At 49.9% G+C, this 140,740-nt stretch overlaps 3 protein-coding genes, 2 long non-coding RNA genes and 1 other non-coding gene across 10 annotated transcripts in view; 4 read left to right on the plus strand and 2 right to left on the minus strand.

Moving 5' to 3' along the window:
* Positions 1-1,289: 1,289 nt before the first annotated feature.
* Positions 1,290-3,566, plus strand: LOC146890254 (uncharacterized). The gene is made up of 3 exons (XR_014998963.2): positions 1,290-1,450; positions 2,205-2,401; positions 3,319-3,566. It is a non-coding gene; the product is annotated as an uncharacterized LOC146890254 (long non-coding RNA).
* A 4,226-nt stretch (positions 3,567-7,792) lies between these two features.
* Cetp (cholesteryl ester transfer protein) lies at positions 7,793-29,381 on the plus strand. 3 transcript variants are annotated; one of them, XM_048432442.3, is made up of 16 exons: positions 7,793-7,927; positions 8,690-8,804; positions 12,519-12,641; positions 12,745-12,815; positions 13,023-13,110; positions 13,693-13,762; positions 13,932-13,992; positions 15,575-15,666; positions 16,725-16,904; positions 17,600-17,650; positions 21,241-21,408; positions 25,997-26,064; positions 26,647-26,680; positions 27,068-27,137; positions 28,596-28,681; positions 29,148-29,381. In XM_048432442.3, exons 1-16 carry the CDS (start codon positions 7,810-7,812, stop codon positions 29,220-29,222), a joined length of 1,470 nt encoding a protein of 489 aa, XP_048288399.3. In that variant the 5' UTR covers positions 7,793-7,809; the 3' UTR covers positions 29,223-29,381. The 3 variants fall into 3 exon arrangements, with proteins under 3 accessions (XP_048288399.3, XP_048288404.3, XP_048288411.3); XM_048432454.3 differs by having other exon boundaries at positions 7,794-7,923; XM_048432447.3 differs by lacking the exon at positions 12,519-12,641.
* On the minus strand, positions 9,438-9,563 carry LOC125399372 (U6atac minor spliceosomal RNA). The gene has a single exon (XR_007231671.2). It is a non-coding gene; the product is annotated as a U6atac minor spliceosomal RNA (small nuclear RNA).
* Positions 29,382-32,431: 3,050 nt separating the features above from the next.
* On the minus strand, positions 32,432-34,470 carry LOC125399152 (uncharacterized). Its single transcript, XR_007231632.3, has 3 exons — positions 34,347-34,470; positions 33,779-34,262; positions 32,432-33,145 (listed from the first exon to the last, which is right to left on the minus strand). It is a non-coding gene; the product is annotated as an uncharacterized LOC125399152 (long non-coding RNA).
* Nlrc5 (NLR family CARD domain containing 5) lies at positions 34,438-117,587 on the plus strand. Its single transcript, XM_087900390.1, has 48 exons — positions 34,438-34,561; positions 55,618-55,730; positions 59,626-59,926; positions 60,548-60,607; positions 61,202-61,270; positions 62,689-64,360; positions 66,152-66,235; positions 66,373-66,456; positions 68,077-68,160; positions 68,270-68,359; positions 69,040-69,099; positions 70,271-70,336; positions 70,746-70,829; positions 73,284-73,367; positions 74,248-74,337; positions 75,250-75,318; positions 76,174-76,242; positions 77,156-77,248; positions 77,652-77,735; positions 79,686-79,775; positions 80,421-80,465; positions 81,130-81,219; positions 82,397-82,480; positions 86,752-86,835; positions 89,698-89,787; positions 89,935-89,997; positions 91,877-91,960; positions 94,618-94,701; positions 95,425-95,514; positions 95,766-95,831; positions 96,872-96,955; positions 97,044-97,127; positions 102,391-102,477; positions 102,998-103,078; positions 103,820-103,903; positions 104,123-104,215; positions 105,944-106,027; positions 106,602-106,685; positions 110,205-110,288; positions 112,156-112,239; positions 112,498-112,581; positions 112,706-112,783; positions 113,457-113,540; positions 113,623-113,694; positions 113,899-113,982; positions 115,245-115,328; positions 115,660-115,743; positions 116,178-117,587. The coding sequence occupies exons 3-48, from the start codon at positions 59,638-59,640 to the stop codon at positions 116,278-116,280; spliced, it is 5,523 nt and encodes a 1,840-aa protein (XP_087756516.1). The 5' UTR covers positions 34,438-34,561; positions 55,618-55,730; positions 59,626-59,637; the 3' UTR covers positions 116,281-117,587.
* A 5,081-nt stretch (positions 117,588-122,668) lies between these two features.
* The window catches only part of Cpne2 (copine 2), a 37,660-nt gene continuing 19,588 nt past the window's right edge, over positions 122,669-140,740 (plus strand). Inside the window, exons 1-3 of one of the 3 annotated variants that reach the window (XM_085681975.2) lie at positions 122,669-122,808; positions 137,999-138,216; positions 140,392-140,571. In XM_085681975.2, the coding sequence (XP_085538101.1) occupies positions 138,037-138,216; positions 140,392-140,571 (360 nt within the window). In that variant the 5' untranslated portion in view covers positions 122,669-122,808; positions 137,999-138,036. Of the gene's footprint in view, positions 122,809-125,420; positions 125,502-137,998; positions 138,217-140,391; positions 140,572-140,740 lie in introns of those variants that run through there. The other 2 variants (XM_048432314.3, XM_048432306.3) reach the window with 2 other exon arrangements.

Raw genomic sequence — 140,740 nt, forward strand, 5'->3', positions numbered from 1 at the left:
GAGTTGCCATTAGTTGTAAGACCCCCGTGTGGGTGCTGGGAATTGAACACCTGTCCTAAGGAAGAGAGACTATCCACCGAGGCATCGCTCCAGCACCAGTAGCTGTTACACCTGAATTCTGACTTAGCGACCTCCCCAGGCTCCTCTCTTTCTTCTTCTAAACCACCAGGGTTCCGCCACATGGATTCTACACTGATGAGTAGATTCTGCAGAAGCCCCACCTTGCTGTCTTAACAGTCCATGCTGGGGGTTAGACCCTAGCATGGTTTCAGAGGGAACAGACTTTATTCAAACCTCCACGGCTATCCCTGTAAGATATTCATGACTCCCAGCAGAGCTCATTAAGACAGTCTCCTAGAATGCGACTTTAAACATCACCCACTTCAGGACACTACTACTTTTAATCCAAGCTCCTTCCAGTCATGGGGCACAGGCCTGGCATCCCAGAGCACTGGACACAAAGCTCCATCCTCAGTAAACAATGATATCATTTTCTTCCCTAGTGTCCTGGTTTATTTCCTCCTAATACCTGTTCTTCCTCCTCCTGATGCCCACTCTTCTTCCTCCCTGTTGCCCAATCTCCCTCCTCCCTAATGGTTGCTCTTTGTCCTCCCTGACACCCGCTTTCCCTCCTCCCTGATGCCCACTCTTGCTCTCCCCTGACGTCCACGTTCTTCCCCACAGCTAACATTTATTTCAGGAAGGAATTTCATTACTAGTTCTTTTTTTAAAATCAAATTTATTTTTATTTCTTTGTGTAGTTGTATGGCAGCATTTGGAGGCCAGAGGAAAATGGATAACAGAGGCTGTTATCTTAAGGAAAGCCAACCTCCTTTGATATGTGTATAATTTCGAGACAAATCTCTTTATGCGGTTCTGACAGGCCTAGAACTCACTGTGTGGACTAGGCTGGTCTTGAGCTTACAGAGATCTGCCTGCTTTTACCTTTCAAGTGCTAGGATTAAAGACATGTACCATCATGCCTGGTTCTACCTCTTTTGCAACACAGTCTTTCATTGGCCTGAAGCATGCCAGCTAGGCTAGATTGGCTGGCTAGCAAGCCCCATGGGTTCTCCTCTCTCCACCTTCTCGGCACTGGGATCGCAAGTGCACACCACACCATGCCCAGCATTTTCACATGGGTTCTGGGGATCAAATCAGGTCGTCTTGTTTGTAAGGTAATGCGTTTTAGCAGCTGAGGCATTTCCCTTCAGGACTAGTTCTCGCTCCTATGTCCTTGGCTAATATCAACCAAGTAAGATTACTGGAAATAGGAATTAATCGGATGAGAATTTTCCTCCCGGATTCTGGGTCTAGATGGGCTACAGAGTCTTCTGTCTGGGTTTATGCTTTAGGTCTGTGATTTGTGTATCACTGAATAGATGGAGGAGGAGCTTGGACTCCATAAGCCCAACAGGGATACACTTCCCTTCCAGTCATCCATGACTCTGTAAGTAACCCTAATAAACTCAATGATCCTCAAAGCTAGGCTTGGGGGGATTGTTTGCTTTGGTCTACTGTTGGTATTTCTCTGGGATGCTTGTTAAATTGCCTTCCAGATATTTGTGTTTACGCCCATGGAATACTGCTTTCAGCCTTTATCACAGGGAGAAGCTTCTTTTTTATGGAGGACAATGGGTATTGTGGGGACTTAAAACTGGTCAGGTTGCTGAGAATTAATGACTGTTGTTGTGGCAGAGTGGCCCAATGCTCTGCTACAAATGTAAGAAAATAATCAAACACCTACTTTAGACTCTTCCCTCCATGGCCCAGGGAGCATTGCTGAAGAAAGAGAGAAAAGGATGTAAGGGCAGGAGGAAGGGGTGGAGTGTAATGTAGCTATTTCCTCCTAATTGAAACATTTTTTTCCACAGTGAGGAGGAAGGTTTATAAGACCAAACCAAAGTTTTATAAGAAAGAAAGTTTTATAAGAAAACCAAAGTTCACGAAACTTACAAGATCCAGAAGGATCAAAACCTTAGGAAATTCACAAAACCTCTCCTCAATGTTATACTAAGGGTCGGAGGCCTGGGCGCTGACCAGGGAGCTCCAGGGATACAGTCTTTTAAAGTCAACACCCATGCTGGGATAGGCCGCCCATACCCTCACCTTCACCTCCACCCCCACCCCTGCCCTTGCCCCCCTTGCTTTTACAGCGCTAGTAAAGTTTAATGGATTATCCAGAATTTTTCATTTTTTTCCAGGTAAGATGAGTAAAGTTTCACAGCGGGTGTGGCGGCTTCAAGGATTCCTCACAGTTTCATACATCAGAGTTCTTGTAACTAAATGTGATGTATACACTGCCTCTCCCTACAGCCAGCCAAGTTCTTCTTGCAAAGAAGGAGGCAATATTGCTGACATGATTTAGGGCACAGAGCAAGTTGCTCTACTCTCAACCCAGGTATCTTTTTAACTCTAAAAAAATGTTTATTTATTTATCATGATTATTTCTAATGTCTTAAGTTTACTTTATGACCGCTTTGTATATGTACTAAGGCATTCTGATTACTTTGCCCACACACTGTCTCTTATCCCTCTACGAGCCCTACCAACCCCCTGCCTCCTTCCTAAGTCCCTTCCTAGGACGAAAGTTTTCTTTATCTGTGAGATATGCTTTAACCAAGGCCATCTGTTGAGTATTGATTTGAAGTTAATGCGGAACTCTGGTAGACTCACTGGTGTTGGAAGACAGCTTAGACAGTAACTCCCTGCCCCCCCCCCATACTCTATCATAACCAGAAGTTCAGACTCCGAGCCCCTCCCTTATCCAAAACCTGACTATCGACAGGCCCGTTCTTGTATAGATCTTGCAGCCAGCCCCAACTGGTTTGAGCTTTGATTATAATGTGTCTTAGAAGATGGCATTTTGTAGCGCCCCTCCTTATTCCAGCTCTTACACTGTCTTCTGCCCCCATTCCTCAGTGTTTTCTGAACTTTAGGTGGATGTCATGGATGCCTTGCTTGGGGCTGATCACTCAGCCCTCACTTACTACCAACACTTTAAGAAGCGATGGTCTCTGTATTCATTATTGTCCACTGCAGAGAGGGGATTCTCTGACGAAGGATGAAAGTGGCATTTGTCAGGGCCTTGTGGCCTTGTCAGCTCTCTGTCAATCAGTGAGGTGTCCTGGGCTTGGAAGATTCCCAAGGGAATCCCGCATGGACTTTTAAGTGATACAGAAGCCTTTGAGTCACTCATGCTCCTTTAAGTAAACCCCTTCCTCCGCCCCAACACATTGGTTCCACGGTCTAGACTGGGGTGGAATCGTTTCTTTGGCCCAATCAAGAGGGAATAGACATCTTCTCACATCTTCCCAGGAAAAGTCCTGTAACATCATAGCTGGTGCTGTGGCTGCAGCTATCTGGTACTGATCATGAAGGACCCCAGGTGAGAACCAGCAGGACTAACCCCAGGGAAGAGAAGTAAAGGCCCTGGGGACCCACCAGAAGTCCCAGACAACCACAGATGACCATGATGTCAAGGGAGCGGTTGTGCGGACCCTGAGCCTGTTCAAGGTGAATGGCCACCAGGAAGCTAAATAAACAGATGAAGTAGGGATATCTGATTTATCTTTTTGTTTGTTTGTTTTTTGTTTTGTTTTAGTTTGGTTTGGTTTTGGTTTTTTGAGACAAGGTTTCTCTGTAGCTTCGGAGCCTGTCCTGGAACTAGCTCTTGTAGACCAGGCTGGCTTCAAACTCACAGAGATCCGCCTGCCTCTGCCTCCCGAGTGCTGGGATTAAAGGCGTGCGCCACCACTGCCTGGCTTCAGCTTGGTTTTTGGAGGCAAAGTCCGGTGTAGCCAAGGTTGGCCTCAAACTTACTATGTGGCTGACCAACACTAGCCTAGAATCCCTGCCTCAGCCTCTCGGGTGCTAGTGTTACAGGCATAGGCTGCCATGCCTGACCTTCAGTTTTAAGAACTGAGACGTCTCCCAAGCCTGAAGGGTGGGCTTTTATGGGTTTGTCTGGTTTGTTTCACTTTGTTTTTAATTCATTACCCTCCCCACCATACTTCACTGGTGGGAGGCCCTTGCACCAGAGTGTGGACATTATCTCTCTGTATAGTCCGGTGACCGCTAGTACCCTAATAGGGTTACCCTGGGTCATTGTTCTCTGTTGCCCTGGGGTTGTACATAAACAACAGCTAGGACAATCGCCCCAGGAAATCCTCATGATCCTAACACTGGAGGTCCCTGTGTGGGTGGGATACCCAGGAAGGGATTTCTGGGCTAAAGGCTTCCTTCCACTCATCCACCCTCTCAGCTGAGGGGGGCCTCACCATGGCTGTGGGTGTGAACCTCGAGGCTAGTGTGTCCAGAAGGCTTGGCTTGCTCCTGCTCCTGAGCAGATTTGAACTCTTGACGCTGGAATGACTCAAGATGGTGTCAAGTGAATCTATTCCTGCCTTCCATTTCTTATGAGCTGTTCTGCCCAAGTAGCTGCATCCCTGGCTCCTTCCCAGGGGCTGTGAGCGGGCAGCAATTGGTGAGTCGGTTCCAGTGGAAACATGACAGTTCTTGGCCCCTGTGGATCAGATGTCATATGTTGTAACTTTTGGGAAGCTAACACACCCACAGGACTTGAAATTTAAACCCCCCAGAGACTGTCTATTGGGTTCTTTATAGAGGCCTGCCCTTTGGTCCTGTAGAGCAGGAAACAGGGAAGGCCATCTTCTCATTTGACAGAGGAAACTGAGGCTCTTGGTGGCCACACAGACTCTGTCGCTAGTGCCTCTAATCTCCCTTCCTCCAGTGTCAGAGACTTATGGAGACCTGTGCTGGACAGGATGTGGCACTAGGTGGTCAGTGGACTCTTTGCTAATGTCACAGCCTTACCTGTCACCAGGGAGAGCTGGATGGGAGTGTGAGGGGTGTGGGAAGCCTATCTCACTGCGCACAGGGTCAGAGACCTTTTGCCCCGTGGCTGCTCGTGGAAGATGAGGATGACTGTCTCTGGCCCTTTATAGACGACTGCAGAATGCGACCTGTAGGGTTTAAAGCCCTAGATTGTTCCTCCGCTGTGCCACCTGGGGGACTCTTCCTGAGCTCAGACTGTTGGATGGGATGGAGAATCAGAAGTAAACATGACTCACAGGGTGATCATGAGAATGGAATGAGACATGCATGAGGAGGGAGTTACCATGCTTGTCAGTTCATGCCCAAGCTAACCAGCATTCACTACAGGAGCCTACTGTGTGGAGACACAGCTCAGCTATGCTCTCAGATGCACATGCTGACCACTTAGTAGGGGCTTTTTAGCCAGATCTCTCAGAGCAGCGGGCGGCCGGGGGTTATGCAGTCAGCAACCTCATGACTGCCTGGATCTGAGAAGTGGAAACAGGACCTCTGCATGTGAACCTCAGGGTCCAGGCGAGGATGAGTTGTCTTGTTTTCCATCTCTGCATCCTGGACCTGCTTACAGTGGGTGGTTAGGAAAATTTATCCACTGGATAAATGTGCAGGCTTGTCACAAACACCTCTACCGAATACGTTTGTTTTGGAATGGAAGAATTAACAAATGAATTGATCTCTTTTTAAAAAAAAAGATTTGTTATTTTTTAAATGTGTGTGTGTGTGTTTATCTCTGTGTGTGTCCATGTGTGTATCTGTGTGTATATCTGTATATCTGACTCTATCACACAAGTGTATGTCTGTGTCCATGTATGTCTGTGTGTGTATCTGTGAGCATGTCTGTGCTTGTGTGAGTATCTGTGTGTGTGTCTGTGTGTATATTTATTTGTCCCCGTGTGTGTACATGTATGTCTGTGTCCATGTATGCTTGTGTGTGTCCATGTGTATCTCTGTGTGTGTCTGTGTTTATATATGTATGTGTGTATGTCCATGTCTGTGGGTGTGTGCGTGTGTTGGTGCTCACAGAAACTAGAGGCATAAGATTCCTTGGAGTTGAATTTACAGGCAGTTATGAGCCTCTTGACATGGATCCTGGGAATCAAGCATGGGTCCTCAGCATGAGCAGGAGTCCTTCTTAAGCACCGAGCTGTCTTTTCAGCCCCAAGTGGATTCATATTTTCCTTTCTATATCTTCTCTACTACTTAAGTTCTATATATGTACATCCATCCATATATGGACACATAGATAGATAGATAGATAGATAGATAGATAGATAGATAGATGACAGACAGACAGACAGACAGACAGACAGATAGATAGATAGATAGAAGATGCATAGACAGACTGACTGACAGGGTTTCACATAACCCTAATTGGTGGTAAACTTGCTACACAGCCTCCAGTCAGCCTTGAGCATCTAATCGTCCTGACTACCACACAAGTGTCAAGATTCAAGCATGTGCCATAGCACCAGGTTTTATGCAGTCCTGGGAATCAAACCCTGAGCTACATTTGCAGACTCCCATCATATATATTGGCTTTTTTTGAGGCAGGGTTTCTCTGTGAAGCCCTGGTTGTCCCGGAACTCGCTCTGTAGATGAGACAGGTCTGGCACTCACAGAGATCCACCTGCCTCTGCCTCCCGAGTGCTGGGATTAAAGGTGTGAGCCACCACCCAACTCCCATTTTATAGGTTTAAAATAATATGATGGAGATGAGATTTTCAGAAGGTACCAGTACTCATCCAAGGTGAATGATGCTGGGCCGAATGACTGGCAAAGGAGGGAGGGTGGCCAGGGTGGGCCCTGACCAAAGCTGCAATAGCTGTGGTCTGGTCACTCCCAGCCCCCACTGTAGCTGGCAGGCTACTGTCCTAGAGCACGTGGAACAGGGCTTAAATGGGCAGGCAGGCAGGCCCTGAACCATGGGTCCCCTGGCTTCCTGTCCCTTGATGTAGGCACCTTGAAGCTATGTTCCACTGGGCACAGAACTTCTTCTTTGCCTCGTAGGGCTCTTTGGGGTTTCTAGGAGAGTTGGCATGAGCCTGGGTCTGATGATGTTCCCTCTTGTTCTTTCTGTGGCACCCGGAGCTAATGACATGAACACCTCACAGCCCTAATGATTCAGAATCCAGAAGATGTTGATCCCAGGAATGGTAATGGTAAGGAGATGTTGAGTGGGACCAGCATGGGGGCCTAGGGTATGCTCTAATTCCTCAGGGATGGGTAACAGGGGTTCTCAAAACCCTTAAAGATGTGGACTCAGGACCTGAATGTCTAGAAAGAGCTGTCACCAACTGCTATGTGACCTGTGCCAGCTCCCCTCCCTCTCTGGGCCTTATCCTCGTCCTCAAGACAATCAGGGTATAAGGAACTGAACTCCAAGTTCGCAACTGGAGCATCCCAAAGAGCAGGCTATACAAGCGTCTGGGGGGGGGGGTGGAAGGCGGTATGAGGGTACTGAGGTACAGTTTGAGTGGTCCAGAAAGCTACTGTCAGACTAGCAGAGGTTCTTGATCTTTCAGACGACAGCAAAGGAGAGATTGGGACAAAGGTCCCTACCAGGCAAGAAGCCTGTCTGTCTCCGATGTGCAGTAGCAAACCGCCAGCTTATATGCCACTATTTAATGGCCATTGTCTTCTGACTTCTCTATTTATGATAAGCGAGAGATAAAGTTTAGATGAACTTATCTGAGGCTGGAGGGGGATAAATGAAAGGAAGTATTATCACAGGAGGGTGCGGGTGCTCGAGGGCGGATGAACAAAGGGTGGGGCGCCCTGGTCAAAGACCCAGAACTGACCCCAGAGGAGGTCAGAGGTGCTAGGCAGGAAAGAGGTGGACCCTTGGAGTCAGAAAACCACTGCTTCCTGGAAGAAGCTCATGGGGGCTGGGCAAACACGTATATATAGGTGTGCAAGCTGTCCATCCAGGCCACTGGCCACTGCTGCTGGGGCATCATGCTAGCTGTCATGCTCCTGAGCCTGGCCCTGCTAGGAAGTACCTGTGCTTGCTCCACCAGCACCTCGTATGAGGCGGGCATTGTGTGCCGCATTGCCAAGTCTGCCCTTCTGGTGTGTAAGTGCCTGCCTATGTCTGTCCTGTAGGGATGTCTGCTGGGGTCAGAAGCCAATATTGGAGTAGGATTGTACCCTGGCAGCTTGGGGGTGAGGGTGGAGAGGGAAGGGGAGGAGAGAGGGAGAGGGAAAGGGGATGAGCTGTGATGGAGGGCTTGCCTTTCTCCTCTGACTGCACACTCAAGATCAAAGTTGTTGGTCCCTGTTAGATTTCAAGGAGCCAAATTTCATACATAGGAGCCAAATGCATGGTTTTCTGAGGACCCTGAGTCAGTCTGTAGTTGAGAGAACCTGGGGAAATCAGGTTGGGGCAAAGCTGGGGATTATGTGTCTTTGGTGAATGTGGCCCAACTATGGCCAGAGTCAGGCACCTGTCATCAACTGCTGTGTGACCTCAGCTCTCCTGCGTTCCCTGGGACTCAGCCTGATGAGGATGTGGGGAGGTTAAGTTGTGTTATCTACACAGAATATTCCATATTAATCGTATTGGGAGCCAGGGGTCTGGGCACCGCTGGAGCTAGGAGCTGCCATTTTGACCAGAATCACACAGCTCTTAAGTGTTGGAAAGTATACCCTGGGGTAAGAACAGGATCTGGGGGAAAGTTCTGTGTTTCCTGAGTACCACCCCACCTCAGTTCCCACCCAGAGGCCTGTTCCAGGGACAGGGGCCTCGTCCCAGAGAGGCTGGACAGCGGTCTGGGCTCAGCAGATGGAAGGTGAGGCGTGCCCAGCTCGCAGCTCCTTCACTCAGCTCTCCTTTCAGTGAACCAGGAGACAGCCAAGGTCCTCCAGACAGCCTTCCAGAGGGCCTCCTACCCAGACATCAAGGGCGAGAGGTCCATGATGCTCCTTGGCCGGGTCACGTATGGTCTGCACAAGTGAGTGGCAGGACTGGGGCAGAAGGGGAAGGACTTGGGACACCCCGCGGACCCAGGGAGGAAGAATGGCAGGATTGATGATGCTCCGACTTGATGTGCCCCCCGCCCGCTTTCAATTTGCCCAAGTGTAGGGGACCCCAGAGCAACTGGCTTGAACTCACCTCCACAGCAGTCCCTGTAGGAGTCAGGCCTCGAGGACCTCTTCCAGCTGGTTTAGGAGGATGAGGCAGAGAGGCAGCCCACAAGGTTTCTTGGCCAGACTGTTCTGACTTGACTGGGATCATAGTCAGACCCGAGATCAGGCTGTGGGCTTGATGCTTTTTTTTTTTTTAAACAATCTTTTCTCATTTTACATATCAATCCCATTTCCCACTCCCTCCCCTCCTCCCACTACCCCACACTCCACTCCCCCCTCTCCCCAATCCACTCCTCAGAGAGGGTAAGGATTTCCATGGGGAGCCAACAAAGTCCGACACCTCACTTTGAGGCAGGACCCTCACCCCTCCCTATATTTAGGCTGAGCAAGGTATCCCTCCATAGAGAATGGGCTCCAAAAAGCCAGTTCATGCACTAGGGATAAATCCTGGTCCCACTGCCAGTGGCCCCACAGACTGCTCAAGCCACACAACTGTCAAAAAGCAGTGGTTAGGTGCCACGAAGGAGGTGGCAGTGCCTTAACCGAATGTGTGTTGCTAGGCCCAAGGACCTCTTCCATCCTTGTCAAGGGGAGTGCTAACCTTCTCTTCTTCCATACAACTCGGTCCTGATGCTTTTTAGGCTGTGTTCTATGCTTTCATGATTGCATCTCCCTAAGAGCCTCCCTCCTGCCACCTCTACAAAGGAGACAGGAGGTTAGGCTACACACACTGCAGCAGGCACAACTGAGCCGTAAGCTCAGCTCCTGGGACTCAGTTTTCTGTGTGTCCAGGCCCCAAGCCCAGGGAAGACACTGTTCTTGGACCTTATCTTTATTTTAAAACCAACGTTCTCTTCCTCAGACCCATAAAAAAGACCCAGGACAGTGACCAGTCCTATGTTGGAGCAGGAACCTGTCCCTCTTTAGAGCCACTAGGGGGTGCTGTCAGTGCTGGACCGACACTCTGAGGACTCCTACAGGTGGTGTGAGAGGGACACAGAGGCAGCCAGGGCTCTGTTTGTCAGTTTGTCTTTCTGTGTAATGAGGACAGTGACATCCGTGTCCTGTGTCACAACAAACAGTGTCCTAGGAATTGTTAAAAGCGATATGACCTTACCTGGGCAGTGGTGGTGCATGCCTTTAATACCAGCACTCAAGAGGCAGAGGCAGGATGATCTCTGTGAATTGGAGTTCATCCTGGTCTACGTAGCAAGTTCCAGGATTGCCAGGTCTACACAAAGAAACCCTGTTGAGAGAGAGACAGAGACAGACAGACAGACACACACACACAGAGAGAGAAGCTTTAACACATTAGCAGCAGTCCAGACCAGATTGCCCAAGAATACATTTTTATTTCTATGTAAGTGTTACCCACACAAGCAAGGCTAGATAATAGGGGGTTGGGGATTGAGGATTGGCTGTGGCTGAAATCACTGTGTTCAATGGGATTCTTCACCCTGTTGTCTATGAAGGGAGCAGAATAAAATGTAATGGAAAAGGAAAGGTCTGGGGAGATGGCTTAGTTTGTAAAATGCCTACCACACATGCAAGAGGATGAGTTCAGATCCCCAGCACCCATGGGAAAACCGAGTACAGGGGCATGCACCTGTGTCTTAGTTAGGGATACCATTGCTAAGAGGAAACACCATGACCAAAAACACTTGGGGAGGAAAGGGTTTATTTTGCTTAATTTCCACAGCATAGTCCATTAATGAGGAAAGTCAGAACAGGAACTCACACAGGGCAGGAACCTAGAGGCAGGAGCTGATGCAGAGGCCATGAAGAGGAGCTGCTTACTGACTTGCTCCACATGGCTTGCTCAGGCTGCTTTCTAATAGAACCCAGGACCACCAGCCCAAGGATAGCGCCACCCACAAAGGCCTGGGTCCTCCCTCATCAATCACTAATTAAGAAAATGCCCTATTAGCTTACATACAGCCTGGTCTTTTTGTTTGTTTTGTTTTTCTAGACAGAGTTTCTTTGTGTACCCTTGGCTGCAACCTTATAGAGGCATTTTCTCAGTTGAGGCTCCCTTCTCTCTGATGACTCTAGCCTGTGTTAGGTTAGCATAAAATTATCCAACACAACCTGTCAAGAAGATCCCTGGAGCTCACTAGTCGACTAGTCTAGACAATTGGTGAGGTCCAGGTTTAGTGAGAGACCCTTGTCTTCTAAACAATGCTGAGAATGACCAAAGAAGATACCTGACATTGTTCTCTGGCTTCCACATATGCATACACACATGCACATATGCGTACACCCACATGAACACACACACATACCCACACACCCAGATGTGGTGGCACACACTTGGAATCCCAGTACTGGGGAGCTGAAGACAGGAAGACTCCTGAGGCTCAGTGGCCGGCCAGCCTAACCTAGGTGGTAAGTTCAAGGCCGACAATAGACTCTGTCTCAAACCAGCTAACAAAAAAGGCAAATGGTACCAGAGGTTGTCCTCTGGCCTCCACATTCATACACATGTACACATGAACCTGCATACACAGGAACACACAGAGAGAAACACACAGTCTCTCTCTCTCTCTCTCTCTCTCACACACACACACACACACACACACACACACACACACACAAACACACACATACACACATACCAGAGAGAGAGAAAAAAATAACAAAAGGCCAAGCAGTAATACCTGGCTTTTCACTGCTAACATCTATCCCAGAGGTCTGTATAATGCAGGCTTTGAGGTCAGGCAGGCCGAAGATGAAATTCCAGCTCCATAGAAGCCTCTGAAGTCACACAAACTCTCCGGGCCGCTTTACCTGAGCTCAGCACTGCAGCAGTGACCATGAGGTATGAGGATGAAGCCAGGACACACACACAGATACTCACCAGTCCTTCCCCTCAGAGCACCCTTCACATCTGTGGCAGTAGGTGGGTCACAAGGTTGCCCTCACAAGGACTAGGTCTCCCAATCCTTCACTAGCATCACCTCCAGGAAGCTTCTGTGTTCATTTCTTCTTTGCTATCATAATAAACAGTGTACGTTTGGTGGCTTTAAGCTTATCTTGCAGTTGTAGGACAGGTGTCATTGAGCGGCATTCAGAGTGCTGGCAGGAACATTTCTGAGGTCACAGGGACACGAGGTATGCTGCCTTGTGCAGTTTCTAGAGGTCACCCCTGCCTAGGCTTCTGACGCCTTGCTCTCTAAGATCATCAAGGCTACATCCTTGCCCATCTTCCCTGGTCACATGTCTGATCTTGCTTCCCTTCCCACCGTTTAACAGTGGGGCTTGTGATTAACTTACATCCACCCGGGAGACTTAGGGTCCCTCCCACTTTAATGTCCACACACCTGCATGGTCCCCTCTGTGAATTAGGAGGTAATTTTTGGGGGGGGGTCTTTTCCAGTCTAATACCCTCCCCAGCCTCTTAGGCAAAGTGAGGAGCACCTTTAGGTGCTTTCCTGGAGACCCAGGTTCCTGGGAGTGACTCCAGGGTGCACTTAGCACCAGGACAGTAGGACAGGGCAGGGCCTATTGAGCTTGTGGCGAGGCAGGGACAGCCCCTTCCTGCCCATAGTGCCCCTCCTTACTATCACCTGTCCTCATAGCATCCAGATCAGCCACCTGGCCATTGCCAGCAGCCAGGTTGAGCTGGTAGAGGCCAGATCTGTCAACGTCTTCATTCAGAACGCGTCTGCGACCTTCAAGGGGACCCTGAACGTAGCCTGGGGGTGAGCATTCCCAGTGGCTGTTGAACCACCTGCTGGCCTCTCCTTGACAATAAAGGAGCACAGGGACAATTTGGTGAGGGTGTTGTTCCCTGACTTTTTGCAGGTTGAACATTGAGCAGTCTGTCGACTTTGAGATTGAGTCAGCCATCGACCTCCAGATCAACACGCAGCTGAGTATGCTGGCTCCTCTGGGAAGGTGGAAGGGGCCAGGCTGCAGGGATGGAAGACCAGAGAGATGGGTGCTCTGAGCCTTTGAAGGGGCAAGCTGGGAACGCTTGTGGGACAGGAAGCCCAGAGGTGGCCCAGCTTCTGGCTCCCTGACTGCCCATGGGTGCTGGCCGGTAGCCCAGGCTGCTCTCATGGGTGTTGGGTTCTCTGCAGCCTGTGATTCTGGCAGTGTGAGGACTAATGCTCCCGACTGCTCCATCTCCTTCCATAAGCTGCTCCTGCACCTCCAAGGCGAGCGTGAGTAAGTCACCATCTCCGGGAACCCCTTCTTATTCCCCACTCTTGTTAGTGCGCCCCCTCCTCAGAGATGTCCTTTCCAGTCCCTTCCCATTCGTGGGCCCTTAAAACTCAACAACAGCAACAGCACCATTACTGAGAATGCTTCATGGGATAAAGAACATTCTAAGCTCATTGCACAGAGAGGATCTCAAGGTTCAGAGAAGCCCCAGGATCAGCACCCACAAGTGTGGATAGCAGAGGGGAGCTGGTGTCTGGGCACTGGAGAGAGCCATCTCTCAGCCCTTCAGCAAATGGGTTCATGCATGGATGCAGACTCCAGCATGCCCACATGCACGGAAGGTAAAGGTGTGATAGACAGGAAGTGGGTCCTCCGGGGAAAGCCTACCCCAGCAGTGGGGTTGACACTTGGGTTCCAGGCCTTCTGAGTTCAGTATTTTCTACTGTGGGGATGCTCATGTCTACTTCCTGAGCTCTTGGAGAATTCCGAGGGCAGGGCAGCCCTGGATGTTGCTCAGCATACAGTAGGTGCCCAACGCATGCACGTGACTCTGTGGATACCCACTGTGATGCTTGGTCCCCTCAGGCCTGGGTGGATTAAACAGCTGTTCACAAATATCATCTCCTTCACCCTGAAGCTGGTCCTGAAGGGACAGGTAGGTGAAGCCAGACCAGAGTTATGCCCGGAAACCCCTCCTCTCCTGGCACCCCACCACCCGACCCATTCCCAGGGCGTCTGCTCAGACACAGCTAGAAAGAGGTACCGCCTGCCTCTTCTCTGGCCTCTTCGCCTGCCTGATAAGCAGCTTGAGCTGTCTACTCCAGGTCTGCAAGGAAATCAACGTCATCTCCAACATCATGGCTGACTTTGTCCAGACCAGGGCTGGTGAGTTCCGTCCCCGTGGTTTATTGTGGAACATCGGGACAGATACTCCTTTATGTGACTTCTGTTGACCCGAGAGGCACTTCCTTTTGGAGGTGCAGCTTTTTCAGCCGACCTTGCAAAAGACACTGAACCTCTGAGACTCAGTTTCCCTGTTGGTAATAGAGAGGCGATAACAGCATCTTACCCCACAGGGTGGCAAGGAAATTGACTGAAAAACAAATGGAAATTTAAAAAATGCGAGACAACAGGTGGGCCATTGCCAATGCTTATTGTCACAACTAGATTTATCAGCCTCCCGTTCTCCTAAGGCTAAGCCTAGCAGTCACTACGTATTCAGCAGCCAATAATGAATGGTGAGATGGAGACCTCAGCTAGGGGGCTGTAGTCTCACTTTACCTTCCCATCAGGCCTTGAGTCATGGGGGAGCTCCCAAGAGGCTGTGTAATATGGAAGGAACCATTGGGACTGTGGTACCCTGTAAGGACATTCCCATGTCACTGGAAGGAACAGAGAAAGAGGACTGGGTGCTATAAGACCTGGGCACCCGTCCTGTTTGGTGCCAACAGACAGAGCCACCGTTGGTGACCTACTTCTCACCCGACAGTCAGCTTCTAGCTAGGCAGTTCTCCTGACCCCGTTTTACTAATGATGACTGGTTTATAAGCTGACAGGACACTCCCCACACTCCAAGCAGGAAGTGGAAGAGAGGATTCAAACAATTGGTCCTTTAGCAATTGATCACTGGGCCTGGCCACACAGTTCTTGCTCCTTGACTAAGGACAACAAACACAGCGAAGCTTCAGGTCGAGTGGGGACCTCTGAAGGATGATTTAGGAGGGGAGACCTCCACACAGCCCTAGGTGTCCCTGGCAGCATCCTAGCCTTCTGTCCAGGATGCAGAGTGGCCACACAGTATGGGAGAGCCAGCTGCCTTCCCCGCCCCCACCACCACTGGGGAAACCTGGATTAGGAGCCTTCCTGTTTGTGTGAAACATGGGGTTATCCTGTCTGTCAGGGAGCCTGCAGGAGTGGAGGTGGGACAGAGACACAGAACTCAACTGGGCTGGGAGGCCAGGGTTTCACACCAACTAACGGGACTAGTGGCTACAGAGCCCCTGGGGGCTGCAGAGGCATCAGGGTTTTTTGTCAGCTGTAGCCCCCTCTTGGATGTGGGAGAAGATTAAGAAGAAAGATTAGAATCATTCACAGTGTGGCAAGCTCACTTGCTCACACTTTGGCACAAATGAATTAAATGAACACAGCCCTGAGACAGGTGCCATCCTCAGAGGTGAGGACAAGGGTCCCTAAGGGGGTTAGGTCATTATCGGCTGTTGCCACTCCCAGTTTGGGTCTGGGGTTACAGCCTGCGCCTGAACTCTGAACCCTTCTGCCCCAAGGCCTTCCTCAGCGTGAAGCTGCCCAGACAGACAGTCGCTGAGAGAAAAGAATAAAATGGGGTCCACCCTTGATTCTGGGACTGTTCCACAAAGGGGAGCTTCTCTTGGAAGCACTTAGGAGCAAAGAACCCCTCAACCAGGGTCAGCCCCATCCACAGGTCCATGTGACCCCTGCCTCCCCACAGCCAACATCCTCTCAGATGGGGACATCGGGGTGGACATTTCCTTGACGAGATCACCCGTCATCACGGCCGCCTACCTTGAGTCCCATCATAAGGTAGGCACGTTAGGAGGGGCCGGACTTCTCCTTGTACTCTTGGGTTTGGTTCTTACCCTCCACTTCCTTCCCCTAACTTTTATTCCATGGAAGTCAAGTGACCCTCACCACGCCTCTGTTAAGACATTTTAAGACATGGACAGAAAAGCAGGACCTCTGTCCATGTGCCCATGCCCTGTTCAGCACTGACTCCATTACAAAATGTTTATTTGCTTTCTGGTCTCTCCAACAGCAGCCACTCAGGGTAGCCACTGCCCCTCAACAGCAGCCACTCAGGGTAGCCACCGCCCCTCATAGAATCTGACGAAAGCCATGGGTTGTACCTATTGTAACAGAGACCCAAGAGAACAGCTTGACGCCCACAGTTAATCAGCTTCCTTGGGAAATGGCCTGGGGGTTTTGGCTGAAGCAGTGTAAACTACACAGCTGTATTGTGACCTGAATGCTACACCTTCTCTTCTCACACCCTACGGGCCTGGTCTCAATCACATGATCACCTAGCTGAGAAGGTTATTCCATGGAACAGTGAACCTGACTAAGGCCTGGGTGTTACAGAACTCTGAGAGTCACCAATCATCTCTCCCAAGGGGGTTTGTCCCTGGGAAAGAGACCAAAAGGAACACTTCAGGAGGGTGTGGATGCCGATGAAGACCCTCCACCACATGTGGGTGGCTGTTGTCAGTGGGCATGAACTGCTAGTGGCTCGTCTTCCTCGCTCTGTTAACTGGGGCTAGTGGCCGTGGACTGTCAGCTCCCTGAAGGCACAGGGCTGGTAGCCAGGGTGGGAGCATGGAGACCATGGTCCAGATGCTCTGACGGCCATCTTTGGTGAAGTACCAGCCTGGGAAGTGGTGACCAAGCCCACCTGACACCTCACCCTGTGCTAGGAGCCTATCGGGCACTTTAGCTGCAGTCACTGAGTGCAGGTGTTCCTCAGTTTCCCCGTCTGTCTTTGACTAGACGCTTTGCCTTCCAAAGCTCCACTTTTCTCCCTGAGCTTGGCTCCTGAGCCTGGCAGGGCTAAGGAGAAGAGCATCAAGTGTACCAGTTTCTTTCAGGGCCATTTCATCTACAAGAACATTTCTGAGGTGCGCCCCCTCCCTTCCTTCTCACCCACGCTGCTGGGGGACACCCGAATGCTCTACTTCTGGTTCTCTGAGCAAGTCCTCGACTCCCTAGCCAAGGTTGCCTTCCAGGATGGTCGCCTCCAACTCAACCTGGCAGAGGCAGAGCTCAGGGTAAGGGGCAGGTTGGACTGCTGGGACAACCATGTGTGTGATGGGCTATACGCATTCATCCCCACCCAGGGTGGGGGAGTCTAAAGGAAACTTTGGGTGTCGGTCAGAGGAGCCATGAACCGCCGAAGCTGCAGCCATAATTTAGATTCTAGCATTTTTTTTTTTTGGTACCCACTATGTGTGGTGTATAAGAGTCACTGATCAATGAAACAATAGACAGGCAGATGTAATTACAGATATTTTTGGCACATGGTGATTATGCAAATTACCTGCTGTTAGCATCGCTGCTGCTGCCATTTTTGTTGCACTGGCTGCAGGTAAGTAGGGTTGCCACTTTTGAGTATGCAAAAGCGTTCAGCCAAAATTAAGAAATCCAAAAAAACCCTGAGAGGATAGGCAGCTTGTCCTCGATAGCTCAAGAAGTGACTCACAAGCCAGCACCTTACATGGCTGCTTAGCTGGCTTACAGACCACACCTGCCTGTGAATTAATGGGGGGGGGGACTGGGCTCCTACAAGGTCCGGCAGCCTAGGTGTCACAAGCCTCCAGCTAGGTCAGGATTTCTTATACCAAACCCTTCCCTGATCTAATCTGGGGGTTGAGTTTCAAGAGAGGTCCAACCCATGGCGTTGCACCCCACGCCTGAAGTGTCTTTCTGAGGAGTGACCCCACCCTCACTCACCTTTCTCTTGTAGGCTGTGCTAGAGACTTGGCACTTCAACCCTAACCGGGAAATCATTCCGGAGGTAAGTTCTTGTAACTCGGGGTTTGGCTTATGCACCCCATCCTGCCCCTACTTCAGGAGCTCCCCTATCCCCAGCCAGTTCAGCAGTCAGAACACACATATGAGCAAGGACAAGCTCCTGGGTGTCCAGTCTGAGCTAAGACTGTCTGTCTACCTATCATCTCATTTGGAACTTTGTACAGCCCCAAGAGCCAGACACTGTTCTGAGCGCCATTTTCCCACTGGACAGCCTAGGGAATGACAGGGCTGCCTGTGAGCCAGCCATGATGACTCTAAAGATTATGCCCCATACCCTGCTCCATACCGAGTCCACAGGGTGGAGGGTGGAACCCTAGGATTAGCCCCAGGCTCTCTCAGGGGGCCCAGACAATAGGCCGTGACTACTCACTACTGATTCTGGACCGAGCCTCAGAGTCTGCTCTCTGAATGTCACAGCTTTCCCCATGCTGAGCTGTGATGATGTCTATAAACCTGTTTCTCAAGGCGAGGCCCTAATCTTGAAGGGACCAAAGCCCTTTCTGGGTAAACTCCTCCTGTCTTCTCAAGGACTCACTCCCCACCTGTTGGAGGGAGGCTGCTTGTTCGTTCTGGCCTCTCAGAACTGAAATAATCACACAGAAACTGTATTAATTAAATCACTGCTTGGCCCATTAGCTCTAACGTCTTATTGGCTAACTCTTACATATTAATCTAACCCATTTCTATTAATCTGTGTATTGCCATGTGGCAGTGGCTTACCGGGTAAAGCTCTGGGGCTTCTCTCTGACTCCGCCCTTCTTTCTCCCAGCATTCAGTTTAGTTTTCCCCACCTAGCTAGGTTCTGCCCTGCTATAGGTCCAAAGCAGTTTCTTTATTCATTAATGGTAATCCCAGCATGCAGAGGAAAATCCCACTTCACCCACCCACTGTGGTGGTTGTTTGGGTATTTTCACAGCAACCTAAATTTTCCAGGTGCTCTCTCAGCTTCCCGCTACCTCCCATCCCACAAATTCAGTAACTCTCTGCAACTGCTTCTCCCAGAGTGGCCCCAACAGAGCTCCATTCTGCTGCTGTCCCAACTCACCCCCTCCTGCTCCTCCTGGGGGTGGGGGTCTTCCTGGCCTAGCAGTGACAGCCCTTCCTTTCTGAAATTCCAGTCTTCCCTTCCCAGCCTAGGCTGCTTCTTCCTTCCGGAGATGCAACTCAGAACACAGGCAAACGTCTGATTTGTCCTCCCTCATCCCCACCCCATGTGCCATCATGACATCCACATTACTGTTAGTCTGTCTACTTCTCTTTGTTCCCATCCCCAGCCCCAGGCCCAGCTACTGTGTGTGTGTGTGTGGGGGGGGGGGGTGTCTCTGCAACCTCAACAGGCTGCGGAGAGATGAGCCAAGGGAGGCAAGAAGACAGTTCAGCACAACTCAGCAGCCGGTGTTAGTACAAACTTCTGGAGTCTGTCCCTGAGGGTTTATTTTAGGTATCTTTAAGCGTAGCACAATCTAGTGGAAACTATTCTGCTGATAATTAACTCAGTTCCATGCGCACAACAAAGCATACATAAAGCTCCTTGAGGAGCAAAGTAAGTTAAACTCAGGCCAGACAAGGCTTGGTTCTGTAAATTGACAGGGAAAGCACAATGCTAAATGTTCAGCTCAGGAAGTCCTGCACCTCGACTTACGGAATCACAAATGCATCTTTCAGTCCTGGCTTTCACGGAGTTTACTTTCTGCGTGGCTGCTGTTGTCCGAAGACAGGGCTTCACCATACGGAAGGCTCACGCTAGCCTCAAATTTTGCATGTAGCCGAGGCTGCTCTCCAGTTTTTGACCACACTTGGGCCCTTCTCGTCTACACCTCTATGCCACTTGAACCTCCATGTGGTTTCCTTTGGCGAGGGTAGTCTCAGTATTTCTTCCACAGACAGGAAATGTCTTGCTCCCATCCGTACACCTCACCGATTTCAGAGAACACCGAAGCTCAGGGACGCGCACCTCAGTGCCACATTCTCTACGGTGTCCCGGGGCTTCACTGCGTACAGCTTCACCTCTCAGCTGAGTCCCCGAAACGCCTGTCTCCAGAACCTAGGATTGGCCCTTTCTTTATTTTGAGTTCAGCTTTGTGTTAAGTAAAGCTTCTTATTTGGGGCACTCACTGGCCGAGTGGTGCTTTTGGGAGAAGCTGCTGACCCAGTCCCATTGGCTGCAGGTTCTGCAACTCTGCCCAGCTGATCTGCCCGCTGCCTCCCTTGTGTGAGCTAAGCTCCACCCACAGGGCCTTTGCTCTCTCGTCCGTCCTCCCTTCCCCCTTCCCCCTTCCCCATCTGATTCTTTTCCATCTATGGGGTGGGCCTCTCCCACCCACCTCCTGATCTAAGTCAGATCCTTTGTCCAAGACTCTTGTACCCTGGCCTGGTCCCTCTCCCCTTTCACATACTCTAATTGCAATTGTACACTTCGTTTGGGGATTCCAGAACGAATGCTGGGCTTTGCTGGTAGAGACCATGTGTGTTTGGCTTTCTGCTTGAATCCAGTTCCTGATCAGAGCTGAAGTTAGTAAGGTTCCCAAAAATATCATTAGAAGCAACAGCAGGCTGTCAAAATCTCTCAGCAGGCTGTCAAAATCTCTCTCTCTCTCTCTCTCTCTCTCTCTCTCTCTCTCTCTCTCGTGTGTGTGTGTGTGTGTGTGTGTGTGTGTGTGTGTGTGTGTGTTTGGGTTTTCTAGACAGGGTTTCCCTGTGTAGCCCTGGCTGTCCTGGAACTTGTTCTGTAAACCAGGCTGGCCTCTAACTCAGATTCGCCTGCCTCTGCCTTCTGAGTGCTGGGATTACAAGCATGTGCCACCATACCCGGCTTTAAAAACAAAAAACAAAAAAAACCCCAAAAAACAAAAAAAACCCAACCCCCTAAAAATCCAATTCTCCCCAAAAAACCTCTTTATTCTTTTCATCACCTCTACTGGGTCCCTAGTAGAAGCAGCTCTTGGCTGTACATGTTGGTGATCTCATTTATTCCCCACTGTTGTCACCCCCATTTCACAGATCAGGAAAAGAGAGGTCCACAAAGCTACGTGAATGTGTCCTTCCCATGCCCCTGCAGGAGGAAGAGAAACAGCAGTATTTGCTGTCCCCCATACAGATAACAAAACCGAGGGCCTGGGGGGGGGGGGTAAAAGTCTTAACTTATTTTAATTTTTTTAATGTATATTTACTTACTTACTTACTTTTATGTATGTGAGTATTTTCCCTGCATGTTTGTATGTGTGCCACATGTGTGCCTGGTGCCCACGGACTCCAGAAGAGGGAGTGAGATCCCCTGGAATGGAATTACAGACTAATGTGAGCCCATGTAGGTGCTAGGAATCAGGTGAGGGTCCTCTGGAAGAGCAGCCAGCTCTCATAACTGCTGAGCCGGTCTCTCCAGTCAAGCGCTAATGTCTTGATGTGCCACTGTTAAGTTAGTATTGAGCTACAGCTCAGAGCCTGAGCCACTTCCCTGAGCTGTTTATACTCACCCGGGACTCCAGCCAGTCTGATCCCTCCAGCCTCCGAGGGCAGTAGCCACAGCCCTTCTGATGGTTTCTTCTGTTCCATGGGATCCCTGTCTCTCCACAGCTGTTCAGTGGCCTCCTCACTAGCCCGGGCCGAGTCACCGTCCACTGCCCGAGGAGGCCCACGATCTCCTGCCAGAACAAAGGTGTCGTGGTCAGTTCCCCTGTGGTGATAGAATTTCTCTTCCCACACAAGGATGGACAAGATTCCGTGGCTCACACTTTTGAAGAGGTGAGATGTTTACAGGGGTTTGGAGCACCGGTGGCCGTCCACATCTATCGATTCTTTCCACCACCTCTGCCGGGATTCACTGTTTCCTACCCAGGGCTCATGTTCATCGAAACTGTGGGACCTGAGCCGGGAGGTGGTCCACAGGATGCCCCAGCTGTACTGGTCCTCCCCTAGGCAGAGCACTGACACACAGATACTTGTCACTTAGGTCTCCAACTGTCATCATCTGCCTCTGTCCGCATCCTCTGAGACCACATGGATTTCCACTTTCCCATGTTGTGGGTTTTAGGAAAAAAGCATAGCATGTGTACGTGCTGGCCTTGTCGCTGAGAGTCCCATGTAAGGTTGGGGGTGAGACCACAAACAAGGACACACTGGCATTTCTCCTTGTGCCACGGCCGCATGATGCAAGGCCAGGACTGGTGACCAAGCCCCCTCTGAGAGGTTGTGTTTCATAAACTCAGAAACATCCTTGCGGGTGTGAGGATAGTTGTCATGAAGGCGCTGAGGGCCAGTCTGGTTTCCTCAGTGTTTTCTAGGAGCTCAGTCTCTAAAGATAGCAGGCAGGACGTCTACTCCTGTAATCTCATGGTTGGAAGGCTAGCCCAGGACTGTGCATTAAAGATAATCCTGCGCTAATAAGGGACCCTGACTGGGGAAAAAAAACACACCCCCAAATTAACTCCCCCCCAAATCCTAAAGGCAAAAGTAGTGAAGCCCATCACAGAAAGGCTGATATTTGAAAGAAGCAGCTCAGTGTCACACAGGCCCAGGGCCCAGGACCGCACCCCAGCTCCATGGAGACGGATGTTTCCTTCTGACAAGTTCCTTAAAAACAGCAACAAACTAACTCCTTAGTTACATGTTTTAATTTCATAAAAATACTTCAATTAGGCCAAAGAGAAGACTCAGTTTAGTTCTTGGGACCCAGACAGTGGAAGGAGAAAATCAGCTGCTGGGAGTTGCTCTCTAGCCTGTCACATTCATAATGTCCTGCAAACGGACGGACACGCACCAAATAAACAAAAATGGGATGAAATTTTAAACGTTTGGTGCACTTGTGCACACACACACAGACATGGACACAGACACACACACATACAGAGACATACAGAGAAATACACACACACAAAGACACACAGAGAAATATGCACAGACACAGACATGCACACACACACACACACACTCAGGCACACAGGGAAATACACACACAGACATAGAGAAATACACACACAGATACACACACAGTCATACACAGACATGCACACACACAGGCACACAGAAAAATACACACACAGACATAGAGAAATACACACACAGACATACACAGACATGCACAGACACACAGAGAAATACACATACAGAGACACAATGAGAAATACGCACACACACAGACACACACACAGACACACACACACAGACACACACACACAGACACACACACACACACACACACACACACACACACACGGTCTATATCTGAGTCGTAGAACAGTTGTTAGGAGTTGGGTCTCTCTTTCTACCGTATGGATCCCAGGGACTGAACTCAGGGCAGCAGGCCTGGTGGCAGATACATTTACACACTGAAGCCTATTGCCAGCCTATACTCCTTATTTTTTCCTAATAACTTCAGATTTGAACAAAAGCTGCCAAGATAGGACAAAGTGTTCCACACCCATAGCCCCTGCTTTTCATAAACAGGCTCTGTTTCTCGTAATGAAGAGATGACCATGACCGAGCCTTAGTGACGAGCTCTAGACTTCATCTGAACCTTATCTATTTTCCCTACTGACTGTCTTTTGTGACAAGCAAGATCCCGTCCACAGAGCATTCAAAAATGTCCTCGGGGTTTTGTCTTGTTCTGTTTACTTAACTTTTTTTTTTGTCCTTAAGAACCCAAGGAGTTCAGAGTAGTCAGTAAAGAAAAAAATTATTCAGTGATGTTTGTTAATGTCAGGTAAGGCCAGCGCCCATAAGGACAGGGGCCACTGCAGATTTTAAGGAAGTGAGTCGTAGACAGGGGTGCTAGGTTCAACTCCAAATAAGGTTTGGTCAAGAGGGAATTGATACCCCAAGGGTAAGGGGAAGAGTGTGATGGAACAGACCTCACAGGACTCTTGCTGACAACGACTAGGGTGACTAGATATCACCCTCATAGGAGCAAGAGGAGGATGAGTCAGATAGGAGGGCGACCAGATACTGAGGGTACTCAGTGGTTCTAGGGAGAGGTTTAGGAATGTTCCTGAAGTTTGGTCAAGCCAAGAACTCAGGTCAGGGCATAGTAGGCACCTATCATGTTCCCCTTTCCCCAGATGTCACAGTTTGTCCTCCTTCCCTGATGTCCCCAGTACCTTTCTCCCTCTCTGCTTCTGGGTTCTCTCCTGTTTATGAACTTGGCTAGGCATATTTGCATCCTTCATGAACTGTTTGCCCAGGATGCTGAAAGAAAAATCTTCCAGAAAGCTGAACTAGTTAGATCTTCAGGGACCAAGGCTGGTGTGTTGGTGGTGTGAGACATCCCGGTGTCGATGTTTGGGGTGAGGCTGGACGTAAGCTGAGACTGTGTCCGTAGGCTCAGAGGGCAAAAGAGGAAGAAAAGCACGGAAGGCAGTTGGATGGGGCAGGAGGAGAGGACATGGCTGGCACTGTAGGTTGGCTAGATTGGGGGAACATTAAAATGGGTTCTGGTGGGGACAGTCCTAGGGAAATTGTGGACTTACTCCTTCCTGAACAGAGGTGGCTCTGGAGTCATGGAGCGAGAGGACATTTTTTTCTGCACCTCGGCTCACATTTGTTCCTGAGTCAACAACTGCATTCCTTAGACACTAATTCTTTTCAACACCCTGAGTTCCTACCATGGCTCAGGCCATGTGAATCCCAACCTCATGAAGCATATAGTGGGCAGAGAAAGAATAACTGGTCATCCAAGCAAAAGACTATACTTTTAAAATTTTGCCTGGAGCTGTAACATTGAAAAGTATGTCCAATAGAGGTGCTTAGGTAACTTTAACTCAACATCAAGGTTATTTGAAAGTCATTTGTACCTGGATCTCACACATTGATATGTTTTGAGCATGACCCAGGGAGGCTGGTGGGGCACAGATATCCGGGTCTATCTCCAGAGTTCTTAATGCTGGGGCTCCTGACCATGAGAAGAGTCCTGGAGATGCAGCTATCCAGGGTCCTGGATCTCCAGAGTGTAAAAATGCAGACACATCCGGTTACCAGCAGAGGACGCCTCAGCTCTCCTGAAGGATGGCTTTGCTTTGGAGGTGGAGGATGGAAGCGATTTGCGAAAGTCGTCTTGGTGATTGGTCGTTTCAGACCCACCAGGAAGAAGCAGTTGGGTGTGTAGACAGGATCGACATCCAAAGCCGCAGGTGCTGGGCAACTTTCTTCAGTTTTGCCTTTTCAATCCCCTCCTCTGCTGTGGAACTCAGGATTTGTGTGTCCTTGGCAGATGCTCCATGACAGAACTCTTCCAGCCTTATCCCCACCCCACCCCGCCCCGCTTCATCTGCTTTTATGTGGTATATTCATATGTATGTGCTCCTGTGTGTACACGTGTGTGCACACCCAGATGCTGGAGGTGACACTGGGTATTTTCTCTACCCCTCTGCGCCTTTTCTTTTTTCTTTGGGTGACTTGTTTTGGTTTTTGAGAAAAGAGTCACACTATCTGGCTCTGGCTGGCCTAGAACCCAGAGATCTGCCTGCCTCTGTCTCCAGATCACTGGAGTTAAAAGTGTGTGCTGCCACACCTGGCTTGTATCTTATTTTTTGAAGCAAGGTCTCTCACTGAATCTAGAGCTCGCAAAGATAGCACGCCCCAGAGAGTCACTTAGCTCCGCCCTCCCAGGTGCTGGGATTAAAGGCACGTGCCACCACCACCCAGCTCCAGGCCCTGCTTTTAATGTGGGAGCTAAGGATCAAACTTTGCTCCTCATGTTTGCACTCCAAGCACTTTACCAACCGAGCCATCTTCCCAACAGCATCCTCAACTTTTTTTTTTTTTTTTTTTTCGAGACAGGGTTTCTCTGTCATTTTGGAGCCTATCCTGGAACTAGCTCTTGTAGACCAGGCTGGTCTTGACTTCACAGAGATCCGCCTGCCTCTGCCTTCCAAGTGCTGGGATTAAAGTCACGTGCCACCACCTCCTGGCTTTTTCCTGTTTTGTTTTTTTTAAATACCATTGCTTTATAGGATGTATTTGATGCAACATGTCTCATATTGTCATCTTAGTTAATTCTCTAAAATAGTTTCTTTTAGTTCTTCTCTTTGAAGTCTTCCTGCTCTCCAAACGCCACAGAGGCCATTACATTACAGGCTTTTTATCCTGTAAATTGACATTTTCTTTTGTGACTCGTGTGTGCGTGTTTTATTTCTATTTGCAGTGCTGAGGATGGAACCTGGGCAGGCCAGCAAGCTATGTCTCCAACCTTCCATTAGTTTTCAGAAGACCGGCAGCTCAGCCTGCTCCCATTGTTCCTCAGGACCCCCTGCTCCTCATGCCTCTCTGTGCAGCGCAGAGAGTAGAGAGCTCTGCTTCCAGGAGGGCCCAGCTCAGAGCTTCTGCTTTCTCTCCCCAGGATCTTGTTGCTACCATTCAGGCCTCCTACTCCAAGAAAAAGCTCTTCTTAAGCCTTGTGGATTTCCAGTATGTCTTCTGGCTTGGGGGAAGAGGGTGGACTCAGCAAGCATGTCTTGACCCTATGATGTCAAACATGGTGCTAGGACCTAGGTGGGGTGGTGGGGGTCTGTGGCTGGTTCCTTTGAGACCTTAGGAGTATCTTCGAGGAGGGAAGAGACCTCCCTAGTGTCAGTATCGGAAGGAAGAAGCATCAGTGTGGAGAGAGGGCTTGGCCTGTCCTAATCCAAGGCTGGGTGGCTGGAAGGCAAACAGAGAGAGAGGGTTCTGAAGGGTAGAGGCCTTGGGCATAAGAGAGGAGCACAGAGAAAAGAGGATGCTGTGGTTCCAGTCGGAAGCAGGACTAGATTTCCACCCCTCCTCCTTTTCCTTTTGTGTCTGTGGTTGGGTGCTGAGGATGAAGCCTTTGATGTACTAAGCAAGTGTTCTATGATGAGTTATGCTTCAAGCCATTGTTTTTTGGAGACAGGATCTCGCTGTATATCCCAGGCTGTCTAGGAAAGAGTGCTAGGTTATGGATATATGTCAGCATGTTCGGCTAAGATGAAGGCGTCCTAACTTTCCATTTCCTTCTCCTCTCTCTTGATTCAGGATTAAACCAAAGACTACCTCCAACATGGCTGAGGTAGGTAGTCTTGGAAGAAATAAGTTCTGGGGAAAAGCAGGTGGAGGATGTAAAAGAAAATGGGCAATGGGTCTCTTGTATAACTTTTCTCCTGCTCTCTGCCAGAGGAACATTGTTTTTGTAGAAATGGGACTGATCAGGGGAGACTTAAATTAGAAAGCAGGGGAATACTGGATAGGTAGCCTCTCCTGGGGACCAGTTTCCCTTCTGTGGAATAGGATAACAGCCATAGCCTAGAAGGGACCTCTGGGAAGGAGCAGAGAGTCTGGGATCAGATGTACATTCTTATGGGCGTGCGAATGAGTGCGTGTCGAGGCTTTGTGGCCATCTACCTCATGGTCACGTCTGTGATCTGAAGGACACTCACCATGGGCCTCTGATTGGCAGAGCTCCAAGTCCGTCCAGAGCTTCCTGCAGTTGGTGATTTCCACAGTAGGCATCCCCGAGGTCATGTCTCGTAAGTGTGGGGCCCAGGAAAGCATGGGTGGGTGTCTGGCTTTACCTTGTTCCCACTTCTAGATTGTACTTCTAGATTGTTCTAGTACTTCTCTCAAACCATTGAGTGTTCGCAGTCTCTTCCCAGGTGGCAATGTTTAATGTGATTAGGTTCACAGACTTCTGATTCTGGCTCACGCTGACAGCATTGTCTCTGCCTCCTCACTGTTAGCTAAATCCACTTTAGGAACCCAGTTCTCAGCCAGGTGTGGTGGTGCACACCTTTCATCTCAGTGCTTGGAAGGCAGAGGCAGGTAGATCTTCGTGGGCTTGAGGTCAGCCTGGTCTGCATAATGAGTCCTAGTACAGTCAGGACTATGTAGAGAGACCCTGTCTCATAAGAACAAAAAATAAAATAAAAATAAGAACACAAGTCTCCCAGTGGTAACTGGATATGTCAGAAAAAAAAACTGACAGCTGGAGGTAGCCACTTAGTGGGAGCCCAGGACAAACCTCAGTTTCCCTTCCTATAAAATGAGATTTACTGATCCCCAGATTCCCTGCGAACCCTGACACTGTAGGATCTCCGTTTGTTTGTAGCTACTCCAATGGTAGCATCTCACCCAGGGGTGTGTAGAAGACACCTTAAAAGAGGCCCTATGAGCTGGGTGGTGGTGGCGCACGCCTTTAATCCCAGCACTCAGGAGGCAGAGGCAGGAGGATCTCTGTGAGTTCGAGGCCAGCCTCGTCTACAAGAGCTAGTTCTGGGACAGGCTCCAAAGCTATAGAGAAACCCTGTCTCAAACAAACAAACAAACAAACAAAAAACAAAAAAACCATGAGGAACAGTGGGTATTCCCTTCCACACAAGGAAGCATAGTCATTCCCTTCCACACAAGGAGGTATAGTCGGCTGCACCTTCACTCTGAATATCTGCTTACCTACATGCCTTTGGTAGACTAAGAAAGAAGAGAAACTGACTGTGTATCTGGTCTCTTTCTCAGCCTCAGTTTCCCTCACCAATATGATTATGCTAAAGCTATAGGAACACTGGATATGATGGTGCAGGCCTCTCATGACATCTATCTGGAAGGAGGATCGCAAGAGCAGACCCCTGTCTGAGTTATGGAGCAAGTTCAGGAATTACCTGGGGAACTTAGTATGACCTAGGAGAGCGAGAGAGATCAGTATTGTGAGGCCCCAGGTTCAATCCCAGTACTATAGAAACTAGAAAATAAATGTATCACAGACGGTGGAATAGAAAGATAGATTTTCTGTGTGACTGCAAAGTGCACTGAGGAGCCCCAGGTATGAGGAGTGACCACTAGGGAGGGACAGCTGCAGCAGGGTGACTGAGAGAGGCTCACAGATACCATCAGTGCCAGCCTTTCCCTCTGGGGCTACCTAGATGCTCCAACCTGGGCCTGGGGCTGGACCCTGCTTCCCCAAAAGAGCTGACTTGGCTCCCTCCCCTGCCTAGGGCTGGAAGTGGCCTTGACAACCCTCATGAACAGCAAAGGCCTGGACCTTTTCGACATCATCAACCCCGAGATCATCACTCGTGATGTGCGTATGAAGTCGTCCATAGCCCCATCTCTTGGACAGACAGATAGTGTTCACATTTGGTATCTATCGCTGGGATAAAACCCTGGCCAAAAGCAGCTCGGAGGAGGAGAGGTTGACTTCAGTTTGCAGCCCATCACAGCGGGAAGCCAGGGCAGGGACTTGAGGCAGGAACCCTGGAGGAATGGGTCACTCAAGCCCATGCTTAGCTAACTATATTACATAGCCCAGAACTACCCACCCAGAAAATGGTGCTGCCCACACTGTGCTGTGCCAACTTAAAACAATTAACCATCAAGGCAGTGCCCCACCCCCTACCCAGACATATCCACATGCTAACCTGATCTAGGCCAGTCCTGGGTGAGATTTCTCTCAGATGGCTCTAGACTCGGAGTGTTTGGTAGTTACTAGAAAGCATCTCTCTCCTGGTGGCTCAGGAGCCAGCACAGCCTGCCCGTGTCTCCTGCAGGGCTTCCTGCTGCTGCAGATGGACTTCGGCTTCCCAGAGCACCTGCTGGTGGACTTCCTGCAGAGCCTGAGCTAGGAGGCTTGGCTGGCGGGGCTGGGATCAGAAGCGTGCGCCCAGCTTACAATGGAACCAGAACATCGGAATGCTGACTTGCCCGAGAGGGCAAGGAGATGGGGACTGGATCCCTGCTTCCCCAGTTAGTAAGGCTACTGCCATTAAATGCTCTGTGCAGGATCTGAGAATGTCCTTCTTGGGACGGGGAGCAAGGGGGGCAGAGGATGGGAGGGACACACCTTACCCACCATGCCCATGTGCTGAGCCAGTCTGTGACAGTGCCCTGTGGTAGGTGCCCCTTCTTGCAGCTCTCCAGAGTCGTCCTCTGTGGACTATGATGACATCGCCCCCACCCTCTAGCAACTGATTTCCTAGCTCACATGGTGCACATGCACCACCCTTGGTTCAGACTGGAAGCCCGAGGGACACCAAGTGGCGAAGGCATATATAACACGTCCATCCATTTCCGCAGGAGCAAGGCGCATACTCCATCTGGATACAGGGTAGGGTGAGGAGTTCAGAGACTAGGTGGGCAGAATGCCACAATGGCAGACTTGTCACATTAATACCCCGGGGTGCCACAAAAGCAGCAGGGACCCCCACCCCAGATGTCATCGGGTTCTGCAGAGGGAGCACTCCATTCTAGCTGGTGTCCGCTCCCCCTACAGGGTACAAAGAAAGTCCCGATTGGCTAAGCCTGGTGAAGCACTCAAGCCCCGACTGAGTTACTTTGATGGACAGCAGGCTTTCATACCAGGGAAGATCACACCCAGGGTGGAAGCCATACCTGAGCACACGCCTTCATTTTCTAGGAGTCAGGGACAGAGGGGCTACTTAAGTCAAATCTTAAGGGCTGAGCAGGAACTTACTAAGGAGCCACATGAAAAAGGGTGTTAGAGCCAGAAGGGTCATGAGGGGTCTGGAAGCACCCGCTCACTCCCTAACTATCGCTTGGTTCCCTGGCCTCATCACTGTTGTCATGCTGATTGCTCTGCAGAAGCCTACAACTAAACCTAGATCCCTGGGCACAAGCATCCCACAGCCATACCCTGGTCAGGGAAGAGAATCTCCAATCCTGCGCCCCCCACCAAGTATGAGGGTTGACAACCTTTTGTTCCCCACCATCAAAGCTCCCATGCCCTCCTCTGACTAGTTTCCTTCCTGAGTCCAAATGGAGCACCTGACTCATCCCCTGTCCCATGTGGTTCTCACACGGCAGGGTGGGGGAGGTAGGAAGTGAAGTGGATGGGAGAATCCAAGGTGGCGTGGAGCAAAGGCCTTTGTAGAGGTCTGACTTCCCACAGAAGAGGAAGAGAGTGCCTCCAAATAGGTAAATCAATTCAACTTTAACGCCGAAGAGAAGGTCCCCATCCTCCCCACCCCTGAGCTCTAGCACAGAAGGTTCTTCCAATCTCCATCGTGGAAGGTTTTCCCTGGGCATGGCCACCACCCTGGCCCAGGGGGATGGTTTGTCCTGCCGTCTCACACCCCTCAGAACACACATATTGAAAAGGGGAGCCTTTGGGAAGCAACTGGGCACTTAAGAGGGATCTGTGCGTTTTTCAAGAGTCTCGGCTGAAGAGTCATGATCAATCGGGAATGGACTGGTGACTCCCAGATCAGACCGTTAGAAAGCTGGGCCACCCTTACCTTCTGTCCCCTCCATCTGTGCCTCTTGTGCCTGTTTTTTTCTACTGGGAGTTGACGCGGTGTGATACCCTCTCTGATACCATAGTCTAAGACAACTGTTCTCAACCTGTGGGTCACGATCATTGGAAACCGCATATTTCTAATGGTCTTCGGAACTGAGACACTGCTCAGTAGCAAATTGCAATTAGGTGGGAGCAACAAAATAATTTTATGGCTGGGGTGGGGTCACCACAGCATGAGGAACTGTATTAAAAGGTCACGGCATTAGGAAGGTTGAGAATCACTGGTCTTTCCAGCCTCTAGAAAAATGCTATAAAGTTTACCGTGAGACAAGTAAACTTGACTGCTTCAGAATGCATGTGTGTATGCATTCGTGACTCGATGTGTTCATCACGTGTGCAGGTGTGTATGTGTGTTTGTACCTGCATGTAGAGGGAATTCCGGACTTTACAACATTGTCCTCTAGGGCATCAATATCAGTTAGAAGCCAGTGGAACAAACTTCTCCCTTAAGGGGTCCCCAAAAACCTAAGGTCTTCCCTTAAAGTCACAGATCATAACCAGGAGAGCTTGCCACCCAGGCAGACCCCCTCCCCTGCTCAGAAAGCCTCGCATTGCTAAGGGCATTTTGAGAAGTTCCTTAGAATATCACTCTTGCAAGTCCCACCCTTGCTGGGACCCTGGAACGCATCCTTGAGCCATGGGGGCAGATGTAGTCCCCAGTATCCTGTCATTGCAGAACAAGTCTCCAGGTCTGTTCTGGGGGCTGGGGGCCACTACAGTTCACCAAAAAGTGCCATGAGATCATGTAGCAGTATCAATGGCAGCCCAGAGAGCAGAGGCTTGTCGGAACAGAAGCAAACAGCCTGACTTTCTCACAAACCTACCCTCCCCTCCCCCCGCCCGCTCCCAGACCAGAAGCTTTGCATGGGCTGACCGCTAAAGATCTGGACAGCCATGGCCCAAGCTAGACCCTGGCAGACCTGGTAGAAGAGTGGGATGTTTTCGCCAAACAAGGGACCCTTCCCACCTCCTCGGGGTGTGGGACCCACTTGTCTTACAGTCACCCTAGGGATATTTTTTTAAAAGATGTAGTGTGTGTGTGTGTGTGTGTGTGTGTGTGTGTGTGTGTGTGTGTGTGTATGCATATGCCAGAAGAGGGCATCAGATCCCACTAGAGATTGTTGGGTGCCACCATGTGGTTGCTGGGAATTGAACTTAGGACTTCTGGAGGAGCAACCATGCTCTTAACCACTGAGCCATGTCTCCAATCCCCCTCACACACCCCAAGAAATACTTCTATCTGTAAGTCTCCAGTAAACTGTATTCTGTCCAGGCTTGGGTCTGTTCACCTTTCTTCATTTTCCTAGCACCTTGGGCCAGTTCTCACACACAGAATATAGCCATGTAAGCACTGCCACAGAAGGACCGTGCACACTTTGGCCAAAGGTACCTGGTGTTGATGGAGGTCTCAGGCTACTGGTTGGGGTGTTGTGAGAACTCTTTCCCTGGGGAGATGTAAACCACACCTATCCCCTCCTCCTAAACTCCCAACACAAACCACAGTCCTGTTTCATCACATTCACCGTGCAGAACCAACGAGTTTATTGGGCTGACTTACCGAGCACTGGTGACCCCAAAGTGACACTGCAGAAGTCTTTACCCAGGATGGATGGCGGCCTCCCCAAAGCTGCACAGAAAAAGCCTTCTCTCCTGGTTCTCCCCAGTCTGTAAACTCTTTCCCCTTCTAGAGACCTCAAGCAATTAGGGCACAATTTCCTGCAAGTGGCTGGGAGGAGCAGCCAGAAACTCAGATAAAGGTTCAATGACCTTCTCTGTATCCTTCTGGTCTCATAAAGATGGCAGCACTTTGGCTCACAGAGGGAGTCTGGGAAAACAGTTCTCCCCGAGCCCCTCTTGGTAGACCTCGTTCTACAGTAGTGGAAAGGGTACGAGGTTCAAGATCCAGTTCTCATTGCCACGTGACCTTCAGCTCTCACAGGACCTCTCTGGATCTTCTCCCTGTGGTTAGCAAGATGTTAACCCCTGTCCTGCTCCCCTCATGGGGGCTTTGTGGGGTTAAGTGCATCTAAATATGGCCTGAGTTTGTCTCTCAGGGTCGCGGCTAATTGTCTGTGTCCACTGACACCCCTCTGTCAGCACGGAAAGGCGTGGGTCCAGCAACAGGGAACAGTTGGAGAAATAGGAGCTGAGTCCTACTGTCGGACGGTAGTTCCTTTCACACATACAGCGGGCATCCCGCCATGTACCACAGGCCAGGACAACCTCTACCATCTGACAACAGGCGACAGAGGCTGGCTATAATCAAGGCGTTTGTTAGAGGTGCACCAGGCAGGGGTGGGAAAGTTGGGAGTCACACCCAGGTAATCACTGAAAAATAACGCCACCTGCTCTGCCCATCAAACACTTTCTACATTTCTGGCTTGGTCCTGGAAGGGAGGAGGTTAGAGGTCACAGGGATTCAAGACCCAAAGGAGGAGCTAGAAACAGAAGGGCTTCTTAAGTTCCAGGTACAGGTTACACCTGCTGTAACCTCTGGTCCTCCATTCTCACAGAGGAATGGGAAGGTGCTACTGTCATTGTCTCCACCAGGCAGGTACCAGAGCTGAGACTCAGGAGTTAGGGTTTTTGGTCTAGGACAGTGGTCCTCAACCTCTGGGTCGCGACTGCTTTCGCAGGGGGTCACGCATCAGATATTTACATGTGATCCGCAACAGTAGCAAAATTGCAGTTATAAAATAGCAATGGAAATAATTTTATGGCTGGGGTCTCACCGTATTCAAGGGTCGCAGCATTAGGAAGGTTGAGAACCACTGGCCTAGGGTGATGTAGCAAGCACTAAAAAAGGACTTGATCCTGAGGGCTTAGGGTCATGGTTGTGCTCCTGACCCTGCTATCCGTGCTCACCTGACATCCTTGTCTCGCCACTCCTCCTCAGAACAGTCTGGGAGAGTCGCTTCATTGTGGGACATCACTGAGATCCCCCTCTATATGGAAGACAGAGCCATCCTCAGGAAGAGCCTGTCCTCCTGTTCTGGGACAAGGACAAGAGGCAGGGCAGGATGTAGAACTTGGAACAGAGCAAGGCTAGCCGCTTTCCAGGACCGACCTTGGCCCTGTAAGCCCTTCCTCGCAGCCCACCTCTTCCCATCCCGCCTCCGCTCTGCGCGCGCCCCAGCTTTCTTCTGTAGATTAATTAAGCAACCCTTGCATCTTTGACTTGTGGCTCCTCAAGGCGTGGTAGTCACAGCTGGAGACTGTGCTTGTCCCGGTCAGGTCTTGGTGACGAATAGCTGTTATCCTGCAGCGCACTGGAGCCAGAAGTCAGGACTCTGGACTCAACTCCACGAAGTTTCGCTCAGCGGCTTCTCTTCCCTTCCTCCTTTAAAGTCTCGGGGAGGGGAGGCGAGGAAAGGACTGTGCGGGTCCTGCGGCGCCCTGGCCCCACCCACCGCCCGGCAGATGCCCACCTTACCTCGTCATGCTGGCAGGCACAGTGGCACGCCCCAGCATCTCAGTGGCCATCGCCAAGCTGCGGCGGTTTCCGGGCACCCTCCCCGAGTGTTTGAGACTGGCACTTTTAATCCACGTGATTTCTCGGCAGCAGCGGCGGGTTCCATGAACTGGCGAACAGCGCTAAGTGGCCACTTTCAGTTTCGCACCGAGCGCGGTGGAGCAGGAGTCGAGTCGGTGAGTTACCTGCCCAGATGGGGGCGCGGATGGAGATTATGGGTTCGGATTCCGCACCAAGAGGGAGTAGGGGGTGCCAGAGGCCAGGTGGATGGACACAGGGACAGATGGGTGGGTGGGCACTGGTGTCTTAGCAAAATGCAGTCAGTCACTGCAGTTTGGGGGCAATAGAAAGTGGCAAATTGGGGAGTCACTCTGGGGAATATGCTATATGTCTGTACGCCCCTTCTCCGGGACTACACCCGGCATCCACGGGAACCATCCCTCCTTGCTTTTTTTTTCCTTTTCAATTTCCATTGCTTTATTAATAATCACAGAAGTCCACCTGTTCGTTATGATTCCGAAATTTCAGCCTAAAACAAAGCAAAACAAAAATGAAAATCCTTTCTTAATACATTTGTAGAAGAAATAGAGTTTGACTGAGCCATAAAAGCTTGCCGTAAAAATCTCCTGCCTTTCTCCAACAGCCGCCAGCCTCAGGTTCTCCCATCAACTATGTTCTCTAACGAATGCCCGATAGAGAATGGCCACAGAAATAGCTCAGAGTGTACAAAAAGACAGGAATCTTTTTTAAAAATAGAATACTTCGTTTAAAAAAAAACCCAACTATTCTTTAAGGTCATCATCTCTTTATCTAATGATCACTGAAACTCACCAGGCACAAGGGTAGGTCTGGGTAGTCTTTTGTTCCTGGCCTGCCACGTTGCCATGTGGTTTCAAACCATTTTCTCACTCAGAAAAGTCGGAGTTGGGAGTTGTGGAAATGGCCACTTGGGAGGGTCCTGCAGAGCCCCTGGGTCCTCGGTACTGTTTGCATGTATTGTTGGGATTCTTCTGAAAAGATGGTGTGGGGGCTTTGCGTTTAAAAGGTATTTTGAAAATTGACTCCCATGATTGGGAAAAAGGCCAGGGAATGGCAAAGATGGGTGTGTGTAGCCGGGCCATACCAGGAGCTTTCTCTTTCCGAGTTACTTTCTTTCTCTCTAAGGGACGAGGAAACCTGGAAAACCACTAGGTTCTAGCTCGGTGGTAGATCAGACCCTGTGTTGAGTCCTCGGCACCACGAAAATAAGGCAGGAGGCCTGATCTCCCACCAGAGAACAGAGCAGAGTGACAGCTGATGACTGGGGTTCATAAGGCCCCCCGCTGTGTACTTCCTTCAGATCAGTCCCCAGAGTTTACGCCTGCCTGCCCTGACTCCAGAACCAGCACCCACCTGTCCTGGACTGGGGACCTTCTGGGGGCTCTCAGCATGTGCCCTTGCTGAGTGATTGTGAACTAATAATTGCATCTCTGGGAAGTTGGATTTCCCATTTATAATATAGTCATAATGGATAGTTAAAAAATTTTGTCTCATGGATGGACCGAGCAAAGTAGAAATAGTGCTTGGCCACAAGAACAAGGAGCCTTGGGTCCTGATGGGACAAATGCAGAAGCTTAGGGAATTCCACAGTCTGCTTAGCCTAAAGTCCGGTCTGTCCTGAATGCAGGGTCGGCCTGCTTTCAGACGCTAAGTGTGATCAGGCCTAGGATGGGAGCATCTGCTTAGGCTTGTCCCCTGACTAGCTGGAAAGCAGCAGGGCCTGACCAGTGTCCTTACACCCCAGCACACCTCCCTCCCTCCTCTGAAGAGAACCCAACGAAATATCTTCTCCCATCTGTTATGCTGTGTGTTGGGTCCCCTAAGGAAGACATGAAGTCCTGACTTCCACTGCCTCTGAATGTGACCTTATTTGGACAGAAGGTGGCTGCAGACAGTTAAGATGGGGTTGTAGGGTGGGCCCAATGTGACTTCTGCCTGGTCATAGAGAAGATCAGCATGTCAAAACAGACACCTTGGGGTGGGCGGTCATGCTGGGGATGCCAAGACTGCAGCCACAGGCTGAGAAAAAAAAAAAATTTCAGCAACTGCCTCAGCTGGAAGAAGGAGGGCTCCTTTTCTAATGCCTACAGAAGGACCTCTGCCCACTCCTGGGTGCAAACGTGCAGTCTGCAGCCAGCAGAGAGCGAAGCACTGCTGTTCCCATCAGTGCTTGATGGGACTTGGTTACTATCATCTCAGCATCTCACCTGTATCCCCAGCAGAGAACTGGGCAAAGGAAGTGCAAACACTTAGGAAATTTTAGGGGAGGGGTGTGGCTCAAGAGTTTGCCTGGCTTGCAGAAGAGTTGGGTTCTCTTCTTACCACAGATGACAAACAAAAACAAGTCTTTGTAGGTGTTCTCAGGATGCAAAACATGGTCTCTTTCCACCAGATCTGTTTCTGTGAGTGCGGCTGACAGCCTACACCCTGTTTGGCTGGGACTAATGCTGCAGAAGAAACATAATTTAGAAGCAAAACAGAATAGGTCCTCCTGGTTGCTGGTGCAAGGGGCTCAGAGAGCAGGAGCAGGATCTCTGGATTTTACAGGCCCTCAGAGCACCTGTGTAAAGCAGGCAGAAGGGGAGGCAGGTGTCCCTAACCGCTTGTGGGACTTGTCACCCTTAAATGGATGTGATTGTAAAGCTGCCACGTTAGCTGCCGTTTCTAGGTCCCTGGAAGCTGGTAGAGTTGACATGGTCCCCCTTCTTCCCATTACGGGAGCCCTGAGTCTTCCATTCTGAGGATCTCAGAGATAGGGGCAGGGGGCTCAGTTTTTCTGGTCACCTCTGACTTCAGATTCTTCCTCCTCTCTGTCATTGTCTCCAACCAAGACTTGGACAGACCAGGTTCTCTGGGTTGGGAGACCAGAGGAAACCTGATTTAACTGGTTCTTCCTGTTGGTGCTGCTTCCAAAGACTCTTCTGTAACTCCTCCCAGGGGAATCTTCTCCACAGGAGCTTTGGCCACCCTCTGTCTGGCGCTGATGACTGGGTGAAGGGGAATTAATTACATGAAGCTGGTAGACACAAGCCCTCTAGCACCAGGTTTTTCCATGTGTGTATCCTATTGTACTTTTTATGTTTAAAACAATCCTATCTTACACACCAATCCCAGTTCCCTCTCCCTCCTGTCGTCCTCCCGCTCCACCCACCTTCTCTCCACCCACCCCATCCCCTCCTCAGAGAGGGTGAGGCCTCCCGTGGGTAGTCAACAAAGTCTGTCTCATCATTTAAGGTAGGACCAAGGCCCTCCCGACTATATCTAGGCTGAGCAAGGTATCCATCCTTAGGAAACGGGCTCCAAAGAGTCAGTTTATGCACTAGGAATAAATCCTAGGGAAATCCCCAGGATGACCCCAGCTAAGACCCTAAGCAATAGTGCCCTTAACTGCCCTTCCCCTATAATCAGATTGATGACCACCTTAATTGCCTTCATAGACCCTTCATCCGGTAACTGATGGAAGCAGATGCAGGAAACTACAGCTGAGCTCTGGGCCAAACTCCACAAGTCCAGTCATAGAGAGGGAGGAGCAATAATATGAGCAAAGAGCCACGAACATGATGGGGAAACCCACACTAACAGCTGACCCGAGCTAGTGGGAAATCACAGACTCCTGACTAACAACTGGGGAACCTGCATAAGCCCAAACCAGGCTTTCTGAATGTGGGTGACAGTTGTGTGAGATGGGCAGTTTGTGGGGCCACTAGCAGTGTATCCATATTTTAATACAGATTTTTTTTAAAAAAAAATGAGATCTCACTCGTTAAACTAAATAATATGGACAACTTGGTGACACACACAGCCAGTATTTAGGAGGTTGAGGCAGAAGGTTTAACAGAGGTGAGGCCCAGCCTGTCCTATGTAGTGAGATCCTGTCTCCAAGTTTTTTTAAATAAATTATTTAATTTAATTAAGTAACAAATACATTCATATTGTAAAAAGGTAAAAAAAAAATTCAGCAACCCAGATACTTTCTTGGAAGACAACTGGTGTCACTGGGTTTCTATGCCTTCTTCCAGAGTCTAACAGGGCCTTTACAGACAAGTGTATCCAGGATTTCCCTGCATAGTCAGCTTCATTAAATAGACTTTAGATTATACATGTATAAACATATACAAATACACAGACATGTACATATGTGCTCCCACACGCGTATACACATGTCCACACATGTATTCCCTCTCTCATAGTGATAGTGTACTGTATGGAGTGTGCACACTTTTTTTCATTTAATGTGGTAAATAATCTTTATTTTCTCTATATATACTTATTATTTTGATGCCAAGGACAAAGGCAGGGCCTTGGGCAACAAGTGAGTGATTTTCCACTGAGTCCCGTTTCCAGTCCTCTTTATGGCTGTATACTCTTTGCGAATAGAGAGCCTTGTTTATGCAACTATATCCTGTACTTTGACCATATCTATATAATAAATGCATAAAATAATATGATTATGGTGTATATGTATATTATTTTTATACAGCTATGTAAAAATCCAGGGTCCACAAATGAAGAAAAACATTCAATATTTGTCTTCCTGAGTTCATCTTGTGCTCACTTAATCTGTGCTCTCCGGTTGTGTCTGTTTTCTTGCAAACACCATCACTTCTTTTCCTTTATGGTGTGTGCCACATTTTCTTTATCCATTCTTTCGTTGATGGAACACCCAGGCTGACTCTACGACTTGACTCTTGTGATGCGGTGCACTAAACACGGATATGCAAAAAGCATCTCTGGGGTTTGTGGATTAGGAGTCCTTGAGGTATACAGGAAGTGGTGCAGCTGGGTCGTATGGTATTTCTATTTTTAGGCGTTTTTGAAGTGCCTCTGTATTAATTTTTATGCTGGCTAAACTAATTTACACTCAGCCAGCCACTATATATGTATATATTTATGTATGTATATATTGATATATTCCTTTATTCTTGAAACCTGCACAACACTTGTGGCTTTCGGAGTGATACTCATTCTGTCTGGGGTGAGAGGGGATTCATTGTTGTTTCGGTTTGAATTCTGACAGCTGAGGAAGTGAACCTTTTGTATGTCCATTTGTCTTTTATCCTTCAGCTTCTGGAACTAAGCTCATTTACTCAGCTATCTATTGATCGTGTTTTCTAGAATACTTGGTTTTCTAGTATTTAGATTTTTTAGGTTTTTGAGTTCTTTACATGTTCTGTTAATCATCTGCCCCGTGTACAAGCGAGAAAGCTTGTCTCCTGTTCTGTTAGTTCTTGTCTGTTTGTTTTCACTTGTTTCTTTGGCTGCACGGAAGCTTTTATGTCATATGGTCCTGTTTCTCAGTTCCTAGTGTTGTTTCCCATGCTATTGGGATTCCTTTCAGAAAGTCTTTGCCTAAAGCTGTATCTTGGAGTGTTTGGTTGTGTTTTCTCCAACCATTTCAGGGGCCTGGTCTTACATTAAAGTCTTTGTTCCAATTTTAATGCACTTTTGTGCGAGAGAAGAGAGAACTATCCAGAGAGCTATCAGCAAGCTGTTGTTGTATGGGTTCCTTTTTGTATCCCTGTTTCATTTCATTCACTGGTGTGTGTGTGTGTGTGTGTGTGTGTGTGTGTGTGTGTGTGTACCAGCACCATGCTGTTATGATTACTATGGCTCTGTAGTATATATATATTAGTTCTGTGAAGAATGTTAAGAGAATTTTGATGAGGATTGAATTCACTGTATAGATTATTCTCAGTAATATTGCCATTTTCCAGTATTAATTCTACCAATCCATGAGCATTGATTTCTTTCTTTGGTATTTTAAAATTATCACTGTAGAAGTCTTCATTCCACTGTCTTGGTTAGATTTATTCTTAAGTTTTATTTTTAAAGCTATTGTGAATGCAACTTTTAAAATTTTCTCTCTCAGTGTGTTCATTATTGAATATAAAATCGACTGGCTTCTGTGTTGTTTGCATCCTGACACCTTGTCCAGTATTTGTCAGTTCTAAGAACTTTCTGGTGCATTTGGTAGGATTCTTATGCATGAGACCCTGTCATCTTCCAATTGGGATAATTTTACTTCTTCTTTCTCATTTGCATCCTTTTTTCTTTCTCTTCTCCTAATGTTCCAGCTAAGATTTTCAGAACTATATAGATTAAGAGTGGAGAAAGTGGACACCCTATTCTGTTCCTGGTTTTGGCAGAAATAGTCTGGATTTGTCATATAATGTTGGCTATTGGTTTGTCATATCTAGTCTTTATTATGCTGAGATATGTTACTTGTATTCCTAATTTCTTCAGTGTTTTTTTTTTGTTTTTGTTTTTGTTTTGTTTTGTTTTGTCATGAAGTGATGCTGGATCTGCTAAGAGCTTTTTCTCTATGTATTGATAGAATCCTGCAGTTATGTCCTTGAGACTATGGCTGTATTGAGTTTGTTGACTGTCTTAGTTGCGCCGCCACTGCGTACTTGAGTGAAGACAGTTTGATCGTGGTGAACGTGCCCTTTGATGTGTCGCTGACTGTGGTTTGCTTGTATTTGTGGAGAAAATTTGCACTGTGTTCATTAGAGAGACTAGCCCATAATTTTCTTCTTTGTTCTGTGTAGTAAACGTTGCTGGTTTTTTAACAAAATTCTTTTAGTTCTTTTGGGGAGGGGGTCCACCACCCAACTCCCAAATAATCACGTGGAGACTTATTCTTACTTATGAATGCCCAACCTTAGCTTGGCTAATTTCTAGCCAGCTTTTCTTAACTTAAATTAATCTTTTAAGTTTAATTATCTTTTGCCTCTGGACTTTTATCTTTATTTCTGTATTTCTTTTCTTCTTACTCTGTGGCTTGCTGTGTAGCTGGGTGGCTTGCCCCTGATGTCCTCCTCTTCTCTTTCTTTTCTTCTTACTCTGTGGCTTGCTGTGTAGCTGGGTGGCTTGCCCCTGATGTCCTCCTCTTCTCTTTCTTGCTTCTCGATCATTTCTTCCCTGGTTTCTTCTTCTATCTTTCCTCTCTGCCTATCAGCCCCACCTATCCTCTCTCCTGCCTTGATATTGGCCATTCAGCTCTTTATTAGACCAGTCACGTGTTTTAGACAGGCAAAGTAACACAGCTTCACAGAGTTAAAGAAATGTAACATAAAAGAATGCAACACATCTTTGCATCATTAGATGCTCCACAGCATAAACAAATCTAACATATCTTAAAATAATATTCTACAACAGTTCTGTGCTTATATAGATTTGGCATTCAAGTATTACTGACTTTTGGTTTTATATTTCGAAACAGGGTCTAAGGTTTCTGTTTATTTGTTTTGTTTGGATACTGGGAATTGAATATAGGTCCTCATCTATGCTAGGCAGGTTCTCTACTGCTGATCTCCAGCCCAACCTCATGCATTATTTTGTTTTGATGTGTGTGTGTGTCTGTGTGTCTGTCTGTTTGTCTGTGTGTGTTGATACTGGCTTTTGAAAATGAGTTGAAAGTGTGCTTCCCTTTGCTGTTTTATGGAGTATTTTGAGGAGTGTTGATGTTTGTCCTTCTTTAAAGATCTAGTGGACTCCAGCAGTAAATCCCTCTGAGTCTGGGTTTTTGTTTCAGTTGAGCAACTTTAAAAAATATTTTATTTCATATTTTCTTTGTGTATTTAATTTTTGTGACTCTTTGGTGGGTAGAATAGTATTATTGTTGTTGTTATAATTTTGTGTGTGCGTGCATGTGCAAACACATGCACTCATGTACATATCACGTGAGCACAGGTGTCCTTAGGATCCAGAAAAAGCCATAAGATCTCTTAGAGTTAGGGTTCCAAGCAGTTGTGAGACACCCCGTAGGGTGCTGGGAACTGAACTCAGGTCCTGTGCAAGAGCATTATGTGCTCTTACCCACTGAGCCTTCTCTCCAGTCCCCTAATCCACTTTTCTCACATGGTTTATTCTTTTCTGTGGTCTCATGAGTGTGCTTATTTCCCTCCAAGTGTGTAGAACTCCTCAAGTGTCCTCTGGACTGCTTGTATGGTGTTCATAAATTCCTTCAGTGTCTGCTGCACCAAGGTTTTCTCTGTATTTCTCCATCAATTTTGAAGGATAGCTTTGCAGGATATAATAATCTGGATTGGTAGTAATTGTCTTGCAAAGCTTGAACTATATCTGTGAGCTACATCTGTCCATGTCCTCCTGCTGTTCTCATTGTCTGAGTTTCTATATAGCTTGATGATGTTCTCTGTGGCTTTCAATGTGTTATGTTGTTGTTGTTGCTGCTGTTGTTGTTTTGTTTTGTTTTGTTTTGTTTTGTTTTGTTTTTGGTCTCTCCGCTCACTGTTTTAACTATGCTATGATGTGGGGAGGTTTCTCTACCTGAATGAACATTTAGATTTCTAGATTTTCTGCTTTGACTTTTCTGCACATATTTTCTTTTGTTTTAAAAATCCTTTATTTATTATAATTATTGTGCATATGGTGCATGTGTGGGTGCCTGTCATAGCACGTATGTAGAGGTCAGAGGACAGCTTTGTGGAATTGGTTCTTTCCTTCCACGTTAAGTGGATTTTGACAATCAAACTCAGATCATCAGAATAGAACTGTACAGCAAGGGCCTCTCAGCCATCTTACTGGCTCTATTTTCTTTTAAAATATTTTATTAGCCTATAGTAATTATCCATCATGATAAGTTTTATTAGGACATATCATACATTTATATAATGTATTTGGGTCATACACACACACACACACACACACACACACACACACACACACACTTTATCTTTTATCTCCCTTCCACCCCTTAATCATTTTCTTCTTCCTTTCGACGTGTGTGTGTGTCCGGTGAGTTTCATTAGGGTTGTTTACAGGAACATTGTGAGGGTTGATGTACAGCAGTCCTTATCAGTGTCTATGCCTCTGAAGAAAGTGTCTTCCCCACCCCATCAGCCTCAGCGAGGGCTGGGGCCACATCAGCATCAATCCTCCCTCCCCTACTTCCTCTCACCCTTACATTCGCCATCTCTTCTTTCACAATACGCACTAAGTCTTCCAGTGCAAATATAGACTCCCTATTTATGGCTGGGGACTCAACATCTGCTTATTCTCAGTGCTTTGACCAGTATATGAGTCTTTGCAGTCACCACTGACCACTGTGTGTGTGTGGGGGGGAGTCCTTTGACCCAAGCTGACAGCAGCATTAATCTGATTCTGGGCTTTCATCTGGACTCTTGGTCCGTCCCCAGCTTCTAGAATGTTCCATTTTAGTGAGTGTATTTCCTATGTTCTTAGATTGTGAATCTAATTTTTTAATTGCTGAAAAGCCTGAGGCGGTTTGTATGTGGGTGAAAGGCTGGCTATAACCGTCTCATGAGAGACACTCGTAACATTTGGGAGAAGGAAGGCGGGGAACTGTGAACCGTGGTGAATGGAGGTTGGGAGAAGGAGGCAAAGCCAATGGCAAAAATAAGAGGCAGGGAGGGGAAGAGAGATGAAGAGGAGGAGGAGGAGGAAGAGGAGGAAGAGGAGAGCTGTCAAGTTGGCTTTTGTGCTCATAAGTGCTTCTGCCGTGTGGATTTTTTGCATGTGACTTTACTGAGGAGCAGAACCCTGGGCAGTGTCACCACCCCTCCCCCACAGGAGTTTCAGACCCCTGTGGGGGAGGCTGTGCCTCCTCAGAGTGCTAGTGTGGCGGGTGGCTTGGTAACATCCAGGCACACACCAGGCACACACGTGGCTGCTGGCAGCCAGAGCTCCACTCCAGTGCCTGCTGGATTGCTTCCTCGGGCTCATTCTTTTTTCTTATTTTATTTTATTTGTAGTTTTTTTTGTGTGTGTGACAGGGTTTCTCTATATAGCCCTGGTGGTCCTGGAACTCACTTTGTAGAACCAGGCTGGCCTTGAACCACTTTATAGAACCAGGCTGGTCCACCTGCCTCTGCCTCCAGAGTGCTGTAATTAAAGGCCGGCAAGCCCATTCTTAAGAGAGACTTCTCAAGGTAGAGGTTGGCCTTTATTTTAAAATGTTTGAAACCAAGTTGCTAAATCCTGAAGATTGTATCAATGGAGGACTGCTGTGAGCCGCCATGGGCAGAAGGGTGGAGCCAAACCCATCCCTGTCAACCTTAGAGGTCTTGGGAGGTCTTGTGCTGGGAAAGAAACCACGAGCTGTTTTGTATCTTCACTGTGATGGGCAGGTCAGCGATCCTCTAGCTAAGGCCTCATCCAGGTGGTGTCCACCCAGTGAGCTTAGCAGGCTCATAAAGAAAAGAACTGTTCTCTTTTCAGTTCCTGTGTCCCATACCCTTATTAGTCAGGGAGAAACTTCTCGGCCAGGTGTCAGGGCCTCTGTGAAGCACTGCATTCAGAAGACTTAGTCCAGTCACCAGACTGGTCAGACCTCAAGTCAGAGCTGGGATCAGCAGCAACACCCACTCCATTTGGATTGCTTCTGGCTTTTTTTTAAAATTACTTCAGTCCCTGGTGAATAATACTTTTAAAAAAAAATAAAGTTAAAAGTGAGATGCTTCCCAGAACTTTGAGAAGTGGTGTTCTGGTTGTCGTATATGGTAGTCTTAGTATAGCATAGGGGTTAAAAAATAATTCTAGGAAATTGCACGCATCCTTGAAGGGGAGACTATGGGGAACAGCCTGATAGTTATTTCTGCAATTTATAGAACTTTCCAAACGATTGAGGCTATACTTGTGGCAGAAAGTAAAGTAAATCTGCTGAAACAATCCTTTAGTTAAGAGAAGATCATTGTGTTTCCATCTGGGCACAGCCCCAGGTTCATGGTTCATCCCAGGGCTTATGTGCTATTATTTATTTTTTTAATGATGCTAAAGATTGAACCTGGAGCTGGCTGGCATGCCTGCAGGTGTATACTATGTGTGCTTTTATATAGGATAGCTCTTTTGGTGGGGGGCATTCTAAAGATACAGTTGTGTCTGTCCGTAATCTATCACCTTCCCACCCAGAATGCCATAGCGTGGTAACAATCTTATCGTGGATGTCTAGCTCGCTCAAACTTGGCTGCAGGAATCTCCCTAGGCCAGAATCAGGTGCCCGTGTTTATTTGGACTACTGTGACAAGGCTCCATAGCCCGGGTGGCTTTATATGCCGCAAGAATGTATTTATCACTGTCCAAGAGGCTAAAGTCTATGGTTGCGATGCCAACATGGTGTGTTCCAGGAGTCCCTCCTCTGGGCTGCAGACTGCCCACGTATATTTTTTTTTGTATGCTTGTATTGCGGAAAGAGTATGGTAGAGCATGCTGGGCATTTCAATAAGGAACAAATCCTACTCCTCAGCACCTCCTTGTGAACTAATTGCCTCCCCCATATCCGCCCCAAACCACTGGGGCCTGAGGTTTCAACATACGACTTGGGGGATGACAGAAATGCTGTGTCTGTAGTCACGTGTGCTTTAGCCGTTTGGTACTGTCTTGCTTTCTGCCAAGGTGGGCGGTGGGGTCCAAGAATGGACGTGTGCCAAGACGTAAAAGTGAGCAAGCGATCCTGCAGGTAAACCTCACCTGAGAATTTCCTCCTCTTTCTCTCTCATCTGAACTGTCCCTTGCTCTGTGCCTAAACTCCCACACCAGGACTGGATTCTTCTGGTCAAGCCGCTTCCCCACCCTGGGAGCTAAGGAGGGGATTTCCAAATTCTAGTTTCGTTTTTGTTTGTGTATGGCATTCTGGGCCCTGTCTGCAGAATAGAACTTGACAGAGCCACCCTGTGGGGGCCTAAAGTGTGAAAGAAGAGAGACTAAGGCAGGCATCTCCCTGGGAGACACTTTCTGATGCCCATATGACCTTCCAGTCCCCAGGGCCTTTGGAGCCACACAGAAGGTTGGCATAACCAGGACTTGGATTGCTGGAGGGAGAGTGCTAGGTGTAGGGACAAGGAGCCAGTCTCGTCGCACCAGGCGTGCAGAACTGATGCCATCCTCTTCTGGCATAATGGTCCTGAGATGTGTCTGTGTAGCAGCCACCTGGGAACTTTCCACTGCTTGAACTCCACCCCTGAGACTGTGCTGACTTACAGCTTGCCCTGCCCCCATGTAATTCGAAGGTGCAAACAGACAAGTGTAGGTCTCTGGTCTGGAGGAACCAGGGAGATGGTGACAGCACCCAGACAAGTGTGGTGCCTCTCTGACCCCAGCCACTTCCTCTGCATGGTGGGCCCAAGAACCGGGGCTGAAACCTTAGCTCCCGGGCTCTCTGCTGTGCCAATCAGGCTGAAACCAGGACCCTGGGCCCAAAGGAAGGCTCATCTGGATTCCCTAGGGGCCTCAGTGGAGAGTCTGATCCCTGGGGAGGAAGTAGCTGGATGGCGTGTGCTGAGCTGGGAGCCCGATTCCCAGGGTTTCATTGGTGGAAATGGTAGATTGCAGCCCAGGCCTGGGGTGATACAGAGTCTCTTTTTAAATGGCAACAGCCATCCAGAGGGGCTGCGAGGTAAGAATGTAGCTCTGAGGCTCAAGCCCAAGGGGTTCCCTTCTTTGGTGATGGGGCTTCTATTCCCTTCTCAGTAAAGTACCATGATCATACGGGTTTTGTTTTTGTGTGTATATATGTCTGTGTGCGTGTGTGCGTGCGTGCGTGCGTGCGTGCGTGTGTGTGTGTGTGTGTGTGTGTGTGTGTGTGTGTTTGGTTGTTTGGTTTTGGTTTTATTCATATAGTGTATTACTATATAGTTCAGGTTATTCTTTCTCCCTCCCTCTCTTTCTCCCTCCTTTCCTCCCACGCCCTAAGGATTGAACCCAAGGCCTCGTGCATTCTAGACAAGCACTCAATAGCAGCTACACCTCCAGCCCTGTCTTCAAACTCATTTTTCTGCCTCGGGCTCCTTGCCTGGTTTGAGGTGACTTTTCTACAGGGAATTTTCTCACACCTACACCCTACCAAAGTGCATGGAGCGAAAGGTGTGTCTTACCTGCTCTCCTAACTTCTGTGGATAAAGGGAAAGAATTGCTGACACCCCCACCACCACCACCACCACACACACACAAGGCATCCTTCACCGTAGGGACCACGAAGGGGGGAAATGGTAGGTTGCAAACAGGCCTGGTGTCACTATTACAATAGCGCCTTCCCCTCTCAGGACCTCACTTTCCGACCTATGCACCTCACTGCCAGGTACTTCCAGCTCTCCGGTGTCCACCAGCATTGGCCACCCTTGGGGAAGGCGGAAACCCTGGGTTCTCTGTCTTGGCTCTCTGTGGGCTGAGCTTGATGCAAGGGGTTCTGAGGGGACTGGCTGGCCTCTGTGGTCTGAGTTCGTGTGACTTGTCTACCCAAACTTGAGCTACAAACCCCAGCAACACTTACTCTACTGAGGTACTTCTGTCCAAGGGACCGTAGCCGTGACTAGAGGTGGCTTTCTGGCCACCCCGGATCCACATTCATCCTGTTCCTAAGGTTAGCGTTTGGTTCCCTTTTATTTCTACCCTCCTCCTCACGGTCTATTCCAATGTCTTCTTTCCAGAGTCACCACAGGGTCAGAACTTCTCGTCTTGAGCCTCCTAGCTGGCCCTTAGCAGAAGGAAGGAAGGCAGAAACACCCTTAATCAAATGAGGACACAAGGTTCTGTGTTTCCCAACCCCGCAGCTCATGCACTCTTACACAAGCCTGGGACCTGGGGCAAGAGAGGAGCCAGTGAGACAGTTGCCAGCGGTCAGTGGTGCGCGCACGCACACACACACACACACACACACACACACACACACACACTCACATCCCCCCATTCCTTCTTCGAACCCAGCGCTGGGCTGGACACAGGGTGCTGCAGAGGAAATGACAGCAATGATAAGCAGCTAGTCTCACATAACAGGGTGTCAGACTGGGCAGACCTCGCAGCAGCCTGACCAAGGGCCTGGAATTGTGACCCAGTGATAGGCACCAATGCCCACGCCTGCCACATTCATGGTCCTGGCCTACTGACATTTGTATCTGTCTTCAGCTTAGCTGACGGTCTCACCTCACTGGGGAGGCCTGATGCCTTGCCCTCCCTTAACGAGACCCTTCACAGAAGCAGCGACTGGCAGGGATGTCCCCAAGCCTGTGTCTCCTGGCAGGGGACACCCTCACTCTATATCACGCACACCCCGATACAGAGCCAGGCTTTCTCACGAACCACTCTTTTGCCTAGCTTCTGTGATACCCCATCCTGTTTGCCTGACCTTTTAATAAACAACCCCATAAAGACTTGTCGTGGGCCCTGCTTCTAGGAATCTGACCTAGGACATCCCCAGTTTGCAGAATAAGACTCTGAGACTCCAGGAAGCTGAGTAACCCTTGGAGTCACACAGCTGGTGCCTACCATACAAAATTCCGGGCCAGTAACAAATGATCAAATTGTATACTGTAATATGTATAATCAAAATAGTAACTGAAAGGTTATTGTGATATTCATAAGAGATAGCAAATATCACCGTATGAGAAAAGGACACAGTCAAGTAGGCTGCCTTAAACATGAAGACCTGAAGTGATTCAGCCTTCCGAGAGCCAGGCGTGGACCCATGCCTTTGGTCTCAGCTAAGAAGGCTGAGGCAGGAGGATCTTGAGTGTGAGGATAGCCTGGCCTTTTTAGTGAGAATGCCTCAAACAAAACAAAACTAAACTAAATAAATAAAAGAAAAAGCAAAAGTTCAAGAAAATATCACACACAACTGTGTACTATATTAATTTAAAAATCTTGAGAAAATGAGAAAGTACTTAAAAGACAGAAATTGCTAGACGTTAATTAAAAATTAAAAATGAGTGGAAAACAACCAATACAATGAGAAACATTTTAAAAAGATATGCATGTGTAGTGTGTTGTGTGCATGTATTTGTGTCTTAGTGGTGCACACACATCCTGATAAGAGGGTGCCAAATCAACAGAAACTGGGTTTACAGGTTATTGCAAGCCACCTGAATGGGTGATGGGAATTGATTCTGGGTTCTCCGAAAGAGTAATCAGTGCTCTTAACTACTGAACCATCTCTCCAACCCTACAATGAAAACCATTTTAAAGTTATCAAGTTAGCTTTTGAAAGTGTGCTTATAATCCAGGTACTCAGGAGGCCAAGGCAAGAGCATCATGAGGCCAAAAAGATACTGTCTCAAAACAAACTCTAAAAAGATGACTTGGGCCGGGCAATGGTGGTGCACGTCTTTAATCCCAGCACTCGGGAGGCAGAGGCAGGCGGATCTCTGTGAGTTCGAGGCCAGCCTGGTCTACCGGAGCTAGTTCCGGTACAGACTCCAAAGCTACACAGGGAAACCCTATCTCCAAAAACAAAAACAAAAACAAACAAAATAGACAAACTTGTCATTTTTGAAAAGATTTTTTACTTGTTGGAGTCAGGCCGAATGGAAACTAGGTAGGGTGGCATAGATCATCAGGTGACAAATGGTGGTGCCGAGTTTAGGCAAAGGCCATGGAGAATGTCAGATTCTGGAATATCCTTGGATAATTAAGCCACGTGGGCTGTGAGGCTTGCTGCTTCCCTTACCTGAAGAAGGGAGCATGTTGGATTGGTTTAGAAGGGTGGGCATGAACATGGTCTGAGACCTGGAAATATTGAAACCCATAGAAGGCATCAAAATGAGTGTGAGGATTCTCCGTTCAGTTGCTGGCAGGACACCAAGGCGGATCTCACAGCTTAGCTGTTTGCATAGTGTTTCAATAAACACAGATGTGTGACTGTCTCTGTGGCGTGTTGGTTAGTGTCCTTTGAATATATGCATGGGAGTGGTATCACCTCCATGCTGGTTACCATGGTTGCTACATCACTCTACACTCCCACAGCAGGTAGTCAGCTTCCCTGTCCCTGTATGAATGGCTGTGTGTTTTGCTGATGATAGCCATTCTGACTAGGGCCAGACAGAATCTCAGTGTAGAAGTTTTTGTTTTTGTTTTTGTTTTTTAAAGATGTATTTATGTGCACCCTTTCTTTCTTTCTTTCTTTCTTTCTCTCTTTCTTTCTTTCTTTCTTTTTTTCCTGCATGTATGTTTCTCTAAGAGTTCTAGATCCTTTGGAACTGAAGTCACAGACAGTTGTGAGCTGCCATTTAGGTGCTGGGAATTGAACCCCGGTCCTCTGGAAGACCTACTGGTGTTCTTAATCACTGAGCCATGTCCAGTCCTCAGTGTAGGGTTTTGGTTTGATTTGTTTTTTGGGTATTTTTTTGGTTTTTTGGTTTTTGTCTTTTTGTTTTTGATTTTTGAAACTGGGTTACTCTGTGTGGCCCTGGCTGTCCTGGAACTCACTCTGTAGAGTAGGCTGGCCTCTAACTCTGAGAGATCCACCTGCCTCTGCCTCTGCCTCTGCTTGGATTAAAGGTGTGTGCCACCTGGCTTCAGTGTATTTTTTTTAATTGAGAAATGCACCTTTATTGCTGTGCAGACTCTCAGGCAACAAACACATTCATTATGGGAGCAAGAAAGAAATCAGGAGACCCAGGCTATCTGCCTCTGTTTTTCTTGCAATACAGTGTCAGTCATAAACACACAGCACAGATAATGACCTTCCAAGGCACTTTGGGACATAGCATTTTTAATTGTTTTTACTGAGCTATGTATTTTTCTCCACTTCCCTCCCTTCCTCCCCACCTTCTACCCTTTCCCCTGATCCCCACACTCCTAATTTACTTAGGAGATCTTGCCTTTTTCTACTTCCCATGTAGATTAGATCCATGTATGTCTTACTTAGAGTCCTCTTTATTGTCTAGGTTCTCTGGGATTGTGAATTGTAGGCTTCTTTTTCTTTGCTTTATGTCTAAAAGCCACTTATGAGTGAGTATATATTTGCTTTTCTGAGTCTGGGTTACCTCACTCGATATGATTGTTTTCTAGATCCATTCATTTGCCTGCAAATTTTAAGATGTCATGATTTTTTTTTCCTCTATGTAGTGCTCCATTGTGTAAATGTACCACATCGTCTTTATCCATTCTTTGGTTGAGGGGCATTTAGGTTGTTTCCAGGTTCTGACTATGACAAACTATGCTGCTATGAACATAGTTGAGCACATGTCCTTGTGGCATGAATGAGCATCCTTTGGGTATATACCCAAAAGTGGTATTGCTGGGTCTTGAGGAAGGTTGTTTCCTAATTTTCCTTGTGTAGTTTCAATTAGCATTTCTATGCTGGTTAAGGATGTTGAACAGTTTTTTGTGTGCTTATTGGCCATCTGAACTTCATCTCTTGGTCAAAGTTCATGATAGACTCAAAATAAATTACCTTCATGAGAAATAAACAATTTTAAGTGGAATATTGAGAATTAAAAGAGGTAGCCCCAAAGGGTATTTGTGTGAAGCCCAGCAAATATTCACCATGCTGTTCATGCACACTTGCCAACCTCATTTCCAAAGAAAGTGTAGTGTCTTTTGTTTCTCTCTCTTTCACATACACGCACACACACGTTACAAGTAAAATAAAGTGTTTTCTTGATAGATTTGAATTATTTTTTAGTTTAAATATTCATTCCTAGTCAGTCCAAATTCTTATCTTCACCACTGCCTTCATATTTCCATTTTAGGATTTCCTTATTTAGCGGGCTTTCAGTTTTTATAAGCATCACCAAGCATTTCCTATGCTTACCGTCATTCCCTTCTTTATGCATCCTTTTGTTTCTGTTTGTTGTTTGTCTTTTGTCCTGGAACTCACTATGTAGACCAGGCTGTACTCGAACTCATAGAGATCCACATGCTTCTGCCTTGTGAGTGCTCGGATTAAAGGGGTCAGTCACCACTCCTGGCTGATCCTAGTCTTTTTTAAAGTTGATAATTATATGATTTTAAAGTCAAGATGTACATATTAAAATGTATATAATTTCAGGACTGACCATCTAGTATTGGATAACCAGTTGTGGGGTTCATCCCTAATTCTCCCTGTCATACTTAGGATTTTATTACTGTGAAGAGACACAAAGACCACAACAACTCTTATGAAGAAGTTGGGATTGGTTTACAATTCAGAGGTTTAGGCCATTAGCATCATGGCAGGAAGCATGATGGCATATGAGCAGACATGGTGCTGGAGAGGTAGCTGGGAGTTCTACATCTGGATCCATAGGCAGCAGGAAGAAAGAGTGACAGTGGGCCTGGCTTGAGCATTTGAAACCTTAAAGCCCACCCCCAGTGACACACTTCCTCAAACAAGGCCACACCTCCTCCAACAAGGCCCTGCCCTCTAATAATGCTACTCCCTATGAGCCTATGGAGGCATTTCCATTCAAACCACCATACTCCACTCTCAGAATTTCTTCATTGCCCACAGGTCTTTGTCTATGTCCCTGTGAGATTCCCTGCTTCCATGCTTGCATGTCTGTTGGTGCTGTAACTTGTTCAGGTCTTGTTTAGCAGTCGAGGTATCATGGGTCATTTCCCTGTCATTTCTAGGAGACACGGTCTCTTCCAGTCTTTCCTCCCTTCTTAGTCACTGCTCTGTTGCTGTGAGGACACACTGTAACCAAGGCAACTCTTACAAAGAAAAACATTTAATTGGAGGCTTGTTTACAGTTCTAGAGGGTTAGTCCATGGTCATCATGATGGGAAGTGGGTCAGCATGCCACTGTAGCTGGAATTGAAAGTTTATGTCCTGATCTACCTGGGTGGGGTGCTGGGGTTGGCATAGGCTTTTGAAACCTCAAAGCCCACCCCCACTGTCACACACACTCCAACAACAATGCTCCTTGCAATCCTTTTCAAACCAACTGGGAACCAAACATTCAAGCTCTTCTCATTCAAACTACCACAGCCTTCTTCTTAGTCACACACACACACACACACACACACACACACGTGTATCTCACAGTGACAGAGCTACAAAGCATATGCTAAGTGGAAGCCACTTAGAATTATATCCTTGACCTCCAGCCGAGCACATGTGTAGGTAGTCAGGTGTGAACCAAAGTACATAAAGGTGAAGCTGGGGATTGTGAGGGGCTGCCAGGCTTTTATGACAGCCTCCAAAAAGAAAAAGAAACCCAGACTCACCCATCAACGGAGGACAGGCAAGTTTATTTCTCAGCCATTCACTCAGCACTAACCCCTGGGGTCTACGACCGTGTGACTGCAGGGTGGGGGGAGTGTGGTAATTTATATGTAATAATAATTTACAGAGCTTTTTCGTGGAGCTCTTTTAATAGCCCTCTATTCACAAATATAAAACATACATGTGTTTGTTTTCCCCTAAATACTGTCATTGCTTGTCCTTGGCCATATTCTCGGTGTAGCTCAAGGGGATCTGATACCCTCTTCTGACATCTAAGAGCACCCCACGTGCATGTACATGCACACATACACACATACACACACACACACACACACACACACACACACACACCCCACATACATGTAAATAAAAAGCAAAATAAATTTTTAATAGTTGTCCTTTAATTGGCTGTGGTGGCATGTAGTGATGAGGCAAGCAGGCCTGCTTTTGTCCCACCTGGCTCCTGCATGGCTAGCTTTTCACCCGAAATAACAACACACAAATTATATTCATTTAAACACTGCCTGGCCCATTAGCTCTAGCCTCTTAGTGGCTAACTCTCACATCTTGATTAACCCATTTCTATTAATGTGTGTAGCACCACGAGGTGGTGGCTTACCAGGAAGATTCTAACCTATGTCCATCTTGGGCTGGAGCTTCATGGTGTCTGCCTGCCTCTGCTTTCTTTCTCCCACAATTCTGTTCTGTCTTCCCCACCTACCTATGCTCTGACCTATCAGGCCAAGCAGTTTTCTTTATTAATTAACCAATGAAAGCAACAGATAGATAGACGACCCTCCTACATCAGTGGCAAAATACCATTGATTAGCGAGTCTTGAGTGAACATGAAGCTCATTTGGACTCTATTCCATTCCTTTGGTCAATTTTTTTTCTATTTTTAACCCAAGTGCCTTACAGTGGCGGCCACTATAGAAGATGCTTTACTATGTTCAGAAGCTTTCTCCACAGAACTGCCTGCCTATCCCTGAAATGATCTTTTGATAAAATTGTCTTTATTTTTTCTGTCTTGTGTGTTCCTGTGCATTGACCCCGGGTCTTGTGTTTGCTAAATACATGCGTGCGTGCTGTACACTGAACTGCCGCCTGAGCCCTTAACTGTCCAGCTCTAACTGAAAATGCCTGGTGCTGTTATATTTACATCCTATAGCCACACATCTGTTTGTTTGTTTGTTTTTTATCCAAATGGCTCTTCTTGCCATCTCATCAAGGACTCTGGGGTGTCCTGATGGAACTTTTCAAGAAGCATTGCGTTCTGCCTGATCTCACTGTAGAGATTTTTTTTCCCCTTCTACTTTCTGTGGTTACAGGCAGGTGTGTCTTAGACTGTCTATGATTGTAACAGAATATCACAGTCTGGGTCTCAGCTGTTGCTCACACTCTCAGAAGCTGGAAAGACCCAGATCTGAGAGCCAGCACATCTGTTGTCTGGCAATGGCTCCCAGCCACTTGCTGTGTTTCCATGGGGGAGAAAGGGACAGTGGCTTCCTGATTCTTCTTATAGGGACACTTGAAGCTCCCCCTCACAGCATTGGTGCATCTCAGTAGCCCCATTTCTGAGTCTGATCGCTGGTGTTTTGATAGCACCATGTGCACTGGGGAGAACATTAACTTGGTACACAGCAAGATGTACTAACATGCTCAGGCTTCACCGCCTGCTCTTCTTTTAAACAGAATTTATGCAGCCCAGGCTGATCTTGAACTCACTCTGTAACTGAGGATAGTCTTAACCCCTGGCCCTTCTGTGTTCACCTTGCAAGTACTAGATTACACACGCCCGTGCATCACCATGCCTAGCACTTTCTGATGATTGAAAATGGGAACGTAAAACTTTAAAGTGATGAGAAAGTGAGACAGTGCTGACCTCCTGGGGACTTTGTGAGAGAGGGCGAGGCTGGCGATTGTGGTGAGGATTATTCCACTGTTGTGCAAATCAATGAGCTGGATCCAGCTGTGGAATCGTTATGACACCCAGGCTCTGAGTTTAGGAGGACGTGTGTGTGTGTGTGTGTGTGTGTGTGTGTGTGTGGTGTGTGTATACATCCTCTGTTCCTGGTCCTGTAGGATGGCACCAGGATGGCTGTGCCAACTCTAGCGACATATAGAACTTGGTTGGGAAGAACTCAATTGGTTTGTGAGGGTGGAGGACTTCTGTGGACCGTGTCCTCAGAGATATCTCTCAGGCAGGGGCAGGGGCGGGAACCAGAGTTCTTGACACAGCAGTGTTCCTCTCAGCTCTGGAAGAGGAGGAGAGCATCATGTCTTCTCTCTCTTCAGCACCTGCACTATGGAAATAAGATACAAACTGAAGGGCTTAAGACAAGACCCAGACACTACATAAAGCCTCTGCGTGGGAACACTGGAACATCTATCATGATCCAAGAAGCCAGGTAGGTGTTTTTTCTCTTCTCTCTTTTCCTTTCTCCTCCTGGCCATTCCTTCTCATCCCTTCTATGGTCACGACTGTCAACCCCCACACCCCTGTGTCACCAGTCAGCTGTACCCTTTTGCTGCCGTGCATGGTAACCAAGAACGGGCTACAAGTCCTAATGGTGTGGGCAGTCCAGACTCTAGAGTGCCAAAGATCTCTGGGCAGGTCTGACAGACATAGCACTTATAGCTCCAAGCCCCGAAAGCTAGAGCATTAGAAGCCAGAGACTTAGAATTCTATGTATTCGGAGTAGAGGCTTTGACTGCCGGGTACTAGGCAGGATCTGATGAGCTGTTCTTGCACTGATGAGGGCACCTACTAAGCAATCAGAAATTTGGCTGTGTTTGTAAAGCATACCACAAGGAGGAGAGGTTAGCTAGTCTTAATGGGAGGTCACTGTAGGGGCGCTGTCTCTAATATCCAGGAGGAAACTGTGGTCCATGTTTTCACCCTGTTCATACTTCCATCGGGAGGGAAGGTCTGCCATTTCACAGGTCTCAGGTTGGGGCGCTTGCCATGTTCATGCCAATAATACACGTTCACCCAAGATTGCCTCCACTCCCCACAACAGGCAGCAAAGACACTAGCTCAAAGTCACACTGTGAGTGTGTCAGCCAGGTCCTGCTGCGGCAACAAATAGCTTACCCCAAAGCAGCGTTTCCCGCCCTGGCTTTCTGGCTGTTGTGAATGAAGGGGAGCTCTGGCCCACAGAATTGTCCTCTGGCCTGCACTCAGGTTAAAGGAGTAGCCATGATCTGAAAAGGCACAGCGGAGCAGAGACAGGGTGAGTCACCTACTGGCTCGGGAAACATCTGCACAAATGTGACCTATGTAATTTTTAACAGTTTACCGGACAAACAGAGCTTCACAGCCACACCCAAAGGCAAAGGGATGGTTCCTTATGATACCATCAAGGGCCCAGAAAGGGGGAAGCAGGGCGTCTGTAAATGTCCCCGAGGCCTACCACAGAGAATTAGTAGTAAACCGGGCCAGTAATCATCTCCTGGCTCTGGGCTGTGGATCTTTTTGCCAAAACCATGTCCCAGAGGTTGTTTCCCACAGAAGTCACAATGTCTCTTTTGGTGAGATGTGTCTTGTCAGCCAGCGGTGGTTAAAGAGTTTGGTGTCTTATCTCAAGAGGTGGGACACCTAGGGCAAGACAAAGGCCCCATGTCAGGCTGACCTGAGGACAAGGAACCGCCCACCATCACCTGTCCAGACCTCCTTTTCATCTTCTCCTACTGCCCTAGGCGATTCTTTCCCAAGCAGCGTGGTTGCCAGACAGCCTAGCCTAGAAAGGAAGCCATGCCCTTGTCCTCGGAATATCCTTTGGACAAAATCACACAAAGTTCTTGTCTCATGCTACCCAAGGCTCTAAGGCTTTGGAAGTTCACTGGCCTGGGAGCCAAAAAAAAAAAAACTTAGTTCTGATCCTGCCTCTGCCACGAACTTGGTATGTGACCTTGGGCACTTCCTTCTCTCTTCCTTGGCCTGAATCTCCTCTAGGGACAGTGGTCCCTGCCTAGGATCATGTATGTGAGCACATTATATGACTTGTAAGCTCTGGTGCAAGTCTTAGATGTCTGATGGAGGAGAGGAGCCTGGAAGGAGCCCCCACCGAGTAGCCAGGATATTCAATGAGTGTAGCAAGGCCAGCTCCCGGGTGGGCCTCCCACTCTTTCTAGGGTTAGAAGTGTTAGCTCTACAAATTGAAGATTAGCTAATCTATAATAATATACTCAGAGAATACCATGACTAACATAGTACATATTTTATTAGTGTTGATGAAGAAATATACCCCAAACAGTTTATACCAACATATAGACCACCATTTAATTAGCTCATCCTCCAACTGTTTGCTATTCATGCTGCTTCTGATTTTTAATTATTATAAATAATCATGCCATGACCATTTTATAATTTAAAAAGTTGTGTATCCATGATGGCTTCCTACTGCATATGGAATTACTAGATAGAAACCACAACTCATTATTTTAGGCTTCTGCTTTGTGAATGCCATTTGATGATGTGGGATTCCCCTTTGTAGGCTGTGAATACGGTTGGTTAATGAATAAAAAAAAAACTGGCTTAGCCTGATAGGGTAGAACAGAGCTAGGTGGGGAAAACTAAACTGAATGCAGGGAGAAGGAGAGCAGATTCAAAGAGAAGCTGTGTAGCCCCCGCCAGAGACAGACACTGGTTGGAATCTTGCCGGTAAGTCACAGACACATGGCGATACACAGATTACTAGAAATGGGTTAAATTAAGATATACAAGTTAGCCAATAAGAAGTTAGAGCTAATGGGCTGAGCAGTGTTTTAAATAATATAGTTTCTGTGTGGTTATTTTGGTTCTGGGCGGCCAGGACGAACAAGCAGCCTCCTTGCTACACTTTGCCATCTATGGGAACTCTTCCCGGCAGGCTCTTTGTAAGCTTCCATCTAGAGGTGGAGAATCGGGCTGGAGAGATGGTTCAGCAGTTAAGAGTTCTGCTGTTTTTTCAGAAGTCCCAGGGTTAGATCCCAACACCTACAGCAGGTAGCTAGGAACTACTTGTAATTCCAGGGAACCCAGTGACCTCTTCTGGCCTAAGCAGGTGCCACACATATATGGCATACAGTTACACAGACACATACGCATAAATAGAAATTAAAACTCCATCTTTGGAAAGAGAGAACTAGCTGAGAGAGAGAGAGAGAGAGACATAGATGGAGAGAGAGAGAGAGAGAGAGAGAGAGAGAGAGAGAGAGAGAGAGAAAGAAAGCAAGAGCAGATGGTTTGTAGTTGCTAAGACCTGGGTACACTTTACACAGAACTTCTTGAGTGACAGGAAGGATTTTGAACCACATAAAAATGTACTTCTCAGCCATATAATAGAGGGCTAAAGACATAGAGTCCAGGGAAGCTGAGCAACTTCACTCACACGTTCCTCAGCACTGACCCTGACCTCATTACCCAACAGGACTGCCCAAGGTCTAACCATCCTGTTAACATTCCAGCCACCAGGAAGAAGCAAAGAAAAGCAGATAACATTCCACTTGCACCCCACTGACCAACCCCATCCCCCATCATGTGGCTGTATCTAACTATTAGGGAGCCTGGGGGATCGAGTCTATTCTGGATAATCAGGGAACAGTTGGGAGTTACAGTTCTAAGAAAGAACAGGATTAGTGGGTGGCTAGACGTCTCTGTCGTGAGATGAACCCAGACTGAAAGCAGCACAGATGGTCCATGGAAACAGCATCCTCAGAGCCCGGTAACTGGTAAACTATTCTGCTTAGTGCGCGCTCGTGTGTGTGTGTGTTTACAGATGGGGGGGTACAGAAGCAGGCCTGTCTCTGAAGCTGATTGTGAGCAGACACATCAGGCTACTTCCTGTTGCTGTGATACAGTACACCAACGATAGCTGTTCAAGAGTACAGTCCATTAGTACTTGGGAGGTCAGGGCGGCAGGAGTGTGATGCCCAAGGGTAGAGTCCATTACACTGGGAGGTCAAACGGCAAGAGTGTGATGCCCAAGGGTACAGTCCATTACATTGGGAGGTCAGGGCAGCAGGAGTGTGATGCTGTTGGTCTTATCCACTGTCAGCAAGCAGAGTGATTAATGGCAGTGCTCGGTTCCCTCCTCGCCCTCTAGACAGACCAGGATCCCCTGCCCAGGGAATTGTTCCATCCACATCAAGATGGGGCCTCCTATATCAATTTATGTGGTGCAGATAATCTTCCATTTGTATGGCCAGAGGCCCATCTTCCCGATTGACAGTTAACAGAAATCACCACAGACCACGTACCCCAGCCTGCCTGCCCCCCACTCACCTACCCCCAAGCTCACCCGTTTCCCCTCATCTCCACAGGGCCAACTTCTGATGGACCCTGAGAGCCTCCATCTGGACACTGAGAACCTGTGGACCAGGCTTGTGAGTCTGCTGAGTAAAAACTCAGAATGGCTGAGTGCCAAGGTTAGGTTCTACCTCCCTACTGTGGACCTGGACTGCAGCAAGGCCCTTGACCCTGAGAGCATTCATGTTCTGCTCAGGAGGCTGTACACCCAGAACCTGGCCACCTGGGAGTCTTTCATCCATAGTCTGTGCATGGAGCTTGACGTACCTCTAGAGCTGGAGGTACCACTGCGGAGCATCTGGGGCCCAAAAGATGGTAAGGGTCCACACGGGAGGTGCAAATCTGTCAGCACAGCCCTGTGACATGCAGAGCTTCAGCCTCCCTGTCCCTGCCCCCACTGACCCATCTGGTCACACAGAGAGGACATAGAATAGCCATACATTCCAAGTGCCTGCAGTGACCAAGAGGCTTCCTTCTGCGGCGCAGTTAGAAGACCTCAGTGCCTACTAATAAACAGGGAGCTTGACTATCCCATTCAGTACCATCTTGAGGGACAAGGAGTCCTTGGATAGAAAGTGAGACCCCACCCATGAGCTCTATTAGTGTGGAGGTGGGGACACATACTCACATACACATGGACAGACAGCTCACACAAGCACGTGGACACATGCACACATATATGTGTGCAGACATGCATCCTCACTGAGATGCACACGTGTACATATACATGTACACTTCTGCATGTTGTTGCATGCAGAGTGCACCACCTGCTTTCCTGACAGATGACCGGGTGTCAGTTTTTAATCTATGGAACCTATGGCTGCTCCCAGAACAGATACCACTCAGAGCTATCTGGGCACCCTCTATCCTCTTGACACTGTATCCTCGGTCTCTATCCCGCATCCCCAGTGACTCCTGTTCTGCTCTGTTTTACAGAATTCTCTAATCAGTTAGGAGCTGGTGAGGACAGCCATCCTGAACCTCCGCTTCACCATGGTGAGATCTGGGGTTAGGGCTCTGGGTGCCAACTGATATGCTAAGTCTTCACCTTAAGCTAGTGGTAGCTAGTGACCACCATTTCTTCCGTGGCACATGGACCGAGCCCCACTTCCTCCCTCTCTGACTTTCAAGGCCTGCCCCACTGCATTTTAACAGGAATCTAATTTGGGTCCCCAGAAGAGACTCTGAGTGTGGCTAACCTCAGCCTTCTAGATCCCCTGTCAGGTGTCACCCAGAGAGCCTGCTCTCATGTCCCTGTCCCCTCGTGGAATTCTGGGAAGGCAGGTATCATGTCATGGTGTTGATGTGTATTCTCAAGGACCAGTTGCAGGCTCAAACAGGTAACTGAAAGATTCAGAGAGCCTGTCCCTTCCCTAGTGGACATGGTGCTTAGAATACCCCACTGTGGGCCTGCTTGCTTTATCCTGGCCCCGAGCCTGAAGCTTGCTGGTGAAGCCACGGAAATGGCCTTCTCATAATTCCCAGGTGTCCCATACTTCTCTTCCTGGGCCCACTTATGGAATAGAGCACCCCAAAGGTGCTGCCTGGGTTCCCCTTCTCTCCCCTATGCCCTCACTCCTCTCTTTCTAGGTGTCAAGCGCCCTTTTCAGAGCTGTGGGTCCTCGCCCCGCCGGAAGCACTGCAGGAAGCAGCAGCTAGGTGAGTTACAGGAGTAGGGACCCCTGCTTAAGACTGGGTTGCCCTGAGGTTGGTCACAGACAGGTTCTGGGCCTTGTCCCTGGCTGAAAAGCTTCTGAGGTCCAGGGGCTTGCTTTCCAAGCCTCCAGGAGAGAGATACTGAAGGTCCTGAATGAGCAGAGGAGGAGGCAGGACACCTCAAGGGCAGATTTATCACTTAGGCTCTTCCAGACTGTCCTCAAGGTTGAGGGAGCATCAGGTGGTAACCAGTGTAACCTCAGACATGGGCCTTCAGTGGCCATGTTGGGGAGTGAATGAGGATGGAGGTGATAAAGGTGCCTTGGCAAACCCCCAGATTGTAGCATGAAGGGACCAGCTTGTTGGGGTTTCTGTCCCGCCCGGTACCCCACAACCGGCAAGTCCCAAAGAAAATCACACACAGGACTCCATAAGATTATAAACTGATTGGCCCATTAGCTCAGGTTTCTTATTAGCTCTTATGACTTATATTAACCCATTATTCTGATCTATTTTAGCCATATGGCTTGGTACCTTTCTCAGCTGTCAGCTCACATGTTGCTTCTTCGGTGATCTGGGTAGGAATGGCGGAGGGAGCTTCCTGCTTCCCAGAATACTCCCGTTCTCTTTGCTCCACCTCTGCTTCTTGTCTGGTTTTCCTGCCTATACTTCCTGCCTGGCCAATCAGCATTTATTTAAAATATGATTTACAAAATACAGACAATTCTCCCGCACCACCAGATAGAAGCTCCTGGGAGACACAGAGTATTTAGGGTAGCCATGGGAAAGAGGAGAGGGGAAACTTTCTTCATCCTCTGCCATTAGTCCAGAATAATCCTTGGCCCAGTCCTCACGTGCATATATACTTCCCCAACTATGGGTATAACCAGAAAATTTATGTCTGTGCAAAACAGACCACTACTTCAGTCCTTTCTGGGACAGAGGTGGGGGCTGCATCTTCCCAATGACCCATGAAGGAAGAAAGTAACACTTGGCATAGCAGGAGCCCAGTTCCCACGGTCTGATTGACTGGTGCAAGGCCTGTCGTTTGTTGGTGCCCACTCTCAAGGGAAGGATGCAGTTGCCTTTGCCATCTTAGAGCTGGTCCCCATAGATGTTGCAAAGCAAGCAACCTCCCCAGTTTACTGAAAACGGCCTCACCTGTATTGCCCTGGAAGAGATTTGTGACCCAAGGGCCCATCCCCACCTCCCTGAGTAAGAGGCTTCGGAGCCCATGCTGCTGTGTAGCCCATTCCCTCTGGAGCTATGTGTGACCTAAGAACATTCATTGTGCACTTAATGATTGCCCCAGTGGCCCCATAACTGGCAACTAAAGACAATAGCAGCCTGATCATGGGGTCCCAGGACATATATCGGGTGTGAGAACTCCTGCCTTCATGTCACTGCTGTGTCCCTTGCAGAGCTGGCTGAGAAGTATCTGAAGCTCCTGAAGATCTCTGCCCAGCAGTACTATGGCAGTGAATGCCCAGGAGCAAGGCCTACGCATGCCTCTCCACAGGTGTACATCCCCCCAATTCTACAGGGGAGCCGGGCTCCAGCACCCTTGGACGTTCAGGAGGGAGCCACTAAAGGAGACCCCGAGGCCACCGACGACACTGATGTGAGCATCCAGGATCTCTTCCATTTCAAGGCCCCCAAGGGACCTCGAGTGACAGTCCTGCTGGGAAAGGCTGGAATGGGCAAGACCACGCTGGCACGACGGCTCTGCTGGAGGTGGGCTGCCGGTCAGCTGGACTGCTTCCGGGCTCTGTTCCTTTTTGAGTTCCGCCGGCTCAACACGATCACACATTCGCTGACACTGCCCCAGCTCCTTTTTGATCTGTACCTGAGCCCCGAGTCAGACCCCGATGCTGTTTTTCAGTACCTGGAGGAGAATGCCCATCAAGTCCTGCTGATCTTTGATGGGCTGGATGAGGCCCTCCATGCTAATGCTAGTTCCACGGGTGCTGACAATGCAGGCTCGGCCCTCGCCCTCTTCTCTGACCTCTGCAGTGGGACCCTCCTGCCAGGCTGCTGGGTGATGACCACCTCTCGTCCAGGGAAACTGCCTGCCTGTGTGCCCACAGAGGCCACCATGGTGTACATGTGGGGCTTCGATGGGCAGCGGGTAGAGAAGTATGTCAGCCACTTCTTCAGTGACCTGCTGTTACAGGAGTTGGCCCTGGCAGAAATGAGAACCAATGAGCGCCTCCGGGGAATGTGTGCAGTACCTGCCCTGTGCAGGGTCGCCTGCCTCTGCCTCAGCCGTCTACTTCCTGGAAGCCCTCCAGGGCAGTCTACGGCCCTCCTGCCCACCGTAACCCAGCTATTCGTGCAGATGGTGGAAACGTTTAGCCCCCATGGGACTCTGCCTGCCACATCCTTGTTGGGCCTTGGAAAGGTGGCCCTTAGTAGACTGGACATTGGGAAGGTCATTTTCTCTATGGAAAAAGACATTCCTCCTCCCGTGATGGCTTTTGGAGCTGCCCACAGCCTCCTGACCTCCTTCTTTATTCATACCAGTCTTGAGCACCAAGAAATAGGCTATGCCTTTGCCCACCTTAGCCTGCAAGAGTTCTTTGCCGCTCTGTATCTGATGGCCAGTAACACGGTAGACAAGGAAACGCTCACCTACCACGTCACACTCAATTCCCACTGGGTGCTGCGGACCAAAGCTAGGCTGGGCCTCTCCGACCACCTCCCTACCTTCCTGGCAGGCCTGGCATCCCACAACTGTCGTGCATTCCTTTGCCAACTGGCTCAACAAGAGGAAGCCTGGGTGAGCTCCAGGCAGGCTGCTGTTGTTCAGGTGCTGAGGAAGCTGGCTAGCCGAAAGCTGACGGGGCCAAAGATGCTAGAATTGTATCACTGTGTGGCTGAAACCCAGGAGCTGGAGCTGGCACAGTTCACTGCCCAAAACCTCCCCGTCCAGCTCTCCTTCCACAATCTCCCACTGACCCGTGCAGACCTGGCTGCACTGGCCAGTATTTTGGAGCACAGGGTTGCCCCCATTCACCTGGATTTTGATGGCTGCCCTCTGGAGCCCCATTGTCCAGAGGCTCTGGTAGGATGTGGGCAAGTTGAGAATCTCAGGTGAGTCAAATCAGAAGAGAGGCAAGGGAGGACCGGGGAGGGCACTGTGCTTTGGGAAAGCAGGAGGTCAATGAGTCTGCCAGAGAGACTGGATTCAAGTCTTGACCATCCGAAAAGCATGCTCCATCTTCATTTAGCGTGTAACATGGTGGGGCAATCGTGCACCTTGACCCAGCCCCGGAGTCCAGGTGCCTGTGGCTTCTTGACTCTCATGTCTTTCTGGCAGTCAGGGACTGGAGTGCTGGATCTGGGCTATGCTGCTCAAGGCTGCTTGACCTTGAACAGATATATATTACCTCCCTTGAGGGTGTTTGTCCACACGTGCAGTGAGTACACAAGTCAGACAGGCTTCTCAACCTGGCATCTGGTCCAGAACCAAGGCTCTGTTTCTAACCGTTAGAAAGAGCAAAGGTGTAGTTCCAGTGCACTCTCCAGATACAGCAGGGGAAGCCCTGCTGGAGTGTAGGTCTCTGTGATGGACAAGTCACAAGGAGATGGTTCAGGTTGGTAGTTTGCTCTGCCCCATGTGGTCATGCAGGGACCCCGGTCCTTCCTCCAGCATCCCTCAGACATCCTAACTGTAGGATCAGTACTGAACCATGGGTGTCCCTGTGCCTTGACTTGGAGGAAGGGAAAAGGTGACTTTAGGGGAATGTGTTTAAAGGTCACCGTGGAAGTGGAATACGTCCCTTCCGGTCATGTTTCATCGCTGAGAACCTAGCCACACAGCCACTCTAGGCTGCAAGGAAAGCTGGAAATGTCACTGCTGACTGGTGAACTGCTTCCAGCTAAAGCGCCATTTCTTGTTCTCCTCCTTCACATCAACACCAGGCTTCATTTACAAACATGTTATCAGTGTCAATAGGCTGAAAACACCTCACAGATTTTAGTACATATTATTAGCACTGTAACAAGGCAGTCCAACCTACTGAGTTACAGTTTTATCACTTAAAATCCTTTTTTAGACCAATTTGCGAAGTGAAGTTGTACCTCTGCTAAAGTCTCTGCCCATTTTGATCGTTAGCACTTTGTTGTTGCTTCTGGTTCTAAGGGAGTGTCTTTGAGTCTGGGGAGATAGCTCGGTGTCTGCGAGGGCTTGCTGTAAAAGCAACAGGACCTCAGTTCAAGTCCCCAGCGCTTATGTAAAAAGCAAGCATAGGCTCTCATGCCTGTAACAGTAGAGGTGAAGTAGAGGTGAAGGACAGAGACAGGTGGATCTCCCAGAGCTCACTGTCAGCCAGTTCAACCCAAGCTAGAGTGAGTTTCAGGACTAGTGGGAGACAAACAAATAAACAAACGGAAAAGTGATAAAGACCTCTGGCCACTACGTAAGCAATAAGCTTGCATGCATGCATGATCCTTGCTTGACATGATTTAAACTCTATATGACTGTATTTTTATGGATGACGGGATTTGGCAGATAAAGAAGCCAATGCTGGGGGTTGGAGAGATGGCTCAGAGGTTAAAAGTATTGCCTGCTCTTCCAAAGGTTCTGAGTTCAATTCCCAGCAACCACATGGTGGCTCACAGCCATCTGTAATGAGGTCTGATGCGCTCTTCTGGCCTTCAGGCATACATGCAGACAGAATATTGTATATATAATAAATAAATATTTAAAAAAAAAAAAGAAGCCAATGCTGTAAGCTGTACTTCTTGCTACCTCAGCAGCTACAATGATAACTCGTGCTACCATGATGTGATGCCCCATCTGTCCCCATGGACACTGCCAGTGTTGTACTGCCAGTTTCTAAGCCCTGCCCCGCACTGACTCGTTTTGCTTCTCTCCTGCAGTTTTAAAAGCAGAAAGTGTGGGGACGCCTTTGCAGAAGCCCTGGGCAGGAGCTTGCCTACTATGGGGAACCTGAAGATGCTAGGGTGAGCCAAGGCTTGCAAGCAAGATATGCGAAGAAGGATGTCTGGCACGCTTTTCCCTGCTTAGTCCTGCACAGACAGATTTCTGGCCAGCCCCCTTCTCCACCCCCATTCCTCTACCATCTTTGCTTGCCCTGTAGGTTAACAGGAAGTAAGATCACAGCCCAAGGCATCAGGCACCTGGTACAGGCTTTGCCCCTCTGTTTCCAGCTGGAGGAGGTCAGGTGAGTGGCCTTTTAGAGGGCCTTTTAAGGGCTCCTTTGCTTCTGGGAAGGAACACTTTCCGGCTCTTAGGACACCCCTGGGGCCTGCATATTCCATCCAGGATGACCAGAGAGCGAGAGCCATCAGTCTAAGAAGGAGGTGGGCCAGATCCGAAAGAATGCCTCTGAGATTCCAGCAGTGCACATATTTGGGACCACCTTGGAGGATCATGAGTTTTGGGCTCCCTCCCCTCATTCTGTGGCCCTAGGAAAAGGGATTACAGTATCTAGGCAGAAGGCAGGTACCGTGGGGAACACATAAATGCATACAACATACAACTTTACATTCTGTACTAGGATACACACTTGCACAAAAATACCATTCAGACTCAAGGGTGTGTTACATAGCTATTCACAGATGAGTACATGTTTGGCTCATGCAAGCACACTGAGATGCACACACACTGGATGGGCATATCTGCACAATATACCTCTAGCTTGTGTCTGGAATTGATTGTTTCAGACAAAGGTGGAACCGGGGACCCTCTGCTACAGTCTTTTTAAAAAATACTTTCTTTTAATTTTATTGTTTCTTTTTGAAACAATACATCATTTATCCCGTCCCTTTCCTCCCTCCAAGCCCTCCTATATACCCCTCCTTGATCTCTCTCAGATTCATGGCCTCTTTTCTCATTGTTATTGCTTGCATATACATAAATGTATATACATATATATTCCTAAATATAACACTCTCAGTCTGTAAATGTTGCTTGTTACTTGTATGTATGTTTCCAGGGCCAACCATTGGAAAACCAACTGGGAAGACTTATTTCTCCCACTCTTAGCATTCAGTTGCCTATAGTTCTTTGTGTAGGGTAGAGGTGTCACGGGCTTCCTCCCATCCACGTTAACCTGTCTGTTGGTGCTGTCTTTGTTAGGTTCATGCTTAGGCAGTCATGTTGGTGAAGTTGCATGAATATAGCTTTTAACATTGCTAGGAGACACAATCTCGGCAAAATCCTTGGTCTTCTACAGTCTTATATAGCTCCTTCCTGAAGTTCAGAAAGGTAACCCCTGAATCTAAACAGGATGGCCCAGGAAGAAGTAGAATACAACACTTAAAGACTGCAACACAAGCTGGCCAGTCTCTGCTGTTCCCTCTGGTGTGTGCCTTTGTTCAGTGGTCACTCTGGTTTGAATGAAGATTTAAACCATTGGTCTTATCAAAACTCTCTTTTTTGGTTATTGAGTGGCCTTAATCTTGGCTCTCATCACCTTTTTACTTATTTATTTATTTATAATGTCCCCTGTTGCTCTCAATCATTCTCATACCATTTATCCATCTGTCCCTCCAACTGTGATTCCAGGTAGAGGCAGTGAGGTTGGAGAGGTTGTCCTGGACTCTGGGGAGCTGTGACCAGAGCTGACACCAGAAGTAGAATCTTTAGTCCCCCAGAGAGACTTCAGTAGTCCTCTGGGATGTTGGCGAACTCAGGACTCAGGCACATTGTACACCTAAGACCTGCCAGCAGGTCATTGAATCATCTTACCTCACTTTATAAGATTGTCACCCACCACCTGGGGCTTCCTAGCGCCCATCCTTCCCCCCATCTGAGGGATTAGGTCTTGGTCTCCCTGCAGTTTGCTCGACAACCAGCTGAAGGACCCAGAGGTGCTGAGCCTTGTGCAGCTGCTCCCTTGCCTGCCAAAGCTCCAGAAACTTGAGTAAGTGATCTTTACCCTCAGCCAATCCCTTTTCCTGGGCCAAGTCACTCTCTCCTTTGTCGACCATGCCAAGGGCATCCAGCCCTGACATTTTGCCACAATTCTGCAGCCTGAGCAGAAACAGCATCTCCGTGTCAGCGCTGCTGTCCGCGGTGAAGGTGGCCATCACGTGTCCTCCTGTCAGAAAGCTGCAGGTCAGGTGAGCAAAAGGACAGGGACAGAGGGAGCGAGGGATGGGAAAGGAGGAGGTCCCTAGCTTACAAGATCCGTGTGTGCATGCCAGAATCAGCTTAATTCAGAGCATGGCTTGAGTCTGGTTATTTATTAATAGCAAATGAATAGAAAGTTGCATGGACGGATGGATGAACAACACTGCGGAGCCAAATGAATGAGCTCTATGTCGCTCTCCGTGGTACTGAAACAGTATTAACTCATTGGCTTACAGGTTAGACGTCAGGCTCCTTAATCTGAATACAAATGGAATTCTCATTTTTAAAAGCTCTCAGAGGACATGGTGATACACAGTGGCAATACCAGGACTCGGGAGGATTAGAAGTCCAAGGCTAGCCTCGATTACTAGTGAATTCAGGGCCAGCCTGGTTTATATGACACCTTGTCTTAAAAAAAAAAAAAAAAAAAGCAGAACCAAAGCAAAACTAAATAAAGACCCCTCCCACATCATCTTTCTGACCTTTCGAAAGCAGACTCACGGGTGGCAGGGGACTTAGAGCCTGTGCTAGGGCACTCTTTCCCATTCTCTTGTTTCTCTATGGGCCAGGAAATAAACTTTCCCTGGATGGTTGGGGCAGGGGTGGGTGACAGCTGGATAGTGGTGACGTCCGGTTCCTAGATATCATGGCTTTGTGTTTGACCCTCTAGGGAGTCCGACTTCATCTTCCTTCTGTCCCCGAAAACAGAGACAGCTGTGCAGCAATCAGAGTAAGTAGCTCATGGCCCCAGCTGGTCCTGAGAAGGGGTCCAGGCTGGGAAGGAGAGGGTGGGAATCTAGAGCGGAAGTGGGAAGACTCCCTACTGCCGTGTGAATTTTTGCTCAGGGCTGGCAAAGCAGGGCTCCCCCTTTCTCCCATGTGTCTGGAGTACATCTGACCCCTGGCTAGAGAGCATGCCCAGGGTCTCAGAGTGAGCCAGGCCTGTAGGGAGAAAGCGAAGAAACTGAAGCTGAAAAATTCTTCAGACTGAAAGATAAAGGAGAGGTTAGTGAGCCACACCTTAGGGCTGCCTGGGGAATGGGAGGACCAAATGTGTCTAACATGCTTCAGACACTGGCCCACCACCAGCGGTCAGATGCTGGCCCCCCACTGGACAGGTGAAGATATGGAAGGTTCTCCTTCTGAGCTAACATCCTCCCAAGTTCCCCAGTCTCCTCCCTTACTATCCCAGCTTCATTCTCCCCATCTGCACCATGACCCAGTTGGTACCAATGTCACTCCCTGCACTCCTCCAGATGTCTAAAGCTCTGACACCCAGCGTAGCCATTGCCAGCCACTGTGACAACGTAAATGAAATGACTTCAGTCTATCACATGTTCCACCCTTCCAGGGCTCAGGAGTGGCCACAGGTCACTCCCATGGCAGATGACACGGCAGGAGAACAGTTCTGTCATCATAAAAGGATTCTGTAGACATTTCAAATCTATAAGTTTATGGAAGTTGGCGTATGGTATAGCCCAAGATTCTCTGCAGTCCCTGGCATTCTCCTCTCCCTGTCTGAGAGTCTGGAAGGGGCTGTAGCTCCCCTGTGCCTGGACCTGCCTGCGGCAGTGCATGATCCCTGTCTTCTGAACCAAAGGCCGCATCAGAGGGATGCTATCTTGGTGACTTTAGGAAATAGAAACTGAAAAGTCTGATGGGTTGTGTGACTTGCCAAAACCTGCACAGCCACACATGGGAGAGACCACATTGGAATGAAGACCTCAATTGCTCCTGCTGCTCCTCCCAGTTGCACCTTGAATGCCTTCCACTCTGTCTTTGGGACTAACTCACCACGAGAGGTGCTGCAGGCTCTTCAGACCCTAGATGTCAAGCAAAGAGGTTCAGTTCATCAGGTCTGGCTCCCGAGCCCAAGCTAGTGTGTAATCTGTTCTTTTCAGAGCCTCAAACCTACAGGACAAAGACAACCTGAAGAAAGAAAGGCAGAGCCGAAGCCTGGAACTCAGGTACCTCAGCAGGGCCCGCTGCCCTCAGAAAATGATAGTGGAGGGATGGCGCTTTCCCAGGGGAGGGAGGACAGGCAGGGAGGGGCACAAGGAAAGCAGATGCAGTGACAAAGAAAGGGCATGCATATGTCAGCAAGAGCTCCAGCTGAATGGGCCCTTGCTATATGTGGGGTGCTGTGCTCAGAGGTAGCTGGTACTTTGTGGAAAGTCTTTTAGGAATCTCATGAATGACACGTATTACTCTAGTTTGGTAGAGGAAGAAACTGAGTCACAGACAGATGAAGTGCCTTGAATAAGATCACTCCTCTACCAGGGGTACGCAGACCCCGGGTCTGCACCCTCAGGTCTTGTCTGACTCATGACAGGAAGGACCAGCATTTTCCCCTGATCTCCTTTATTCCTATCCCAGGCTTCAGAGATGTCAGCTCAGGGTCCATGATGCAGAAACCCTTGTGGAGCTACTCCAGAAAGGCCCCTGCCTGGAGGAAGTGGAGTGAGTACCCTGGAAAGTGGGAGACCTGGGGCAGGAACTAGGGGAGCTGGGCAGAGCAGCCAAGGCTTCACCTTCATGTGGGGGGTGGTGGTGTAGCTGACTGACTCCTCAAGAGTCTGGGGACATTCCCTGTCAGAACACTTGTCAGAACACCTGTCTGAGCACCTGTCAGAAACATCTGTCAGAACACCTGTCAGAACACCTGTCAGAAACATCTGTCAGAACACCTGTCAGAACACCAGTCACCGAGTAGCACTGTCCTGTGCCAATTGCTGAGCTAGGAGCTGTCAGACACGTGTGTTAGTGTCTCCTCGTGGTGATGGAACCACGGTTTATAGAGCAGGAAATGAAGGCACAGAGGGAAATCCACTCAAGATCAAACCTGTAGGAAGCATCTGGTCTGAAATTTAGGAAGCATCTGGTCTGAAATTCCTAGCCCATCCTCATGAGTCTTGCCACCACTTCCATGGCCATCAGTAGAGGGGGACTCCTCCTGTACTTAGGATGACCAATTCTTTTATATATATATATAATATTTATTCATTTATTATGCATATAACATCTGCCTACATGTGTGCCTGCAGGCCAGAGAGGGCACCAGATCTCATTACAGATGGTTGTGAACCACCATATGGTTGCTGGGAATTGAACTCAGAACCTTTGAAAGAGCAGGCAATGCTCTTAACTGCTGAGCCATCTCTCTAGCCCCGTGATGACCAATTCTTTACAGGCTAAGGAAGTTCCCGTGATGCCTGGCTCCTGAGCGGGGCTCAAGAACTGGTGGTGGTTATTTCTTAGTGATAGAAAGGGGGTCCCACCAACAATCCCAGGAAGTCCTCTAAGGGATGTGAAGGCAGAATGGTGGGGTGCACCAGGTGGTGGTGATGGTGCACACCTTTAATCCCAGCATTTGAAAGGTAGAGGCAGGTGGATCTCTGAGTTCAAGGTCAGTTTGATCTACAGAGCAAGTTACAGGACAACCAGGGCTACACGGAGAAACCCTGTTTTAAAAAAAGTGGTGGGGTGCTGTGAAGTAGTTAGGGGTGAGTTGGCCCCACTTCAAGGTATGCTACGTAGGGTGAGGGTTACTTGAACATTCAACTCTTGGTCTCTTACCTTGTTTCATTGGAAGGCTGAGGGGCAAGATTCACACATAGCAAATGAGGGCCAGTAAGACGACTCAGCAGGTAAGTGCACCTGCCACCAAGTCTGGCCATCAGACTTCAAAGTCCAGGACCCACATGACAGAAAGAACAAATCAACCCCTGCAAGTTGTCCTTTTGCCTCCGTGTGCACAACTCCCACTACAAAAATAAACATAGTTAAAAATGATTAAAAGGTCTGGAGGGCTGGGGCGGGGTGCTTGTTGCCGTTCCGGAGGACCTGACTTCAGTTTCCAGTGCCCATGTTGGCAGTTTGCAACTTCATGTAACTCCAGTTCGAGGGATCCAGAACCTTCGCACCATGGCAGACACTCAGGTTTACAGAGCAAAATTTAAAAAGAAGAAATGGGATGTTTCTGGCCTGCTTGCCGTCACTGAACCTACCCCTCCCCAGTCCCTCACTTGCAACACAACCCCACCCCACCTAACTAGATGAATAACACCTTCTCAGCCATCTCACCCACCCTTATTGCCAATCCAACTTTGACGGTCTCAAGCCCGTCTCTTCTCCAGGTTCTTCATCCACTTCCTCTGTTAGAATCTCCCACCTAGTGACCCCATTAGCTCTGACTCATGGTTTTCCCACCTTCCACCATGGCATTCCCTTTCTGGCAGGGTAGACTGTATTTCACCACTGCCCTTCACTCCCTCTCTCTTTACCCTCAGAGTAAATAAAGCCCAAATCCTCACATCCTGTGAGACCCAGAAGCCTCCCCCAAACTCCGCAAACCCTTTACCCTGCTACCCTAACTCAATTTCCGGTCTAAACATACGGGCTTCCTCTGGATGCTGATATGCGCTATGCCATGGGATCTTTGAATGTGCTGTTCCCACTACTAGGGACAATCTTTCCAAATCTCTCCCCATCACTCACCTATAGAATGCCTGGGATTTCCAGCAAGTACTTAAATAAATCAAGAAAGCCTCCCTGGCTCTACACCGAGTCAGATATCCTGGAATTAGGGAGGTTATCACAATAAGCAGTTATGCATATTGCAGCGTACAGGAATAGGTACAGGTGGGATCTTCAAGTCAGGCTGTCTGGGTTGAGTCCAAGCCCACCCTTGAGCGGGTTCCTTAAGGACTCTGCTTTGGTTTACTCAACAGAAAGATGAAGAAGATATACAAGTCCCTGCTTTTTCATAGATTGTATGAAATGTGGCATACGTGTGTGCCATGTGTGGAGCTGGCGGCCTGTCCCCTTTAGTTTTTATAAAGTTCATTTGTGAGAACGATGCTCCGACTGAGCAAGACGGGGGCTGTGAGCGTCTCCAAGGTGCCTCTATCTTAGTCTTTCAGGGAACCATCTGGAAGACGAAGGCTGTCGACTTGTGGCAGAGGCTGCTTCCCAGCTGCGAATTGCCCAGAAACTGGAGTGAGTTGCACACCCCGCCGCTGGGTGACAAGAGGAGCCGTGGAGAGTCCCATCTGGTCCCTGCCTGCCCCTGTTCCCCATGCCCACAGTCAGCAAGGATCTGCCCGGTGTCCCCTCTCTCCAGCTAAGTTGGCCTCTTGACTACACCTTGCTCTTGCCTCTGCCCTGAGCCACTATTAGCCTCGCCATTTAACTCCTTGCACACGGACAGCATGTCCATGGCACATCTGGCATGCATGCATGCCAGCTTGTCCTGGCCACAGCTCTGGGAGGCAGGGGCCTTGCACTGGGCCAGAGCTAAGGTACTGAATATGGGTGGGTTCTCGGCCACTGGGCCAAGACTCCAGGGGACAATGTAGTATGTTTGGTTAGGGCGTAGGCGTAAGTTGTTGGAGTGGTGACCCAAGAAAGCAGGCTGTCTAATGGTGCAGGGCGGGGGCAAAGATGGTGTCTAAGGGTTGCGTTATGCCTTCTGGTCGTTTGGGGTGAGTAAGGAGTGGTGAGGTTGGGGAAAGTGGTTTGGGCTTCAGCCTTCACTATGTCACTCCATAACTTTGAAATCCTAGGAAAGTAATTGAATGTCTCTGGGCCTCAGTTTCTCCATCTGTAAAATGGAATTAAATGAGACCATGCACACCTAAAACCCTTGGGACAGAGTCTGCTAGTCAGTCCTGCATGGTCAGCCGTTACTTTGTATACCACAAAACCAAGGCTCAGAGAGAGGAGAACCAGCCGTGGTGCTTATGGGTGAAGCCAGAGAACTTGAAGAATTCTTTGAGAGACCCTGCTTGGGGACCCATGACAGACAATAATTTTTAAGTCACAATGAGGGGGCAGGAGCTGTCTGCCTGCTGACGCTGCCTCCCTCTCCTCTCCACAGCCTCAGTGACAATGGCCTCTCTAAGACCGGGGTGACCTATGTGTTGAGAGCCACGAGAACATGTGGGACCCTGAAGGAGATGCATATCAGGTGGGTGCCACACAGGGCATCGTCACTGCCCTTTAAACCCTGAGTTCAGGGCCAGGTCACCATACTTTCTGAAATTCCCATATTATTTCTGGCCTCATGCCTCAGGGACCCCCAGAAGATGCTGCCTGAGCCCTGCCCAGCTAGCGCAGTAGTACAGTCACCGCCGGTGCAGTGGCACACCTCTGGAGAGCTGCCTGCAGCTGGTGGAGCCAGCTGGGAGTGGCAGGATTAGAAAGTGAGGAAACAGCCCTCCAGCTCCTTGCTTTAGTTGGTACAAACTATGCAGTGCCCACTATGTCCCCAGCTCCTGTGGGATCAGGCTGGGCCCTGCCCCTTACAGCTCCCATCAGTTCCTGCCCAGTTTCTCCTGAGAACAGTCTCCATGTGACATGTCACCCTCCTGTCTCTCTGGTCCAATCTCAGTTCTATCTCTACCAGTATGGGGACCGAGGACATGTGTGAATGGATGCTAGTGTAGCTCCCACCTTGTTGCAAGCCTCCTTCTTGGTTCTCAGTTGCATGTAGGGACTCTATTTTGTACACACCTCCTACAAAGGGCTGGAGGGAAACCAGATCTCTCACAAGGTAGATTAGGGTCCTCATTCACTGTGGCCACTGAGATGTACTGCATGTCACGAGAGACAGCACCCATATTCTAAGTGCTCCAAGCATCAGAGGAAACCCCCATGCTACTCCACCTGGGCAGGCAGAAAGGGTATGTTCTAGCCTGAGGTACAAACCAGAGCAGGAAGAATCTGAAGTCTGTGTAGCAGGAAGGCCTCACACCTCAAAGTCTCAGAGGAAGTCACAGGAAGGGGCTTAGCTTGGACAGGTGTGGTGTCTTGGTGGTCCCACCAGGTCAGGGTTAGACAAGGATTGTGACTCTGTCCCTTGCTCCTTTCTTGTCCACAGCCTGCTGAGCAACACCGTGGTACTCACATTTGCCCGGGAGCCAAGGGAGCAAGAGGGGAGCTGCAAGACGTAAGGACCCAGTATCCCTACATTCCTCTCTTGGAGGGGGCTGTTCCCTCCCTGAACCAGGGCAACCTCAACAAGAACTCACAAAGTAGGGTTGGAGATGCAGCTCAGCTTATAGTGTTTGTCTAATACTGCACGAGACCCTGGGCTTAGTTCCCAGCACTGTGCAAATGACACACGGTGGTGCCTAAGACACATGAGACCCTGTCTCAAAAGTGAAAGGGAACTGACCAAGGCTCAGGCCTTCAGCAGTCATGGCTGGTGATATGGGTCTGATGAGGAAGGAGCAGACTACTGGGAACCCTGTGATGTAGGATCTGGGTAGTATGCCAGGCCAGGCTGGGATAGTTAGACAATTATTCACGGGAAACTTGGTGGTTTAGCCTAAATATGGAGAGTAGCCTGGCCCAGAGCTCTGATTTGGCCAGAGCTTCGATCTTCCTTCAGCACGGGATCTTTCAAAGGGATGTCTGCCTTCTTCCTTCGAGTGACTTCCAGGACATGGCTAGGGGCTTAGCTCTGTGTCATGTGTGACTCCCCACAAGCTGTATCACAGAGTCTGAGTCTGGAAGGCTGGTAGGAGAAAAATGCCATCTCTACCTTCTCCGATGATGATAATGACAATGATATTAATGGTGACAGCAACCAGGGCGAATTGGGCATTTCCTTATGTGTGCGGCTAGTGTTAGACAGAGAGAACTCATTCATGCCAAATGAGGCCAGTCCCAGGTCACACACAGGCTAAAGTCCCGCTGACCCTGGCTGAGGGCAGAGAGTCAAAGCTGGACAGTGAGGTTGGCGATGGACCCTGGAGCCAGAGGTAAGACGCTCAGCCTGGCCTTGCTGTGTGTCCTCCAGGGGAGCACCGCTTACCAGTTTTGCATCTCCTGCGACCTCTGAGATGTCCTGGAGCTCTCGAAGAATCAGGTACAGTAACAATTCTCCTACCTTGTCCCCAAGCCTCCAGCCTGCCTCACAGGGCTTGCTGTGTCAAGGAGTTACAGCCTGGCGACTTCCTGTTCCCTGTGTAGCCTACCCCTCAGCCACCTCCCACTGCCGAGGCAGTCCCACCCCATAACTTCCTAACCCTGGGCTGGGGAGACTGAATAGAAAAAAAGAGGAGCCATGCGCCTCTGACGCCCAATTCTGGGCCTCAGCCTGGGATCCTCAGCCCTGCATGTTCCTTTTGCTTCTCTGCCTGCCTGTCTGTCTGTCTGTCTGCCTGCCTGCCTGCCTGTCTGCCTGCCTGCCTGCCTGCCTGCCTGTCTGCCTGCCTGTCTGCCTGTCTGCCTGCCTGCCTGCCTGCCTGCCTGCCTGTCTGTCTGTCTGCCTGCCTGCCTGCCTGCCTGCCTGCCTGCCTGTCTGACTGTCTGTCTGTCTGCCTGCCTGCCTGCCTGCCTGCCTGCCTGCCTGCCTGCCTGTCTCATTCAGAGGTGGTTTCTTTCTCTACAGCACTCAGTCTTATTTCTCATTTCTCATTTGACTTTTTGCTTTGTGTCTCTGTCACTGGTTCTCTTTGTCTGTGCCCCTCTCTGTCTCTCAGTGTCTCTGCCTATGACTGTCTCTATCTCTGCTGCTATCTCTACGTATCTATCTCTATATTTATTGTCTTTATGGCTTTCTCCACTTATCTCTATCCCATTCCCTCTCAAACCCAGCCCCAGGCCTTTCTGTGCTGTTTCAGGCGGCTGCGTATAAGCCCTCCCGTCCCTCTCCACGTCACAAACCACAACCCCTCCCTCCTGCCTGTGGGCCCCTCTGCCTGGCTCTGGGGCTGGGGGCAGCGTTCCCCTCTAATGTCTAGTGGTCACTGCAGAGCTGTGGGTCTGGCTCCTTGCAGGCTGACACACTGTGGCTTCCTGGCTAAGCACATAGAGAGGCTCTGTGGGGCGCTGAGAGCCAACTGCGAGCTCCACCGCGTGGATCATCTTGAGTGAGTGTCTGCATCCAGGGGGGGGCCTAGGTGGGGACAGTCCAGACTGCTCAGTCATAGAACACAGATGTCCTGTTATTTGGTCCTTAGTTTTCTTTCTCCACTGACTTTAGAGACCTTGGGGGTGGGGGTGGGGGGAGTGGCTTTCCTTCCTGACATCAGGGGCAGGTGGAGTCACTTTCCTTCCAAGTATACATCCCACACCAGTACTCTTTACAGCCATCCCAGAAGACCACAAATTTTGGAAAGAATACTGGGGAGAGGGATGTGGCCCATGTGTGATGTGCAAAGATTTAACCTAGTTCTGAGATTGGAGTTCCTGGCCCCAGAAGCAGCTGGGTGACCAAACTGATACGAAAGCAGAACCCACTCCAGGGTCTACTAACCTCTTCTTCTTTTCCAGCCTATCAGACAACTTTCTGAGGGATGAAGGGGTGGCCCTACTAGCCCAGCTGCTCCCAGGACTAGGTCCCCTGCAGTCCTTGAAGTAAGCCACTAACTACCCCCCAGGCCTCTGTGAGAGGATTTGTTCTGTGTCTGGTGATGATGTAACCCCGTAGCGCATATGAAGCCCCTTTCTCCAGCACCACACAGACAAATGCTCAACAAGGGCCCGACTGGGGCTCTGCTCACCCTGGCTGGACTGAGCGCTGGCTCAACTGGCAGAGCTCTGCCCTAGCTTCTGCTTCAGGTCTTCTCCAAACAGACCCTGTGTCTCTCTGTGGGCTCCCATGGCTATGCAGACAAGTGCAGTATGAGGGAATCACGGGAAGCATAAGGGACGCATGAGGACGTTAAGCGATAAACTGCTGCCAGCAGTCATCCTGGTCCCTGGTTACAGAAAGAGGACCACTTGATGCAACTCCACCTAGGTGGACAGGGAGGATTCATGCTGGAGAAGACAGTGTGTCTAGAGTAGTCCAAGTATTCTGATGACCTGATAGAGAGGTGGGAGGCACTCGGGGTGGGAGGAAGACCTTGGTGGACAAGATCCCTCACACTCTGCCTGCACTCAACCACATTCCTGAACGCTCAAAGGCTTTGGGTGTTCTCGGCTCTCTCAGTACCCTCCCATTCCCGAGCTTCCCTGAACAGAAATAAGAGGATCTCGTGAATGAAACTGAAGGCCCTGGGTTCCGGCTCTCTGTGCTGCCTGTGCTCTGTACGGCCTTGGGAAATCACGGCAGAAGATGAAGCTTCTGGGCGCCTCAGTAAATGCAGAAGAAAAGGGTGGAGCCAGGCTGGAGTGGCACATGCCTTTAATCCCAGCACTCAGGAGGCAGAGGTAGAGACAGGTGGATCTCTGTGAGTTCAAGGCCAGCCTGATCTGCAGAGTGAGTTCCAGGACAGGCTCCTGTAACATGACGGCCGGCTTGTTGGGGTTTCTGTCCTGCCCAGTACCCACAGCCGACAAGTCCCAAAGAAAATCACAGAGCCTACATTAGGTTATAAACTGATTGGCCCATTAGCTCAGGCTTCTTGTTAACTCTTGTAGTTTATATTTAACCCATTGTTCTTAAATATGGTAGCCGCATGGGTTGGTACCTTTTCCAGCTGTCAGCTCACATGTTGCTTCTTCAGTGATCTGGCAGGAATGGCGAGGGAGCTTCCTGCTTCCTAGAATTCTCCTGTTCTCATTGCATCACCTCTACTTCCTGTCTGGTTTTCCCGCCTATACTTCCTGCCTGGCCAATCAGCATTTTATTAAAATACATGATTGACAGAATACAGATAATTCTCCCGCACCAGACTCCAAAGCTACACAGAGAAACCCCACCTCAGAAAACAAACAAAACAAAACAAAAAATTGGGTGTAGCCTCCACCTGTGGCTATAATCTCTGGAATAAGCACTGTGGCCCAGGACCTTTCTTGCTATAATACTACGCTAAGAGGAGCCTGGCTGAGAAAGAAGGACACCTCTGATCCTGGGGGTAGGGGTGCTGGGGGGGGCTGCTTACAGGCAGGAAAGGGCATTTTGCAGACAATGGCATGCAGATTGAGTTAGTTGGCAGATTCTTGCAGGTGATCTTAACCTGGGTGACAAGGTACCTATGAGGAAGACCCTGGGCCCCAGTGGGACCTTACATGGCAAATAAAAACCCCACGATAGGTGGACAGAGACTATGAAAGAAGAGAAATCTTTGTTTTTGCTTCAGGATGGCAGCCTGCTCCCCAGCTTTTAACCCTGAACCCCACCCCTCCTTTATCTCTGGGTTCCAATGTTAGCTCTGTCACTGACACAGCTTGTCCCTTGAGCAAGTTCCTACCTGTCTAGATCATCTCAGCTGTGTGGGGCAGTTGGAGGATTACCCGCTGGTCATCAGGGTCTGCCATCTGCTAACAAAGACGCTCCCATCCCGGGACCTGTGCTCTGATGTACAGAGAGCATGTATGAGTCCCTGGTGGTTTCACCATTGTCGTCTGTGCGATCTCTAGCCTTAACAGGAACGGTGTGTCCCTGGATGCTGTGTTTGGCTTGATCGCATGCATGTCTTCCGGGCAGTGGGTGTTCCACCTAGATGTCAGGTGAGCGGCTGCCCTGTCCCCTCCCATCTCCCTCCCATCACCATTTCCTGCTGAGGCCATTTGACAAGTCACCCTGCGTCATGCTCAGGGTCTTAGGTGCAGTGAGCTTGGGCTAGGAGGTCATGGAATGAATGAATGAGAGGGAGATTTCTCCAAGTTCTCCTTGGAACAAAAGTCTTTCAACTCTCCCTTACTCTCCAGATTGTCCTAGACACTCCCAAGCAAGCTGGGAGCTGGCTGGTGGCCTTTGGGGCTCAGGGACTAGACTAACTGTGGCGTCTCCAGAACTACAACACTCTGAATCCCTCCATGTAGAAATCCTGTAGTCTTAGGAGCACCCCATTCATCCCTCCCTGAGTACCCTAAGAATAAAGGTGTGGTGGCAGGTGGACGAAGCTGAGAAGCTTGGTGCGAGTTCCTCTTTGGACAGAGCCCCAAAGCCAGCCTCCTCTCCCAGTTCACCACAAGAGGGCGCTGAAATAACGGGCCACAAGTCCTACTGCAAGGGTCTTAGATAATCATAGCTGTCGTTTGAGCCATTGTTATTCTATTCCCTGGGTGGCGGGCCACCTCCAGGTCCCTAAGCCCTTCAGGGAAGGGGACCCTTCGACTCTTCCCAACCCACTGTCTCCTTTTCACTTCCAGCCTTGAGAGTGACCACGTCCTCCTTCGAGGGGCTGGAACTGGCAGGTAAGGAGAGGAGATCTGGGCGGTCTGGCTTGCCTGTGGCTCTGATTCCCGCTTTCTGTGGATGCCCCATCTCTACACACACATCCATGCCCAAGAACTGAACCCTGGGTCTGGCGTGGTCTCTGGGACAGCTGCGCTATCTAATATGTAAGGCCCTGAGAAGCCTGGCTAGCTCTTTAAAATAAACCAATTTAGCACTTCACAAGTGCTCCCAGCTGCTCCCTAGTGGCAACAGGCGTCATGGCCTTGAGCCCTGGAAGCTGTCCTCAGAGACAGGTGGGGAGTAGGGAAGGGCCAGCTGGGCAGTGACCTCACCACGGCTAATGTCCCAGGCAGTCTGAAGCCAGGCTAGGCCTAGGCTAGATGCTCTCGGTTCCCCAAATAAGAGCAAAAGAATTGAGAAACAGGGAGGCTGATGTCCAGTCCTGGGATGGTCAGGGGAAGCCCTCTACTCTGTCTCCGCTTACCGGGTTAGGGGTTGACCTGAATAGGTGTGAACTGCTGATTTTCCTCGTTCTAGCTTCCCTTTCCGGAGTCTCAGTTTCCCCACCTGAGTAATGAGGGACCTGACTGAGGTCAAATCCTCAGGATCCTGTCCTGAGGGTGTGGGAGCCCCACGGGTGTGACTCAAGATTTCCTTTTGCTATGCTTTCCCCCCTCCAAGGGATGCACTAGCTGGCAGATGTGAACAAGAGCTCCCAGCTGGAGCCCTGTTACTGGCAGGCAGTCAGCGCTACACCTCCAGGAGCTTCAGGTACTGTATTCCTCTTTTGTTCAGGGGTTAGGGAATGGGCAGAGCCAGGGGTCAGGGCTTCGAATTAAAGTAGAGGGAAGAGAGTTCGAGAGATGGGAAAGGAAAGAGGCATGGTACAGAGGCCAGTGCTGGGGGCTGCGGGGCCCTCTGGGTCACCTTGGTGGAGCCAAGGCCTGACGTTCTTTTTAGAGAAGATGCATATCTGGGAAACACACTGGAAACTCAGCTGTCGCCTGCCCTGGCTTGCCAGCTGCTTTCGAGACTTCCTTTTCTAGAAAGAGGTTTACTTCATACCCCAGTAAAGTCTGGCCTGGGTAACTCCCAACTGTGTCACAAGGGGCTATAAGACCCTGCTGAGCTCTGGCGTTCTCCTGCAAGAGATGCCTAAGCTGGCATCAGTAGAGCTACTCACAGAAAAGTTGCCATGCCCCAGGCGGGAGAGACAAGGAGCGAAAGCCAGGATGAAGGCATGTTTGGAAGCATGGCAATGTAGCTGGAGAGCATGGCAGGAGAGCCTGGGCAGGGCATTCGTTTTATGCGTAAGGAGACTAGGGAGCCCCTGAAGGTTCGAAGCGGTGGCGAGGCCCCTTTAGATTGTTGAAAAATGAGACATGAACTGGAGAAACGAATCAACAGTTCAGAGTGTGTGCTGTTCTTACAGAGGGCCTGGATTCGGTTCCCAGTGCCCCTGTGGCAGCTCGCAACCATCTATAATTGCAGTTCTAGGGATTCTGACACCCTCTTCCATGGGCCTCCAAGGGCACCAGGCATGCACTTGGTGCATGTACATCCATGCAGGCAAAACACATTTAGGCAAAACACATTTTAACAAATTAAAAAGATGAGGCACTCAGAGGGTGATGGAGGGCTGGGAGACCAAGAGTGGAAGCCAGGGGGCAGTAAGTGGTCCAAGTGAGTGAAGATGGCATCTGGGGTCGGGAAGGGCGGTGGATGACAAGGCCTTGCACCACATGGAGCAGTTTTAATGTAGCTGTCATAAAAGTGGGCACCGGAAGGAGCTATAGGAGAGCTTGGGGAGGGGAGTGTGCCCTGCAGGGCATAGGAGAGGATCCTGAGGTCTGCAGTTCAGTATCTGTTGGAAGAACGAGGGTGTCCTAGGACAACAGAGGACCCGTGTCCACTCTGATCCTCTACCCTGTCTCTTATCCCTTCTCAGTCTTCAGGGGTGTCAACTGGAACCCCGGAGTCTTGCCTGCCTCTGTGCCGCTCTGGAGAAGTGCCCAGGGCCTCTGGAAGTCCAGTAAGTGACAAGACACACCCCTGAGGACACAATGTAGGTGACGTGCAGAAACCTGGGACAGGGCTTGAAGGGGAGTCTTGATGACTCTCCCCGGCCCTCTTCCACCAGGTCAGCCCCACTCCGGGAGTTACAAGATCCGCTGGTAGGTCAGTCATCACCCAGGTGCCTTAGTCTCAAGTCCTGGGATACATGGGGTCCTGTACCAGAGCCCCACACAGGTCTCTCCCTCATCCTGCCTCTAGGGCTAAATCATCACCTTTAAACCTTTTGTCCCTGAACTACCTCACGCACTTCAGAACAACCACTTATGCGAGCAGAGACCAACCCCATGACGAGGTGTTACTCAGCCACTGGAAGCTGACTGACTCTGGGCTTTGAGTCCCTGGGCCTCAGTTTCTGCTTCTGTGGAACAAACAGTGAGCCCTTCCTTGGGAGTCAGTGTTGTGATTCTTATATAAATATAGCCTTTAGAAGACTCCAGATTGGAGCCCCCTCAAACCTACCCTTTCCTCTCATGAACCATGGTGTCGTTTGTCACAGCCCTGTCCACTTATTGAGCACTGTATGTCCCGTTTTTACTTTCTGATTGCTTGGTTTTTATCCAAGATGCTCAGAACTGGAAGTGTTTGAGATTTTGGAATTTTCTTTAGGTTTTGGAATGTTTGCATATGCAGAATGAGATACCTTGGCAAAAGGAATCAGATCTAAACACAAAGTTCAGTTGTTTCGGGTAAGCCCTGTGCCGTAACCTGAAAGTCATATCCAGTGTCTACAGTGAGCCTGTACTTGGGGGCTGGGACCTGTCAGGACTGGAATTTTCCACTTGCAGTGTGATATCAGTGTTCAAACTATTTCAGACTTTGGATCTTTCTGATTAGTGCCACTCCGCCACAGTTAGCAGTCTTAGGCCAGGTGCAGCCTACAGCCTCACCTGGCTCACACCTGCTTTCCTAGTTTGCGGCAGTCTCATGCCCTGACTTCTGGCTCCACTGCAGATTGGTATCAGCCTTTGGACAAGGTAATCCATGCGACCCCCAGTGTGTGCTTCCCATGTACTTCTCCATAGTGAACGCACCAGAAGGAGAGGTTTGCATTGTTTGGCAGGATGGGATCTGGCCGTGTGCAATCTCCCTGTCCTAAATAGACAGTGTGGCTTTCCCTGAGGGTCACGTTGTGAGTCATTAAAAACATTTATTTCATTTTGCTCATGTGTTGTTTGCAGAGGCGAGGCAATGTATGTCCATGCCTCAGCATGCATGTGAGGTCAGAGGAGGCATTTCCGGAGTCGGCTCCCAGGAATTGATTTCAGGTTGTCAGGTTTGACGGCAAGTGCCTTTACCCTCCGAGCCATCTCACAAGTCCTCGATTCATTTTTTAAAAGCTTGTTATATTTATTTTGTGGACATTTGTGGGTGTGCATGTCATGATACTTATGTGGAAGTCGGAGGAGCTCACGGTTACCAGTTCTTGCTTTCCACCCTGTAGATCCCAGGGAGCCGTCTCAAATCACACTGACCCTCAATTCCCTTTCGAAAAACTCCTTTAGAACACTTTAAGACAATGTTTCAAAAAAGTTGCGGAGGAGTGCTGAGAGCCCGCATCTCTTGTTACATAGTGTGTTTGTCACAGTGAAGAAACACCTGTGACAGACAGCTGTTGACTCAAGCTTTTGCGCTCTTTCCATGGAGACAGATCTCTGCAATCTGGATCGCAGTCTGCACCGGCATTGCTTTTCAAGTGTTTCTTCTCAGCCTCCCATCTTCCTGGAAGCTTGCAGTTCTTTCTTTGTTTTCCATGTCCTTTTTGGTTTTGAGGGCCTTCAGATAAGTATTTTGTAAGCCGTCTCCTGGTTGAATTTGGCTGTTTTTCTCCAGGTTAAACTAAAGTCTGGACTGGGGTGGGGGTAGCATTCACCCAACTAACTACCACGTGGTATTTCTTTAGGGCATGCTGTCAGGCTTACATTGACGTTGACTACCTGGCCAAGGCTGTGTCTGCCACACTTCTTCACTGTGAGGTTACTTTGTTGTTTAAACAGCTCTTTTATTCTAATATATATATATATATATATATATATATATATATATAGAGAGAGAGAGAGAGAGAGAGAGAGAGAGAGAGAGAGAGAGAGAGAGAAAGAAAATAAAGGGCCTTAGGCACTCCCCTCTCCCCCAAGAGTGATGGACTCATAACACACCCCCACCCCCTCTCCGTATACTATGGCACACAGCTAAGTACAGTGGCCCCTGCCCACAATCCCAACACTCAAGACTGAGGCAGGAGTATCAGGAGTGTAAGGCCAGACTGGACCGCACAGCTGGCTCCAGACCAGTTGGGATTACACAGTGACACCCTGTCCCAAAACAAAACAACAAAAATTCCCATGCACACACATGTATGCATACGTATATGAACACATGCATATATGCTCAATGATTTTGAAGTAGTTGCCAGATAGTTTATACTTTTTGTGGGGGCACTGAGACAGGGTTTCTCTGTAGCTTTGGAGTCTGTCCTGGAACTTGCTCTGTAGACCATGCTGGCCTCGAACCCACAGAGATCCCCTGTCTCTGCCTCCTGAGTCCTGGGATTAAAGGTGTGCACCGCCACTGCCTGGTTTGACGTTTTATGCTTTTATTTGTAAATATTTTGGTATGAAAAGCTGTATATATTATTTTATATTTATTTGTTTGCTTACTTTTTTTTAAGACAAAGTCTTACTGCGTCACTCTGGCTGGCCTGGGACTCACTTTGTAGACCAGGAGGGCCTTGAAATCACTCTCAAGTGCTAGGATTAAAGGCGTGCCCCACCATGCTCTGTACTCCCATTTTTAATGTAACCACAAAAATATTATCAAACCTCAGATATTAACAATAATGTCCTACAATCATCAACCACATCATCCAGTATTCAGTGGCCCTGCCTGGAGTGTTTTTGCATTTCCATGCCTTTGCACCTTGGCCGTCTGCAGCAGGATGCTGCAAACCCACCTAGGTTTGTGCAGACAGACTATACCAGGCATTCCTGTGGTGTCACAGCAACGCTTCCCAAAGCACCTCAGCATTGTGTACCTGTTAAGCACCCACTGAATACCAGGCCATGGGTTACACAGGGCTTGGAGCTGCAGGCCCTGCTCATGCTTCATAAGAAAGATTGGTAGAGTAGGGATTCAGAGAATAAGTAGCACCTCAGGGTCCCCGCCCCCAGCATCACTGACTGCCCTGGGACTCCCTTAGAGGTCAGGAAAGGTGGTCAGTTCCCCTGCTTCAGGCCTACTTCCTTCTCTACCTACTGGTGGACCAGTGATAAATTGGAAGGGGCCATGTGTCTATTGCTTTAAAAGTGTGTATAGACCCAGAGGCCATGGTGCTGTGGACTAGGGATGTGGGGAAGCCCCACAAGGGAAGGCACTGTGCAAAGGCCTCCCTCAGTGAAGGCCCCACTCAGACACTGCCCCAGATCCAGGCTAGATGGGGGCAGAAAGAGCGAGTCTGAGCCTGAAGCTGAGCTCCATTAGCTTAGCTCCATTAGAGGTACTCAGCTTCAGACCGCAGGCTGCTCCTGCCCCTCCACCCAGCACCCACATCGATGCTGTTCTATCCTCTCCTCCCAACCAACTAATGAATACAGCAGGACTGGGGCCAGTGGCCTTCAGGCACAGCGGAAAAGGGGTGGAGGAGAAAGTGCAAGGATGGGTAAGGGGGGGTGAAGGGAAGAGGGAAAAACAGCCCAAAGGGCTCTGGGGACAGCAAGTGACCCCAGACCCTAGTGGAGGGCAATGGGATTCTCCAGATATTCAGGGCACACAGTGGTCCAAGGGTAGGTGCTTGTGTCTCCTGTGTGTGCTGTTTCTGTCACCTTATCTGTACCTGCTATGCGGTGATTGGTGGGTTTGGATGAGTCATAGAAACCCACATCTCTCCAGTCGGACAGCTCCCAGTCCCACCTGCTTCCTCCCTGCTGGGGTGGAGGTAGGTGATGACCCTCCACTCACAATTCTGCCAGCCTGTGGAGTTTGTAGAGAGGAGTCTCCCAGACCAGGGGTCCCTTGGAAACTCAAGATGTCCAACAGCTTGTGAAAGACACACAGAATAAAGCAACTTCATTTGCTCCATCCAGTGCTTCCAAGACGTGTCTGACCTAACCCAGTCTTGAGAGGGATCCTGTCAGCAGCATGTCTCGTCTCATCTCCCAAGGGCTCTGGCTGTAAAGCTATGCTGCCCGCTTTCTAGACGGTTCCTTCACCTTATTCAAATCCTTTGCTTCACAGCTTGTCCTGCAAGACCCTGTGTGACGAGAGCCTGAAGACCCTGCTGCAGTGTCTGCCCCGGCTGCCCCAGCTCAGCCTGCTGCAGTAAGTTCAGGCTTCCAGTCCTTCTGCCCAGCTGACCGTGTGCCCCAGGCTCCGTGCGGCAGAGTTGTCCTTCTTATTCCCTCCTCCTCTCCATCCTCCCACCACTGCATCAGTTCATCCCTCACCTCTGAGGCTCAGGTCACTCAGCATCACCCGATTGTCTTCTGTGGACCTCAGTTTTGCATTCTGACAATGGGGTTCATAGTCCTGGTCTTGCTCTGGGTTTGCACTCAAATAGGCCATGGGCTCAGAAGCTCATGAAAGATGGGAGGAGTGTGACCAAGAGTCGGTCACGTGTCTGCTGCCTATGGGAAGGTCATCTACTCCTACAAAGGGCCTAAGCAGATATAGGCCATGTATATGTCACATGCCATGTTTCTAAAGGTCACCCCTTTAACTCTGTCAAAGGGGAGGAATTTAAGCAGCATTCGTCAAAGTATTTAAAACTCTGTTTTCTAATTTCAGTGCAGACTGGTTAGAATTTAAAAAGGATTTACTTTAAATATGCTTCTAGCAGAGGGGGCTGGGGAGAAACATCCACAGCTGAGATGGGAAAAAAATACAACGGGAAATTAAATCATAGCATTAATAGCGGCAAGAGCTCCAAGGCTGGGCATGTCAGAGACTGCTTACATTGCCTCTGGATCCGTGCTTCTCTTCTGAGCCTATGGGGAGTGGGGAGTGGGGTGCAGATGTCAGATGGCCAGAGACAGGATGGTCAGTCACACCGCATCTGTGTGATGATTTGCATCTGTCTCTGAGCCCTTGTTTGGCCTTAACTTCATTTTGCTCACCCTTGCTGCTGCTGCTGATCAGGCACCATCTGGGCTGCTATGGGCACTGGAATGAAAGCAAATGACCAGGACCTTGCCTTCTTGGTGTTTTCCTCATTGTACTGTGAGTCAAGCAAGGAGCACAGTGACAGCAAGTGATGCAGCCAGGTGGCATCAGGCAAGACCCAAGCCCTTGGGAAGGCTGAGGCAAGAGGATCTCAAGTTCTTGGTTAGCCTGACTACAGAGTAAAATCCACAGGGGAGAGATAGAGATAGAGATAGATAGATAGATAGATAGATAGATAGATAGATAGATAGATAGATAGATAGAGAGGCCTAAACCGAATGATCAATATGTGACTGTAACCATTAATAAGATACAAGATAGTCTTCTCTAGTAGTAAGTATCTGGAGAGGGGATACAGCTGATGACTGGTAATGGTAGGTGTCTCAGGGATCCTATTGCTGTGAAGAGACACCATGACCATGGCCACTCTTGTAAAGGAAAGCATTCAATTGGGGTGTCTTTCTTCCAGTTTCAAGGTTTAATCCGTTTTCACCATGATGGGGAGTATGGCAGTGTGCAGGCAGTAGTCACTGAGAACCTACATCTTGCAGGCAACAGGAAGTCCACTGAGACACTGGACAGTGTCCTGAGCGTAGGAAACCTCAAAGTCTGCCCCCACAGTGACACATTTCTAACTCCAACAAAGCCACACCCCCCTAATAGTGCCTCTCTGTATGAGATTCTGGAGACCGGTTATGTTCAGACTCCCACAGGAGGCATGAGCGGAAAAGCTACAGGAAGGATGGCAGGAATCTGGCTTTGTGAGCTTGTGAAGGGCTGGGAACTGCATTCCAGGAAGGGATCAGCCTATCTGCAGCCTGGAAGCACAGCTATCTTGAGGGGTTACAGGAACAGCCTTGATCCGCAGGAGAGCAGAGTCACTGGCTGGCAGGAAGAAGCAGGAAGATAATGGAAGGAGTCATCAGGGCTGACCACGGGACCTGGCAGCCAGGGAGAGGCCTTGGGTTTTCTCTCCCAGGAATTTGAAAGACAGATGAGTAGTTTGAATTTTCCAAAGCTAAGGTAGTAGCTTTGGGAAGGTAGACTGCTGAGTAGAGGAAAGACTCAGGGCCAAGAGCAGCAACGAAAAGAGAGGGAGCTGTGTCCCAGGCAAGATGCACCCACATCCAAGTGTTTGAGACCCAAGTTTGCAGCTGGTGGTAATTTTGCCCCTTCGGGTGTCACTAGGATGTCTGTCTCTCCTCATTTCTTGTGGCTTGTGATCTGTGTGGAAAGAATTCAACTGATCAAACTGACTAGTGAGACCAGCCATATTGACGTGTTCAGGCTGCAGTGGAGAGATTCTGCCTTAAAGAATACTGTGGAAGATAGAGATCAAGGAAGATTCGTGATAGCAACCTTGGGATGCTCATACACACACACACCCCTACACACACACACCCCTACACACACACACAACAACATCCTGCCCACATGTGAGAACATGCCCATACATGTGCATGAACACCAGACACAGAAAAGAAGAAATAAATGTAAGGCGCTAGAAATGGCACCATGGCTACGAGAACCTCTTGCTCTTGCGAGTTTGATGGCTAACAACCACCTCTAACTCCAGCTCCAGAGGATCTGATGCCTTCTTCTGCACTCTTTGGGTACGCTGCCTCTTCCATACACACGGGTAACATACACCCACACAGACACGCAGAGGCATATAAACACAGATAAATCTTTAAAAGAAAATTTAAACCAAAGCAATAATCTTGCATGCCAGGCAAGGTGCCTACTGGAGAGAAGCGAGTACCACAATTAGTCGCGTTTGCCCCATAGGGAGACTGAGACTCGGAGGCTTACTCAAAGCCACACAGTTAGCAAGGAGAACCAGAACTCAAAGCCCTGTTATATTGCTCCCACTCCACTCCTTTTTGCCCCCCTTGAGTCTCTGTTGTCTTTCGTATTCCCTTGCTGGGCTGGCAGCCAAGATGGTACTCCTCTTCCTGTCCCTCCAGCATAGCTGTTTTCTTGGCCAGTGACCCTGGTTGGCCCTGCCCGTTTTCTTTTTAGGCTGAACCACACAGTCCTATCTTCAAAAAGCCCCTTCCTGCTGGCTGACATCTTCAACCTGTGCCCACGGGTCCAGAAGGTCACTCTCAGGTGGGCATCATGCTGGGAGCCCTAGGGCTAGTTTTGGAGGGTGAAGCCTGGTGTATGGAGGGTGTGAGTTCTCAGAAGTGCCCAAGCCAAAGTCTGGGCACCCTGGGGCAATGGCCAAGGGTGACTGAGTGTTTATTGTCACTACAGGTCCCTATGCGATGCTGCCCTGCACTTTGGCTCCAAGGAAGAGCAAGAGGGTGTGTGCTTTGGGTAAGTCCCCTGAGCCATCCTGGACATGCACAGAGATTAAGGACAAGCAGACCTAAATCCTAGGGCCAGAGAAGCATGCAGGATGCCTGCAGCCAAATGTGAGCTAGTTCCTCCAGCTGGGAGAATACAAGGCCCAGTGAGGGCTGGGCTGGGCCCAGGGGCTAACAGAGAGTCTGTGTCCAAATAGACGGGGTCCACAGAAAGGGATGCATGACCTGCTCAGCAATCAGGCTATCCTACCCAGTGGCACCAGGGTCCCCAAGGGGGCTTGGGCAAGCTGCTTACCCTTTGACTGTTGGCTTCCTCAGATACAACAGGGAGCTATGGAACATTGGCAAACAGAACAGCAGAACATTGGCAAAGCTGCACAAACCAATATATAAGGCACCAGGCATAAACAGTGGCAAGTGACCCTGCCCTCTTGGCCCTGACAGTGCTGGAGGGCAAGAAGATAGTCTTTGAATGCAGAGGCAGCTGAATGCCACTCATTCCCTGTGGGACCCTGGATCCATCCCTCTGGGTTGTCATCTCTTTGCTGGGAAATGACAGTCAATGAATAGCCAGTACCTGCTGAGCGTTACAGTGTGGTCATAGAGTAGGAAGAATGGCTGGACTCTGAGCTCCGATTGCTGACTGCTTCAGACCCAGGGGCAGAAACAGTCTTTCTGCAAGGGTTAGATAGCAAATAATGAGGTCATGCGTGGTGGCACACACCTGTAATCCTAGCACTCAGGAGACTGAGGCAGGGAGATTGTGAGTTCAAGGCCACCCTGGGCTACGTAGAAAATCCATATCCTAAAAAAAAAAGAAGAATTTTTAAAAATTAAGGAGAGTAATAATGATTTTTTTTCAAATTACTAATAATGATTTTTTTCAAGTTAGCTAGCAATTTTATCAACTCTCTGACTTAAGGGTTTGTTTTTTATTTTGTTTTGTTGTTTTTTTGTTTGTTTGTTTTTAAAGATGGCTGGCTGGCCATGGCCCTTCCATGTAACTGACTATGAGATTTCACTGTAGGGCCTTTTCAAACAGACAGGCTTGTAACATGAGGGCCGGCTTGCTTGGGGTATCTGTCCCTCCCAGTACCCCACAACCGGCAAGCAACAAAGAAAATCACACATAGTCTACATTAAGTTATTAGCTGATTGGCCCATTAGGTTAGGCTTCTTGTTAACTCTTATAACTTATGTTACCCCCATTATCCTTATCTACATTAGCCACACGGCTCTGTACCTTTCTCAGCTGGGCAAGTTACATGCTGCCTCTTCGGTGGTCTGCGCAGGAGTGGCAGAGGGAGCTTCCTAGAATACTCCCAGTCTCTTTGCTCCACCTCTACTTCCTGTCTGGCTTTCCTGCCTATACTGCCTGCCTGGCCAATCAGCGTTTTATTAAAATATGATTGACAGAATACAGATAATTCTCCCGCATCACAGGCTGACTGTCCTTTACACTCCAGCGTTTGCAAACACAGATGTCACCCTCATTCTCCTCCCCTCAGTCTGAGCTTTCTTACTGAAGGGAAAGAGTCCAGTTACCGAAATGACCTGGAGGTCTTTGCGCTTGAGTTCGAATCTCCTGACCTCGGTCTGGAGTTTCTGATCGGCAGGTTTTAGGGGGGACCCAGGATTCACGTTCCAAGTTCCCAAGTGATTCTGATGTGACTGGTTAGGGACCACACTGAGAAGCACCCTTCCCAGAGGGAGTACATAGGCACCAAAAGGGGCCTGCAGGGAGCTGAGGGTGCCCGGTGTTCTCAAAGGGTCCCAGCTTTGGTAAGGACCCCTGGAGCTCAGGAGCTGAATGCAGGAAAAGCTGATCTAGAAGAGGTCTGAGTATTTGAATTCATAATCTCTTCCTTGTCTTCGACCGGACCATACAGCTTTTCAGGATGCCGCCTCAGCCAGGAGCAGGTGGAGTCACTGTGTTGTTCACTGAGCAGCTGCAAAGGCCTCATCCAGCTTGAGTAAGTCGGGAGGAGGAGGAGGGAGAGGAGCACACCTGAATGGGGCTGGGCAGGTACAAGAGTGAGTGTCCTTAAGAGCAGGCATCCTGTGTGTCCCTCTTCAGCTCTCAGGATCAGTTGTTTGGGGGGGGGGGCGACTCTGGCTTTCATCTCTAAGTCTTCCCAGCCTGTGCTTCCTCTTCTCCCCACTACTCCCACCATGGCCAAGCTAGTCTCTTCTCTCATCCCTGTGTGACAAACACCTAACTGAAGTGACTTAAGGAAGGAAGGGGTTTATTTGGACTTACGAGCTATTTGGTTGATTGGCTTGGGTTTTAAGACAGAGTCACAGAGTCTAGCATAGCCCAGATTGGCCTCAAACTTACTTATATAGTAAGTTTGATGATGATGGTGGTGAACTTTGGATCCACCTGCCACCACCTCCAGGATGCTAGGATTGATTACAGGTGGGCAGTACCCCACCTGGCCTCAGCTCCTGGTTTGAGTGAGCTACGCTCCACCGTGATGAAGAAGGCATAGTGTGGTGGTGGAAGCACAAGGATGCTTCTCTCCTCAGTCAAGCCTCTCCGGAAATGCCTTCACAGTCACGCCCAGGGGTGCGACTCCTAGGTGATCCCAAATCCAGTCAGGTTGGCAGTGCAGATTAACCATCACATCCCGTCACTGGGCAGCTCTTCAGAGAAGATGCTGGCAGCCCCTCAGCCACGTGCTGGCCCAGTACACCCAAGCCTGTAGGTAGATGTTGGGGAGCAGGGTGTCTAATAGGAGGCGTATTGTTTTGCCTAGCAGATGGTAAAAAGGACCAAATGGTTAGGCTGAAGAGGAACCTGGGGCCAGCCAGGATGGGGACTTATGAAGTGGCATGTCTGTGGCTTGTGCTGAGTGCTCAAACAGGGGGCGAGTGCCCTCGTCCCCCAGAAAGAAGACAGCAGCAGTGCACTATAGAGATTCTCCATATTGTAAATGCTTCGTGTGCTCCCGTTACTCTCTCAGAAGCCTGGCTACTACGATTGCCCTGGGCACAGATAAGCAACTCAGAGCCCAGAGTTCCAGAGCCTGGCCAGCATCACAGGGCTACTGCAGCACTTCCAGGTGGTGGTCGTCCAACCGAGAATCCCTGGGAAATAAAGGAGCCTTGTAAAAATAATAATAACCTACGTCGTTTACATTTCTCTTATGACCAGATACATCATCTTACCATTTTAGAGCCGAGGCAGGAGGATTCCAAGTTCCAAGCCAGCCTGGGCTCCGTAGCAAGTTTAAGGCATCACATAGTGAGACCCGATCTCAACTTAAACAAATTTCAGTGAAGGTGTTGTCAAGAGGAGAACTGTGGCTGGTTGGAAAGCATGTGTTTTAGGAAAGAAGAATGTTTCGTGGTAGAGGGAAACTTACCTTGTTTTAAAGGTCATTTTAGAGCTGGAGGTATTTCCCAGTGGTTAGAGCACTAGTGTGTACAAAGTCCTAGGCTCACACTCCAGTATCACGGAAATCAAATGCAAGTCATTCTATTAATTGACTTTGTGACACAAAGCAATTTTTAAAATCTATCACACACACACACACACACACACACACACACACACACTCATTCACATACACTCTTTCATTTCACGCAGCGAATACCCAGAGGCCAGAAGGAAGAGGATGTTGGATCTCCTGGAGCCAGAGTTCTGGGTGGTTGGGCCATCCTGTGCGGGTGCTAGGAATCAAACTCTGGTCCTCTGCAAAAGCAGCGAGCACTCTGAACAGCTGGACCATCTCTCCGACCTCTATAAAGCAATTTTTAAAGGAACATTCTCAGAAAATTCCAAACAAGTGTCAGGGCCATAGGACTGGAGAGATGATTGCTCAGTGGTTGTAAACAGCACTTGCTGCTCTTGCAGAGAACCCAGCTTTTGTTACCAGAACCCACATGGTAGCTGTCACTTAGCTGGAACTTCAGTTTCAGGGCATCTGCTCCCCCTGGAGACACCAAGCACACATGTAGTAGGCATACAGACATGTAAACAAACACCCATACACATAAAATAAAAAGAAAATAATCTTTTTTTTTTAAAGTGTCAGAAATATAGTCTGGAAATCAGATGTTCAGAAGACCATGGCTCCGTTTCTAAAGTTGTGACTGAGACCAGGGTTGCTATCAGGAGAGGGAGGAGGGATAGTATTGAGGTAGCTTCTGGTGGTTTCTGGCATCAGATCCCTAATCCGCAGGAGGGAATCTGTGAGGTAATTACATCCTCCAAACATTTGTCCCTTCCTTGAATCACTTCTTGTTGGGAAATTGCAAATTCTAGCTGGCCTCAGCCACGGGACAGGGGAAAACTCATCCGTTTTTTTCTAACTCCCCAAAGCCTGCTAGAGGAACCTGAGCCCTGTGAGTGCCACAGATAACGGAGGGGGTGAGGAAGACACAGTAAACACAGGTTTACTGAGGTGCCGATGAGGGGGTCAGTGGGGATTGTGAAGCTGTCCGCCTAGGCTCACAGTGGGGTGATGGGCTTGGTAGCTCAGTCCGGTGCTGGTGCTTCTGGTGGTGAGGCTGTTGGTGCCGTGGTGGTGATAAGCAGCAGTGGCAGCCAATCCAGTGGCCACAGGGACCATGAGAAGGCGGAGCTAGAGCTTGGCTCACTAACACTGTCCCTTCCTTCTTGCAGCCTCACAGACAACCTGCTGGGTGACGGTGGGCTCAGGTGCCTTCTGAAATGCCTGCCACAGTTACCCATCTCTGGGTGGCTTAAGTAAGTAAGAGCAGCCTGGAGACAGCCGGGGGACACCCCCCCCCCCCGCTTCAATAAGAGCATAAGTGGGTCCCTTTGGAGAACATCTCAAGAGAACTTGAGAACAGGGTCAGTGATGGGAAGGGGGACTCTTACCTGACCCTATCTCTCACAACCTCCTCTCTTATCCCCACCGAGGACAGATCCTGTGTCAGACACTCAAGATAAGTTAGATCTTCCCCTCCGTCATGTACCCTGCACTGAGATAGCAACATTCCATCCCTACCGAGTGATGTGGGGCTGCAGCAGCCAGCTCCTGGTTGGTGCCATTCCTGAAAACCCTCTAACTACATCTATGGGACCCAAGTTTGGAAAAGGACTTGCAGCAAGGGAGAGTTCTCAGGAATCTTCCACTCTCTCACTCCGTGGCCTCATACAGCCTGTTGCTAGGCAACTGAACTTGGTACTCTGGGAGTCCCTGGCCCTGCTAGGGATGGAGTTGCTAGGGATGGAGTTGCCTCATCAGACTCCTCAATGTATCACACCATAGAACTGCAGGCTTGCAGGCTCAGTAGGGGCAGCTCTGAGGACTCCAGGTGCCTTTCCTGTGTAGAATACTCTCTCTCTCTCTCTCTCTCTCTCTCTCTCTCTCTCTCTCTCTCTCTCTCTCTCTCTCTCCTGGAGAATGAAATTGGAGGGGGAGTCAAGGGGCAGGAACCCAGCTGAACTGAGCTTCTCTCCTAGCCTCAGCCACAATGGCATCTCTCAGGAAGGGGTCCTGTGCCTGCTGGAGACCTTGCCTTCCTGCCCTCGTGTCTGTGAGGTCTCTGTGAGGTAAGCTGCCAACCACTGACTAATGGTGGGGTGCAAGACCCCCACATTGCAGCTTTATGTTGTGTGATTTTGAGTCTCCCTGGTGGGTGCCACTAGGGTGGAGAAGGCCAGGTGTGCAGACCTGTTCCTCATAGGCTGTGTGGCTAAGACCTGCCCTGCTTCCTGTGCCTCGGTCTGTCTCTTCTGCACCTACTCAGTGCCCTGGGTGCCCAGAGTGCAAGCTGATGCCTCCCTGCCCTCTTTTCTCACAGTCTGGGCTCTGAGCAGGACTTCCGGATACGCTTGTCCAAAGAGAAAGAAGCTGGGACAATACTGAGGTAATCCTAGGTGGGGTGCTGAGCAGGAAAGAAGGCAGGGATAAGATCTATGAGGAACCCATGCCTTCCTCACTGGGTTCTCTCCTAAGATGAACTTCTGACAACCCAGGTTTGGTTTCCTGATGAACATTGATGTCTTTATTCCATCCCCAACATCACATAAACTACATTATACCATATTATACAACACAAAGTACACACATGTACTAGATATACAAAATGCACACATCCTACACATACTATCCCACATAGCACACATAGACTATACACACAAAATATATACTACATACATATACGCTCTCATTTACATATAGTGCATGAGAGCATGCATGTGCGCGTGCACACGTGCATACACACACACACACATACACACACACACACACACGGCCTTCGCTCTCCATCCACCAGCACTTCCTGCCTGATGAGGCCCTTCCTACACCGCTCACCATGGGCCCTGAGTCTAGCATTCATTTCTCCTGCTGTTTCTCAGAGAAAATTCTCTTAACCCTTTAAGGCCAGCTTCTATGGCAGCCCCTCCTGGAGGCCCGAGAAGCACCAGTGGCCCTGATATCAGAGTGAACCTTTTTGGGGTCCTGTAGCCCCTTTTCAGGGACAACAGACTTAGCTTACCTGTAGGCAGTGAAGGGCAAGGCCACAACCAATGCCCAGGCTCACCCTCCACACAGGGAGCCTGAACTACCTGATTAGCCACAGAGTCGGGTGGACCCTGCTGAAGTCAGCTTTTTCCTCCCCAGAAATAGCCCAGCAGCTGTGTGCTGGGATCACTCCATGGTTGCCTCTAATGTACCATGAGGCTAAATGAGATGTACAGCGGGCATAGCAGGCAGGCGCCCTGTGTCGGGAAGCTGGTGGTGTACCCATGTGGTAATGCTCCACAGGTGACTGACTCCCAGCTCCTAAGGCAGTCCCCGGCACCCGTCAGTTTGCATAGCCCCAACCTAGGTCTGTGTCCTCTGAGAAGCGTGGGAGGAGAGACCGGCAGCACAAGCCTCAGGTTCTGCCCTGCTTTCTCCCCTCAGGCTATGTGAGTGCAGCTTCAGTCCAGAACACATATCCAGACTGGCTCCCAGCCTGAGCCAGGCCCAACAGCTGACAGAGCTCTGGTGAGTGACAGGCCCAGCCTGTGGGGACACTGAGAAGTGAGGCTCCCTGCCTGCCTGAGCCATACCAGTAACTGATCTCTGTCCCCAGGCTGACCAGGTGCCACTTGGACCTGCCACAGTTGACCAACCTCCTGAGTCTGGTGAATCGACCAGCAGGGTTGCTGGGCCTCAGGTATCCTCCTTCACCTGGGAGGGGGGGAAGCTGAGGAAGATGGGGTCCCCACGGTCACAGCCTGGCCATTCCCTGCACTCAAGAGCCCACTTCTCTGCCCCAGAGCCGTCCCAGGCACACAGGGAAACTGTCCCTGAGGAGAGGAAGGCTATGCTTTGGGGTTTAAAAAAAAATAAATCATGCGTTGTGTATAGTCAGTTGGCAGAGTGCTTGTCTAGCATATATGAAGTCCTGGGTTTCATCTCAAACACCACAAAGGAAATAATAATTAAAATCAATTTAAAAATTACCAAAAAAGTTCTGAAGGACACCTAATGGAATGCAAAATAAATATGCTTATATTCTCACCATAATGTAAAAGCGTTCAGAGAAAGAAGACACTGAAATGGAGAGAGAGAGAGAGAGAGAGAGAGAGAGAGAGAGAGAGAGAGAGAGATAGTATAATCTTTATAAATTCACATTCCATTTCCTGTGTTTGATAATTGTTCATTCTCTTCCTAATTTACTTCACATTTGTTTGGCTAAAGTATTTTACAGTGAAACACAGACCCCATAAAAATACCTCTTCTAAACATCTCTTTAAAAGCAAGGATTGGGAGCTGGAGGTGGCTCAGTCAGTGAAATGCTTGCCTCGCCACACAAAGACCTGAATTCAGCCCCAGAACTGAAAGCCCATGAAAGAAAGGAGGGGTGCAATCCCAACATTGAGGAGATGGAGATGGGGAGGACCTTTGGGGCTCCTTGGCCAGCCAGCCTAGCCTACTTGGCAAGCTGCAGCCCAGTGAGATCCTGTCTCTAAAAACAAGATGGAGTGTCCTGAGGAACATCTAAGGTTGTCCCCTGGCCTCCAAATGCAAGTATGCACATGTGCAAATGCACTGACACACACATACAAATAGGCACACACTTGGATATGAGCACATATGCATTACTTTTCCTGTTGCTGTGATAAATGTGACCAAAGGCTGTAGTCAGAGACTGCTCATTCATTGCCCGGCTGTCCAGACTTTAATAATCACACAGACACTGTATTAATTAAAACACTGCTTGGCTAATAGCTTAGGCATATTCCTGGCTAACTCTTATATCTTAAATGAACCCATTTCTATTAATCTGTGTATCGCCATGAGGCTGTGGCTTACCGGTAAGGTTCCAGCATTCTGGCATCTTTCTCCTTCAGCAGCTACATGGCATCTCTCTGACTCCACCTACTCTCTCTATATCTCTGTTTGGATTTCTTGCCTGGCTTTAGTCTGCCCTGCCATAGGCCAAAGCAGTTTCTTTATTAGCCAATGGTAATAAAAACATATTCACAGTTAACAGAGAGGAATCCCACACCAAAAGGAAACTCTGAAGAAAGAATTTATTTTGGGTACAGTTCCAGAGGGATAAGAGTTCATCATGAGCTGGGTGGTGGTGGTGGCGCATGCCTTTAATTCCAGCACTTGGGAGACAGAGACAGGTAGATCTCTGTGAGTTTGAGGCCAGCCTGGTCTACAGAGTGAGTTCCAGGACAGCCAGGGCTACACAGAGAAACCCTGTCTCAAAAAACAAAAACAAAAACAAAAAAAAAAGAAAAAAAAAGACCCCACCATGGCAGGAACACATGACAGGCAGTTGCAGATGTGGTAGTTCCAGGAGGCAAAGATATCACATCTTTAACCACAAGCACAAAGCAGGGAATGAGCACTTGAACTGGGGTGAGGCTATGACCTCTCAAAACCCACCTCCAGTGACATCCTCTAACAAGACCGTACCTCCTAAACCTTCCCAGACAGTCACAACTGGAGATCAAGTGTTCAAATGCCTGAGTCTATGGGAGACACTTCTCAACATAGGAACATAAACCCATACACAAATAAGTAAGGATTGCAGTTCAGCCAGGACACCCAAGGAATCTCCTGGCAATCCTTCGGGCCATACATTTTCTGGTTTAAGATGAAATTCTCACGTGGTCCTTACATGGAAGAGCTGGCTGTGGGGTCCATGTCCACACAGGCTCCTGGGCACTCCTGGTCCATGACTCTGAGCTGTGACTGCACCTCACAGGCAGGGCTGTGTTTGTTCATGTCCTCATGTGCCCTGGGGCTAACCACCAACTATTCTAACGTGGTAGTTATGTCAAAAGGCTCCATGAGATGAGCTAACAAGTTTGGACCCCAAAACTTGGCTTCATGGGCAGCAGTGCACATCACTATCGCCCAGAGAAAGGCGCAGGAAGGCTGAGTAGTCTCTTTACCTTTAAAAAAAAAAGATTTAAGAATTCACATTTCTCAAAACGATAGTAAAATCAGCCATGAGTACTGTCGTGAGCCTGTAATTCCTGAAACAGGAGATCAAGGACAGCCTTGACTACCTAGAATGTTTGAAGCTAGCCTGGTCTACATGAGACCCTGTCTCAAAGTAAATAGGTAGGTAGAAAAATAGATAGATGATAGATAGATAGATAGATAGATAGATAGATAGATGGATGGATGGATGGATGGATGGATGGATGGATGGATGGATGGATGGATGGGTAGTTGGATAGATGAATGGATGGATGGACAGACGGGTGGGCAGGCAGGTGGGCAGACAGACAGACAGATAGACAAATAGATACAAAAAGTAAAATAACAAAAAAAGTAAAAGTAAAAAAGAAATTAACCGCCATAACACAATTAAGTGCACGGCGTGGTGTGCAGTCGCCACCCTGCAAAGCTGAAGTTCTATCTCTAATGAACAGTTCCTCACGTCCCACTTACCCCAGCCTCAAGCATGAGCAGTCCCTGCACCAGGCTCCTCCAGTTCTTCCTGTCCGTAGAATCATGCTGTATTGACCCTTTTGTGACTGCGTGTTTCACAGAGCCTGTCTTCAGGAGGTGTGAGAACTTCCGTTTCTAGCTGAGCCCAGCAGATGGGTCTCCACAGTTTACTCCTTCAGCTGCTGATGGGCACTTGGGGTGCTTCCGCCTTCCAGCCAGCCCCGCGCTGTGAATGTGGGTGTGCAAATGTGACTCTGTGCCCCGCGTTCAGTTCTTTCCTAGATCACCCAACTCACACCTTAAAATAAAACTTTCCAAGCCCCAAAGTAACATTTTAAAACTTGGCAGAAAATCCAGATGAGCATAAAGGACAACAATGTTTAAAAAAATGATGCAACTGAACTGTAAAGCAGGAATGCTTTAAAGAGCTCTTTTCCATACTGCTAAATTCATTTGTGCATCTTGTACAAAGTTTAGAAAATGAGCCACGCACTGGTGGCGCATGCCTTTAAAATCCCAGCCCTCAGGAGGCAGAGGCAGGCGGATCTTGGAGTTCAAAGTCAGTCTGGTCTACAAAGTGATTCTAGGACAGTCAGGGCTACACCAGGAAACGTTGTCTCAATAAAATAAACAAGCAAAGTTGAGAAAATATAAAAAAAAAAAAACAAAATCAAGGACTGGAGAGATGGTTCAGTGGTTAAGAGCATGGACTGCTCTTTCATGGGACCTGGGTTCAATTCCCAGCACCCACACGGCAGCTTCAGTTCCAGGAAACCCAATGCCTTCACACAGACATTCGTGTAAGCAAAGCACCAATTCACATAAAATAAAAATAAATAAACCATTTAAAGAAAAAAGAAAAGAAAAGAAGAGCCAGATAGTGGTGGTGCATGCCTATAATTCCAGCACTCAGGAGGCTGAGGCAAACGGATCTCTGTGAGCTCGAGGCCAGCTTGATCTACAAAGCAAGTGTCAGAACAGGCTTCAAAGCTACACAGAGAAACCCTGTCTCCAAAAACAAAAACAGAGAGAAAGAGAGAGAGAGAGAGAGAGAGAGAGAGAGAGAGAGAGAGAGAGAGGAAGAAAAAAAAGAAAGAAAAGAAAATCAAAATAAAATCGCTCATGAAAATTCTGCCTTCTCACCAGTGCCCATTTTCCTTGCATCTCACTCCACCTCTCCTCTCTTCATACACGTCTTCTTTCCTTTAAATAAAAAAAAATTGGAATTATAGTTAGGTATGCTATGGTTTCATTACCTTTACCACATAACAACTTGTGTTAAACCTGACAAAAATTGTTTTAAAACAATACCCTTGGGCCAGGGAGGTGGATGTGAACATGAGGGTCTGCATTCAGATCTCCAGATCTGTGTAAAGCTGATCACAGTGGGCATCTGCCATCCCTGCATCCCTTCCTGAGGAGGACGGGAGCTGGGAACAGTGGCGTTCCTGAACACTCTGCTCGGCTAGCCTGGCTTATGGAGTGGAGCACAGAGACCCTGTGTCAAACAGTATAGACAATGAGGACTGTCCCCTGAGGTTACCTGCTGACCTCCACACACCCCCATATGTGCTGACTGTGGCATGCTCACGACACAGGGATGCCCACACAAGCTGGGCCCTGGTGACAAGCACCTATAATCCTAGCACTTGGGAAACTGAAACAGAAAGATTGCCTCATGGTTGAGTCCAGCCTGGCTTACAAAGCAAGACCATGTCTCAAAAGAAGAAGAAAAAAAAAAAAACATTAACTAAAAAAGAATTTTTTAAAAACATTAATCTCCCTTTTAATGCAGATGACAATGGCATAGCAGTGTAGTAGAAGCATACAGGGCCCATAACACATATGACGAAATGCATAAATTATTTTATGTTGTATTAGCATATGTTAATTATCATAACAGTGGGTTTCATTGTAACATGTTCATACATATTTAAAATGATTTTATTATATCTATACCCCCATTATCTGGGTTCTTTGTTTTGTTTTCTGAGACAGGATGTATGTATGTATCCCAGGATAACCTTTAATTCCTGATCCTCCTGCCTCCACCACCCAAGTGGTGAGATTACAGGTGTGCACCACCACACCTGTTTTTTGTGGTGCCGGGAATGGAACCCAAGACTGCATGTACTCTAAGTACATCCTCAGTCCTGATTTTATAATTTAAAAATATCTCTCTTTCACATACACAGACACACATACAGACACAAGCACACATAGATGCACACACAGAGACACACACAGATGCACACACACAGACACACATAGATATACGCACACAGACACACACACAGATATACACACACAGATACACACACAGATATACATACAGAAACACAAGCAGACACACACATACACACACAGATACATAGACACACATAGGCAAACACACAGACACACATACACACACACACACAATCTTCTAGGCTCCCCATGGCACTACCCCTCCCCCAGGTATTGCTCAGATATAGTTGATGCTCACCCCAGGGGTCCTTGTTTGTGTCCTTCCATGACAGGTTGGAAGAGCCCTGGGTGGGCCACATCAGCTTGCCAGCTGTGATGGAAGTCTGTGCCCAGGCCTCAGGATGTCTCTCTGAGTTAAGGTGAGTTCAGGGAGGAGCCCCTGGGAATTCACCACTCTGTGACTATTGCAGCCTTCCCTTACCCTCAGTCCTCTAGACATTTTATCCCGTAGATTAACAGCTTTGTCACTGGTAGAGAGTTTTGAAGAGCTATACACATTTATATAGAATATACTTATTTGTATAGTCTTGTGCAGTAGGCAGGCCACAACGTCAGAGGAGGGAAACTCAGGGTTCAAGGTCCAGGCAGGCATGGCTGGGGGTCCATGCTGGCTACCCAGAAGTGGCACCAGAGTACAGTAAGATGTTCTATGGATAACGATGATGGGAGCAAGGTTTTGGCTGGATCACGTGTGGTAACGGATTTCACCATGGTGCTGGCTGCTCTCGGCATCATCTCCCATTTTTTAACTGTCTTGGCCCTTGTTTGAGGCTAGAGGATCCATTGTATCATCCCAGTCAGGGAGCAGGCAGACTCAGACCTAGTCAACCTGCCCAAACAAGCGGCCATGCGTCTCACCACACCTCTTTTCTCCCTCAGCCTCTCCGAGACCCAGCACCAGCTGTGGCTCTGGCTGAAATTTCCTCACCAGGAAGACAATTCCGAGGCCATGGCAAACAGGTGGGACCCAGCTGCAGGAGCCTCCAGGGAGTGGCTGGTGGCGAGGCTCAGGAGGTGGCCCTGCTTGGGGCCAGTGTTTCCCATAGCCCCTGCTCAGCATCTTGTGCTGCTTGGTCGCTCTATCACTCTCCATCCTGCTCCAACCCAACAGCCCCATTCCTTCTCACCCGTTTTCAATTCCTCAAACACCACCTTGCCCTTTCTCGCCCCAGGCTCTTTGCACAGGCTCTTGCTTCTGCCCAGAATGTCTTTTCCTTGCCTACTTTCTTCCTCTTGTATCCGGTCATACCTTTTCATATTCCAAGTCTCATCTTAAATGCCCCGTCTCAACTGTGACTCCTGACAGCCAAGACTTGGCCAAGCCCTCCCACTCTCCACCCTCATGGATGCCTGGATTGATGACCTCTCAATCCAAATGTCATACCTTGGAAATTGAGATGTTCCCTCTTTTGAGTGGATACAGCTCTGCATGCAAACATTCTGGGGACTGGAGCTTGGAATGTGACTAGATCTCTGCCCCAACTTATCTCCTTGTCTGCATGTCCATCCTTGTGTAGTCAATGATCTACCTGGCCATGCCAGCTGGACCATCCTTCCCAGTGATGTTTGTAGCTGGGTAGTAAACTCAAGACTTCCTTTAACAGACATATATTTACCCTATATCATGAGTGTGAAGGCAGGGACGGGACCCCCAACGTGAACCAGGAGCTCTGAAACCGTGGCTTCCCTCTCTGCTTCCAGGTTGGCTCACTGTGACCTGGGAACTGACCACAGTCTTCTTACGAGACGGTTGATGGAGACATGTGCCAGACTGCAACTGCTCAGGTTGGCATTTCCAGCACTAGAGGTGGCTTCAAGTTTATTGGTTACCCCAGTGTCTCCTCCACCCCATATTCTCACTTCCCTGGGGGTGGGACTCAAACTTGGGCCAAGGGTCATAGACTCAGGGATGCCCAGGAAAACTCTTAGAGGGTCCTTATCTGGTGGGGATCCCCAAAGTGTGTTCAACCTGCAGTCTTCTGGAAGCTTCTTGGCCCTTTGCAGCTTGTCTCAGGTTAACTTCAGTGACGATGACACCACCAGGTCCAGGCTGCTGCAGAACCTCCTGCAGTCTAGCTGTGAACTCAAAACCTTCCGGTATGTAGACTTGCGTTTTCACTGAGGGCCCCTTGCCTGCTCACCTGACCTGGTCCTAACCTCTGGGCCCACAGGATGCTGCTCCCTCCCTGAGCTAGGGTCCCAGAGTCCTGGAGACGATGCTAAGGCTACAGGATCCTAAATGTGATCTTAGAGACACAGCCATACAACTAAAAATGTATTCCCAGAGCCTGGCGGAGGTGGTGCACACCTTTAATCCCAACACTTGGTAGGCAGGATCAGATCTACAAGATCTAGTTCCAGGACAGCTAGGACTGTTACACAGAAAAAAAAAAAAAAAGGAAAAAACAGGGCTTGGGAGATGGCTCAGTGGTTAAGAGCACTGACTGCTCTTCCAGAGGACCCGGTTCAATTCCCAGTAACTACATTGCAGCTCACAACTGTCTGTAATTCTAGTTCCAGGAGACCCAACACTCACGGCAAAACACCAATGAATGTAAAATATGAATAAATAAATATTTTAAAAAAACAAACAACAACAACAACAAGCTGCAGACACTAATTGTGTCACTTGGTAAATGTGGTGTCTGCCATGCTCCTTCACTTGCAAAATTGCTGTTTCTCTTTGCAATTGACACATGTATTGTAGGAAGATCACTTCAGACTGTCGATAACCAGGATATCCAGACTTTCATTCACAAATTTTAGCATCCATTGGTATATCTTGCCTGAATTAATTATCAGAACGAAGACGGCAAAATGGAGCTTTAGTTTAGTTGGGTTTGGTTTGATTTTGAGACAGGGTCTCAATATGTAACCCAGACTAGCCTCAAACTCTTCACCCTCATGTCCTAGCCTCTGACTGCTAAGGTTACTAGAATGAGCCCCATGCCCAACGCAATTGGAGGCTTTTGATGTTCAGTGCACCTTATTATATCAAGAAACTCTTGGCTGGTGAGATGGGTTAGTGAGTAAAGGTTCTTGTTTCCAAGCCTGAGAACCTGAGTTTAGTCTCCAGAAGCCACATGGAGAAAGGAAAGAAACCCCCACCCCCAAATTGTCCTCTGGCCTCCATATTCACACACCGTGGCATGTGCGTGCATACACACAGACACACCCACACACCAAATAAATAAGCAAAATCATAGTCTTTAAATAGTAGAGAACTTGGTATTCTTGGAGCCTCCCACTCTCAGGAGTTTTTCTTACTTTCCTATAATAATTTTTTATAAATAAATAAGTAGAATAACATGAAAAAATTTAAGCAGAGAGAAATTTTAAAACAAGTAAAACAAAAACTCATGATCATGAACTTGAGCTCAGTTCTGGGGCTCATTCCCTTAATCCTAGCACTCGGGAGCAGAAGCAAGCGGATCTTTGTGACTTAAAGGCCAGCCTGGTCTACATGTGAGTTCAGGACAGTCAGGGCTACATTGGGAGACCCTGTTTCAGAAAAGAAAACGAGAAGCAAGCAAACAAACAAACAAAGCCTCTTGGAGCGATCAGATTTTGACCCCGGAAGGTGCAGAGCTGTGTAGTGTCAGCTGGATAGTCCCACGGCGTCCAACCGTGGCTAAGGGTGACTCGAGGACCCCCAGCTTCTGCCTCCAGCACACCTTGACTTAATTAGTCCAGGGCGGCGAGGTTTATGGAAGACAGGTGTCCCCTGCCCACTGTCCCCAAGCACCACTCCCAGCTTCCGTCATCGGTTTCAGACCTCCGGAGGCCTGGGCTCTGCCTGACCTGCCACTCTTTGGTCCCCAACAGACTGACCTCCAGTTGTGTAAGCACAGAGAGCCTGGTCCACCTGGCATCTGGTCTGGGATACTGCCACCATCTGGAAGAGCTGGAGTAAGTCGGGATGGCTGGCGAGGACAGGGCTGGGAGGACAACTATGCCTCTGGGAGGGTGACAGAGATGCTTCCACCTGCCTCTGCTCTCCCCGACCAAGTGTTGCAGTCCCCAGACTGAACAGCGCGTTCCCGGGTTTGCCTTTACCTTTACCCATGGGGTGTCTCTGGCTAGATTTGTCTTTCTCCCTGGGTTGGGACGGCACATTTGTCAAAATGGGACTTGAATCCGCATCTGCCTCAGTTGATGGTGAGTGCCGGGGTGCAGAAAGCACAAAGGGACAGCCCAGCCGACATAGGCTTGGACGTCCCTCAATCCATATGTAGCCTTCACCTGGCATGTCCTTATCTGATACAGCTGTGACTGTCACCTCTCCTGCAGGAACCCTAGAGCTTGGCCCTTGAGGCCAGGAATGCCCTTGGGGTACAGGCTCCACAGAAAGCCTAGTCTAGTATCCTCAGCCCCAGTCAGCCTCCCCAGGGCCAAGGGCCAAGGACGGTGCCTCTCCAGGGCCTGGGGGAAGGGGCTGTCCAGGGCACTTGCCCGAATGGAGCCTTCTGTTTTGTCTCTACAGTTTCTCTAATAACCATCTCTGTGAGGAGAACATAGAGCTACTGATGGGAGCCCTTCAGGGGACCTGCAGGCTAAAGAGGCTGCAGTAAGTGAGGGAAGGCTAATGGGGAGGCGGGGAGGGAGGAGGTTCATGGGGAGGGGTGAGTGAGGAGGTTCATGGAGAGGGGGTGAATGAGGAGGTTCATGGGGAGGGGTTGAGTGAGGAGGTTCATGGGGAGGAGGGTGAGTGAGGAGATTCATGGGGAGGGGTGAGTGAGGAGGTTCATGGGGAGGAAGGTGAGTGAGGAGGTTCATGGGGAGGAAGGCGAGTGAGGAGGTTCATGGGGAGGAGGGTGAGTGAAGAGGTTCATGGGGAGGAGGGTGAGTGAGGAGGTTCATGGGGAAGGGTGATTGAGGAGGTTCATGGGGAAGGGTGAGTGAGGAGGTTCATGGGGAGGGGGTGAGTGAGGAGGTGCATGGAGGAGGGGAGTGAGGAGGTCAGTTGGGAGGAGAGTTAGTGGGAATTCATGGGGGGAGATGAGTGGGTCTGTGCAGAGGAGTACATGAAACAGGGATCCCACTGTCTCCCCATCTCCTCTCTGAATGTACCTTTGAGTCTCTGGATGACTTCCCCCACCTTTTGTTCCCCTGCTGAGCTGAGTGTCATCAGGATGCTTGGTCTCTGGACACATAATCCCCAAACCAAAGCATCCTAGGCAGGACTTGGCTTCATTCTTTTAAAACAAAACAAAACAAAACAAAAACAACAAGGCAACTAACTGCAGCATGGCTGGATCCAGGGGTCAGCTACTGGTCTGTGTTGTCCCACCCAGCACCTCCACATCTTTCTTTTCTCTTAGTGGAAAGGAAGCACATTTCTCCCCGTGGTCAGTTGGAGACATACTGCCTGAGCTCAGGTTACAGGCCTGAATGAGCGCTAAGGCCTGCACTGTCCTCTGCACGTAGAGAGCGTGACGATAAGATGCTGTTACAGAAGAGAGGACACAGACTCTGGGCAGAACCCTTCCTGTGCCCCTGGCACCAGCACAGTCCTCCCTCTCTTTCTCCTTCCTTCCTTCCTTCCTTCCTTCCTTCCTTCCTTCCTTCCTTCCTTCCGTCTGTCCGTCCGTCCGTCCGTCCTTCCTTCCTTCCTCCCTCCCTCCCTCCCTTCCTCTCTCATTCCCTCCCTTCCCTCCCTCCTTTTCTCTTTCCCTCCCTTCCTCCTTCCCTCCCTCCCTTCCTCCCTCTCTCCTTACTTCCCTCCCTCCCTTTCTCTCTCCCTCCCTCCTTCCCTCCCTCCTACATTATGTGCACATGCCAGCATGCATGTTCTCACGCCTTGGTGAACACCCAGAGATCTGAGAGCAATTTTAGGGAGTAGCTCTTTCTTTTCACCGTGGGATTCAGGGATCAGATTCAGGTCCTCAGTTTTGGCACCCAGCACCTTTACCTACTGAGCCAGCCTGCCAGCCAACAGGTGTCTCTCAGTAACTCTCTACTTCTACTCTCCCTAGTAATTTGCAAGTTCACAGAGGCGCCAGGAACAGCCCAACCCAAAACACAATCCCATCCTGCATAGACCCAGCTTAGGCAATATCTTGTGAGCACATTTAACTGCATTTTCGGTTTTGAATCTGTTTTTCTGATGACCCCAAATACACCCTGGCTATAAAAAGCTCCATAATTTCAAAAATATGCAACAAAGAGGGTGAAATCCCCTGGAGATGAGCTCCTTCAGGAAACTTCCCGGAACAGTCAGTCTGTGAACTGTTTGCCAGACTTTTCTCCACATATGTGCCGCACATAGTTGAAAAGCAGTCAGTCTTGGGGCTGGAGAGATGACTCAGCAGTTAAGAGCATTGCCTGCTCTTCCAAAGGTCCTGAGTTCAATTCCCAGCAACCACATGGTGGCTCGCAACCATCTGTAAGGCTCCTGCTCTGTCTCTCCTAGCTCATCTAGGGGAAATCACTGAGGATGAGCGACATTAGGAAACCTTGGGCCATTAGGAAACCAAGCCCCACCCCATTCCTCCACCCCAGTCTTTCCACAGAGCTGTTGCTTGGGCTCCCCAGGTGCTCACTGCTTTCTTAGTCTTCCAGAATCTTCCAGAAGCTTTATCTGAGGGGTTAAGAACCCAGTAAGGTCACTTATTGGCTCATTCATCTGTGTGATCCTGAAGCCTTGGTCAGGGCTTGGGGTTGGTGGTTGACAGATTATTAGAAATGGTTAGATCAATATGTAGGAGTTAGCCAATAAGAGGCTACAGATAATGGGCCAAGCAGTGTTTAAAAGAATACAGTTTCTGTGTAATTATTTCGGATAAAGCTAGCCAGGAGCCAGGTGGCGGGAATGCGGCCCGCCGCTCGTTCCTTTTACAGGTGGTCCTGTAGGTTGAACCATTGGGCCCATCACCCTCAGTCTTGAGTCCCAGACACTCAGGCTGCTCCTTACTACTTCCTTGTTGTCTGGAAGAAGTTAATGGGTCCTCAATGTACAGAAGCCAGATGGGTCAGTTCCATGCCTTCTGCCACTGACAGCTCCCCTCAAACTGAGCCAGCTTCTTCCAGCTGTCCTCATAGAATAGGGAGTGAACCCTGTGCAGAGCCACACCATCCAGGTGCAGTGGATAGGCTCTACGTGGACCCCGCTCAGAGCCACACCATCCCTGTATAATGGATAGGCTCTAAGTGGTACAGTGAATAGGCTCTATGTGGACCCTGCTCAGAGCCACGCCATCCCTGTACTATGGATAGACTCTAAGTGGACCTGGCACAGAGCCATGCCATCCCGGTATGATGGATAGACTCTAAGGGGACCCTGCGCAGAGGCACACCATCCAGGTGCGGTAGATAGGCTCCTGATAGACTTGCCTGTCTTCGTGGGCTGAGGTTTTGTCAGTTTCCGCACTGATTACGTGTCCTTAAGAACCCTAGCTCTAGGAAATCGAGGCAGTTGGCCAAGTCCTGCTGCCACATTGCCATGCTGGTGCGGGCACGCTCTTCACCTCTCTAGGCTAAGTCTTCTCTCCGAGCTTTGATTTTCCGGGATTATGAGGATTAAGTGAAATGATGCACGGTGAGTGCTGAGAGCAGAGGCTGCGTTCCCTCAGTAGGAGCCTGGCTAATACTGTCATTCCTCCCTTTGGGGCTCATGCTGGAGGCCTTGGAATCACCAGCCAGTGGGTAGCACATGGCTGGGGCCCTAGAAAGGGGTCTTGAAGTTTCAGGTTTTATTCTTGCTGCTACTGCTGCCGCTGCTGCCACCACCGCTGCTTTCTCTTGTGACCCTGAGTACGCCCCCTTCCTCTCCGGGCCTCAGTGTTTCTCATCTGTAGAACGAAGATGGCAGTGTGCCCACCTTTCAACATGGCCCCAGCCCAGTCTTTCGTCACTGTTAATGTGATCTCTGTTATTGCTCAGTCTAAGCTTGTGGTTGAGAACGCAGAGTCATTATTGGGCCATATGACTCAAGAATCCTTGCACACTTTCTGGGTACTCTTTTCTTTTCACACTTCACATCGGAGGGCTGTGGGTGTGCGAAGTGCAGAGCCCTCACGAGTCCGTCAGGTCGGGGCTTCCGTCTGCATCCCAGGCATGCAAAGTTCACCTGACCCCCTCTCTCTAGCCTCAGTCACGTTCCACTGGAAGTCTCCTCCCTGGCCTTGCTCATTCAAGGACTAAGTCACATGACCCTACTGCAGCACCTTAGGTGAGTAATCAGTAACCCCTGGGAAAGAGCGAGAGGACCACTGGTCAGCTCTGTCGGGAAACGCTGGACACACCTCCTTTATAACCCGGGTTGACCCCCTCTGGGGTCCTCCCTGTGCTCTCATTGTCCTTGCCGCCTCGTGCCGCCAGCTTCCTCCTGGCTACAAAGGTGACCTGGCAAGGTGGGCTCACTTTGGGAGCCCCATAAAAGCCCTGCCCTATGCCTAGGACTCTGTAGATTTGTGTTAAGATGAGAGTCGTGACTGGGCAGGTCCAGGTGCCGATTGTGTTTCCCATGATCACCGCGGTGGTGACCGTTTTCAGTGAAGTAAGGGACACCACTTCCTTCCGAGTTGACAAGGGAATGCCACAGGCATTTGGTTCTGTCACAGGCCCACGTGGCTCTGGCAGGGCCTGCGGTTAACATGCAGGAGGATGTGGCACATAGGATCCAAAATCAATCCTCTGCAAGGCAGTTGGCTAAACCTCAACTGTGAAAGAAACAACCCTTATAACAAGAGGGCAAATCATTTCCCTGGGCAGTTTAGTTTACTTCAAGTTTAGCTTAGCTCTCGGCCCTCATCCAAGCAAGACCAGTCCAGATGCAGAAAAGGCAGCGGAGATGATGGCGGTAGTGGTGGGTGGGGGTGGAGTGGGACCTACTGGTGCGGGGGGTGGGGTAGGTGGGGAGTGGGGTGGGAGCTGCAGCTGCTTATGGTGATGGTGGGGGGGGTAGGTGGGGAGTGGGGTGGGAGCTGCTGCTGCTTGTGGTGATGGTGTGGGGGGGTAGGTGGGGAGTGGGGTGGGAGCTGCTGGGGGGGTAGGTGGGGAGTGGGGTGGGAGCTGCTGGGGGGGTAGGTGGGGAGTGGGGTGGGAGCTGCTGGGGGGGTAGGTGGGGAGTGGGGTGGGAGCTGCTGCTGCTTGTGGTGATGGTGGTGGGGGTAGATGGCGGTGGGGGGGAGCTGCTGGTGGTGGTGATGGTGGTGGTGGTGTTAATGATATCAGAGAAAGCTTTCAGTTAAGATGCCTTTAACTGAGGAATCCCCAAGAGCTTGCCATCCTGCCAGACTCACCTGGGAACTCTATTCATGGGGTCCAGGCAAACAAGGCCAAGCTGAGGCCAACAAGGCAAACAAGGCCAAGCTGAGGATTGTAGTGTCTGCTGCAGGCCCGGGAGCTTTAAGCTTCACCACTTTGCCTGCCGGTCGCTGTGAGACTCTAGCAGTTCGGTTTTCTTACCAGGGACACTGAGTGCAGTCATTGCCACCAGCTTCCTTTCCTCCAGAGGTGTTTATGAGTGGCATATAAGTTTCTGGATGGGTACGGGTTCGGCAGTCTGTAGAGTTCTCCATACAGCGCCTGCAAAGCCCCTGTGCTCCTCTGGGCCTGTGTTCTATGTCTCCAGGCTGAGCAGGAAAGGCATCGGTGATGATGGCTGATGTCTTTCCAATGCTTTTCAGAGCTGCTGACAGCGTGGAGGAGCTGGGGAAAGTTGCCTGCCCGTCCCTTCCCCCAGATTCCAAACAACTTTGTCAGGAGAAAATGATGGGGTGGAGGGGTATCTCTTCAAGTAAGCCCTTCACTTCTTAGCGTCCCCCTTCACACACTTCCACACTGCATAGGCAACTCCAGGGGAAAGCTTTGGACCCCCAAAGATGGTATTCAAGGTATCAGGAAATATTTTAGGATGGCAGCAGGGAGATTACCCTAAATCAGATACCATGAATTAAGAGTCTCATCCAAACGCGAGATGATGAAACTCTCGAATGAGCTGAGGCCTTTCTCTGTGTGTCAGAACCAGGAGGGCTACGGGCAAGCTGAGAGGGGTGGCAAGCTGATGATCCTTCATCTTTGTTTTCCTCCCCAAGCTTGAGACACGACCAGATTGGAGACGTGGGTACCCAGAACTTGGCGGCCATCTTGCCAAGGCTTCCAGGGCTCAGGAAGTTAGAGTGAGTCACAGCCCTTCTGAGAAGAGCCCACAGGGACAACACCATGCTCCTGGGAGACACTGGACCCTGACCCAGGCCAGCACGGGAAAGGGGAATCTCTCCCAGCCTTGTTGCTGGGGAGGGGGAGTTTGTGATCTCCTAGGCCCTGTTCTCTGGGTCTTTGTGTTTCATCACGATGGAGTCATGGCTCCATCTCTTGAACAGATGCAGTAGGGAGGGATGAGGGAGGAGAGGGTCCAATAACCTTGCCTTCCACAGCCTCTCGGGGAACAGCATCGGCCCAGAAGGGGGAGTGCCGTTGGCAAAGTCTCTGATCCATTGCAGGTGCTTGAAGGAGATCATGTGAGTATCTGTCCAGGTGGGGTATCCCACAGGCCCGCTGGCCCCCTTGTCCCCTCAGAGCAGGGCCGAGTGGGGCCTCTGAGCAGGCTGCCCATGCGCATCCCTTCACCCTTTCTTCTTTCAGTCTGGGCAACAATGCTCTGGGGGACCCCACGGCCCTGGGACTGGCTCAGAGATTGCCCCCACAATTGAGGGTCCTGTGGTAAGTGTCTTCCTGCCAACCGCACATACAGAGCAGTAGAGAGGGGACCCAGGAGAAGCGTGATCCAAGCAACCCATAGGTTGAGCAGCCTAGCCTGAGATTTGAATGGCCCCTTCTCTGCTGCGGCTCCCCAGTCCCCAGACTAAGCTTAATGTTGACCTTACTCATTGTTGCTGAGAGCTCCGAGCCAAATTTCTGCCCCTTCTGAGTCTCAGTTTCCTCATTTGTAAAAAGATGCTACCAATCTAAGCTTTCCTGCCTAAGAGCAAGTCTCTGAAGGTGTTTGAATTAATGTTAGCAAAAGGCTATATGCAAAAGCTACAAGGGTATTGTTCCATCCTCTATAGGTCAAGACCAGGGCTTCCTGAGTTCCAGGCAGCCCTGGGGCTGCGATTCTTGTGTATACCATTTTCTAGGAAAGGTCTAAGACTAGAAACAGGATGGAAATCTTGACTTCCTAGTACATGAAAAAGCCAAGGCTTGGATTTAGCATCTCAGACCCCTAGGTTAGGGAGGGATCTTGGCATTCACTGGATCCTTTGTGGGCAGGGACAGGGTCAAAGGCCAGCTAAGGTTGCTGCTACAGTCAGAGGCACAGTTGAGAATGTGAGGCTAAGGGAAGGCTCCCAACCCCAGAGTTGGCCCCAGGCTCCTCTTACCTTTTTCTTTCCAGTCTGCCGTCCAGCCATCTGGGTCCTGAGGGGGCCCTGCGCCTGGCCCAGGCCCTGGAGCAATGTCTACACATAGAAAAGTTCAGGTGAGGCGGGCCCTACCTGGGCTGAGAGACAGGTTGGGGAGGGTCTGGGGCAGTTCTGACTCCTGTCTACGCTGCCCCACAGCTTGGCAGAGAATAACCTAGCTGGACGTGTCCCACATTTCCGCAAGAGTCTCCCACTGCTCAGACAAATTGAGTAAGTAGCCTTCCCTGGTTGTCTGGGGCCCTGTAGGAGGGCCATTGAAGAGATGGGACTTAGAGCTGGGGGTGGGGGAGAAGATGATTTTCTTAACCCCCTGGCCCTGGCCAGGCCACTCTGGTCCCTCCTGCTGTCACTATGGGAAAGGGAGTCCTGCTAGCGGTGGCCCTGTCTCAGAGAGCCATCACCATTCCATCCTAGCCTCATTTCCTGCAAAATTGATGACAAAGTTGCCAAGCACCTTGCTGCCAGCCTCATGCTCTGCCCAGCTCTGGAAGAAATCTTGTAAGTGCTTGCGAGGGCCCTGAGTTGGGAAGAGTAGCTGCCTCGGGGGCTGACCCTGCCTACTGTGTGCTGGAGTTGGCCCTGCCGCCTCTCAGCTGGTCCTCCACTCTGGAGATGGGAAGCCCTATCTTGCCCCCCAGTCTTACCTCCATGTACTCCAGCAACACAGGGCAGAGCCACTGAACCTACCGCTCCTACCAGTTTTTCTCCTTGTGTTGTGGTAAGGGTGTTGAGTCACACAGTCTGCAAAGAGTTTTCGCTTCCCTTTGGGGTGCTTTTCATGGTTTATGGAGACTCTACTTGTGAATAGCTATTGGTAATGCAGAAGGTAGAAGCTGGTAGACAGTCACACACACACACACACACACACACACACACACACACACACAAACCAACACACTGGCTGTGATCTCTTTGACCATCCCACTGCCTCAGACCTTAGACTCTGGCTGCACTGCAAAGGTGTCAAACCTGACTGTGGGACTTGAGGCCCGGAGCATTGAGCAGAAAAAAGTTCTAACTCCCAAAGTACAGGGCACAGAGTGCAGGAGAGCTTCTGGGTCTGTACCCTAATGAGTTTGGGAAGATTTGTTTGTTTGTTTTTTCTTTCTTGGGGATAGAACTCATGCATGTCAAGTGAGGATTATACATTGAGTTACACACTCAGTCCTCAGCGCTCTTAGTTCTCAATTCTCCTCTATATGTCACAGGTCAGCCCTTGCTGACTTTGAACTCGGTTACCAGTGACCCTCCCCTTTTAACCAGTGGGAACAGCACAAGGAACTGAGGACCCTGGGAAGGACCTGGGTCCACACTGGAAGCTCCGCCCTTAGTAACACTGTATTCAATCTCTTCAATACTTTCCCTTCCGTCACACGTCACACGGAGCTTCCACAGACAGTAGAGACATATGCGTCCATTGAAGATTAATTCCTTAAAGCAAAAACACTGTGGGGGAGGTTTAAAAAATATGACACTATCACGTGGGAAGCAGGCATTGCAGCAAGGTGCTGCTTGCTTGGTGTCCATTGTGTCATATTGTGGTTTCTGAGGAACATGTTGCTCAGGAATTGGGATAGGGTGGGGCAGGTAGAGAGGAAGGAATGACCTGTGCCCTGAGAATTCTTCAGGGTTGGGGGCTGAAGCGGCTGGCTGAGGAACCCCTCTTGTGCCCGATCCTGCTGGCACCTAGTGCTCCCTACTGCCTTCCTTTTACCCCACTGCCCTCCTGCCTCTGAGCTTACCCCTCCTCCACTCTGCAGGCTGTCCTGGAACCTTCTGGGTGATGAGGTGGCTGCTGAGTTGGCCCAGGTCCTGCCACAGATGGGGCAGCTGAAGAAAGTGGAGTATGACACCCTTGGGTGGGGAGGGTGCAGAAGGGACCCCCATCCTAAATAAGCCCAGAGGTTACTGGGCTATCCCTTCCTCCCAGAAATCTGTCCAGAGTCTCTGAAGACTCTGGCTGATCCCAAGTCCCTGCCAATCTTAGTTCTTCCCATGTTCAAGATGTTAGCCTTTCTACTGCCCCACCACGAGTCTGAGTCCATTGCTCTATGCTGGCAGTGTGGGAGGGGGTGACCCTGTCTTGCCTGAGGTGGGATGTAGAGAAGGAAACCCCACCCCTAGCCTCATACTTACCTCTCTTTTCCTCTTCCTCTGCCCCTGTCAACTGCAAAGCTTGGAGAAGAACCAAATCACAGCATGCGGAGCCCAACTCCTGGCTCAGGGACTGGTCCAGGGCTCCCGTGTGCCAATCATTCGGTAATGAAGGGCTGGGCCTTGTGGTAGCAGACCACAGAGCCCCGACAATCAGGGCCTGAGCTGAGAATTATCCAGGGAGACTTGGACAATCCCATTAGGAATTTGGCAGCCAGCAGACCTGAATCAAATCCCAGCTCTGCCATTTGCTGTGTTGACTTGGCATCTGTAACTTCAGGTCCCTGAACCTCATCTTCCCGACCTGGGAGGGTGTAAGGACTAAAGAATGGATAGGGCAGAGTTCGGGACATAGCCAGCTCTCAGGGGGCAGCACCATGTTCGGGTGACTGCATGGTGTATACTGCCTCCACTGGGTGGCATGGATGGACGACCCTTCTGCTTGAGGCCTTGATCTTTAACCCTGTAGGTAGGTTAGAAGCAGAGCCAAGAGGATGAGGGAACAGCTCTGGAGCTGAGGCCCGTGTCTATGTCCACAGCCTCTGGAACAACCCCATTCCTGCCGAGGTGGCTCAGCGTCTACAGAGCCTGGAACCCAGGTTGGACTTTGCCTTCTTTGACCAGCAGTCCCAGGCTCTTTGAGGAATTGATGGATCTCTCAAGACTCTTGGGACCAGCTCAGTGACAACCACATCACCCACCAGGAAAAGGGGCTCAGGAGAAGAGCGTCCTATGAATGCCCCAGCGGGGAAAGAGTACGTTTGTTTTATCACGATCCTTAGGGAGAACTTTCTTGGGAACTGAGAGCTTTGACTAAAAGAGGACCATACATCATACATGACATGTGTTACCAGTGGGACACTGGCACACTGAGAGTACTATGATGTCATATATGACAGGGAAGGCTATGTATGGTGCACTGTGACCAAGACATGGAAGGTCATACTCAAGACAGAGTAGGTCATCTATGTGACATTACATGGAACTTATAGTGAGTGTGGTATCTGGTCAGTGGCTCTTAGTACCGTGAATGGTGGTACATGTGATCAGGAATCCGCCTATGACATGCTGTCTATATCACATAACACTCAGCTTGCCAGGGGACCACAGGCAAGTCCAAGACCTAATTTATTACTATTTAAAAAATATAAAACGAGGTGAATAGTCTAGGCTTCATAGCTGTTTAGGAATCTGAGGCAGAGGGATTGCAAATTTAATAAACTCCTGTCTCAAAAGGTCAAAAAGGACTGGGATGCAGCTTAGTGGTAGAGTGCTTGCCTAGCATGTATGAATCCTAAGCTGAATGCTCAGTGTCCTTTTCTTTTCTTTTCTTTTTTTGGTTAGGTTTTTCGAGACAGGGTTTCTCTGTAGCTTTGGAGCCTGTCCTGGAACTAGCTCTTGTAGACCAGGCTGGCTTCGAGCTCACAGAGATCTGCCTGCCTCTGCCACCTAAGTACTGGGATAAAAGGGGTGCGCCACCCCTGCACAGCCCAGTATTATTTCTTTAAAAGTATTTATAAGTGAATCTGGAGCAGCTAAGTGATAGCATTTGTGCCCTGAGCTGGGAGGGAGAGAACTGGCTGACTCAATAGCCTGTAGTCAGGGCTCTGGGCATGCCAAGGACTCAGCATAAAGTCCCCTCCTGCCAGAGCTCGGTTCTCCCTTCTGTTAACTGGTAGCCCTCCCTTCCCAGTCCAGGCTTAGGAACTAGTTTGATCTTGGGACATCAAACTCACCTGTTCTTTCCTGGTATAAGGGACAAAGCCAAGCCAAAGGGTTCAGGGATGGGTACTTCCAGGACATTAGGCAAGGCCACTGGGCCCACCCACTACCTCAGCAGGATTCTGAAACCCCTTGAGGCCCCGTGTTTTTTGTGTCTTCCAAGAGGGGGAAGGATAGCCTCGGCACACTCCAAGTTAAACGATCAATAAATGCAGATAGTCCTCCCACCTGTGGCTGGTGTCTGATACGTGTCTCGCTACCCCGCTGCGGTCAGGAGTGCACCACCTCTGCGCTGTGGACTGCAGAACCGGAGAGATGACCGAAGGGCACTAGGATGGGCAGTGGTGGGAGTTACCGGTCATGCGACCGCCAGTAACTCACCCTGCCTCACCCGCCACACGAGGCTGTTATCAAAGCTCAGGTGATAGAAACAGGTTTGTTTGACCGACGTAATCCTTAAAACTCTTTTCTGAATTAATGATCCGTATTTAAATTTGGGGACTTGTATGTAAAAATCTCAACTCTGGCTTCTCAGGAGCTAGTCTAAAGGCAGAGAAGCACATGCTTGTAACCCCAGCCCTAGCACATGGGCTACTTGGGGAGGGGAATCAGAAATCCAAGGTCCTTCTCTGCTACATTTTGAATTCCAGGATAGCCTGGGCTATGAGAGACTCTATTGGGGTGGGGGAGGGCCTACTCCAGCCCACCCACTTCAATGTCCAAGGCTATTCTGACGAAGCCACATGGATGTGACCTTCAGATGGGGCACACATCCCTTGGGCTGCTCGACAAGGCCTCTCCTGTCATCTTGACTCCTTTGCTTTTTTGCCTGGCCCAGAGTGTGGCACATTTGGAACGTGGTTGATAATGGGATGTGACTTGGCCTCTTGCTACCTATCTTGGCAAACTATTTTTTTGGTTTACACACACACACACACACACACACACACACACACACACACACACACACACACACACTGAGTATGTACCTATATGGACACAAGATGAGGTCAGGAAAGCAAGATGAACAAAGTCCCTGCTGCAAAGACATAAGTGCTGATTATATGACATCTCCCTCTCTCATTTAGGGTTGAGTGCTATAAAGGGTGCAGAGATTCCATAAAGGGTGCAGAGATGCCATTAAGGGTGCAGAGACAGAATGGCCCCTACTCTGAGTGTGAGAGTCCCTCCTTCCACCACATTGTGAAAACCCAGGCCAGGAGGGTGCAGTTATACTTTGGTGCCACTAGAGGGCAGGCTGACCCACCAGTGATTTCCCTATGACCCTCACCGGGAAGGCAATGGGACCCACAGGAGGTTAGTTGATGCTAGAGGCTGTTCGCATGTGGCGCTTGGGATGTCAGAGCATATTTGTGGCTTGCCAGGATGACGTGGCCCTGACCTTTTTGGCCCTCCACGTTGTCTCCGGCATCCCACCAGGCTGAGGAGAAAGTCCTCCAGCCAAGTGCCAAACACATATCTATCATACCAGGACAGAACACCCCTATCGAGCCAGAAACGGGGCACACCTGTTGCCACCCATCACACCCATGGGTGGGAAGTTAGCGGGAGTAGAGGATTCAAAAAGCTCACTAAGAAATCCTGGGTCTAAATTCTTGGGAAGCTGCCAGGTCAGCTAGCAGGAGTGTTGTGCTGACCCCTGTCTGGCCCAGACTGAAGACAGAGTCGTCAAATTTGAGAAAGAGTCAGGCACATCCACTAAAAGCACCCAGGCAAGGGACGTGCACAGGGTAGTGCCCAAGGACAGGGAGTCCAGAACACAGGGCACCGTTTCTTTCCAACTCACCCTTTTCCACTTGGCTTTCCCTCCCTGATTCCGCCCAAGTACTAAACTCCAACCATCTCACAACAGTGGCCCCAGAACACACCACAGATGACTGGCAATGCCGAGCTGGTTAGGCACACCTCAAGTCCGTGTGCCAATTCCTTGTTCTTTTCCTTGAGAAACTTCCTTTCCTACCGCCTACCTGCTTGGGAACCTTGGCAGGTTTTCGTCTAAAGCTAGTGGGGTCCAGTGTCCCTGGCGGCTTCTTCCCAGAGCAGGCTCAGTTTAAAAAAATAGAGAGAAACAAATGAAATCCAAAGAGGTGGTAGGCCCGCGAAAGGCACTTTCTCTAAGAGGTGAGGATTGTGGCTCGGCCTGGGAGCACCGAAGTCCGCCTGCAGGACTGGGGGAGCCTCATGCTGCTGGTCACATGCTCATCATCCTAGGGGTTCAGATGGAATCATAGTTACTCTTTCTGTCTCAAACCCGAAGCTTCCCTGCTTTGTCTGTCCTATCCCCCAGCACACACAGCTGTCTGGGAGTCACTGTTTCAAACTGCCTTGGGGAGCTGATGAGAAAGCTCCCTAAATGGGTCCAGTCATAAAATACCTCTGTGAGCAACGAATGTGAGGGTCCAGCTTCAGCAAGCCTGGAACTGGTGTTCTGCATTTCTGAGAAGCCAAAAGAGAACCTGGGACTGGGAATTCAAGTAGCCTGCAGGTCAGGGTGTTCTGCAGACAAGGAAGTGAAATGGTCCTGCACCCCTGCTGGGTTCTGTTTTGACCAGCCAGAGCAGGCCTCACCCAGAGTCTACAGGAAAGACTTCTCAGTGGCCAGCTTGCTGAAGATGAACAGGCAGCCTAGGTCCTGTGGCCTTGTCACCAGTAGATCACACCTCCATCACCGGTGGGTGGAAAGTTATCAACAGTGGCCCTCCTTTGTCTGTGGCCACACCACCCTGCACGTTCCTGAGCTCATCTGAGCTTGAGAAACTTTCTCTGTGACTCCAACACTGCTACCCAGGCCAAAAAACAAAACAAAACAAAACAAAAAAAAACCTGCCCTCACTGAGCCCAGATGATCTCAGTCCCAGGAGACTGAGGCAGTGGTACACACATTATAATCACAACTCCCTCTGTCCCCTTTGCTTCCACACACCTGAGACCCAGCCAGGTCCTGGCAACGGGATGCCTTTGACTCACAAGCACAGGGAAGGGTGCGAGCAATCTGGGATACACTGAGCAGTTTGTCCAAACAACCAGCACCCAGGAAACAAATCCTAGGAGCAAGTGCTATGTCAGGCATCCAGCAGGGGGCTCTTAAGGGGCTCAGGCCTCCAACTGCACAGAAGATTCTCTGGGCTCCCAATGCACGGCAAGTCTTCACCCCCACTTTTTATCTTGCCTCTTGAGTGCTGTGTCTGACACTAATCCGGGGCAAAGCCTTGACTCGCGTTTACCAACCTCTGCCCTTGGCTCTAAGGTAGCTTTATTGAGACATAACCAACGCCTGACACTTGGGTTTATCGAGTAGTACAACTATTCATCATCATGACAAAATGCTTGAGACCAGCGCCGACAAGGAGGACTTCCTCTGGCTTGTGGTTTTGGCTCACGGCATGCTTGCTCCATTGCTACTGGATATTCTGGGAGGTAGAACATCACACCTCAAGGTGGTGTGAGGACAGGGACTTGGTAGAAAGCTATTGCACCACGGACAGAGGGAGACGACACCCTCAAAGGCGTGACCTGGGTGACCTTCCTCAAACCAGGCCCCATCTCCTGAAGTTTCCATCACTTCCCAATAGGGAGTTATATAGTGCCTGGCCTTTTATGGTGGGCTTCCTTTGACGCCATCTCGATCGTAAAGTTTCAGTACTTTCCCTGGACGAACAATATTCCACCGTGTGGACTGTACACTTGAACGTCCCCTTACCAACAGTTAATACATATTGAATCCCTCTCACATTTTGGCTCTTGTGAACCATGCTGCTACAAACATTTATGCTCAACTTTTTGGGTGGATTTACATTTTCATTTCTCTTGGGTAAGTCGGTACCTAGGAGGGGAATTGCTGTGACCCCTGTCCTCCCCACCAAGGCCTAGTGACATCTCCCTCCCCCCCCCCCCCCCGACACTCCAGTCACCACATTCTTCTGGACTTAAAAGAGTACTGGTCAAATGACATGGTTGAGTTGGGTCTCTATGCTAAATGCCTTTAACCCTGGATTTTTCATCCATCTATCTATCTGTCTGTCTGTCTATCTACCTGGACCTGACATTGCTCCCCAGAGTCAAGCAGCGTGAGATTATCCGCTCCCCACTTTCTACCCCAGTGTCTGAAGGGCGGTGAGATCAAGGAAGGCTTCCTGGAGGAAGTACAGCTGGAGTCAGCTTTAAGAGGTACTGCAAGTTGTTTTGTCCCAGAGCTGAGCAGAGGGCATCAAGGACTTTTGGTGCACGAAGATTAAGAAGAATCTGGAGAAAGGCAGGATGCTCCCGGGACAGACAAGCAGAGAAGAAAGCACTATGCCCTGGGGCTGCTTGGTGGGGGCCCCTCTAAGGCAGCAAAGTGACTCAGCCGTAGAGGGAGTAGAGGGAGTTCGTAGCTGCAGTGTGAGCCTCCACGTTAACCCTCATCTGTCTGGAACAGAAAACCTACAACCCAAGCGCCAGGCTTTAACCCTTACCCGCGCAGTCCGTGCACATCAGGACCAAGGGCTTTAGCCATGCCTATGAGATCGCTGAACAGCCATGCTCCCACCTCCCCCATGGAATCTGGTTAAAAGAGCTTTGGTCCTGCTGTTCAGTGGTTAACGTGCTCGAAGGGTACAAAATACCACTGAGTGGCCACCAGCTGCCCAGAGACAGAATAGTCCCTTAAGAACTGGTGTCTCTTCTGGGTCAAAAGCGGACTGAACAGAGGAGAGGCCTCGGCTCCGCGGAACTGCTCTCCCGTTGAGCCCAAACCCCACTCCAAACGTCTTTATCTCGTCTTTGTCACGGGAATATGTGTCATCTTCCCAGTCTCTGGCAGCAAGAAAACGCTATTGAAAAAAAATAAATAATAAAATAAAAAAAGAAGAAGAAAAAAACACTGCGATTCCAGTGCCGCCCCAACAGCTCGGGGGAAGCAAGCCCTGGGCGTCTCCCCGAGGGCTCTGCGCTACACCCCACAAGCTTTGGGGTGAAAGCCGCGGGCGGTGCCCCGGGGTCCAGGGAACCCGGCGATCGCACCCCGGGTTCCCGCGTCTTCAACCCAAGAGCAGCTCACGGAGCTCCGCGGAGCCTGACACCCAGAACGGCGGGTCCGGGGCTGGGTGCGAACCCGCGGCGTCGCACCGAGGGGCAGCTTGCTGCGTCCAGGTCCTCGCGGGCCACCAGCCGGGAGCGGGACAGGCTCCCGTGCAGCCGGGAGAGCCGCCCCTCCAGGAAGCGCCCGCCTTGCGCCCGCTTCCCGCCCACATCCTCCCTCGACAGGAGGGAGGAGCCCGCGCCGCAGCCGCGGCCCGAGGAGGGCCGGCCCCAGCCCAGGCGAGCGCACGAGTGGGCACGGCCGCGCGGGCAGCGCCCTGAGCCTGTCCCGCGTCGCCTCCCGGCCGACAGCACAGCGCGCGGGAATGCCCCGGCGGCCCGGAGCACGCTGAGGCTGCGGGACACGCGGTGAGTGGGGCTCGTGGCGGGCGCGGCGATGGTGGGCCGGGTACTGCGCGCGCCCAAGTTCGGCCTGGGGCTCCGAGGGGAGCGGGTTCTGCCGGAGAGACTCCGACGTCCGTGGCCGCCGCCCCCCGCAGCACGCCCGGGTGACTCAGCTACCACCCGGCCACGCGGGGGCGCTCGTCTGCGGGGGGTCGGTGGCAGGGTGGCCTCAGGGACACTGGCTAGCTGTTTGGGGGGGGAGACACCGTCTTCCTCCGTTAGATGTCTAGAGAGAGTCCGGGGGATGGCGCCCCACTGCCACCAGCACAACCGCAGGAGGCAGGAGGCGAGCGGGCCGCGGGACTCTAGAAGGGGGCACCCCTTGACCCCACCCTGACCCCAACTTGGCCCTGCTCAGATAGGCCCTAGGGCCGACTTCCTAGGCTCCAGCCGGAGAGAAAAGATGGGGAATAGTGCCGGGCGGCTTTCCAGAAGTCGGAGTGTGTTTGCAAACTAGTTTTTGCGCAAAAGCTGTCTGGCACCTGTGTGTTTCAAGGGGTGGAGGAGGAAGCGAGAAGCCCTTCTTCCTTCCTTCCCATCCCTGCAGCGACGCTCCTGGGAAAAATAAAGGAAATTAACGCTCCTCTTTCCTTCTCCTCCCTCCCCTCCCAAATCCTCACCCTACCTGTGGTAGGCAAGCTAATCTTTGGATAAAGGGTTGGATAAAAGGGGGGGCTGGAAGTGCCCAAGGTCACAGGTGCCATAGCAGTCCGGACTCGGTGGCCCTTCGAAGGGTCTGCCTTGCGCTCTGATTCTTCCTGCCCCATGGTATTCTGAGGAAGTGGCAGAGGTATAAAGGGTCTTTGAGGATTAGCCCAGCTGCCCTTTGTTTTGTCTGACCATAGATTTCCATCATGTAGGGGTGTGGAGCTGTCACCTAGGGTTGGGAGGGGGTATTATTCTGCCCTTTGAGGCATCTACAGCTTCTGTGGTTGGTAGGTAGTAGCAATGTTGCCAGGCCGGATTCCAACTGAGAAGCCCCTAGTCCCTAGTCCCGGGTCAGGGTCCTGCCTTCCTGCCTGAGGAATGCTGGATCACTCTGCCTTCTTCCAGGTTGCTGAGGCAATAGCATAACTTTCAGAATACAGCTTCCTCACCTTGGAGAGCATGACCTGAGAGGGGACTTGGTGTGGGCTCGGCAAAGTGGAAGGGCCTGGTCATCCTGCCATCTTGACAGGGCAGCTGGAGAGGGTAACCACCCAGACATATGCTGTCCAGGAGAGACGATGTAAGGTCTCCAGTGCTTGAGGGTTGAGCCAGTGCCAGAGGTGCCTCCTGGCTCCTAGTCCTGTGTTCTCTGACCTGGCTCCTAGTCCTGTGTTCTCTGACCTCCGGTCACCTGGCTGCGACTCCCCTGGTGAGCTCAAGAACACTGCTCTCTGAATTGGAAGAGAGTCCCTTCTCCCACAGGAGGAGACGCGTTTTGATTGTCATTTCTGGTGGCCTTGGACAGCCCCCCTCAGGGAGCTGTGAGGAACCTGGCCTTGAACACCTTGTTGTGACCAGAAGTGGGATGGTGGCCTCAACTATGCACTTCCAGTTCATCTCCAGGGCCACTGGGAAACTGACCAGGCACAAACACGAAGGAGTGAGTTTGTTGCCACCTGGCGGGGGGCCCAGTGAGCTCTGTCTGGGGCTGTCCCGAGCCGGTGATCCAGCATGCTGGAGTGGGAGGGCTCATCAGATGCATTTCTGCATGGAAAAACCAGGACAAAGACTGTGGGTGCTTGAGTGCTCCTGGCCTCGGGTGCTTCCTGCCTTCATGCCTTCACACACACACACACACACACACACACACACACACACACACACACCCCTTTAGGCCTGGGTGGTTTTCCATCTGTGAGATGAGGTAATAGCAGCCCATTTGCAGAGCCGTAGGGGGCTAGGGCCAGGAAATGGTGCAGGTGTTCTTACAAGAGGGGAACTCTTCCTGAGGGTCTCTGATTATATTCCAAGACCTCCCCCAACAGGCCTACATGAAGAAGAGGGTCAAAGTGGAGCCTCAGTTTCTCTATCTGTATAATGGTGAGGTGTGCACCCTCTGTTCCCTTTCCTTTCCGGGTAATTGTGCATTTCCTTAAAGAGAGTCGTGAGGATCGATTTAGATGACAAAGGTGCTGTGTGCCAGCGTGGTGACTGGTGCGGGAGGCTCTTGGGAACAGCTGTCATCTCCATTGTTCCTGGGAATATTAGCACACTCGATTCACATAACTGCACTCAGGATCCCTTCTGGGATTTAGGGGGCGCTTAACCACCTCTCTATGCAGAGATGAGTCCTGGAATCCAGACATTGGCCCTTCTGGGCTGTTCTGGGACCAGAAAGGCCTGGGTAAGAAGGTTTCGCCCTGCCAATATGTGAAGAACACTATTTGAGGTGGCCCATCCCATGTGGGTTCCCCATCTTCCCACCTGGAACTGGCCTCACTGGGCTCTGAGGCTTGAACCAAAAGGCACTCTCTGGTAATTGCACTCCTATCAAGAGAGAGAGTGCGAGCATCTTGGCCTGCTGAGAAGCTCCTAGCGATTCCTGCCTTCCGCAGGAAGTATCTTACCCCTTCCCTCCTCCCCGACAGGCTGGGGCCACAGAGGCAGGAGCAGAACACCTCTAGAAAACAGACATCCCCCGTTTGCAGCCAGCACATGGCTTCAGAAAGGTCAGTGTGGGCTATGTAGAAGCAGGAGGCTGGGTCACCCTGCCATTCAGACAAGGCAGCTGGAGACGGTGACTATCCAATCGTGTTCCACCCCTCGCCATCCAGGAGAGACAGTTTAAGGTTCCCAGTGCTTGAAGACTGAACCAGTACTAGGGGTGCCTTCCGTGTCCCTTGCCCTCACTTGCCTCCCGCATCTGATTTCTGTGGAGGTCAAGGAGACTCCTGTTCAATGTGTTGGAGTACTCTCTACTTGTCACTTACAGCCACACTGTTGTGCCCTGGAATCTGAGAGGAAGAGACAGGAGGGAGAAGGCATATATAGCCCTGTTCCTTTACCTTACTTTGTTTTCCCCAGGGTGTTTGTTCTTTGTCTGTGCATCAGCTCCTTCCCTACCCCTTCCTCCAGTGGACGCTGGGCAGGTTGCGCCTTCATACTTGAACAGTGCCTGCAACAGAGTCGGTGCCCAGGAAAATGCCCTGTGAGGAGTGAGAGTCTACCCTTCATCCCAAATGAGATCCTGAGTGTTAGATGACAACCTAGAAGAAGTAGGAGCTTGCCGCTCTTGAGTCCCTGGAGGGACACGGGTTTCACGGTCCTGTGTGCCAGGGATTTGATGTGGAGGAGGGAGTGTGGAAAGGTGTTTGTCAGAACAGGGCAGGGTTTCCAGGCACAGAAAGCCTGGAATTATGGGTAGCCACTGGTACTACTTGCGCCATTGCCTGCCCACTAGTGGACTGAGGAATGCTGGGAAGTGGCCCCCACTCCCCACTTACCCTAGACCATTTCTTAATCTCTCTGGCCTCAGTTCATTCATCAGCTCACTTGCTCCCCCCTTCCTTCCTATAATTGATTGGCTCTTTGACCATTTATTTGTATTGCTGAGCCGCAAGCATGCTCAGTCAACTGCCCTACCACTGAATTCTAGCCCCAGCCCCTGACCTCAGTTTCTTTATCTAAGAAATGGGCAACCTAACAGGAGACACACTCTCTCTCCTGCACACAGTTCGCTGTTCAACTACTTGGCAGATGTGTCCCAGGCAGCTCCTCTGGGTCAGGGAGTACCCTAGGTCAATGATGTAACTGTGGTCAAGGCAGGTTTTGCCCTTGGACTGGAGAGCTTAGGAAGGACAGGGAGCATCTGTAGCCACACCCTCAAGACTCAAAGGAGACTTGGCCATACCTCACTCTGTTTCACAGTCAGAGAAACAGACTCAGAGGGGAGATTCACACAGAATTAGGCAGTGCCTAGCTGCCCATGGCATCCCCCTGCCCCCCCCCCCATAGTGGGGACCAAAGGTCGAGCCCAATCTCAGAGTGAAACTCCATTAGTTAAGGTCCTGCCTCTGGCCAGACTTACTCCTGAGATCCCCTAGGTGCTCAGGGCACTCGGTAGCTTAGAGAACTCTGTGTCCATCCATCCCTCGGCTTCCAGAGAGGCAGGAAAGAGGCATAGTACCCAAGCTGACTTTGTCGATGAAGTGCCGAGACCTAGAAGGGAGGTGTGGTAAGAGAAAGGGCCTGATAGGAAAGACTGCAGCGTTGCTACCTAATGACCACTTGGCCAGCCCCTGTAGTACCACCGGGAAAACCCTAGGTGGCTGAGCTGCACGTGGAGCCTTCAGGTGGGCTGAAGAGGGCCTCCCCAAGGGCTGGAGCTTAGGTGAGACTTAGCTAGCCTCCTTCCCAGGATGGCCTGGCCTGGTATAGGGCCCCAGGAGAGCATCAGAGCCAACCCCTGCTGCAGCCCTCGCCTGACTGTCTACATCTATATTTATCCCTATAATGGCCTGGTTGCCTGGCAGAGTGTGCTGTCTTTTAAGCACAGCACCCGGTGCCATAGCTAAAGTAGAAAGTGGTTTGTGTGCAGAGCTTCCCAACCCTGACGCCTTACCCAGAGTGAGTGCCAGTCTACTCCTGGGGCTCCATGCCACTTGGCAGGAGCCACACCACCATACTGCACCAGAAGGGCCCCTGAGAGTAGGAGTCTTGGCTCTGAACCTCTCCTTCCCCAACAAGCAGGGATGTGGTGGTGGTGGAACTGAAGTCGGGGTTCTTCTACAGCTGGAAGGCGAGAGACGCTCCTAGCCCAAAGACTTATTACTCTGAAATCCCAGAGTTCAGCTAGGTGTGGTGGTGCACACCGTTGAGCTCAGCTCTCAGGAGACAGAGGCAGGGTGGATCTCTGGAGTTCCAGGCCAGCATGGTCTCCATACATCCAGTTAGACCAGCCAGAGTTGCATAGTGAGACACTGTCTCAAAAGACCAAAAGCAGGGCTAGAGAGATGGCTCAGCAGCTAAGAGCACCTGTCGCTCTTGCAGAAGACTTGGGTTCAGTTCCTAGCAGCTCACAGCCATCCATAATTATAGTCCTATGGGATCTGATACATTTATTTGACCCCCGTGGATACCACACACACACACACACACACACACACACACACACACACACATTATGCACATATACATGCAGGCAAAACATTCATATACATAAATAAACAAGAAAAAGAAATTCCAGGCCTAAGAACTTTGTGAATCTGTGATCTTGGGCTTCTGTAAGTCCTTTTTCCTCTCCCAGTCATGTTTTTTAATTTGCTCAGCTCCCATTCTATACTTGTCAGTGTTGGGAACAACAGAGGTGAGGACAAGGCTGCGTATGGTGGCATATACCTGTATTCCCATCTCTCAAGAGACTGGAATAAACGGATTGCTGAAAGCTTACAGTCAGCCTTGTCTACACAGCAAGACCCACTGCAAAACCCCAAAATAGAAAATAAAATGGTATTATTGGCTGCTCAGGCCAGTGGTTTCAATTTGGTGATATTGGACTGGTTCCCCTTAGTGACCAGGAGAGTAGCGAGGCCCTGTGGAGGGGTGTGTGGGTTATCTTGCCACCTCCCCTACCTCACCCCTGCTTAAACATTGTATTGTACGTTCATAGCCATCCTGGTTTATATAGCAAGACTCTGTCTCAAAACCAAGAGGGCTGAGTGTGTGGCTTGGTGTCAGTGCACAGGGACCTCAGTTCAGCCCCCAGCAACTCAAAAGAGAAAGGGAATCACCCCCAACATAGGATACCATGACAAAGCTGTGTGTCTGGGATAACAGCAGCTGGGTCCAGAAATGGGAGCAGCCGCTGTGGGCATCCTCATGTGTGTCTCTCGGTGAACGCTCGTGTCGGAAGTTAGCTTGCAGGCCGTGGCAAATATTTCTCTTGAATGGTTTGCATCAAACACCACTGCCTCCGGCAAACTGTAAGAGTTCTGGTCCCTCCACATTCTTGCCAAGCTGCGATGTGTCAGCTTTCTACGATTTTGACCATCCTAAGGCTTGTGAAGGGCCTGGTGCATAGTGATGTCACTTTTGGCTTTACTGAGCTGAATGTGAAAAATAAGAGGAGTCAAGTGGAGAAGGAGAAAGTGCGTTCCAGGCAGCTGGAATGGCAGATGCAATGTTAGAGATACATAAGACAGTGTCCTTCGAGCGTATGTCGTGAAGAGCACAGAAGAGCCATGGGGACAAGGGAGTGGACCACGGGAGCCCTACCCCAGGGACTAGGTGTTGTCCTGAGAGGGAGAGGGAGCCTCTGAGAGACTTTTATCATTGTGATTCAGAGCTCTCAGTGTGTCCTGGCATTTCCGTGAGTAAGAAAGCAGATGCAGGGGCCTGGGGAAATGGCTCAGTTAATACAGTGCTTACATAGCAAGCACCAGGACCGGAGTTCAGTTCCTAGAAACCATGTAACAGTAACACCAGCTGGGAAATCAGATAGGCGAATCCATCCCTGGGGCTCAAGGACAGCCAGTCTAGGCTTACTTGGGACATTCCAGGCCAATAAGAAACCCTGATGAGCCCAGTGGTGGTGGTGCATGCCTTTAATCCCAGCACTTAGGAGGCAGAAGCAGGTGAATATCTGTGAGTTCGAGGCCAACCTGGGCTACAGAGTGAGTTGCAGCATAGCCAGAGCAGAAACCCTCTCTTTAAAAACAAACGAAAAGAAACTCTAAGGAATGACATCTGAGGTTGTCTTCTTACCTCTGTATCCATGCACACACACACACACGCACGCGCACGCACACGCGCGCACACACACACACACACACGAGAGAAGGAACAGATATGAAAGTAGACCACATGCTTGTTCGGGGTCCTGTCAGTCTGGAAGGAGGAGCCTATTTGAGACACAGAGAGTGGTATAAACAGCATGTATCAGTCTGGGAGCCAGAAAGCAAGAACCGTTCAGGCAAACAGTCAACCTCCGCTGACAGTGGGTGTGGTCACATGGTCACAAGGCCTCGAGCAGGGGTGTCTGAAAGGTAGAGCTCACAGTCCCCTCAAAATGGGATTGGGCCTTGCTGGGACTATCCTTTATTCCATTTTTATCTCTGTTGGGTGGTCATGCCCACCTTCCCCTTCCCTTCCAGCTGTCAGGTGACCTGGAGCTCCCATGTGTGAGAAGTCAGAGCCCCAAACCCCGGACCCTGTCTCTTGCCCCTCAGAGCTCGAGGTTGCTTGGATGGCTTACTGTCTCTGTGAACTTGGCTGAGCTATGGGGACCAGTTGTTTGGCCAAATACTAGTCTAGATATTTCTGTGAAGGTATGTTTAAGATGCGATTAACATTTAAATCAGGCTTTGGGCAAAGCCGATTATCCTCCATGCATGGGCTCCATCCAGCTGATAGAAGGCCTCAGCCAGAGACTGAACTTCCTACAAGATGTGTTCTTAGACCTCAAGAACACAACATAGAAAAACTCTTCTTGTTTCCAGCCCATGCTGCCCTCCAAACTTCAAGTTTACCCCTCTCATTGTCCTATAAACAGATTCTAAAAATCTAAAATTCTAAAATTCTAAAAAAAAAAAAACCCAAAGAACAAAAAGAAAAAAATACTTTTTTAAGATTTATTTTTATTTTATGCGTACTATTTGCCTGCATGTATGTCCGTGTGAGGCTGTCAGAAACCCTGGAACTGGAGTTACAGACAGGCGTGAGCTGCAATGTGGGTGCTGGGAACTGAACCTGGGTCTCCTGGAAGAACAGCCATGCTCTTACCTGCTGAGCCATCTCTCCAGCCTCCAGTCCTCTGCAACAGACTCTTTAAAATCAGCCTCTTGCTGTGCAAAGGCAGACACGCTAGCATCTCAGTTTCTTTGAAAAGTTCTGATGGTGTCTTTGCTCTCTGTGTTCTTGGACTTTGTCATCTGGTCAGTGGGGTGACAATGTCCTTCAAGACCCATCCCAAACCTCCTGAGACCCTAGAGGACGTAGCAGCTCTCAGGGACAGTGGGCAAGGGCTGACTGATGGATTAGTTGAGGATTCTAGTTAGTAGAGAATTACTATCTAACTAGACATGGTAGGGCTTGTATGGAAACCAAGTGTCATGTCCGCTTAACTAGGCTACAAGTAGACCAAGCTAGAGCCGTCCCAAGGCGTGGTATCAGCCTCAAGTGTCTGCCTCCTTGCTCCCTTCATGGTTGCAGGTGGGCAGCTGCAAGCTTCCTCTGGGGAGCGTGTTAGAAACCGCACCTGCCTGCCAAACCCGTGGTTTGTGTGTACTTGGCCTCCTCTACCTTGCCTGCAGGGCTTGTTCATACACGGGTTGTTGGGTGCCTCCCTCAGGCTTCTGATGGAGCAGGTCTGGGTGGGGCTAGTTGGTAAACTTCTGGTACTTTCTGGGAATCACGCATGGAGCAGGAGAGCCCTAAGCTTAAAGCTGCACTCCTTCGAAGATGGTGCCCGTTCTGGTCCTGTGACTTCTGGGACATTTGGGGTCTCAAGGCCAGAGTGGACTGGAAACCTCTAGGACTATCCCCATATCCCAGTCCTGTTATCTACTTCTTGGCCCCCACCCTCCACCCTTGGCCTAACTGTCATGGTGCGTTGTGCCCAAAGCAGGAAAAGATAATAGGGGACCATGTGTCTCAGCAAGTTTTAGTCCCTTGCCCTCTTTGTGTGGTCACACGTTCCCCTGTTTTTCAGTCTGCTGTCTCCACCCCAGAGATTAAGAACCACTGGTAATAGCAAGTTTGCTTTATCTTAATCCTCACAATGACCCGGGAACATACTTTATTGCCTTCTTTTTACAGAGGTCAAACTGAGAGAGAGAGAGAGAGAGGAGAGAGAGAGAGAGAGAGAGAGAGAGAGAGAGAGAGAGAGAGAAGTTAAGTAATATGCCTGAGGTCTCACAGCAGAGAAATGGCAGAAGCAGTGGACACTATATCCTGAGCCTGTGCATTTAACCGCCACTGATACTGGCCAGAGGGCCAGGTGTCTATGCGGCTGTCACTAGCAAGACATCATAATGCTTTGCTCCTTATAGTTTGCATTGAAAACAGAATTTTTTCATCTTCCAAATATCAGTTTGGACGCACCATTGTATGGAGGTCAGAGGACACCCTCAGGTGATGGTCCTCCCTTCTGCCTTGCGGGAGGCAAGGCCTTTCTCTTGTCTGCCTCTGAGCACACCGGGCAAGCTGGCCTGTGAGCTGCTGGAAAGGCTCCCGGCTCTGCCCACCATCCCACCACAGAAACCCTGGGCTTACAGTCACACGCTGCCACCCCTGACTTCACATGGGCTCTGGCGATTCAAACTCAGGCCCTCATGCTTGTAGAGTAAGCCCTTAACCCACTCAGTCATCTCCCCAGCCTCGGGCATGCTGTTTTGACAGGACCTAATCTTCCTACCAGGAGTCCTTATTGGTTCCACGGGCCTCCTGCCCCTAGAGTGGCCACAAACTGAGAATCCTGGGGCCGAGCTGCTGCTACTGGGCATCTTTAGATCTGCCTTTGCCCACTTGCTGCTCTTACCTCTCTCCGTCTGGATCCTCAGAGCCTCCTGCAACCCATCATCTCCTGGGCCTGCTTCACTTGGTATCTTCTCTCACAACCACCTCAAAGTTGGGGCCCTACCATCTGGCTCAGCTCCAGGTCCCCTCAACTTCATTGAGCTCCTACACCCAGAGTCAATAGGCCTTGGCTTCATCTATCCCTTGTTCCTTCTTGGGCCTCAGCTTCCTCCCTGTTACATCGGACCCTCGCTTCTCTTTCTAACCTTTCAGAGGGCTATGAGAAGTGACTTTCACTATTCAGCGATGCAAATGAGCAGCCTGCAGCTGGATTCCTGGCTCCTCATGCATTTAATGCATTTGCTGGGTATTCACAATATACAGCTCTGCATTCGTGCTGGAGCGGGAGTCAGTGTAGGCCCCCCCCCCTCCTTGAGAACTATCATTACGGAAGGATTGTGGCGGAGTGTGTGAAACGGTTGTAGTGATCCGAAGGAAACGGAGTGGAGTAGACACAGGTCACGCTGGCTGTAGTGATTGTGGAAGACCCCTGAGAATGCTGACGGCCGGGACCGTGTTCACGAGCCGAGAAGCAGTTCTGGGAAACGGGACAGCAGGTGCCAAAGGACCCAGTGCAGGCGAAAGGTGGGCAGGTTTAAAGTCAGAGGGGAAGCCTGGGAAGCTTGGCAGAGAACCGGGGAGGATGGCATGAAAAGGCTCAACTGAGCCCGACTCCCTCAGCCTGAGGTGGTGAGGGAGTTGTGTGATTTGGAAGGGGAAGACATCAGCAGATTCTGTGGTAGCATTTGACTTGCGAGAATAAAGAGTCCCCCTGGCAGGGTAGGGGAGAGCTGCATGGGCTAGGCGTTGTTGAGCAGGAGATTTTGCAGCTTGCCCGGCCATGGCAGGGCAAGTGGAGGAATGAGGCTGATGCTGGCCGCAGGTAGAACGAGGCTGCCCCATGGGACGTGGGAGAGGGGGGCAGGGAGTCACCAGCCATGAATTACTAGTGTTCTCGTCAAAGCCATAATACTCTAGGTGTGTAGCTTAGTTTTAATGTCTTCAAAGTCCATCCTTCTATCAAGAAGAGCAAGATGCCTGGTCCTGGTGGCCGTGATTCTGTATCATTCTTTATGTTTAAATAGGATCTTGCTGTATAGCCCAGTCTGAACTTGAACTCGCAATCCTCTTGCTTCTACTCCTGAGTGCTGTGCCACCACTACCTGCTCTTCAGCCTTGTTCCTGCAGCCCTAGGATATTATAAGGAATGTTTGTTGAATGAATGCGTGACCAGCAACAGGTCACTTCCAAGTCGTTTCTGTTTGCCTCAGTTAGCTCACCCATAAACGGGACTACTGGTTTTGCGTCCCTGACTCCAAGCTCTTTGCCAGGGGGCTGCGCCCACCTGTGCCAGGTGTCAGGATCAACCTTGGAACAGGTTCTCACTGCCTGTGCCCCCTCTTCCAGCCCCAAACCCCAAATTACCTGCAGATGGTGCTGTCCTGGAGCTTTTCCCTCTTGCCCAATGCACACACAGACCCAACCCCCCCCTTAATGACACCTTGCTGCCTTCTGCTGAGGGAGGGGAGGGGGCTGGCCCAACCAGGCTGTGGTTTCTTTTTCCATTGCGTCAGGCCTCAGGGTCCGGATCTCTGCCCCGCTGTAGCACTGGCACCAAGGGCTACTCTGATCCCCTGCCTGTCCCAACCTCAGACACCATGTGCTCCCCGTTTCGGGGATCCAGGAGCTTCCTGCCAGAGGGTGAGTTGGAGATGGGAGCCCTGCCCCTGGTTGGGGAGGAGTCCACTTCCCCGCCTACCATTCATAGAGCTCTGTTTTCCTTTAGCTGAAGCTGGAGCTGACCCAGGTGGAGTTGTAGTGGGCTCCCCTGGCCCAGGCCCTCCTGGCTATGCCCTCAGTTAGAGATGGGATGTTAGTGCAGTAACAAAGGCAAGATTCTGGGTACGTGGACAGGTCGGTGACTATCATGAGGGTGTGTCCTCAGAGTGGTCATGTGAGCATACAAATACCTTTGTATTCGTCCGTTTGAGCGTATGCATGCGTGCATGTGTATGTGTGTTGCATACATGTGAGCTCATGTATGCTGCACCAGAAAGTGGGCCTGACCCGTTCCAGGTAGGAACAGAACTCTGGGCTGTAGGGGTTCATGCCTAGGATACGTGAAATCCATTGTAGAGGAGCCAATGTTGCAAATAGGAGGTGGATGAAGTCCACATGTCGGTGATGGGGGTGGGGAAGACTATAAGGGTGTGGATAGGGTGATGCCGGAGGAGCTGAGGACCTAGGTTCTGTGTCCTTGATAAAATGGGGAGTGGGGCCAGCTCATGGGCACAGTCTTGCTATTCCTCCTACTTGGGAGACTGAGGTAGGGGGTGGCAAGTCCAAGGCCTGGGTAACTTACTGAGACTACTGTCTCAAGATGTATTTATTTGTTTGTTTGTTGGTTGGTTGGTTGGTTTTTGTTTTTTTTTAAAGACAAGGTTTCTCTGTGCTCTTGGCACTCAGTCTCTGACCAGACTGACCTCAAATTCAGAGGTCTGTCTGCCTTTGCTTCCTGAGTCTGTCTCAAAAATTATAAAAAAATATGTTAAAAGAAAAAGGTGGACAAAGACTAGGGATATAGTTCAGTAAAGCACTTAGCTTGCATATATGGAACCCCAGTTTCAAACTCCTATCACTACAAAATATATGCATGCATACATACATACATACATACATACATAAAACAGGCTTGTCCCTGACTTGCCTGCTCTTGGTTCCAGGCTCCCTGGTCTCTTGGGTTCCCAGACTGTTCCCACTTTGCCCTACTATTCCCCTCTGAGAAGACCCAGCACTGTCTTGGGCCTAGGGAGATGGTCTCACAAACATCCTCCACTACTTCCTGGATGGTGGCCCTGGGCAGCGCCTGATCGGCTTCCACTTCCTGTCCTTCCATTTCCTGTCTATAAAGTAGGGTGATGATCCTGCCCGTGCCCACCCCAGGCAGAGCAGGGGCCGTGTGGACACCTTTGATGCCCATTGGCCTGCTAAGGCTGTGCTCTCCATCCCCAGCCGCTGGCTTGCACCACAAGTGTGGCTCCTCAGCCCTTTCTGCAGAAACTGATTTTTGTTTTTTTTTTTTGACAAGAATAAATCCTGCCGGCAAATTGCAGAGCCATCCTGCTGCTTCGAGAAGTGCGACTGTAATGAGGGTCTAGGGACAGCTGTAGGAGGGGGGTGCTGAGGACTGGCTTCTTCACTCTCCACATCTCCTCCCTGCCAGGAGGTCCTGTGTGCAGTGTCCCGAAGGAAGTTGGCATTGGGGAGGGGCTGTGGGACAGCAGCTGCTGCTCCTGAACAAGACAGGCAGCTGTCTCAGACAAAGTGAGCGTTTGAGAAGACCAGAGGACAAATAGGTTGGTACCCGTAACCCCAGCATGCAACAGACAGAAACAAGGAGTATAAATTCAAGGACAGCCTGGGCTACATAGTGAGATCCTACCTCAGGAGGAGAGGTGAGGCTGATGGCGCAGTGGGTGGAGTGACCACTGGGCATAACGACCTTCCTTCGTTCTTTCCTGGGCTTCTCTGATTTCAGGGAGGAGGGAACTGTTTTGCAGGTTGTTCTCTGACCTCCGTGTACCTAAGGATGCACACCCACCCATACCCCCCCGCAATAAACAAACGAATAGATACAAACATTTTAAAGGTCTGGGAGACGGCCCATGTGCATGCATGAGGACCAGAGTTCAGTTCCCCAATAACCGTATAGAAGGTAGGCCTGATGCTGCGCACATATAATCCCAGTGATGCGAGGAGCAGAGCAGGCAGATCCCTGCAGCTAGCTGCCAGCCACTGTAGACAGATAGGTGAGTTCCCGCCTCAATAAGAGACCCTGTCTCAAAAACTCAGGGAGGCAGCTAAGTAGGTAAGGGTGCTTGTCCTGTAAGCATGCGGCTCCAAGGACTTGAGTTTGAAGGTGCAGAGTCTGTGTTAAAAGGTCAGGCATGACTGTGGGTGCCTATAGCCCCAACTTCGAGGGGCGGAGACGGTTAGAATCACAGAGGTCACTGGCCATCCAGCCTAGCTGAAAAGGTAAACTTGTTCAGCGATAGAGGAAGACTCCTGGCATCTTGTTCTGGCCTCTGCCTGTGTGGCCACTGTACGCGCACCTCTCGTTTACGCACACACACAGCACACACAGAGATGTGGAGAGCTACTGAGGAAGCGCCAGTGTCAACCCCTGTCCTTCACGAATGTCCAGGAAGTGATGCACACACACAAAAGGCAAACAAGATTATGCCAACCCTGCTTCTGGCTTGCCACCACTCTCCCTGTGAAGTCCAGCTACCCACAGGGACCTCGGCTTATACAGACCCTTCCTACACCCTCACTGTGTTTCAGCCAGACCAGGCTGGGGGGCTCCGTAGGAGCTCTAGCCCCAGAGTTGACCAGAATTAGAACGTGCTCCTTAGGCTGCTGGCAGGTCTTGGAGTGAGGTGGATACTCAACAAATAGAGGAACTACATGGGCCTTGGTTTCCTTCCCTGGAAAATGGGATAGTACTACTATGTACTCCACAAGACTGAGGTATGAAGCAGTGGGGGCCCGCCGTGCTCTAAGGCGCAGGGGCATCAGCCCCCTCCTGGGGGAGATGCAGGTCAGTAACTCATTGAGCAGTAAGGGGACCGAATATCAATGAAGCCCTTTGAGGTGTTTGCTGTGTTAATGTGCATGTGTTTGTGAGCTAGACTCTGCCCCTGGGAATCTCAAAGAACCAAGGTAAGACAGTGTGTTGGCAGCTAGGAAATAGGTCCAGAGAACTTTAGGCTCGTCTGCAGGGCCAGTGACAAAGAGGTCCCACAACTCCCTTACCCCATGGAGATAGTCCCTCTCCTCCTGCATATGGACACCTTGTCCTCTGAGGGAAACAGGACCACCGACAGTTGGCATTATACACTGCTCAGCTGCATTGGTCAAGGATGCCTAGGAGTGTCAGGTTTGTGCTCAATCAGCTCGAGCAGGACCAGAGTGGGGTAGGAGGATGTGTTTGTTTACTTATTTGGGCACGCACCCTTCATATATGCTCTGAAGCCTTCTGTATTCCAGTCATGAGCTTGGGCTAGAGGTGCAGGAGGACCGTAACAGGCAGCAAACGAAGTCCAGTTTTGAGTGAGTTACCAGAAGCCCACTTCCTAGTGGCCAGAGCAACAAGGAAAACCCAAGCCATCATATACGCCACTGAGTAGCCCAGGTTTTCTGGCACAGTGCATGGAGGATACCCGTGTCTGCTATGATGCCCTGTGCTCCTACATGGGCAACACAGGTCTGTGCATATCTCATGGGTAAGGACGGACTAAGGCAGAGAACGGGTACCAAGGCAAACCGTACACCTCTCGGAGACTCCTCATTCCCTCCCAGTGTCTTGCATTCTCTCTCCAACAAGCCTTTGCCCATGTCTTACACCCACGTCACCTGCCCTCTCACTGCCTACTTTCTTGTTTTTGTTTGAAACGGAGGCTTGCCCTGTAACCCAGGCTAGCCCTGAACTCAAGAACCTTTGCCTCAGCCTCCTGCATGCAGGGATTACAGGCTTGTCCCAGTGTCCCCAGTCTATACCCAGCTGTGGAAGGGCTAGTGCTGAGGTCTCCTTGTAATGGGGTAGCACGTGAAGAGTATCCGTCCCCTTCTGATGCTTACTCTTCCTCTCCAGACTGCCAAGAACTGCTCCTGCTGCCACCACCAACCCCCATGGCCTACATTCCAGATGGGGGTGCCCCCGCCCCAGGGGCCATCCCCTTGGGCTCTCAGTGCTGTGTGTGCAAAGTGGAGCTGTCAGTGAGTGGTCAGAACCTGCTGGACCGGGACGTCACCTCCAAGTCTGACCCCTTCTGTGTCCTCTTTACCGAGGACAACGGCAGGTGGACGGAGGTGAGGCCAGCCGCGGTGTCTGTGATGGGCAAGGGCTGGCTGGGCGGCAGAGGGGCACCTCCTGGATCCAGAGAATGCTGGGGTCCCGCCCTTGGGGCGAGGGCTGGGGGTGGAAGACCACTTAGGGAACTGTCACTTTTCACAATTAAACTTTAAGTGTACTTAAAATATTACTTAAGCCAGGTGTGGCGGTACACACCTGTAATTCCAACACTGAAGCGGGAAGACTGCAAGTTCCAGGTCAGTCAGGCTACATAATAAGTAAGTTTCAGTCTCAAAAAACCTAAATATTTTTCTAGCTGGGTGTGGTAATGTGGGGGCACACGCCTTTAGTACCAATACAAGCAGAGACAGGTGGGTCTCTGTGAGTTTCAGGCCAGTCAAGGCTACATAATAAGACCTTGTCTAAAAAAAAAAAATCCCCACCTATATATAGATATAGATTTATAGCTAGACTTCTGTCTAAATTATCACCCACAGATATATAATTATCATATTTATTATATCCTAATAGTTTATATGGCTATAGTTAGGAAAACCTTTATGGTTCTGTATGGACTTGCTTTCTGCGAGGAACCTTTCTCATTTGTTTCTAACACCCTCTTGGCCAGAAGCAAAGAGAAATAAGTTGTTCAAACTTGAGCCCCGGAGATGGCCTCGTGCCCAGCAATGCTACTCCCTGCTGTGCGATCTCAGGTGAACTCCTGTCCCTTTCTAGTCCTGTCTCTTTATTGAAATAGGACTTTTCTCTTTCCCTCACCTACAGTGACTAGCTTCAGCACGGTGGGGGGCCTTCTGGGCTGGGAGCCTCTGACCTGAGGGTTGGGAAAGGCTGTGGTTTAGGAAGGTTACCGAGAAACCTGAGCTGCTCACATTAGCAGCCTTCAGAACTGGCTCTCTTGCCTGTTACAGAAGAAGTTACATTTGTCGCTTGTCAGATTCAGATTAACTCAAGGAAGACAATCTGGAGGATTGTAGACTTGCCTGCCAAGGAGAATCCCAGCTCAGTGTCTTATCTTCCATATCATTTTGCATGCATGCATAGTTCCCAGAATATATACTAGCGTTTTGTTTTGGGTAGCAGAAGCTAACCTTGAACTCCTGGTCCTTCCTCTTCCTCCTGAGTGCTGGGACGGCAGGTGTGGACCACACTGAGTTCCTGTTTGAGCTGAACGAGTGATAGGCACTCAGTGAACATGCTTGTAATAAAAAATATTTCTTTTAAAAGAGTTGGGATTGTTGGCCAATTTACAGAGGGGGAAAGTGGGCTTGGAGTATGTAGGGTTTCTGTATTATCCAGTGTGTTGGTGGCATAGCCAACAGAGGGAGGTATGGCACTAAGTCAGTCCAGGAGTCCAGGGTAGTCCAGGCCTGCAGGTACTAATCCCCTCTGAGATATCTCCAGAACCCGCCCCGCATGCTCCTCAGGGAGTGGTGTCTCCCCAACTCAAGACACCCCCAATCTCTACTACCCCCAGATTGTCCACACAGGCTAAAAATAGTCTTAGTCAAGGCCTTTTCCGATCCCTGCTGCTCCTGCCCTTGGAAGCCTTGGTGAAAGGAAAAACCAACATAGCCTGGGTCTCAAAATAGACTCAGTCGGGCTCTTCTGTGTGTGTTCTGAGGCCAGAGGTGATTCCTGCCCAAACTACCATGTACCCACAGTGCCCAGCCCTGACCCACCAAGGCTTTGGTGTCCAAAGGAGGTGGACATGCTAGACTGGACAAGTCCAGAATTTTGTCCAAGACACGAACTGAAGCCCTTGACCCGACCTCCCTCTGTGATCTGCTTCCTCTCTTAGCTGTCTGTACAGTGTGATTTTTGAGAAAAGGGCTTTCTCAAAGTAAAGCATAGGAAAGCCACATAGTCAAAGGCCTTTGTTTTACAAAGGTAGAAGCAGGCCCAGATGGGGACAGGGATTTGTCCCTGGGAATGGAAAGGCTCTGTAGAGTCAAGAGGGAGGTTCCCGGAATCAAGACAGGGCTCGGGTCTTGCACCTGCCTCCCCTGTCCGTAACATCTCAGAGCTTTGGTGTCCTCACCTGTGAGCTGGGGCTCACGGGCTATGAGCACTGGCTGGAGGTGCTCCGTAGGAAGGTTGACAGGCGCCAGCTAGAGAGGGAGCCTGGCCTGGCCGCCGTGACTCTGCCTCCCGTTACCATGTCTCTCCGCCAGTATGACAGAACCGAGACGGCCGTCAACAACCTCAACCCAGCCTTCTCCAAGAAGTTCGTGCTGGACTACCACTTCGAGGAGGTGCAGAAGCTCAAGTTCGCCCTGTTTGACCAGGACAAGTCCAGCGCGCAGCTGGACGAACATGACTTCCTGGGTCAGTTCTCCTGCAGCCTTGGCACGGTGAGCCTGGGGCTCCCAAGTGGAGTGGGGTACACACAGGCCTCGGAGTCGACCTCTGCTCTTGGGGTCGGACAGCCCTCAGACAGGATTTCCCATGCTCTCTTTCCCTAACCAATCCTCTTGGCATACTCCCCATCTACCATGCAGACACCCCAGGAGCCAACAGGCC

The sequence above is a fragment of the Myodes glareolus genome, chromosome 22 (assembly GCF_982192425.1).
Source record: "Myodes glareolus chromosome 22, mMyoGla1.1, whole genome shotgun sequence".
Taxonomy (NCBI): Eukaryota; Metazoa; Chordata; class Mammalia; order Rodentia; family Cricetidae; genus Myodes; species Myodes glareolus.

Excerpts from the sequence above, each read along its gene's own strand:
- Cetp (XM_048432442.3), top strand. The coding sequence starts at position 7,810 with ATGCTAGCTGTCATGCTCCTGAGCCTGGCCCTGCTAGGAAGTACCTGT. Across the intron at positions 8,805-12,518 it reads GTCACGTATGGTCTGCACAA|CATCCAGATCAGCCACCTGG; the intron begins GTGAGTGGCAGG and ends CTGTCCTCATAG. Across the intron at positions 12,816-13,022 it reads CCAGATCAACACGCAGCTGA|CCTGTGATTCTGGCAGTGTG; the intron begins GTATGCTGGCTC and ends GGTTCTCTGCAG.
- Nlrc5 (XM_087900390.1), top strand. The coding sequence starts at position 59,638 with ATGGACCCTGAGAGCCTCCATCTGGACACTGAGAACCTGTGGACCAGG. Across the intron at positions 69,100-70,270 it reads ACAGCTGTGCAGCAATCAGA|AGCCTCAAACCTACAGGACA; the intron begins GTAAGTAGCTCA and ends TGTTCTTTTCAG. Across the intron at positions 77,736-79,685 it reads GGTCCCCTGCAGTCCTTGAA|CCTTAACAGGAACGGTGTGT; the intron begins GTAAGCCACTAA and ends TGCGATCTCTAG.